Below are 144,179 nucleotides of genomic sequence, written 5' to 3'. Positions count from 1 at the left end.
GTCCAAATACAACTTAACCAACTTTTCTAATGAGAATTTTTTGTTAATTGGCAAGAAATGCGCTGACTTTGTCAGCCGATCAATAATCACCCAAATCGTATCATGATTAGACTTAGTCTTTGGTAATCCTACCACGAAATCCATCGTGATATGTTCCCATTTCCATTCAAGTATGTCCAGTGGTTGAAGCAATTCATTCGGTCATTGATGTTCCGCCTTTACTCTTTGACACGTGTAGCACTTGCTTATCCACTCTGCGATTTCCTTTTTCATATTCGGCCACCAATAATTCTCTTTCAAATCCTTGTACATTTTCGTACTTCCTGGATGAATCAAAAATCTTGAATTATGTGCTTCATGTAAGATTTCATTCTTTAATTCTGAAACATTAGGAATCCAGATACATGAACAAACTCTTTATATTCCTTTATCATCCTTTTGAGCTCTAACCTCTTCTCTTGTCAACTTATCATTCTCGTGTTCTATCACTTGTTCCTAACAATGTCGAATCTTTTCCAAAATCTCTGGTTGAAACGCAATCGTGTACATCACTTCACTTACCATTTCCAGAATTTGTACCTCTATTTCTAACTTCTCGAATTCCTTGATCAATTTTTTGGACACAGTTAACAGACTCAATCTTTCCTTGCGGCTTAGCGCATCCGCTACAATATTTGCCTTTCCGGGATGATAACTTATTGTACAGTCATAATCCTTGATTAATTCCAACCATCTTCTTTGTCTCATGTTCAGCTCTTTTCGCGTGAAGATGTACTTTAAACTTTTGTGATATGTATAAATTTCACATTTCTATCCGTACAAATAGTGTCTCCAAATCTTAAGAGCAAACACAATTACTGCTAACTCCAAATGATGCGTAGGATATTTTTGCTCGTGCGGCTTCAACTGCCTTGATGCATACACTATCACCTTTCCATGTTGCATCAACACACAACCTAATCCTTTATATGAAGTATCACTATATAATACAAACTCTCCTTTCTCGTCAGGAAGAACCAATACCAGTGCAGAGACTAACCTTCTCTTTAATTCTTGAAAGCTTTCTTCACACTTATCTGTCCAAACGAACTTTTCATTCTTCCTCGTCAACTTTGTCAGTGGAACTGTAATCTTAGAAAAATCTTGAACGAATCGTCTATAATATCCAGCCAATCCCAAAAAGCTTCTCACTTCTGTTGGAGTCTTTGGTCTTTCCTAATTCATAACAGCCTCAATCTTTGCAGGATCCACTTTGATTACTTCACTATTGATAAAATGTCCAAGAAACTGAACTTCCTTTAACCAAAACTCACATTTAGAAAATGTCACGTACAATTTCTCTTTTCTCAGAATTTTCAAAGCAATCCTCAAATGCTCCATGTGCTCTGCTTCTGGCTTTGAGTAGATTAAAATATCGTCGATAAACACTATCACAAACTTATCCAGGTATTTCTTGAATACTCAATTCATAAGATCCATAAAAGCAGCTAGCGCATTTGTCAATCCAAACGCCATTACCAAGAATTCATAATGTCCATATCTCGTTCGAAATGCCGTCTTAGGTATATCTTCCACCTTAATCTTTAATTGATGATATCCCGATCTTTAATCGATCTTTGAGAAACAAGTAGCTCCCTTTAGCAGATCAAACAAGTCATCAATTCGCGGGAGAGGGTACTTATTCTTGATAGTCAACTTATTGAGTTCGCGATAATCGATACATAATCTCATGCTTCTATCTTTCTTCTTTACGAAAAGCACTAGTACACCCCACGGGGAAACACTCGGTCGAATAACTCCTTTGTCCAATAATTCTTGCAATTGCGTCGATAGTTCCTTCATTTCAATGGGCGTCATTCGATAAGGGGCTTTCGAAACTAGTTCCGTTCCAGGAGCCAAATCAATCGTGAATTCAATCTCTCGATCCGGAGGTAGTCCAGGTAATTCATCGGGAAATATATCGGGAAACTCTTTTACCATAGGAATGTCCTCAATCTTTAATTTTTCCTTCTCCACATGCTTTACGTGAGCCAAATAAGCTTCGCATCCTTGTCGTAACAATCTTCTTGTCTGAATTATTGTTAGAAACTTCCTACCTTTCTTCTTTCCCTTGAATATCACTTCAGTTCCATTCTTGGTTCTCAATTTCACTTTCTTATGTCTACACTCGATTTGCGGATCATGGTTTGTGAATCAATCCATTCCAAGAATAATGCTGAATTCTCCTAACTTAAAAGGAATTAAGTCAGGTGCCGACCTTCTATAACAATATCGCAATTGGGACAAATCCTATCGGTAATAACTCTTTCCTGATTTGCTACTTCTATAATCAGATTAGATTCTAAAGGGTACGCAACACACTTTAGTGTATTAAAAACACTTTCAGAAATAAATAATTTAGTAGCTCCAGAATCCATTAACACTTTGACTTCTACTGAATTTATAGCAAGCGTACCTGCTACCACATCCGTATCCTGTACTGCATCTTTCATCATCATATTAAACGTCCGCGCCCTTGGCTGGACTGTTTGTGCTGGTGGAGGCGGTGGCCCAGCAATCCTAAGAACATTTTCCTTCTGAACAGGCTCCTTGAAATTTCTTGCCATATGGCCAACTTTCCCACACTTAAAACAAGTCAAATCCGGCTTTCTCGAACCATTTGTGCATTCAGATGAGTAGTGTCCTTTCCAGTTATACTTGAATTATGTCACGTTGAGCTTATTACATCCCCCAGGGTGTCTCTTTCCGCACATCTTGCATTCCTGAATCTGGGGTCTATTGTCCTTTGCTGGCTGACCAGCTTTCTAAAAATGATTCTTTTGATTCTCATTTCCAGGCTTAAATTTCTGGAATTTTTGGTTCTGACTTCCAGCATTCCTTCCAAACTTTCCTCTAAACTTGAAACTTCCCTGATATTATTTTGAGTCCTCAAACTTTCTTTTCTTTCCTTCACTTTCCCTTTTAGTTGCTTCTCTTTCTCCTTCTACGGTCATGGTTTTCTGTACTAAAGCAGTGTAAGTCCTTATCTCAAGAAGAGCCACTTGACTACGAATCCATGGAATAAGTCCTTGTTGAAACCTTTTAGATTTCTTCGCTTCTGCATTTACATACTCAGGCATAAACCTTTCTAACTCTGAAAACTTCACTTCGTACTCTGCTACCGTCATATTCTCTTGCTTTAAGACAGAAAAGATGATAGACAAATACAGGAAGGACTACTCTCTTGAAGATATCTCATCTATCATGAAGGATGGTAAGGTCAGACATATCCTGCACAACAGTCTTGATAGTGTTATATCCAATAGAGTTGTTGGATATAAGAAAGCAAAAGAGATATAGGATGTGTAATATCCGGGATATATCGTGTAATTATTTTTGCTATTATATAATTATTATGTGTGTTCAGTATCTATTCTGTAAGCTAATTGTTAAGTGTTATCTGTACTTGAATATTCAAAAATAATATTAATTGAGTATTTTAATTTTTATATGTCCAAAATAAAATATAGATAATTGTCATATCTTCCTAATTATTTTTATGTTGGTTTATGGATTTATAAGAATCATATGAAATTTCTAAAATCTTTTTTCGGGTAATTAAAATCTATTTTATAAAAACAGGAACCAACCGACGTCACCCGTTATTATGTTTTTGAAACCCGAAACTCTTTCGAGAACTCCTTCCTAACCTAATTGTAATATTCCGAGCATATTCCATGTTTCGACTTTTTCGATCCGGCGTACGGTTTGTCCTGCGCGGGTCCCGGCGCAACATTTTCGATACAATATTCGTTTCGGTAAATCAATAAAACCCGTATTTTCGATAAACGGGAGCTTTTTATTAAACTATCCCAATTATCACTTCGTAATACGTGTAACCAGGCGCTGAGACCAAGACCGCAGTACAAATTGTACTGATTTGGATAATTATCCCGAAAACCGATATCGTTTGGATCAGTTTTTACAAATAAGCGTACCGTTTTATATCGGAAATGATCCAACGGGATACTAATTTTCCGTAATTATAAATAGCCTTTTACCGTATTTTATTTCGTATCAAAATCATTTGCAGATAGTTAATTATATAATTTTCAGAGAAAAACCCTAATTTCCTAAAACTGTTCTAAGAATCAAACAGCAAAACGAAGGCCTTACCGATCTCTGTTTTCAAAGCTTGAGTAACCAAAATGAAGGATTTGAAGTGTTCTATCAGATTCTGAGCTTTGTTTCACTGCAGAAATCAAGGTTATTTTTCTAAAAATTTATTTATTTTCGAATTTATTTTATTAAAAATATGAATTTTTGTTCGGATGATTGTTTGTATGATTTGATGATTGCATGTTGTAGAGCTTGTTTTCCTGATGATTTTCATATGTCATACGTCTGATTTGGAGTTCAATAACATGTTCAAATTTGAGTTTGATTTTCGAATTTCAAAATTAGGGTTTATAACCCGTATGAATGTTCTTAATTGAAATTTGGGGGTTTCTTATTCTGTGATAGATTGATGTTGTGTTATAGTGGGTTGTATTCTCTCTGAAATTTGCAATCTAGTCGTATAAGTTTCATGAACCAACGAGGTCTGTAGAGAAGGGAGTTGTGTTTTGAAGTTTTCCGATGTTCGTCGGAAACTGCAAAACTTCACGGCCAAATTCTGGCCAACTCAGGGATTGTTGGGTTGTTTTGATTGCATGGTTGTATTCCTGGTGTTGTGTAGATGTGATCTGGAGGTGTTGGTGGAGTGAGGACGCCGGGAACGTGTTCTCCGGCCACCTCTGTGTTTTCCGGCGACGGGGTGTATAAATTACAATTTAGTACCCCAACTTTTGAAAACGATGCAGTTTGGTCCCTGTAGTTTCCAGAGTTTGCAAAAGTTGGATTCCTGTTTTAAAAATGTTTAAAAATCATATTTCCTATTTATTTTTATTATAAAAATTCGTTTTTAAATTCTAAAAATTCTAAAAATTATTATTTTAATTTCGAAAATTATTTTTAATTCACAAATAAATCTAAATTAATTAGTTAATTAATTTTAGTTAATTTCTAATTGATTAATTAGTCAATTAATTCGAAAATTAATTGATTAATTGATTTAATTAATTATTAATTGATTTTAATTAATTATTTAATTAGATTTAATTATTTAAAAATGATTTAAAAATTCTGAAAAATAGTTTCGAGCTTTAAAATATTATTCTAAATTATTTCCAAGGCTCGATAATTATTCTAAAATTATTTCGGAGGCAGAATGGGCCAACCGAACCCTGTTTATTAACCCGAAATTGATCCAACGACCCGTTTTAATTCCGAAAAATGTTTTAAAAATCATTTTAAATACCAGAAAGCCTATTTATGACCCGAGACTTCTTTATAAATAATATATCATTGATTACGTGATGTATTATGTGCTATATGTTGTTGGATTTTTAAACGCAGCGGGGCGTGGCAAAACACTTTTACACATAGAAAATCCAAATAAAAGCATATAAATCGTGAATAAAAGTTTGAGGGATCGAATCTAACCTTTTAAAATAATTCGGAGACAACGATCAGAGATCCTTAGCAGTTGCTCCTCAAGTGTGAAGCACTCCACCGGTATCCACCAAGAAAACGACTTTTAGGAGGAGGAGGAGGTGGAGAGAATTTGGTTTTCTGAAACTTTTGGGTTTCTGGGGTTAGAATAAAATAGGGTCTATAATAGTGTATTTATAGACAAAATTTTCAGCTGAAATTTTCCCATAAATATTATTATTATTATCCCATTTATTATTCTCATTAATAATTAAAACACCTTTTAATCATTAATCCTTTTTCTAAACACTTTAGAAATAATTCTTTCTCTTGATTTAATTTCTAAAAATTAAATCCTTAATTAATAATATTAAGAACTTTTCTTAATTAATTTATAATCAATTAAATCTCATTTAATCAATTATTAAATTTGCCAATTAATTATTTATTTCACAAATAAATAATTATTAGCCATTATTAATTAATTCCTCCACCAATAAATCATTCTCTTTTTATGGTGTGACCCTGTAGGTTCAATATTAAGCCGGTAGTAGAAATAAATAATAATAAAACTATTTTATCATTATTTATATAAATTCTCTAATTTATTAAATATGATTAAATAATTAATCACATTTATTCTACATCGTGAGTGATGCTTCTCAACATATCGCGACTATCCGGATAATATGAATTCACTGCTTAGAATACCAAGAACCTGTCAGTGAATAGTTACCGTACAATAAACTCCTTCTACCCTACAATGTTCCGATTAAATACAAGGCATGGATCTCGTGTCAAGCCTATCTAATTCAATCACTTGCTTACCATTTACTATGCTTAGTTCTATGCAAATTAGAAACTCCTTTCTAATTTCATTTACTCTGGCCAGAGATTCCAGAACTAGCATAAGTGGATCAGCCTTGAACATTTGCTTCCTTCACTGGAAGGGGTAGATCCTTTATTGATCATACACTATCTTCGTGTACAAATTCCTATACCCAGAAGAGCCCTAATAATTGTCCCTGGAGACTAAGAACTAAACCAAAGCATAGTTCAGTGTACACAAGATGACTATGATGACCTCAAGTCTAAGGATACTTGTACAACTATCACTAAGCGAACAACTGCTGACACGTGAGTGAACTCCATCAGTTGTTCAGCTGGGCGAGTCATGTTCAGTGAACTTATTCCATAATAAGCACCTACATACTAGCTATAGTGTCACCACACAAATGTCTATGAGAACAGACATCCTTCATAATAAAGCAAGCATAGTATGTACCGATCTTTGCGGATTATTAATTACCAGTTAGTAATCCTATGACCAGGAACTATTTAAGTTTAGAGTTATCATCTTTTTAGGTCTCACTATTATGATCTCATCATAATCCATAAAAAGCTTTACTCTAAACTATGGTATATCTTATTTAAACACTTAAATAGATAAAGCCCGTAATAAAAACAAAACAAGTCTTTATTAATATCAATGAAATCAAAACAGATTACATAAAAGTTATTCCTAAATCCTAATACATGATTGGACTTAGGACATATTCCTTTCAATCTCCCACTTGTACTAAAGCCAATCACTCTGGTATCTAATACCCATCTTAACTTTATGACGATTAAAGTGACTTTCATAAAGTAGCTTTGTGAGTGGGTCTGCTATGTTTTTATGTGTGTCAACTCTATTTCAATACAATACAAGAAATGTTACCGCGCTCCCACTAACCCTTTTGCAGACGCATGGTTCATCTTCATTTTTGATAAAATCAAACTCTTTGATTGTCTCATCAAAACGAATGTTCCATCTTTCGAGAAGCCTGCTTAAAACCACATATGGTTCGCAGCAGCTTACACACTAGGTTTTCATTTCTCTTGGAAAGAAAACCATCTGGCTAATTGCCAGATCTAATAGTCGTAGTAAGCAGCATTCGCAAGCAAAATCCGAACTGATTTTAACAGGGCTACAGGTAAAAGGTTTCATCAAAGTCAATCCATTGCCTTTGTTTGAATTCTTTTGCCACAAGCCTGGCCTTGAAGGTCTCCACCTGACCATCTGCTCTAATCATTCTTTTGTATCCCGTATACATAGATTTCTTTCCGGATTTCATGGCACTATGCCATTTCTCTGAGTCAACACTACTCATAGCCTCATTATAGGTCATAGGGTCGTCATCATCAATGATCGACAGCTCATTGTCATTCTCAATGACAAGGCCATATTACCTCTCAGGTTGGCGAGACACTCTCCCTGACCTATGAATGGGTTGTTCCATAAAAGGTTGTTCAGTCAGAACAGGTGTTTCCACTTGATCCGTAGTAGTTTGTGCTTCTTGAACTTCATCAAGTCCAATTTTGCTCCCACTGTTTCCTTCAAGGATAAACTCCTTTTCCAAGAAGGTAGCATGTCTGGATACAAACACCCGATGATCGGTGTAAAAGTAATACCCTAAAGTCTCTTTAGGATATCCCACAAAACTACATTTTACGGATCGATATTCCAGCTTATTTGGGTCAACTTACTTGACATAAGCTGGACATCCCCAAATCTTAACGTGTTTAAGACTCGATTTCCTTTCTTTCCATATCTCATACGGAGTTTGAGGAACAGATTTGGAAGGCACCTTATTCAATAAATATGCTGAGGTTTCCAATGCATAACCCCATAGGAATACTGGAAAATTTACATAGCTCATCATGGACCGAACTATGTCTAACAAAGTTCGATTTCTCCTTTCAGATTCTAATCTGGAGGAGTCCACTGGGAGACTATACCATTTACTTTGAGATAATCTAGAAACACTCCATTAAAGTATTCACCACCTCGATCTGATCGAAGAGTTATAATACTATGTTTGGTTGTTTCTCCACTTCATACTTATATTCTTTGAACCTTTCAAAGGCCTCAGACTTGTGTTTCATCAAACACATATCCGAATCTAGATCTATCATCTATGAAAGTAATGAAGTATGAAAATCCACCCATGTCTTGCTTAGACATTGGTCCACATACATTTGTGTGTACCATTCCTAGCAAATTTGCAGTCATCTCTCCATGTCTACTAAATGGAGACTGCAGTGCCACTATGAAGTGAGATTTTCATCATCCTTTTTCTTTTATTAGTTTGTTCAATCTGAAGTAAATTATGTCACATATATACAGACCATTATTTAAAGTACCACATCCATAAAGAATATTATCTCTAAGAATAGAACATTCATTATTCTCAATAATAAATGAAAATCCATCCAAGTCTAACTTGGGAATAATATTCCTCACAATCGAGGGAACAAAATAACAATTATTTAAAATAATAGTCTTGCCCGTAGGCATATGTAAATGAAATGATTCTACATCTTCAGCAGCAACTCTTGCTCCATTTCCATCAGTAGAATCACCTCCTCTTCCTCAAGAGTCCTACTTCTCCTTGGTCCCTGCAACAAATTGCAGATATGAGAACCACAGGCGGTATCTAATACCCAAGTATAAATGACATATTCACTTCTATCATGAACATACCTGAATCAGAAGCGGTAGTCTCACTACCCTTCTTCTTCAATTCTGCAAGGTAAACCTTGCAGTTCCTCTTCCAGTGCCCCACCTTATTACAGTGAAAGCAAACAACTTTGCTCTTGGGGTCTTCAGCTTTTGGTGGAACCGGCGTTTTCTCACCTACTTTCTTCTTCTTGGAAGAGTTCCTCTTCCTTTTCTTAGGATTGGAACCTTCACCAATTAGAAGAACAGAACTCTTCTTAGGGGGAAAATTCGATTCCGCAGTCTTCAACATGTTGTGGAGTTCAGGCAGGCTGACATCCAACTTATTCATGTGAAAGTTCACAACAAACTGCGAGAACGAACTTGGAAGCGATTGCAAGACCAAGTCTTGGCTCAGCTCCCCATCCATGGCAAAACCAAGTTGTCCAAGACGTTCAATCAAATTGATCATCTTAAGTACATGGTCATTCACAGATGATCCCTCAGACATCCTACAACCGAACAGCTCCTTCGATATCTCATATCGAGCTAACCTCCCCGCCACATCATACAACTCTTGTAGATGCATGAGGATAGTGTGAGCATCCATATGCTCATGTTGCTTCTGTAGCTCAATGTTCATGGAAGCTAGCATGATGCATTGAGCAACATTTGCATCATCTATCCACTTACGATACACAACATGTTCATCATTATGTGCATCACTAGCAGGTTCAGTAGGCTTAGGTGAGTCAATCACGTATTCCAGCTTCTCAATCCTGAGAACAATTCTCAAGTTTCGAAGCCAGTCAGCATAATTAGGACCAGTCAATTTGTGAGCATCCAGTATGCTCCTGAGTGATAGTGCAAAAGACATAACGTACAAAGTAAATCTGAAAATGATAAACACATAACAACACTTAGCAAATATTCGATTTCATTTCAAAACACTACATGAATCGGGTCTTTATTCATAAGTGGCTCCCACTAGTTTTCCTAATTTATTCAACCCCCTACGTGAAAAATTAAGCATTCATAATGCTAGTGGGAATAGGGATCCTACATTCCATTACACGACCCCGGCTGTAGCACGAAACGCCATGCAATGTTTAATAGGAAGACAACTCTTGTCAATTACATCTCATGTTATTCCCTAATCAAACTTTAGCCTCTTGAATAACCGAGTCTCGGCTGTAGCACGACAAACTCAATATTCTAAGTCAAGTCTAACCCAACATTCCGTATAGTTGAATCAGTCCCTAAAGGCCCACGGCTGTAGCACGTACCGACCTTTAGATTCTTATTCAATGTACACATCTCTATGTAATAGACAAGTGTTTATTTCGAAATCAAAGCCCTCGGCTGTAGCACGAACCGACAATGATTCAAAAATAAGAACTACTTTTCTATCATGTTGGAAGGCTATGACCGACACAAGCCCGTTGTGTCATTGGCCAATTACTACTTGATATTATTTAATTTTAGAGGGATTATATTACGTTACAATCATAATCATATTATAAAGAGATTCTTCCTTTTAAATTAAATATTTCAAATCAATAATCAATAATCAGACGATTCCCAGATCGGGTGGAGCATTGTCAAGAGGCGTCACTTAATAACCCTTTCTTACAGATAGAAATCTGTTGTTGACAGAATCATCCTTTCTCTCATATCAAAAATTCATATTCAATTACGTGTTTCACAAACACAAGAATCTCATGATTGTATTCATAATATTATTCTTAAGGTTATGAAACAATTTCACCATACTAGGTTGTCTAACAAACGCCTTATGTTCATTTAAGTTCACCTAAATCTATCATCGCATGATAAACTAAGCATATATCACATATATCAACATGAATAAACATAAAGGTAGGCATGTTATATCATCTAGCACATTAGTCTAAGCATTATACATCTCTATGTATCACATGAAGCATTTAAAAGCAATTAAAAACAGTCAAAAACAGCTTTAAAACACTTCATGGAAATATAAACAATTAAAAACTTTTATATAAACTAAAATTGATCACTCCATTAGATCCGTCTCGGAAAAATGAATCCAACGGTATATTGCACGCCCAAAACGAAGTTACGAAACTCCCAGAAAATCAATTTTAAAATCAACAGACGGGCTGTAACGCATTACAGGAATGCGTTACAGGACCTGTAACGCATTCCCGTGATGCGTTACACTCCTTTTCATCCAATAAAGTGTGTAACGCATTCTACAAATGCGCAATAGCCATCCCCGCGCGCGTGCGCCACACGCGCCTGTTCCTGGCGCCGCCTTGCCTGTCTCCCTCGGTTTGCGTGCTGCCTGACAGAACCAGTTTCTTTGTCTGTCTTCTTTCTCTCCGTAACAATCACAGACAGCAGACATAATACAAACATATATATATATACTATATATACATATATTTATACTTATTTAATAACGAATTTAATTGTAAGAACTTCAAAAATTCATAATAAAAAATCTATACAACATAAAATTATGAAAAAAATACCCAGACGATCTACAACACTTGTAGAACCCAGATCAACATTCAAAATTATTCTGAGAAACGATTTCTCATCAGACAAAATTAAACCATGATATAACTTGTAAAAATCATAATTAATTCATACAAGCACATAAAATTCTGAAATTTTTACCACAGATCTATATGCATACAACCTATGCTCTGATACCATTGTTGGATTTTTAAACGCAGCGGGGCGTGGCAAAACACTTTTACACATATAAAATCCAAATAAAAGCATATAAATCGTGAATAAAAATTTGAGGGATCGAATCTAACCTTTTAAAATAATTCGGAGACAACGATCAGAGATCCTTAGCAGTTGCTCCTCAAGTGTGAAGCACTCCACCGGTATCCACCAAGAAAACGACTTTTAGGAGGAGGAGGAGGTGGAGAGAATTTGGTTTTCTGAAACTTTTGGGTTTCTGGGGTTAGAATAAAATAGGGTCTATAATAGTGTATTTATAAGCAAAATTTTCAGCTGAAATTTTCCCATAAATATTATTATTATTATCCCATTTATTATTCTCATTAATAATTAAAACACCTTTTAATCATTAATCCTTTTTCTAAATACTTTAGAAATAATTCTCTCTCTTGATTTAATTTCTAAAAATTAAATCCTTAATTAATAATATTAAGAACTTTTCTTAATTAATTTATAATCAATTAAATCTCATTTAATCAATTATTAAATTTTCCAATTAATTATTTATTTCACAAATAAATAATTTTTAGCCATTATTAATTAATTCCTCCACCAATAAATCATTCTCTTTTTATGGTGTGACCCTGTAGGTTCGATATTAAGCCGGTAGTAGAAATAAATAATAAAAAAACTATTTTATCATTATTTATATAAATTCTCTAATTTATTAAATATGATTAATTAATTAATCACATTTATTCTACATCGTGAGTGATGCTTCTCAACATATCGCGACTATCCGGATAATATGAATTCACTGCTTAGAATACCAAGAACCTGTCAGTGAATAGTTACCGTACAATAAACTCCTTCTACCCTACAATGTTCCGATTAAATACAAGGCATGGATCTCATGTCAAGCCTATCTAATTCAATCACTTGCTTACCATTTACTATGCTTAGTTCTATGCAAATTAGAAACTCCTTTCTAATTTCATTTACTCTGGCCAAAGATTCCTGAACTAGCATAAGTGGATCAGCCTTGAACATTCGCTTCCTTCACTGGAAGGGGTAGATCCTTTATTGATCATACACTATCTTCGTGTACAAATTCCTATACCCAGAAGAGCCCTAATAATTGTCCCTGGAGACTAAGAACTAAACCAAAGCATAGTTCAGTGTACACAAGATGACTATGATGACCTCAAGTCTAAGGATACTTGTACAACTATCACTAAGCGAACAACTGCTGACACGTGAGTGAACTCCATCAGTTGTTCAGCTGGGCGAGTCATGTTCAGTGAACTTATTCCATAATAAGCACCTACATACTAGCTATAGTGTCACCACACAAATGTCTATGAGAACAGACATCCTTCATAATGAAGCAAGCATAGTATGTACCGATCTTTGCGGATTATTAATTACCAGTTAGTAATCCTATGACCAGGAACTATTTAAGTTTAGAGTTATCATCTTTTTAGGTCTCACTATTATGATCTCATCATAATCCATAAAAAGCTTTACTCTAAACTATGGTATATCTTATTTAAACACTTAAATAGATAAAGCCCGTAATAAAAACAAAACAAGTCTTTATTAATATCAATGAAATCAAAACAGATTACATAAAAGTTATTCCTAAATCCTAATACATGATTGGACTTAGGACATATTCCTTTCATATGTGACTTGTTAATTGACTATCGGTCTATATATTCGGTGTTTACTTGATTATTGCATAACTTTCAATCCGTTAATCGAATTTGGGTAAAACGAAGGGTAGATAGAAGTATGTGTTGAATAGAATTCCATGAGTAAATTATTGATAGATGCTTATGATATGTGAGCATAAGAGGCAAGACGTAGGAAAGGGAAACAGGTAGTTGAGGAGTAAAACGGTTGTGATTGGAAGCGAGTGCAGTGTAGTAACCTAATACCAGGCAAGTGTTCTAAACTTTCTCGAGATATTGTAGTACTTGATAATCCTGTGATATTGCAAGTGCTTTGAAGCACAGAAACCTAAATCCTGATTTCAGTTATTGTTCTTGAGCCATGAATCATATTCTTTCTAATCCATTGATTATTGTATACCTAAACAAGAACCACAAATCTACGATACTACTCCACAAATACATACAAACTAAATACCAGACACTGAAATGACCTATTATATACTCAACCCATGGTATCTTATACTTTGAAAGACCAAATCCTTGAAACCTTGAAACGTTGATTCCTTTGTTATCCAATTCTTTCATTACCCAGCATCCAAGCTTTTAAATTGCCTTCTTGATCCTTACAAGGATTGAAACCCTTTCATTGTTAAACATTTATTGTTGTTAATGATTTGGGTTATTGCTTATTATTGCATATTCTGTTATTATGTTAAAATTGGATTGTTTTTATAAAATTGTGGACCAGATTCATGGTCAGACCATATAATGGTCAAGTTAGGCCAATGTGTGCCTTGGATCCAGTAGTTAGAGCAATGATGTGTGCCTTGCTCGAGGTTAGTGCATGACTGATCAGCAGCATAACCTTGGTTTTTAAATTAAAAGTATAATATCCAATTCTAAATCATAATCCATTATTCACTTGATATCATAATCATATTCACCTGATGATCATTATTCTCAGTTTTGTCATTGTGACTTGCTGAGCTAGTTAGCTCATTTGTTCCATGTTGTTTATATTCTTTCCAGTTAAAAAGGAACCAGTTGGTAAAGAGGATCCCCAGTCCAGCGCGAGAGCTAGGGGTTCAGGTTAAGAAAGCTGAGCTAGTAGGTTTCTTTTGGGATAAGTTAAATTTGTAAAAGTTTGTAATAATGTTTAATACTCAGTTTGAGTTTGAAATAGTTGGGATTTGAACGGTTTGTAATATATTAGTGTGTGTGGCTTGTGTGCATACTTTAACCTGTTGTGGTCCGTGGTGGTTGGTAAGTAGGGTCACTGCATATATTATTATTGTTATAAGCAGGTTATAATTAAGGTGTGTGTGTGGACCCCAAACTTCTGACCCGGGTTTGGAGGGCGCCACAGGTTTGGTATCAGAGCTACAGGTTATAAGTCACTGACACAAGCCTAGGTTGACGGGAATGGGTAGAGGGATAGGATTAGAAGTAAGGTATAGGATGATAGGACGTCGAGAGGTTGAGTGTTATGGTATAACCGGTATTAGTATAGTTTGCGTGGTGGTACGAGATTCTTATATTACGATATAATTTCTGATAGCAGAGATGGCCGACTCTTTTATTCCCGTATTAGCTGATCACTCAGAGCCTTCAGTTGGAGCACCAGCATCGGATCCACGTCCTGTGATTCCACCAGCATTGGTTATTCTACCTCCATCGGTGTTGCAGCCCGTACCATTGCAGGCTATTCCACCTCCAGGCATGAGGCCACCTGTTAGAGGACCCCCACCAGCTGATTCAGATTCCACTGGGCATTCAGTAGCGAGTGCCCCATTCCAGTCTACATTGCCCCCAGTTCCTTATTACCGGTATGAGGCTCTTCTATTGGAGCGTGATTCCTTGTTGGCTCAGATTAGAGAGTTACAGCATATCATTAGGACTACAGATGTTGATCGTGGTGTAAGGGAGCTTCGAGAGGAGATTTATGTGACACGGAGGGTTCTTGAGGCTAGGCTACATGGAGCTACACTACCTGGCAGAGGCTGTAACACCCCCAAATCCGGGGTCGGGGATCCGGGTTGTCACGAGTTCCATTTCCCTTAATAACACCCAATCTTAATAAACAATCAACTACTCTGTACTATGACCCCACAATAAACACACACACCACAAGTTATAGTCTCAGAGATGAATATCCAAAAGTAACACGAGTCATTTTATTCCAAAATTATATGCCATTACACCTTAAAAGGGATTCTGAATAGATCTACATTTCTTTGCCATTATTACAATTCATAAATATACATAAATCTGGTATATCAAAAGTTGAAGCCTAGTCTATTGGTAGTTCCCACCTCAGCTACAGCGACTTCAATGCCTATAGGAAGCTGCGGAACGTTTCCTATCCGCTCGCGAATTGGGAGCTTGGTCCTGTTCATCTTGTCTATCTGATGTTGTGTGATGAAAGAAGAAAGCAAGGGTGAGCAGCAAGCCCACCAAAATAATATGTATAATGATTAACAATATATGAGCCTACTCATAATACTCATGAAAGTCTTGGTCAAAAGAAATGAACCAAGTTGATATCTTAATGCGATGAAGTCGCAAAATATTCAGTATATATATATACATATATACTTTTCAAAATATTGGAAGTCCTCTTCCATGCATAATATACACAAAGTCCCAGTGTATAACTGTATAAAAAAATATCGTTGCAAGGTGATCTCATATATCTAACCTTGTCTCAACGTTTTTCTGAAAATCTTTGTCATACATAAGATAATCATTTACTAGATATAAGTTTAAAAGATGAAGTTACAAGATACTCCAATATACTTACATCTTTTTCCAAATACTACTTGAACTACCACCGTTCAAGTTATAATTAATTTCAAAAGTTCATCACACTGATGAGACTACAAGACAAGATTTGAATAGATTAAATCTTTAAAATATTATTAAAGGAAATGAAGTTATGATATACTTCATTAAGTTCTGATATATATATATATATCCACATATACATCTTCCTTTATACATTTCCTGAAAACCTCTGTCATGTAAAGTATGAACAGAATTGCAATATCCAATAAATTTGGAAAGGAAAGAATTTTGGCATAAACCTGATATCTTGCTGATCAGGCAAAGATACCAATAAGTAACCTTTTCTACTAGTAGATGGACGAATTCCCCACTGATCATCACCCTGGTCTCAATAGGACCTTATGATGGACTGCCACTCAGCCACTTATGCATTTGATGGACTCCCACTGAGCCACTTACACTATCATGGACGCCCACTGAGCCCATGTTGCTTATGCCGACTCAATAGATGGACTTACTTCCCGAACGTTGGGCAAGTAATCAATTCATTTACCAAAACTGCAACCTTGTTGCGAATATAAAATACACCACAGAGCCGGATCCCTCAGGTTTTGAGCGAGTATTTAAATCCCCTTAAAAAGGAAGATCTTAAATATAAAAATGAGTTTTGGGATCCGCTCTAAATTTTTAAAAATCATTTTGAAGACTCGAAAACACTTTAAAGAGTGTTTGGAGTAAAGCTGATTTAATGAAGTAAATCAGTCCCCAGTATATTTAGAAAATGTCTGAATATTATTATTTAAATAATATTCCCATAAAGAATAATCTTTATAAAAATAATTGAAGTAGAAGTATTAAAACTTATACTTGAAACGAGTATTAAATAACCAAAGATATACTTATACGAAAGTACTATCTTTATTTGAATAATCGAAAATAAGTTTGATTATTGACACCTTATTCTTTAATAAAATAAAGAATATATTGCAGTAATAAGCGGAGTCATAATACCTCGAATTAATATTATAAATAATACTCATAAAATAAAGGAGTCATACATCCTCAAATGAATATCCAAGTAATATCCAATAATAATATAAAAGAGTTATAAGCCCTCGAATAATATTCGAAATAATATTCAATAAATAATATAAAGAGTCATAAGCCCTCAAATGAATATTCAAATAATATTCATTAAATAAAATAAAGAAGTCATAAGCCCTCGGATGAATATTCAAATAATATTCATTAAATAAAATAAAGAAGTCATAAGCCCTCGGATGAATATTCATAATAATATTCATTAAATAAAATAAAGTTATCGAATAAACCTTATTCGATTAATAGTTTTGAAAACTATAACCATATATATATATAAATATATATATATATACATATATACAAAATCTACTCGGGATCCTCGACTCCCGGTTTTAGAAAATGTTTTCACCTTTTGGGTCCTTATAATAAGGGTATATGCAAAATACTGTTATCCTCTAGCATAGGTATTATCAACTGTACCAACAGATATATATATATATATATATATATATGGCAAGAATACGAAACAGGCATGCATATGTACCATATAACATGCTACAATATATCGCAAGAATCTGCTATAACAAATATGCATTTAACGCAAGATCATGCATATACACAAATACATCACAACAACAGTATAACGGATAGAAAACTTGCCTGAGCGACTGGGGGTTACGAATGGCTCGGGACGAGTCTGGTAACCTATAAGCAACAAGTAAGTTGGAATTAAACCAAAGTCACTTGTAAATCTATACTTTAACCAACTCAGACTCTAACGCTCGTTTTGCGCTTACTAATTCTCTTAAGTCACTCGAGTACCCTCGGCTCCACCATTTTTAATAATTTAACCTTTACGAGTTTTAAGGCGATTCCTTCGCGAGTGTCTTACCAACTGCTTAACACACTTACCATAAATGTTTCATACATTAATTAACCCTTTTTGGTCTTTAACCTATGTTTCAAAGTAAGGCGAGGGGAAATGTTTCGCTCGCGAAATGCCGTTACTTAAAACGGTCGTTTCTCCTAAACCGTGCATCGGAATTGAACGAACTATATATCAAAACGAAGCTCGTAACACGAGCTATCTAGACATGGCAATGGTCATAATCTAGCAGGGGGTTCTCGGGTCCTAATGTTATGCACAAAAGCAGTCCAAAGAAAATCGGACGTTACGACGGCTATGTTTACGCGATTTCCCAATTTAAAACCATTCAAAACCAACCCCATTCAACCTCAAATCAAACATACAACCAACATCCATCCTTATCACATCATATCAGCCCCAACCAATTCAATTTTAACATTCATACTTATGCCTAAGCTTGAATTTAACCATACTACAATCTTTTAACCAAAACAACAACATTTACCATTCCATTTCAATACCATTTCAATCCCAAACTCTAAATCACAAACATTAAGCTACAATATCACCCTACTAATCAAAATCATCTTATAATACATAGGAATCTAGGGTTTGGAGATGATATACCTTCCTCGAAGTGGTGGGAGGAGCTAGGAAGCCTTAAGAAGCCTTGAGAAGTCTTAGGAATGCTTGGATCTTCAAGGAAATCAAGAAAAATTTCAAGTTAAAAACTTGAAAACACTATTCATTGTCTTCTTCATTGATTAAATGAAGAAGATTGAGAAGGAATTGATGGCTTAAACTCATGATATAGCCCTAACTATGCATAAGGATGATTAGGGAATTAACTCACCAATTTAGGAAGCTTGGATCTTGAGTTTTGAATTTCTTGCCCTTTTGCAATAGTAAAAGCCGAGAGCTAATGAAGACAATGCCTTGGTTTCTTTTTGATTTTTTTGATGAAAATGATTTGCTTGGCTTGGTTGGTTTGATTTTGTGTTTGTTTTAGTTAATTACCTATTTGCCCTTGATTTTGTGTGGTTAAAAAGCCACCACATCTCCTTCATTCCCATGTCATGCCTATGTCATGTTGTGATGTCATCCTTCCCTCTTTGTCCTCCTCTCATTGGTTGGGTGACATCACTCTCTCTAATCCCTTTTGATTAACTTCCTAATGACCGCTGATCTGGTATACGGTTTGCTTAACTTTCGTTCTCGTTTAGCGTTTGAAGGATCATACCCGGGATCTTATTACTTAGGTTCCCTTAACCTTTCTCAATACATTATATTCCTTTTTATGATCCTCTATTATAATCCTTTAATTTAAATCCTTTTTATCCTGTTACCTTATACTCAATTCTCTCCGTATCTAGTGGATTTCCGGTAAAAATCAAAGTGTTCGGATTTGGATTCTGACGATCTTTACATACACTTATATCCCATATAAAGTACTAATAAAATCTCAGAATATCCATATCAGAACCCCTACATAGTGTGGCATGAAAAGTTTTCTCATTCAGCAAAAACACTATTCATAAGGGTTTCAAAAATTTCCCAAAAATTGGGGTTATTACAGAGGCCCTGATGCACTGCTGGGCTGGGCTACTGAGGTGATGGAGGACTTTGAGAGGCTGGCAGGACCAGAGTTTCCTTGGAGCTGAGTTAGAAATTTTGAGATGGAGATGCTGAGCAGTGTTGTTATGGTTATGTAGTATGGACAGTAGTGTGTAGTGTGTATCAGAAGACTTTTGAGTTGTATTTATAGACTAGCGATGCTGACTAGTGAGTAGGTTGTTGTACCCTTTTTGCTTTTACTTTCGAAGCGTCTTTACGCTTGTATTACCTAAAACTTTTGATCTATATATCAGTACCTTTTCCTTCCCAACACTATCATTTACTTTATCGCACCTATTTTACTTTACCTGATTTATTGCACCAGTATATCCTATGATACCATGTACCCTGTTTTCCATAACTGTTTATATTCTGTAAAGAAGCATGCAATTTACTTAGTTACAACTGTTTTCAAAAAGAGATATTTCTATTTCACAAAACTTTTCTTTTATACAAAGATTTGATTCAAAAGCTAAATAAATTGATTGATTCTTTACAGAAAATGCCTCCCAGAAGAAATACCCGCACCAACACCCAGAATGAAGAAACCAACAACAACCACAATAACAACCAAAATGATATAAACCAGAATGTGAACCCAGGACCCATGGACCCAGCAATAGCCCAGATTCTTCAAATCTTGGCCCAACAAACAGTTCACCTGGCACAACAACAGCAGAGACAGACCAATCCCCAAGTAACTTTCAAAACTTTTCAGGCAGTAAACCCACCAGAATTCAAGGGTTCCTTAGAGCCAATTGAAGCAAATGTGTGGTTAAAGGAAATAGAGAAGGCTTTTTCCTTGGTAAAAGTGAAAGAGGAGCAGAAGGTTGAATTTGCAAGTTACTATCTGAAGAATGAGGCCACCTATTGGTGGGAAATGGTGAAAACATTGGAAAGCACAGATGTTATTACTTGGGAAAGGTTTAAGGAATTGTTTTTAGAAAAATATTTTCCTCAGTTTGTTCAGGATCAAATGGAGCTGAAGTTTTTAGAATTAAAGCAAGGGAACATGTCGGTAACAGATTATGAGGGGAAGTTTGAGGAATTGTCAAGGTATGTGTCGTCGTATATTGATACTGATAGAAAGAAAGCTAAGAGATTCCAGCAAGGCTTGAAGCCATGGATCAGAGGGAAGGTAGCTATTTTTGAATTGGATACCTATACCGGGGTTGTACAGAAAGCTATGATCGCAGAGACAGAGAGTGAGATGTTCCAGAAAGAAAAGGAAAGCAAGAAAAGGAAAGTTGAGGGAAGTGAGGGTCAGTCACAAACCGGGAAGTTTCCAAATTTTAAGAAGGGCAAGTTTCAGCCAGGGAGAAATTTTAATTTCAGGAGACAAAATGTAGGAGACGGAGGCCAGGGCAATCGTTCAGCTAATGTGAATCAGCCGAATCAGTTGAGATTAACTTTTCCAGATTGTCAAGTATGTGGAAAGAAGCATGGAGGAGTTTGTAACAAGTTGAATGTGGTATGTTTTATATGCAACCAGAAAGGGCACTACTCGAGGGAGTGTCGAAATCGGCCCGCAAGAGAGCCAGCAAATAAGGATCAGCCTATCCGGAATCCAGCAGTGAAGGTTCCAGCCATTGGATTTACATGCTTTAAATGTGGGAAGCCAGGACATATGGCCAGGGATTGCAAGACACCAGCCCCAGTCAGTAATGCATTAAGGATTATGGGATCTACCCCAACAGTGAATGAGACTCCGAGGGCTAGAGTTTTTGACATGTCGGTGAAGGATGCGATCCAGGATACGGATGTCGTGGCAGGTACGCTTAATGTGAATTCTTTATGTGCCAAAGTGTTAATAGATTCGGGAGCAACTCGATCATTTGTTTCACAAGATTTTGTTAGTAAGTTAAATTGTCCAGTTGGGTATTTAAATGAAATAATGACTGTGGAATTAGCAAATCAAGAACGTGTAACTATTAATCAAGTTTGTGGGAATTGTGAGATTGAGATTTCTGGTAGTAAGTTTTGTGTAGATTTGATACCGTTTAAGTTAGGAGAATTTGACGTTATATTAGGAATGGATTGGTTATCTAAGCATGATGCTCAGGTAGATTGTCGAAATAAGAAAGTAATGGTGAAAACGCCAGATGAAAGAATAGTAACGTTCAAGGGACAGAAGCAGGTAAAGAAGTTCTTAACGATGATTCAAGCCAAGAAGTTACTACGACAAGGATGTGAGCATTTCGTGGCATATGTGATCGACAGAAGTCAGGAGCCAGCAAAACTTGGAGATATTCCAGTTGTGATGGAATTTCCAGACATATTTCCCGACGAGTTACCAGGACTTCCTCCAGATAGAGAAATTGAATTTGCAATCGACTTAGCACCTGGAACCGAACCAGTATCCAAGGCCCCGTATAGAATGGCGCCCATTGAGATGAAAGAATTAGCAAAACAATTGCAAGAGCTGTTAGAGAAAGGAGTAATTAGACCCAGCGTATCCCCGTGGGGTGCACCAGTATTATTTGTCAAGAAGAAGGATGGAAGCATGAGACTGTGCATCGACTATAGGGAGCTCAACAAGTTGACGATCAAGAATAAGTATCCGTTACCCAGAATTGATGATTTGTTTGACCAATTGAAGGGAGCCAAGTATTTCTCCAAAATCGATTTAAGATCGGGATATCATCAACTGAAGATCAAGCCAGAAGATATACCAAAGACAGCTTTCAGAACAAGGTATGGACATTACGAGTTTTTAGTGATGTCTTTTGGATTGACCAACGCCCCAGCAGCGTTTATGGACCTGATGAACAGAATTTTTAAGGAATATTTGGATAAGTTTGTTATTGTGTTTATAGACGATATTTTGATCTATTCAAAGACGGAGGAGGATCATACGGAACATTTAAGGACAGCTTTGGAGATTATAAGGAAGAAGAAGTTATATGCTAAATTGTCGAAGTGTGAGTTTTGGCTACAAGAAGTTCAGTTCTTAGGACATATAGTTAGTAATGAAGGGATCAAAGTGGACCCGGCAAAGATCGAGGCAATTACGAATTGGGAAAGACCGAGAACACCCACTGAGGTAAGAAGTTTCTTGGGATTGGCAGGATATTATCGACGATTCGTTCAGAATTTCTCAAGAATTGCAACACCATTGACAAAGCTTACACGAAAGAATGAAAAGTTTACATGAAAGAATGAAAGAATGACAAGTGCGAAGAAAGTTTTCAGGAATTGAAGCGGAGATTAATCACAACACCTGTTTTGTCACTTCCAGACGATCAAGGGAATTTCGTAATTTATAGCGATGCTTCTTACAAAGGATTAGGATGTGTTCTTATGCAGCACGACAAGGTGATTGCGTATGCGTCAAGGCAATTGAAACCATACGAACAGAAGTACCCTACTCATGATATGGAGTTAGCAGCTATAGTTTTCGCTTTGAAGATTTGGAGATATTATTTGTATGAAGAAAAGTGTGAGATTTTCACGGATCACAAAAGTTTGAAATATATATTTACCCAGAAGGAACTTAATATGAGACAAAGGAGATGGTTAAAATTGATCAAAGATTATGATTGCTCGATTAATTATCATCCCGGTAAGGCGAACGTTGTATTATCCGTACCTGAAGAGATATATAAAGAATTTCAAAAATTGGAATTGGAGATCAGAATTTGCAAGCCTGAGGAAGCAAAAGTGTACAGTATGATTTTCCAACCGGAGTTATTGGAGAAAATAAAGAAATGCCAGAAAGAGGTAATGGATCAAGATATAAATAGTTTAGTAGGTGAGGAATTATGCACGCAGCAAGATGATCAAGGTATTCTTAGGTTTTCTTCAAGAATTTGGATTCCACCAGTAACGGAGCTGAAAAATGAAATTTTACAAGAGGCACATAGTTCAAGATATTCCATCCATCCAGGGAGTACCAAAATGTACAGAGATTTAAAGAAGAATTATTGGTGGCCAAATATGAAGAGGGAAATTGCGGAATGGGTTAGCAAATGCTATACCTGTCAGAAAGTTAAAGCGGAGCATCAGAGACCAAGTGGATTGCTACAGCCATTGGAGATTCCAGAGTGGAAGTATGAACATATTGCCATGGATTTCATAGTTGGATTACCAAGGACAAGGGCTAATCATGATGCCATTTGGGTTATAGTTGATAGACTTACCAAGTCAGCTCATTTTCTGCCTATAAATGAAAGATTTTCGCTCGATAAGTTAGTTCATATGTACTTGAAAGAGATCGTAGTTCGTCATGGAGTTCCAGTGTCTATTGTATCTGATCGAGATCCAAGATTTAATTCAAGATTTTGGAAGAGTTTTCAAGAATGTTTAGGAACAAGATTGAATATGAGTACGACCTATCACCCCCAAACGGATGGCCAAAGTGAAAGAACGATCCAGACAATCGAGGACATGCTACGTGTTTGTGCTATTGATTTCAAAGGAAGTTGGGACGAGCATTTACCCCTAGTAGAGTTTGCTTATAACAACAGTTATCACGCCAGTATTGGGATGCCACCTTATGAAGCGCTTTATGGACGCAAATGTAGATCTCCAGTATATTGGGACGAAGTAGGAGAACGCAAAATACTCGGACCCGAATTGGTGCAGCAGACAAAGGAAGTTGTTAAAATTATCCAGAAAAGATTAATAGCCGCACAAGATCGTCAGAGGAAATATGCAGACCAGTCAAGAAAAGACATGGAATTTGAAGAAGGAAGTTTGGTATTATTGAAAGTATCACCGTGGAAAGGACTAACGAGGTTTGGGAAGAAAGGGAAGCTAAACCCAAGATATGTCGGACCTTTTGAAATCCTAAAGCGTATTGGCAAGGTAGCTTACGAGTTGGCGTTACCTCCGCACATGGAGCACATTCACAATGTTTTTCACATATCAATGCTTAAGAAATATAATCCAGACTCCAGGCATGTAATAGAATATGAGCCAATAGAACTTCAAGCATATTTATCATATGTAGAGAGCCCGGTAGAAGTTCTAGAAGAGAGAGAAAAAGTATTGAGAAATAAAGTGGTAAAGTTAGTAAGAGTATTATGGAGAAACCCAAAGGTTGAAGAGTCAACCTTGGAGTTAGAAAGTGATATGAGAGAAAAGTACCCTCATTTGTTTTCTTAGAGATTCCGAGGACAGAATCCTTTTAAGGGGGAAGGATGTAATATCCGGGATATATCATGTAATTATTTTTGCTATTATATAATTATTATGTGTGTTCAGTATCTATTCTGTAAGCTAATTGTTAAGTGTTATCTGTACTTGAATATTTAAAATTAATATTAATTGAGTATTTTAATTTTTATATGTCCAAAATAAAATATAGATAATTGTCATATCTTCCTAATTATTTTTATGTTGGTTTATGGATTTATAAGAATCATATGAAATTTCTAAAATCTTTTTCCGGGTAATTAAAATCTATTTTATAAAAACGGGAACCAACCGACGTCACCCGTTATTACATTTTTTGAAACCCGAAACTCTTTCGAGAACTCCTTCCTAACCTAATTGTAATATTCCGAGCATATTCCATGTTTCGACTTTTTCGATCCGGCGTACGGTTTGTCCTGCGCGGGTCCCGGCGCAACATTTTCGATACAATATTCGTTTCGGTAAATCAATAAAACCCTTATTTTCGATAAACGGGAGCTTTTTATTAAACTATCCCAATTATCACTTCGTAATACGTGTAACCAGGCGCTGAGACCAAGACCGCAGTACAAATTGTACTGATTTGGATAATTATCCCGAAAACCGATACCGTTTGGATCAGTTTTTACAAATAAACGTACCGTTTTATATCGGAAATGATCCAACGGGATACTAATTTTCCGTAATTATAAATAGCCTTTTACCGTATTTTATTTCGTATCAAAATCATTTAGAGATAGTTAATTATATAATTTTCAGAGAAAAGCCCTAATTTCCTAAAACTGTTCTAAGAAACAAACAGTAAAACGAAGGCCTTACCGATCTCTGTTTTCAAAGCTTGAGTAACCAAAATGAAGGATTTGAAGTGTTCTATCAGATTCTGAGCTTTGTTTTACTGCAGAAATCAAGGTTATTTTTCTAAAAATTTATTTATTTTCGAATTTATTTTATTAAAAATATGAATTTTTGTTCGGATGATTGTTTGTATGATTTGATGATTGCATGTTGTAGAGCTTATTTTTCTGATGATTTTCATATGTCATACGTCTGATTTGGAGTTCAATAACATGTTCAAATTTGAGTTTGATTTTCGAATTTCAAAATTAGGGTTTATAACCCGTATGAATGTTCTTAATTGAAATTTGGGGGTTTCTTATTCTGTGATAGATTGATGTTGTGTTATAGTGGGTTGTATTCTCTGTGAAATTTGCAATCTAATCGTATAAGTTTCATGAACCAACGAGGTCTGTAGAGAAGGGAGTTGTGTTTTGAAGTTTTCCGATGTTCGTCGGAAACTGCAAAACTTCACGGCCAAATTCCGGCCAACTCAGGGATTGTTGGGTTGTTTTGATTGCATGGTTGTATTCCTGGTGTTGTGTAGATGTGATCTGGAGGTGTTGGTGGAGTGAGGACGCCAGGAACGTGTTCTCCGGCCACCTCTGTGTTTTCCGGCGACGGGGTGTAAAAATTACAATTTAGTACCCCAACTTTTGAAAACGATGCAGTTTGGTCCCTGTAGTTTCCAGAGTTTGCAAAAGTTGGATTCCTGTTTTAAAAATGTTTAAAAATCATATTTCCTATTTATTTTTATTATAAAAATTCGTTTTTAAATTCTGAAAATTCTAAAAATTATTATTTTAATTCCGAAAATTATTTTTAATTCACAAATAAATCTAAATTAATTAGTTAATTAATTTTAGTTAATTTCTAATTGATTAATTAGTCAATTAATTCGAAAATTAATTGATTAATTGATTTAATTAATTGATTAATTGATTTAATTAATTATTAATTGATTTTAATTAATTATTTAATTAGATTTAATTATTTAAAAATGATTTAAAAATTCTGAAAAATAGTTTCGAGCTTTAAAATATTATTCTAAATTATTTCCAAGGCTCGATAATTATTCTAAAATTATTTCGGAGCCAGAATGGGCCAACCGAACCCTGTTTATTAACCCGAAATTGATCCAACGACCCGTTTTAATTCCGAAAAATGTTTTAAAAATCATTTTAAATACCAGAAAGCCTATTTATGACCCGAGACTTTTTTATAAATAATATATCATTGATTACGTGATGTATTATGTGCTATATGTGACTTGTTAATTGACTATCGGTCTATATATTCGGTGTTTACTTGATTATTGCATAACTTTCAATCCGTTAATCGAATTTGGGTAAAATGAAGGGTAGATAGAAGTATGTGTTGAATAGAATTCTATGAGTAAATTATTGATAGATGCTTATGATATGTGAGCAGTAGAGGCAAGACGTAGGAAAGGGAAACAGTTAGTTGAGGAGTAAAACGGTTGTGATTGGAAGCGAGTGCAGTGTAGTAACCTAATACCAGGCAAGTGTTCTAAACTTTCTCGAGATATTGTAGTACTTGATAATCCTGTGATATTGCAAGTGCTTTGAAGCACAGAAACCTAAATCCTGATTTCAGTTATTGTTCTTGAGCCATGAATCATATTCTTTCTAATCCATTGATTATTGTATACCCAAACAAGAACCACAAATCTACGATACTACTCCACAAATACATACAAACTAAATACCAGACACTGAAATGAACTATTATATACTCAACCCATGGTATCTTATACTTTGAAAGACCAAATCCTTGAAACCTTGAAACGTTGATTCCTTTGTTATCCAATTCTTTCATTACCCAGCATCCAAGCTTTTAAATTGCCTTCTTGATCCTTACAAGGATTGAAACCCTTTCATTGTTAAACATTTATTGTTGTTAATGATTTCGGTTATTGCTTATTATTGCATATGTTATTATGTTAGAATTGGATTGTTTTTATAAAATTGTGAACCAGATTCGTGGTCAGACCATATAATGGTCAAGTTAGGCCAATGTGTGCCTTGGATCCAGTAGTTAGAGCAATAGTGTGTGCCTTGCTCGAGGTTAGTGCATGACTGATCAGCAGCCTAACCTTGGTTTTTAAATTAAAAGTATAATATCCAATTCTAAATCATAATCCATTATTCACTTGATATCATAATCATATTCACCTGATGATCATTATTCTCAGTTTTGTCATTGTGACTTGCTGAGCTAGTTAGCTCATTTGTTCGATGTTGTTTATATTCTTTCCAGTTAAAAAGGAACCAGTTGGTAAAGAGGATCCCCAGTCCAGCGCGAGAGCTAGGGGTTCAGGTTGAGAAAGCTGAGCTAGTAGGCTTCTTTTGGGATAAGTTAAATTTGTAAAAGTTTGTAATAATGTTTAATACTCAGTTTGAGTTTGAAATAGTTGGGATTTGAACGATTTGTAATATATTAGTGTGTATGGCTTGTGTGCATACTTTAACCTGTTGCGGTCTGTGGTGGTTGGTAAGTAGGGTCACTGCATATATTATTATTATCTTTATTATTATTATAAGCAGGTTATAATTAAGGTGTGTGTGTGGACCCCAAACTTCTGACCCGGGTTTGGAGGGCGCCACAGGATGCTTTAGAAGTAAAGTGTCAAGGTACAACTGCTATCAAGAAGAACAGGAGGACAGTACTTACCCAAGAATATGAGCACTTTGACTCAAGGGACAATGAGTCTCTAACTGAGATCTATGACAAACTTCAGAAGTTGCTGAATGACTTATCCCTTGTCGATAAAGAATATGATTTGGAGGACTCAAACTTGAAGTTAAGCAGCAAGCAACAACATGAGTAGGCATGAAGTAATCAAGGTGCATATCCTAAAGATACATGAATATCCAATCTGGAAAGTTAGGATGGCTATGTGCTTGGAAGCCACAGATCCTAAATATCTGAACAAGATCTATGATGGTCCTCACTGACCAATGAAGGTAGTTGTTTCACTTGCAGGAGAACCAGAAAAGATGATAGACAAAGACAGGAAGGACTATTCTCTTGAAGATATCTCATCTATCATGAAGGATGCTAAGGTCAGACACATCCTGCACAACAGTCTTGATAGTGTTATGTCCAATAGAGTCATTGGATGTAAGAAAGCAAAAGAGATATGGGATACTTTAGAAGTAAAGTGTAAAGGTACAACTGCTATCAAGAAGAACAGGAGGACAGTACTTACTCAAGAATATGAGCACTTTGACTCAAGGGACAATGAGTCTCTAACTGAGATCTATGACAGATTTCAGAAGTTGCCGAATGACTTATCCCTTGTCGACAAAGAATATGATTTGGAGGACTCAAACTTGAAGTTCTTACTTGCTCTCCCTAAAAAGTAGGACTATAAAGTCACATCAATAAGGGATAATTATCAACTTGACATCACACCTCTAGATGAGATCTATGGAGTTCTGAAAACTCATGAACTAGAGATGGAGCAAAGAAGCAAGAGGAAAGGATCAAAATCTAGACCAGTTACAATTAAGGTTGAAGAGAAGCTAAAGGAGAAAGCTAGGAGAAAAAGCTACTCCAAAGGGAAAATCATGATTACAAAGTCAGAAACTGAATCAACAAATACTGATGATGACTCAAATACTGATACTGAATCAGATACTGACAGTGATCATAACAACAATGAAGATATGGAACCAAATGGTTGCCCTACTGGTTAAAAGCTTTAAGAAGATGGTCTACAAGAACTTCAAGAAAGGGAGAAGATTTTCTAGAAAAGGTTCCAGATCCTCAAACTCTGATAAGAGGAACAACATGAGAAATAATGATGGGAATGAATCAAGATCAGGAAAACTTAACAAGTCAAAAAAGAGATGTTACAACAGTGATGAAATTGGACACTTTGCAGCTGACTGCAGAAAACCCAGAGCTGAGAAGAAACAAGCCTTGCTCTCAAGGAAGAGAAACATAGATGATTCATCAGATTCAGATGATGGAGTCAATTATGCTCTCATGGACAAAGCTGATGCTGAGGCTGATAATGCTGAATTAAAGGTACCTCAGTCTACTTTTGCTTTTGATACTAATGATATTTATGCATTAAGATTATTTCTTAAGTCTCTGCATGTTAGTTTTAGGGATCAAACCTTAGAGAATAATATAATTAAAAGTGAAAACTCTGTGTTAACGAAAAGGAATGATCACCTAGAAACCGAGTTGCTTTCCATGCTAGAAATTCAAAAAGAAAGAGATAATGTTGTTTATGTTAAGGAAAAACTGCTAGAAAAACATGCTTATCTAGAAAAGGAGCTAGCAAAAGAAAGAAAAGTCATTAAACTTTGGAATAACTCAGGAAAATCAACTTAAGAAATTCTAGAGAATGGTTGTTGGGGATCAGGATTAGGATACTGAGCTAGATCTAATTTTGATAAGAAAAGTGGAAAAGAAACTGAGATAACGGAACCAATAAAAACCGATAGCAAGGTCAAACTGAACAAGGTCCAAATAAAGACCGTTAAGTTTAATCGTGGTGCTAACTTTTAAGTCAATTCATGAGGAAGGTACTACCTCAGCACCTAGATCAAACTTAATTACTGAAAAGAGTGAACAAGTTCACATAAATTCAGTAAATATTGGTTCAATGACTCAAAAACAGCTTAAGCAAAAGCTGAAGGATCTACGTATGAAAGACAAGAAGAAAAGGTCTAGGAAAATTAGGAATGGCAAGTTAGATGTTAATAAGAATGGAAACTATGTAACCCAACATAATGCACCTAGAAAGACCTGTTCAAACTATGGTAGCATTAATCATCTTGTTAATACTTGCAAGAAGAATAAAAAGATTAATGTTGTTTCTTCCAAATCAGAGTTTAGGAATAAAACAGGTAGATATAAACCACATAGTCCTTGTTTTCATTGTGGAAGTGTTTGGAATTCTATTTATAAATGTAAAGAGTATCACAGTTTGTATTATGATTATTATAAAATGAAACCCTCTTTAATTAAAGCAAAATCTGTTTATGCATGTATAAATACTGATAGTAAGGATGTTAACATAAATTTTGATAAAAAGTCTTATGTTGCATATGTTAACAAACTTAAAAAGGCCAAAGGATCCAAGCAAGTCTGGGTCCTTAAAAATACTAACTGATTCAAATTACTAATTGCAGGGTGATGGAGGAATGCTCTAGTCTTGGACAGTGGATGCTCAAGACATATGACTGGTTATAAATCCCTGCTATCAGAATTTGAGGAGAAGGCTGGCTCAAGCATTTCTTATGGAGATGTCCATTTAGGGAAAAACTTGGGATATGGAAAAATCAAAGTTGGAAATGTCATCATTGAAAATGTAGCTCTAGTTGCATGACTCAAGCATAATCTGATTAGTGTGAGTCAAATCCGTGACAGAGGTTACCATGTCAACTTTTATAAGGAGCATTGTGAAATTGTCAGTAAGTCTGATGGCAAAATCACATTGACTGGTGAGAGACATGGTAGTTTATATGAAGCCAGGGTCTCCACAAGTTTTGATAATTCAAAAGTTTTTCTACTGAGTAGAGCATCTATGAAAGACAGCTGGAACTGGCATAAAAGACTCTCACCTCAACTTTAACAATATCAATGAACTTGTGAGAAAAGATCTTGTAAGAGGATATTCCAATGCAGTTTTTACTCCTGATGGCTTATGTGACTCATGCCAGAAATCCAAGCAAAGGAAAACTTCTTTCAAGGGTAAAACTGAATCCTCAATTCTTGAAACATATCATCTACTTCATGTTGATCTCTTTGGTCTAGTGAATGTTATGTCAATTGGCAAGAAGAGGTATGCACTCGTAAATTTGATGAATATACAAGATACACATGGGTGTATTTTCTACACACCAAAGATGAATCTCCATCCATTCTTCTTGATCATGTGAGGGAGCTGGAAAAAGGATATCATACAAAGTAAAGATCATCAGAAGTGATAATGGAACTGAATTCAAGAATAGCTTTATGGAAAAGTTCTGCAAACTCAAGGGAATAAAACAAGAGTTTTCTGCTCCTGGAATTCCGCAACAAAATGGAGTTGTTAAAAGAAAGAACAGAACTCTGAAAGTAGCGGCAAGAACCATGTTAGAGGAAGCAAGATTTCCTACCTACTTATGGGTTGAGGTTGTACAAACTGCTTGTTTTACACAAAATGCAACATTGATCAACAAGCATGGAAAAACACCATTTGAGATGGTGAAGGGAAAGAAGCCAAATTTGAAGTTCTTTCATATTTTTGGTTGTAAGTGTTTTGTTCTCAAAACTCATTCGGAGCAGCTGACCAAGTTTGATTTGAAAGCTGATGAAAAAATATTTATGGGTTATCCGTTGACTACAATCTGAGAACAAGAACAGTCATGGAATCTATACATATATCTTTTGATGACAAGAAAATAACAGGTCTAGAAGATGCAGATGTCCATTAGAAAATGAGAATTGAAAATGAAGTACCTTATGCTGAACTTTTAAATCCTGACTCTGATACAGTAAGTCCTGATATCACTCAAAGCTCTGAGATTCCACAGGACAAAGGAAATTCTTCTGACACTAAAGCATATGTTGAGGGGGAGCAACATAACTCAAATCCAGAGACTACAACAAGTGATTCATCTCAAGAGACATCAGTAAAAAGATTATCAGACTCAACTTCCTTAAATTCTGATGAGTCAAATACTGATAACAATGGGAACAACACTGATTCAGAGGGAGCATCAGGAAACAACAGTGGTATTAATCAAAGAAATAATAGATTATTCATGGATCAAGGGGGAAATTCGTCTTCAAGGAGTCAACTTCCATCTGCAAGAAAATGGTCTAAATCACACACACCTGACTTAATCATTGGAAACCCCGACAGTGGTATAAGAACAAGAAAAACCACTCAGAATGAATGTCTCTACCATCCTTTTCTATCTCAAATGAACCTAAAAAGGTTGAAGAAGCTCTGCAAGATGCTGACTGGGTCATGGCAATGCAAGAAGAGCTCAATAAATTTGAATGGAACAAATTCTGGACTCTTGTGCCAAGACCAAAGAATAGATCTGTAGTTGGCACAAAGTGGGTGTTTAGAAACAAAACTGACAGTGACGGCATTGTTACAAGGAACAAAGCAAGACTAGTTGTAAAGGGTTACTCACAACAAGGAGGCATTGATTATGATGAAACATTTGCTCCAGTTGCAAGGCTAAAGGCAATAAGAATCTTTCTTGCCTATGCTGCTCACAAGAAGTTTAAGGTGTTCCAAATGGATGTGAAGAGTGCATTCTTAAATGGAGAACTCGAAGAGGAAGTTTATTTTGAACAGCCTCCAGGGTTCATTAATCCAAGGTATCCAGATCATGTCTACTTACTAGATAAATCACTCTATGGACTGAAGCAAGCTCCAAGGGCCTGGTATGAAATACTTGCTCTATTTCTGCTAGAGAGTGGTTTCACAAGAGGTACAATTGATAAAACTCTCTTTTATAAACACCATGGTAAGGACTTGTTATTAGTACAGATATATGTTGATGATATCATTTTTGGATCAACTAATGATAAACTCTGTGAGAGATTTGCAAAGCTAATGCAGTCCAGGTATCAAATGAGTATGATGGAAGAATAGAGTAATTTCTGGGGTTACAAGTTAAACAGTCTGATGAAAGAATCTTCATAAATCAATCCAACTATACCAGGAATCTACTCAAAAGATTTGGAATACAAGACTGCTCAACTACATCAACTCCTATGGCCACTGCAACCAAGTTAGATTTAAATACTGGTTCTTAAGTAGATATAACTAGCTACAGAGGTATGATTGGCTCATTCCTATATCTGACTGCTAGTAGACCTGATATCATGTATGCTACCTATCTCTGTGCAAGATTCCAAGCTAATTCTAGAGAACCTCATTTTTAGCTGTGAAATGAATTTTGAAGTATCTCAAAGGCACCATGAATCTGAGATTATGGTATCCTAGAGATTCATATTTTAAGCTAATTGGATATTCAGATGCTGATTTTGCAGGATGCAAAATAGACAGGAAAAGCACTTCTAGAAGTTGTCAATTCCTTGGTGGCAGATTGGTTTCTTGGTACAGCAAGAAAGAAAAGTCAATTTCCACATTAACTGCAGAAGCGGAATACATTGATGCAGGAAGTTGTTGTGCTCAGATTTTATGGATGAAGAATCGGTTACTGGATTATGGGTTAAACTATTCTTCTATTCCTATATATTGTGATAATCAAAGTGATATTGCAATGATAGGATATCCAGTGCATCATTCAATGACTAAGCACATCAGTATTAAATACTATTTCATAAGGGAACATGTGGAAGCTGGTACAGTAGAATTGATCTTTGTTCCAACAGATCAGCAAGTAGCATATATATTCACCAAGCCTCTCTGTGAAGCTACATTCACAAGATTGGTGAATGAATTGGGAATGATTTCAGGACAATTCTCAAACTCTGATAATTAAGTCTGCTAATGTTTTTGAAGCATGGTATCTTATTATTTGTCAGTACTTGTTAGATACTGATTCTTATGCTAAATGTTGATTCCATGATAACATGCGAATTTTGCTAAATGATTTTATGTGAAAATTGCATGTTGAAATACTGATTTTGCTTACATATTCTGTTATTAGTTAAACTTGCTTTGACTATTAGTTTATGTCAGTAGTTGATAAGTCCTGATAATTATGATTACATGCTGATAATGGTCAAACATTAATTGACTATTTTTATGAAGATATTGTTTTAGTTAGTATTGTAATTACAAGGTTGAAGTTCGCCTCAGATGGAAATTTTTTTTGGTTATAGAAGTTTTTGCAATAAGAAGGTTTTGAAACACGTTCGTTTAATGCATAACTTTATTCTCGGGATCACACGTTTACATGATTACTTTAAAGTCAATCGTATATTGCCATGTGTCCTATTAAACTGAATGAGACTAAGTTAGTGGAGAAAAGTGTTGTATAAAATCAATTTTGATTTTAGATAATACTTTATTCATCTTCAGTATCTTCTCTCTGCTACTTTACCCTTCTCAAAATCGTGAACTCTGAAACCCTAAATACTATTCGTAAATCTTTCTTGAAAAATTTACCATGACTTCACTCGCTGTTTCAAAACCATTTGATTACGGTGGTGCAAAGTTTGTGACAAATAACTATTCAACTATCCTGACTAATGACAGCGTGAAAGTTGAATTTCATATTTTTCAGGATTTTCTTATATCCAGTGAGATTGGGTTTGCTCTCACAGCTCCACCCACAATCTCTAGTGACCAGGTGCTTGCTATCTGGAGGACTAGAGTATTTGATGATGGAGAAGCCAATGGATCTCTAAGCCTTGTATTTAAATTCGATAATATAATAAGGGTTGTAACTCCTCAAACTGTAATGGATGCATTACACTTGCCTTATTGTACCTCCTACTCAGGACTGGTAGGTGATATTGAGTTGAGGAGATTCTTTACTGAGATTGGCTATGACAAGGATTTGAAGAACCTTGGTCAATTAAAAAGGAATGGGCTAAGGAGGGAATAAAATTTCTTCATTAATTGCATCACAAAGGATTTCAACAACAAATCTTCAAATTTTGATGCGCTGCCCATTATGACACAACAGATAGGGTACTCACTTATTCATGGTTCACATTATGATTATGGTCGAGTAGTTCTGTCTTTTATTGGTGATAGGATAAATGCTGATAGAAATATAGTATATTATGCTAGATTTTGTCAGTTGATTTTCAATGCTTGTTTTTCTAATATTCATATCCCCTCTAATCAAATAGTGTCAGTGTTTAAGTTGACAAAAAGGGCTTTTTTCAACTTAATTTCACAAGATGAAAAGCAGTTGAATTTAGTTCCTTTTAGGTTACCATTAGTTGCAAGAAACTTGCTTGTAGCAAGACTTTCTGAGACTTATGGTTTGCTTAACAGTCAGAGTGCTAAGCTGCAGGAAATCACCATTGGAAACCCCCCATGTAGCTCACCCCAGCACAATAACTCAAACACAAATCCAAACACAAACTCAACCACCAGAACAATCTCAAACAGAAACCACCTCAGGTGTCTCCCAAAAAATACTTATTGTAAAAAGAAAGAAAGAATTGGCTAAGAAAGCTATAAATCCTGCTGTAGCTAAGTTAAAAGATGAAGCATCTCAAGTTCCTCATTCTTCTAAACCGTCAGAAATTGTTAAGAGGAAACTTGTACTTGCTGGATTAGAATCAGATTCAGATGAGGACATTGCTACCTTATCTTCCGGATTTCTAAACCTTTTGTCTGATTCTTCTCCAAAACCAGTTGTTAAATCAACTACAAAATGAAAGAGATGTGTCCAAAGTCCAATCATGTATGATGATTTAGGAATAACTTTTATGTAATCTGTTTGGATTTCATTGATATTAATAAAAGACTTATTTTGGTTTTATTGCGGGATTTATCTATTTAAGTGTTTAAATAAGATATACCATAGTTTAGAGTAAAGCTTTTTATGGATTATGATGAGATCATAATAATGAGACCTAAAAGATGATAACTCTAAACTTAAATATTTCCTGGTCATAGGATTACTAACTGGTAATTAGTAATCCGCAAAGATCGGTACATACTATGCTTGCTTCATTATGAAGGATGTCTGTTCTCGTAGACATTTGTGTGGTGACACTATAGCTAGTATGTAGGTGCTTATTATAGAATAAGTTCACTGAACATGACTCACACAGCTGAACAACTGATGGAGTTCACTCACGTATCAGCAGTTGTTCATATAGTGATAGTTGTACAAGTATCCTTAGACTTGAGGTCATCATAGTCATCTTGTGTACACTGAACTATGCTTTGGTTTAGTTCTTAGTCTCCGGGGACAATTATAAGGGCTCTACTGCGTATAGGAATTTGTACACGAAGATAGTGTATGATCAATAAAGGATCTACCCCTTCCAGTGAAGGAAGAGAATGTTCAATGCTGATCCACTTATGCTAGTTCAGGAATCTCTGGCCAGAGTGAATGAAATTAGAAAGGAGTTTCTAATTTAAATTAAATAGAACTAAGCATAGTGAATGAGAAAGCAAATGATTAAATAAGATAGGCTTGACACAAGTTCCATGCCTTGTATTTAATCGTGACATTGCAGGGTAGAAGGAATTGATTGTACGGTAACTACTCACTGAATAGGTTCTTGGTATTCTAAGTAGTGAATTCGTATTATCCGGATAGTAGCGATATGCTGAGAAGTATCCCTCACGATGTAGAATAAATATGATTAATTTATTAATTAATCATATTTAATGAATTAGAGAATTTATATAAATAATGATAAATTAGTTTTATTATTATTTATTTCTACTACCGGCTTAATATTGAACCTACACGATCACACCATAAAAGAGAATGATTTAATGGTGGAGGAATTAATTAATAATGACTGATAATTATTTATTTGTGAAATAAATAATTAATTAGCAGATTTAATAATTGATTAAATGAGATTTAATTAATTCTTAATATTATTAATTAAGAATTTAATTTTGGAAATTAAATCAATTGAGAGAATTATTTTTCTAAAGTGTTTAGAAAAGAGATTAATGATTAAAAGGTGTTTTAATTATTAGTTAATTGGTTAATAAGAATAATCAATTAAAGGTTAATAATAATAATATTTTATGGAAAATTTTCAGCTAAAAATTTTGCCTATAAATATACTATTATAAACCCTATTTGCCTCAACCCAAATAATTAACCCTAATTCTAAAGTAGAACAAGAGGGAGGCAACTAATTCTCTCAACCTCTTCCTCCTCCATCATATTGTACTCTTGGTGGATACCAGTGGAGTGCTTCACACTTGAGGAGCAGCTGCTAGGGATTTCCGTTCATCGTTCTTGGATCGCTATTAAAGACCTCCATCTTTCCATTAACGTAAAGCTTCTTAAGGTAAACATACTGAACTACGAATTAAATATTATTTTTCGCATGGATCCTGCGGAGGGTTTCGGTTTTTTTTAAGATTTAAATTTACATTTTCGTTGCGTTCATGTGCTAAAAACCCTTCACAAAAGACACAGTTGTTGATGTTGGTTCAAATTCCAGACCAAAGAAAAGGAGATTGGTCAAGGCTTATTACAATTAGAACTTGCTCCATATTAAACAGAAAATTGTCGAGGAGACACATAATGCATCAAATCCAAGTTCTGACATCCATTCTACTGTTGAGGCGCTTGTAAAACTGTCTAAAACTCCAGTCATGCAAGATTACAAAAGAGCAAGGGAAGTCTCTCATGAGCAAGTAGAAGCTAGTGTCAAGAGGCTGCAAGGGAAAGGACTTTTTCCTGGATCAAGCACACAAGAACCTGTATCTCAAAGGGGTACAACAGCTACATCTTCTGGTACAATCACACAAGAACCTGCACCTCACAGTGGTGCAACAGATATTGAAGCACAAGAGCCTCTGTTAGAAGCTGCTTAGGAGTCTATTATTGCAATTGTGGAGAAGAGTACACAAGAACCTGGTTGTTAAAGTCATCCAGCAACTCCTAATTCTCCATCTACACAAGAACCATTGCATCAAAGTTGTAATGCAAGCCTTACTCCTGCTGCAGTGACTCTTATTATTCAAACTGAAGGTAGAGTTCATCCGTTCTAACCCCTGAATAATATTTTGTTAGTACCACAACTCAATGTTCGCACAAAATCTGCATCTTCAGATTCACAAGGTATAAATATTGTTATTACTTTATCAACATTTATTCTAAATATTGATCTAGTTCTTTTAGCATTTATTATATTTTTTATATAAATCCCGTTGGTATGATTACATCTAAACCTTATTTAAGGACCACCTCTTGTTGTATGACCACATATCACCCTTCTTTAGCCACCTCTTATTTTTGTAGGACAATCTTTCTGGGCCTTTTTCTGTGAGATGTGTGAAAAGATTAAGAGAAAATTAGAATTTAAGAGAGGCGGATCCTTCCTGGCAAAATGAGAGGTTGAGAGATAGGATTTAGCAATCCTTGTGAGGAAGCTCTGACTATTTAAAGTCATGAGATGTGTGGTGTGAGGAGTAGTGAGACTACTTTAAAAGAATAGAGAAATTAAGGTTTATTTGCTATATGTTTGCAGGTGCTCAGAGTCCTAAAGAAACAAATGTTGAACAGCAGTCTGTTGAAGCTAAACAAGATCAAATGTCTGCTCAACTTACAGAAGTACAGAATTCAATGGAGCCGATTCTTTCTCTACTTATTGGTGCTGATGCCAAAAAGGGGGAGAATATTATTAAATCTAAATGCAAACAGCTTTCATTGACAAGTACTGAAATTGAAACTTCTGATGGAGGTAATAAGGGACAGAAGGATAGCAAAAGGAGAAAATAAGAAGAGTTGAAGATTTAAGTGTTGCTGATGAAGACCAAGGTATTCTGGAGATAGAAGTTGGTGCTGAAGCAAGTCAATTTCTTCAATCTATGAAAAACAACTTTGTTCTACAAGGATCTAAAGATTCAATTATTTGACTCTAGGGAGAGTAGAAGAATATTTTCACAAGAAAATTATGGAGTTGATCTTGAACAACCAAGGCAAATGGAGGAAGACTTCAAGAATTCCATGAAGACATCAAATGATGATATTGCTATTATTTCTCAAGTACTTTAGGAAGATAATACTTTTAACAGACCAACTAGAGGTGTAGTTATAAGGGAAATCAGTCAAGCAGAAGATCTCAGATCACAAATTACAGTAAATGCTGACTTGAAGCTTAAAGGAAAAGAGAAGATAGGAGAGAAGTAAAAAAAATTCAAAATCTAAAAGCCAAAGCTGTTGAAAAGAAGAAGAATAAAGATTTTTAAAGTATTTTGAGCAGAGGAAGTAGAATTAACCTCTGACATTACTCAAGTTAAAGAAGCAGTTCAGGATGAAGAGTAAAGTCTGATATTCACTGAAGCAAGATTGAATATGCATACTTGATTCCTGCATTTAGATAGTTTTGACCTCATCAATTGGAACTTGTCCATAATTTCATAATAAACAAGTTGGGGGAGATTGTTAGGAGTAATTGATGATATCAAACAAAAACTATTAGAAGCATCGACGGATGATGATTACAAGCATCGACAGATGATTAGAAGCATCGACAGATGATGATTAGAAGCATCAACGGATGATGATGACATCGACGAATGTTGATATTCAGCGGATAATGATATCAACGGATGATGATGTTAACGGATGATGAAATCAGTATTTGTCACATCAGTTGATCTTTGAGGAGGAATAGGAAACAGGAACTCAAGTCAGTGAAGGACTTTATCTCAGAAGCAATTGTATAGGTTTTCTTGTTGTTAATAGAATAGGATTCCCTATACATTGGTAGTTGTGCTCTATATAAAGCACATATTAGGTTCATGCTATAAGCATTGCGACATTATTATATCTTTCGCATAACCTAGCAGCTCTCAAGGATATTTGTTCATCCTTTTTGAGAGAGTACGATTATAATCAGTTTTTTTAAGTTAATATAAAAACTGTTGATTCTGTTGAAGCTTTGTCGAATTGATTGTATTAACTATATTCACCCCCCCTCTATAGTTGATTTAGGGCCTAACATTAACCTATTTATTCCACTTAAACTATACCTAATAGTCTAACTCAACTCTATATGAGTCGAACACTTTCGCAATATTAATTACCCAAATACGTTTTATCCTAACTTGTCTCAGGGACTAGATCTTATAGCTCTGATACCAACTTGTGACGCCCTCAATCTCGGGGTTAGGATAGAGGACTCACAACCGCAATAAACTAACAATTTAACAACGGAAATATAATAAACCCCGATTAACTATTATGTGGCGACCTCCAAACTCGGTTCAGAAGTTTGGGGTTCACAACACACAAACACACAATATATACCTGCTTATAATAATAATAATAATAATAATAATAATAATAATAATAATAATAATAATAATAATAATAATAATAATAATAATAATATGCAGTAACCCTATTTACCTTCATCCACGGATCGCAACAGGTTAAAGTATGAACACAAGTCACAACTTACTTATATTACGTACCAAATCCTAACTATTTAGACTTAACTCTGAATATTAAACATTCTTACAAACTTTCAACTTAAGCTATTACAAAAGTCTTCAGCTAGCTTATTTTGTCTCAACCTGGAATTCTAGCTCGCACACTTGATTGGGGATCTTCGCTACCAACTGGTTCCTTCTTAACTGGAAAAGAACATGAACAAAATCACACAAATGAGCTAACTAACTCAGCAAGTCACAGTGACAATACTGAGATTAAACAATGATCAAATAAAATGATTTAGGTTATCAAGTTACTTTCTAAGCAATGATTAGAATAGGATATTCAATTTTTTTATTTTAAAAACCTAGGTTAGGCTGTTGATCAGTCACGCACTAATCCCGAGTAAGGCACACAGCTATGCTCTAATTACTGGAAACAACATTGGTCTTCAAGCATAAGGTGATTTGCAATCATTACAAGGGTACAACAAGGTAAGTATAAAGATTAGCTACCAGCCGGTAAAGGAATCAGATAACAGAGAAATTAAGGTCTCGTATTTATAAGGATTAGTTTTCTAGATGTATAAGGTATGAAGGTTTTGTATGTTAAACAATTCTGGTTCAGTGATTGGTATTTTGTTTGTATGTATTTGTGGAGTAGTATCATATATCTGTGGTTCATATTTGGTTATTCAACAATCACAGGTTCACAAAGAATAAGGCTTACGGTTCAAAGATAAATATCTGGAATTGGGGTTTATGGTTTAACACTTCAAAGTACTTGCAATATATAATAGAACATATCTTGAGAAGGTTCAGAATACTTGCAATATATCACAAGAAGGTTCGAGAATACTTGCCTTATCTCGATTTGCTAACGCTTCTCTTGCTTTCGTTCACCGTCTCCTAATCACTGACTATTTGCTTCCCCTTTCTATGCCTCGCTTCCTCTTCCAAACATCACAAGTATCTATCAATACTCTTTCTCACTTTATTCTATTTGTTACAAGCTTCTATCTACCATTTGTTTCACCCAAATCCGACTTACGGATTGAAAGTTACGATTAAAATAGTCAAATATTGCCCATATATGCATATAGTATACCAATCGGATCACATATAACACATAGCAAGTAATATATCTGATAAGAATACTTTTTCAAAGAAGATTCGGGGTTAAAATGATTTTTCAGATATTTAATACGAATTTTTTAAAAAAATTCAGAGTAAAAACGGGTCGTTGAATTATTATTAAACAATTAACAGGGTTCGAATGCCCGAATCTGATTTTAAAATCATTTTATAATAATTATCGAGTCTTAAAAACAATTTAAAATAATATTCTAAAACTTGAAACTATTTTTCGGAATTTTTAGATCAAAATAAATAATTAAACCTAATTAAACAATTAATTAAAATTAATTAATAATTAATTAAATCGATTAATCAATTAATATTTGAATTAATTGACCAATTAACTGATTAATGATTAAAAAAATTAATTAAATAAATAATTATAATTAATTTTTGAATTAAAAAAAATTGGAATTAAAATAATAGTTTTTGGAATTTTAATAATTAAAATCGAATTTTTGAAATTAAAATAAATAGAAAATATGGTTTTTATAAATTTTTAAAACAGGAATCCAAATTTGCAAGTTTTTGAAATTACAGGGACCTAACTGTTTCGTTCTCAAAACTTCAATGACTAAAGTGCAATTTTTGTACCCCGTCGCCGAAAAACGTCCTGTCTCGTCGGAGAAGACGTTCTCGGAATCCTCACACCACCATCTCCTCCAGATTTACTGTACTCAACACCGGGAATCTAACCATGCAATTACTTTTAACAAATAACCCCTGAGTTGGCCGAAATAACTCGAAGAAAACTCGTCGGACGACGAGTTCTTCTTTTTTCCGATCAGCTCGATTCCGGTATCATCTATAGATGAGAAAACCACCAATTGATTTCTCTTTTCAAGTTTTACACATCCATACCAACCAATCAATATAATAACCCCTAGATCAAAAAGCCCTAATTCCAATTGAAAATATTCATACGAATTAAGAACCCTAATTTTGAAATTCGAAGATTAAACTCAATTTTGAACATGTTATTGAACTCCAAATTATTATTATGACATACCAAAATGATCATAATCAAATTATCTACAACATGCAATCATCAATTCATGCAATCAACATCAAACCCAAAAATTCATAATTAAATCCAAAATAATTTGAAAATAAATAAAAATTTAGAAAATTACCGGATGATTCTGCAGTATTATGGATTACAAGACTTGATTGTACTCTTCAATACCTTCGATTTGGTTACTTGAACTCCAAAATCGGATATCGCTAACGCCATGAAATTTAGGTTTGATTACAAAGAACTAGTATGAATATATGGATTTTCTTTAAAAATCATATATTTAACTGTTTGCCAAAGATTATCTGTATAAAATAAAATATAGTAAGGGCTATTTATATTTATGGAATATTGGTACCCCGTTGGATCATATCGGATATAAAATATAGTGTTTATTTGATAAAACAGATCCAAATCAATACCGGTTTTAGGATAATTATCTAAAACTACACATTTTGTAAATACAGACTTGGTCTCAGCGCTTTGGTTACACGAATTACGAGAAGATAATATAATAGTTTAATCAAAATATCTCGTTTCTCGAAAGTACGGGTTTTATCGATTTACCGAAACGAATATTTTATCAAAAATTTTGCGCTGGGACCCGTATAGGGAAAACCGTACTATAGATCTAAAAAGTCAAAACATGAAAAATACTCGGAATATTGCAATTAGGTTAGGAAGGAGTTTTTCCGAGACTTCCGGGTTGTAAAAACGTAAAAACAATTGAAGTCGGTTGGTTCCCGATTATACAAAATAGTTTATAATTACTCAGAAAAATAATTTATTAAATCCATAAATCATTTATAAAATCATATAACATCATAAAAATTAATAGAAAAAATATCAAAATTATCTATACTTGATTTTGGATATATAAAAATTAAAATACTCAAGTTTTATTGCTTTTAATCATCCAAATACAGATACCACTTTTCACCAATAATTCATAGAATAATCAAAAAATAGTTATTTATTGATAAAAATAATTACACAATATATCACGGATATTACATCATTCCCCCCTTAAAAGGATTCTGTCCTCAGAATCTCCTAAGAAAATAATTGAGGGTACTTTTCTCGCATATCACTTTCTAGCTCCCAGGTTGATTCTTCAACCTTTGGGTTTCTCCATAATACTCTTACTAACTTCACAACTTTGTTCCTTAACACTTTCTCTCTTTCTTTCGGAATCTCTATTGGACTCTCTACATAAGACAAATATGCCTGAAGTTCTATCGGCTCGTACTCAATTAAATGCCTGGAATCTGAATTATACTTCTTAAGCATCGATACGTGAAAGATATTATAAATATGCTCCATATGCGGGGGTAACGCCAATTCGTATGCTACCTTACCGACACGTTTCAATATTTCAAAAGGTCTAACGTATTTAGGACTCAACTTTCCTTTCTTTTCAAATCTAGTCAATCCTTTTCACGGTGACACTTTCAACCATACTAAATCTCCATCTTCAAATTCCATATCATTTCTTGATTGATCAACATATTTTTTCTGGCGGTCTTGGGCCGTAATTAACCTTTTCTTAATAACTTCACCAACTTCTTTTGTTTGTTGCACCAATTCGGGTCCAAGTATCTTGCGTTCTCCTACTTCATCCTAGTATACTGGTGATCGAAATTTACGTCCATAAAGGGCTTCGTAGGGTGGCATCCCAATACTGGCATGGTAACTGTTGTTGTACACAAATTCCACTAATGGCAAATGTTCGTCCCAACTTCCTTTTAAATCAATATCACAAACACGTAACATGTCCTCAATTGTCTGAATCATTCTCTCACTTTGGCCATCGGTCTATGGATGATAAGCAGTACTCATATTTAATCTGGTTCCCAAACTTTCTTAAAAACTTTTCCAAAATCTCGAATTAAATCTTGGATCTCGATCGGATATGATAGACACAGGAACTCCATGTCAAACTACTATCTCTTTCAGATACATGTGAATCAACTTGTCCAAGGAAAATATTTCATTAATAGGCTGAAAATGAGCTGATTTAGTAAGTCTGTCCACTATAACCCAAATGACATCATGGTTCGCTTTTGTCCTTGATAATCCAACTATAAAATCCATAGCAATATGCTCCCACTTCCATTCTAGAATCTCTAATGGTTGTAATAGTCCACTTGGTCTTTGGTGCTCCGCCTTAACCCTATAACATGTATAACATTTGATGACCCATTCCGCAATTTCTCTCTTCATATCTGGCCACCGATAATTTTCCTTTGAATCTCTGTACATCTTGGTACTCCCTGGATGGATTGAATACCTTGAATTGCGAGCTTCCTGTATAATTTCATTCTTTTGAGTGCACAAATCTTCACCTACCAAACGATTGATATCCTGATCCATTACTTCCTCTTGACACTTCCTTATCTTCTCTAACAACTCCGGCTAAAAAGTCATACTAGATATTTTTGCTTCACTAGGCTTGCAAACTCTGACCTCCAATTCTAATTTCTGAAATTCCTTGTATAATTCTTCTGGTACTATTAACACGTTCAATTTCTCCTTTCGGCTTAACGCGTCTGCCAAAATATTTGCTTTACCTGGGTGATAGTTAATCGTACAGTCGTAGTCCTTGATCAACTCCAACCATCTTCTCTGTCTCATATTGAGTTCCTTTTGCGTGAATATGTACTTCAAACTTTTATGATCTGTATAAATCTCATATCTTTCTCCATATAAATAATGTCTCCAAATCTTCAAAGTGAATATTATGGCCGCTAGCTCCAAGTCATGAGTAGGATACTTCTGCTCATGAGGTTTCAGTTGCCTAGACGCATAAGCAATGACTTTATCATGATGCATCAAAACACAACCTAATCCCTTAAAAGAAGCATCACTATAGATTATAAAATTTCCTTGATCATCTGAAAGTGACAAAACAGGTGTTGTGATCAATCTCTTCTTCAATTCTTGAAAACTTTCTTCACACTTCTCGCTCCACATGAACTTCTCATTTTTCCTGGTAAGCTTTGTCAAAGGCGTCGCAATCTTCGAGAAATCCTGAACAAATCATTGATAATATCCCGCTAATCCCAAGAAACTTCTCACTTCTGTTGGTACTTTTGGTCTTTCCCAATTTGTAATAGCTTCAATCTTTGCAGGGTCCACTTTGATCCCTTTATTACTAACTATGTGCCCTAAGAACTGAACTTCATGTAGCCAAAATTCACACTTTGAGAATTTTGCATACAACTTTTCCTTCCTCAAAATTTCCAACGATATCCTCAAATGCTTCGCATGTTCTTCTGTTGACTTCGACTAAATCAAAATATCATATATAAATACTATGACAAACTTGTCCAAATATTCCTTGAAAATTCTATTCATCAAGTCCATAAATGCTGCTGGAGCATTAATTAATCTAAAAGACATCACTAAGAATTCATAATGACCATACCTTGTTCTAAAACCCGTCTTCGGTATATCTTCAGGTTTAATATTCAATTGGTGATATCCGGATCTCAAATCAATCTTAGAAAAATACTTGGCTCCCTTCAACTGGTCAAACAGATCATCGATTCGAGGTAATGGATACTTATTCTTGATTGTAAGCTTATTAAACTCTCGATAGTCAATGCATAATCTCATGCTTCCGTCCTTCTTTTTAACGAATAATACTGGTGCACCCCACGGGGACACTGGTTCTAATCACTCCCTTCTTTAACAATTCTTGCAACTACTTCGCTAACTCCTTCATTTCAACGGGTGCCATTCTGTATGGGGCCTTGGATACTGGTTCCGTTCCAGGTGCTAAATCGATTACAAACTCAATTTCTCTATCTGGAGGAAGTCCTGATAACTCATCTGGAAACTCATTGACTACTGGAATATCTTCGAGTTTTGCTGCCTCCTGATTTTTATCTATCATATAAGTAATAAAATGCTTGCATCCTTGTTGCAGTAATTTCTTAGCTTGAATCATCGTTAAGAACTTCTTTGCTTGCCTCTAACCTTTAAACGTCCTACTTTCTCGTCTAGCGCCTTTAAAATTACCTTCTTATTACGACAGTCTATCTGAGAATCGTGCTTAGATAGCCATTCCATTCCTACAATAATGTCAAACTCTCCTAACTTAAATGGTATCAAATCCACATAAAACTTATTTCCAGAAATCTCAATCTCACAGTTCACATAAACTTGATTAACAGATACACGCTCTTGATTTTCTAATTCCACAGTCATAAATTCATTTAACCATTCAACTGGACAATTTAACTTATTAACAAAATCTTGAGAAATAAACAATCGAGTTGCTCCCGAAGCTACTAACACTTTGGCATATAAAGAATTCACAGTAAGCGTGCCTGCCACAACATCAGTGTCCTGGATAGGGTCCTTCACAGACATGTCAAATACTCTCGCTCTAGGAGGCTCATTTACTACTGGAGTGGATCCCATAATTCTCAATGCATTACTAACTGAGGTTGGTGTCTTGCAATCCCTTGCTATATGTCCTGGCTTTTTGTACTTAAAACATGTAAATCCAATTGTTGGAACCTTGACTGCTGGATTTCAGATAGGCTGGTCCTTATTTACTGGCTCTCTGGCTGGCTGATTACGGCACCCCCTTGAATAGTGCCCTTTCTGATTACATTTATAACAAACCACATTCAACTTGTTACAAACTTCTCCATGTTTTTTTCCGCATACCTGGCAATCTGGTAAACCTAGTGTTTGCTGATTTAGATGGTTCCTAGTGACTGGACAGTTGCTTTGTCCTCCGTCTCCTTCATTTTTCTTCTTAAAATTAAAATTTCTCCCTGGCTCAAACTTGCCTTTCTTCTGATTGAAATTTGGAAACTTCCCTGCTTGTGACTTCCCTCGTTTCCTTCAAACTTCCTCTTCTTACTCTCCTTCTCCTTCTGTGACATTTCACTCTCCGTCTCTGCAATCATGGCCTTTTGTACAACTCCTGCATACGCGTCCAATTCAAATATGACTACCTTCCCTCTGATCCATGGCTTAATACCTTGCTGGAATCTCTTAGCTTTCTTCCTATCAGTATCCACATATGATGGTACAAACCTTGACAATTCTTCAAACTTACTTTAATAGTCCGCTACTGATATATTTCCCTGCTTTAACTCCAGAAACTTCAATTCCATTTGTTCCCAAACAAACTGAGGAAAATACTTCTCTAGAAACAACTCCTTGAATCTCTCCCAAGTAATAACATCTGTCCCTTCCAATGTCTTAACAGTCTCCCACCAATAGGTGGCTTCATTCTTCAGATAGTAACTTGCAAACTCAACCTTCTGTTCCTCTCTCACCTTAACCAAAGCAAAAGACTTTTCTATTTCCTTTAACCAAACTCTCGCTTCAATTGGATCTAAAGAACCTTTAAATTTCGGTGGATTCACAGCCTGAAAAGTCTTAGAAGTTACCCAAGGATTGAACTGTCTTTGCTGTAGTTGAGTCAGGTTAATTGTTTGCTGAGCCAATATATGAAGAATCTGGGCTACTGTTGGGTCTATGGGGCCTGGATTTGCATTTTGGTTATTGTTGTCTTGGTTGTTGTTGTTGGTTTCTTCATTCTGGTTGGTAGAACGGGTATTTCTTCTGGCAAGCATTTTCTGTAAAGAATCAAACAACTTATTTAGCCTTTAAATCAAATCCTTTTTATGAAATGTTTTTGTAAAACAGAAATACCTCTTTTCGAAAATATTTGTAATTGTTGAACTAAGTAAATTGCATGCTTCTTTACAGAATATAAACAGTTAAGGGGAAAGGATACATGGTATCACAAGAGCTTATAACGAGTGCAATAAATAAAGTAAGATAAAAAGGTGCAGTAATGTAAATGACAATGCTAGAAAAGAAAAAGTACTAATATATATATATCAAAGTTTTGGTAGTACAAGCGTGAAAACACTTCAGCAAAAGCACAAAGGTACAACAAGCCTACACACTACTCAACAAGTCTAGTCTATAAATATAAACCAAAAGTCTGCTGATACATACTACGCACTAATGTACATATAAAAGCTACCACAACAACTCTGTCTCAACATCTCTGTCTCTGCATCTCTGTCTCTAGCTCCAGGGAAACTCTGGTCCACCAAGCCTCACAAGATCCTCTAACACTTCTCTGGCCCATCCCATAAGAGCACCTGGTCCTGCATACTCACAAGTAGCTCCATGCAATCTAGCCTCAAGAATCCTTCGGGTCACATGAATCTCCTCTCGAAGCTCCCCTACACTCCTGTCAACATCTATAGTCCTCACAATGTGTTGTATCTCATGAATCTGTGCTAACAGGGCTTCTTGTTCCAAAAGAACAGCCTCATACCGATAGTATGGAACGGGGCATGGAGTAAATTGGAAAGATGAACCTGCAACTGAATGCCCGGTAGAATCAGAATCAGCAGGTGGGGGTCCTCGGATAGGTGGCCTCATACCCGGATGTGGAATAGCTCACAGTGGTGCAGCCGTCATAATATGAGGTAGTATAGATAACACCGGTGGAAGAGCAGGACATGGATCAGATGACGGTCCTCCAACTGAAGGCTCAGAATGATCAGTTGGTACTGGAATAAAGGAATTTGCCATCGCTGCTATCTGAAAATCACATCGCCAGATAAGAATCTCGAACCACAACATGAACCATACTAACACTTATTATACAGTCGCACTCAACCTCTCAACATTTTATCTTTCTATTCTTACTTCTAATCCTAATCCTCTACCCATTCCCGACAATCCAGGCTTGTGTCAGTGACTTATAACCTGTAGCTCTGATACCAAACCTGTGGCGCCCTTCAAACCCGGGTTAGAAGTTTGGGGTTCACAATACACACACACAATATATATATACCTGCTTATGACAATATTGATGATAATAATAATATTTAGTGAACCTACTTACCTTCATCCACAGATCGCAACAGGTTAAAGTATGCACACAACCCACAACTTACTTATATTACAAACGTACCAAATCCCAACTATTTAGACTTACATTTGAATATTAAAAATTCTTACAAACTTTCAACTTAAGCTATTACAAAAGTCTTCAGCTAGCTTATTCTGTCTCAACTTGGAGTCCTAGCTCGCACACTTGATTGGGGATCCTCGCTACCAAATGGTTCCTTCTTAACTGGAAAAGAACATGAACATAATCGTACAAATGAGCTAACTAGCTCAGCAAGTCACAGTGACAATACTGAGATTAAACAATGATCAAGTGAAATGATTTAAGTTATCAAGTTTCTTTATAAGTAATGATTAGAACTGGATATTCAATTTTTATTTTAAAAACCAAGGTTAGGTTGCTGATCAGTCACGCACTAACCCCGAGCAAGGCACACAACTCTTCTCTAATTGCTGGATCCAAGGCACACATTGGCCTAACATGACCACCAATCTGGTCCAACCACGAATCTGGTCCACAATTATAAAACAATCTAATTCTATAACAATAACATAATAAATAATGTAAAATAGTAAACAGAATCATAAACAACATTGGTCGTCAAGCATACGGTGATTTGCAATCATTACAAGGGTACAAAAAGGTAAGTACAGAGATTGGCTATTAGCCGATAAAAGAATCAGATAACAGAGAAATCAAGGTCTCGTATTTATAAAGATTAGTTTTCTGATGTATAAGGTATGAAGGTTTTGTATGTTAAACAATTCGGTTCAGTGATTCATATTTGGTTTGTATGTATTTGTGGAGTAGTATCGTATATTTATGGTTCGTATCTGGGTATTCAACAATCATTGGTTCACAAAGAATAAGGCTTACGATTTAAAGATCAATATCTGGAATCAAGGTTTAGGGTTTAACACTTCAAAGCACTTGCAATATATATAATAGAACATATCTTGAGAAGGTTCAAAACACTTGTCATATATCACAAGAAGGTTCGAGAATACTTGCCTTATCTCGATTTACTAACGCTTCTCTTGCTTTCGTTCACCGTCTCCTAATTACTACCTATCTACTTCCCCTTTCTATGCCTCGCTTCCTCTGCTAAACATCACAAGTATCTATCAATACTCTTTTTCACTTTATTCTATTCGTTACAAGCTTCTATCTACCCTTCGTTTCACCCAAATCCGACTTACGGATTGAAAGTTACGATTAAAACAGTCAAATAATATACATATATGCATATAGTACACCAATCAGATCACATATAACACATAGCACGTAAGATATTCGATATAAATACTTTTTAAAAGAAGATTCGGGGTTAAAATAATTTTTAAGATATTTAATACGAATTTTTAAACATTTTTCAGAGTGAAAACGGGTCGCTGAATCATTTATAAACAATTAACAGGGTTCGAATACCCGAATCTGATTTTAAAATTATTTTTTAATAATTATCGAGCTTTGAAAACAATTTAAAATAACATTCTAAAACTCAAAACTATTTTTCAGAATTTTTAAATCAAAATAAATAATTAAATATATTTAAATAATTAATTAAAATTAATTAAAATTAATTAAATTAGTTAATCAATTAATATTCAAATTAATTGACCAATTAACTAATTAATTATAAACTAAAATTAATTAATTAAATAATTCAAATATTTTTTTGAATTAAAAATAATTTTTGGAATTAAAATAAAAAAAATTGGAATTTTTAATAATTAAAATCGAATTTTTGAAATTAAAATAAATAGAAAATATGATTTTTATAAATTTTTAAAACAAGAATCCAAAATTTGCAAGTTTTTGAAACTACAGGGACCTAACTGTTTCCTTCTCAAAACTTCAGGGACTAAAGTGCATTTTTTGCACCCCGTCGCCGAAAAACGTCTTTTCTCGCCGGAGAAGACGTTCCTGGAATCCTCACATCACCATCTCCTCCAGATTTACTCTACTCAACACCAGAAATCTAACCGTGCAATTACTTTTAACAAATAACCTCTGAGTTGGCCGGAATAACTCGAAGAAAACTCGCCGGACTGCGAGCTTCTTCTTTTCTCCGACCACTCGATTCCGGTATCGTCTGTAGACGAGACCACCACCAATCGGTTCATCTTTCCAAGCTCAACACATCCATACCTACCAATCAATCTAATAACCCATAGATCAAAAGCCCTAATTTTAATTGAAAATATTCATACGAATTAAGAACCTTAATTTTGAAATTCGAAGATTAAACTCAATTTTGAACATGTTATTGAACTCCAAATGATTATTATGACATACCAAAATGATCAGAATCAAGTTATCTACAACATGCAATCATCAAATCATACAACCAACATCAAACTCAAAAATTCATAATTAAATCCAAAATAATTCGAAAATAAATAGAAATATAGAAAATTACAGGATGATTCTGCAGTATTATGGATTACAGGACTTGATTGTACACTTCAATACCTTCGATTTGGTTACTTGAACTCCAAAATCAGATATCGCTAACGCCTTGAAATTTAGGTTTGATTACGAAGAACTATTATGAATATATGGATTTTCTCTGAAAATTATATATTTAACTGTTTGCAAATGATTATTTATACAAAATAAAATACAGTAAGGGTTATTTATATTTACGGAATATTGGTACCCCGTTGGATCATATTGGATATAAACTATAATGTTTATTTGATAAAATAGATCCAAATCATTACTGGTTTTAGGATAATTATCCAAAAGTACACATTTCGTAAAATACAGACTTGGTCTCAGCGCTTTGGTTACACGAATTACGAGAAGATAATATAATAGTTTAATCAAAGTATCCCTTTTCTCGAAAGTACGGGTTTTATCGATTTACCGAAACAAATATTGTATCGAAAATTTTGCGCCGGGACCCGCACAGGGAAAACCGTACTCCGGATTGAAATAGTCAAAACATGGAAAATGCTCGGAATATTGCAATTAGGGTAGGAAGTAGTTTTCCCGAGACTTCCAGGTTGTAAAAACGATTGAAGTCGGTAGGTTCCCAATTATACAAAATAGTTTATAATTACTCAGAAAATATAATTTATTAAATCCATAAATCATTTATAAAATTATATGACAACATAAAAATTAATTGGAAAAATATCACAATTATCCATACTTTATTTTAGATATATAAAAATTAAAATACTCAAATTCTATCACATTTAAACATTCAAATACAGATACCACTCAACGGATAACTCACCAATAATTCATATAATAATCACAGAATAATTATTTATTTATAAAAATAATTACACGATAAATCCCGGATATTACAAAAACCCTAGTTGAGGCTTAAAAAGATATTATATAGGCAAGAGTCTTCTAACCCTAAACTAATTTAGAGTTTTAATAAATCCGAAAATCCTAGTTATTATTAATTAAGTCTTACTTAAACACCCAATAACTCAATTTTGGTTTTAATAGTAAATTTGAATTTCTTATTTATTTAATTAATTAAGTCTTACTTATTTAATAACAAAATATTTGAATTACTTACATTTATTTAAATATGAATTTAAATTAGATAATCCTCCAATCATTCTTTATGTGACCCGTTAGGTTAGTATTACGTTGACAACAATTTTAAATCTAATTTAAAATCGTAAACAATCAGCGGCATCTAGTAATACATCATTGTTACCCAAATAATAATAATTAAATCGGTGATCTATTAAACATTTCGTGAATAATGTACAATGTAATATAATCCTTTTAAAAAAATTATAGATTAAACTCGAGGCATGTTATGTGTCATCCTCTTCATGGTTTAATCCAGGTTTCCTTGATCAACATTTGAGTACGGCACAACGCATTTCATAGTCTACCTCACACAAGAGGCCAATAATATCTCTCCAAAATTAGGAGGGTTAAATCATTTCTAGATCATTCATATTTCTCACACGATTCCTAATATACCCGAAGTCTACTTTTATCATTACCCGGTCAAAGAATTTTTTTGATATAATCAAAGTATATTAATTATCGTGTAGAAATATAATGATTTCAAGTCGAAGGACCATTACATCATTATCACTGTGAGAATTACTTATGACACAACAAATATGTAGAATCTCATATTGGGTCTATCCAGTACCATGTATATTTACATCTTCTTGTGTTTTCAACTTTAGTATCTGTATACCTATGATCAATGAAATTTGATCATTATTCAACAAACACACTTGTCTTAATGCATTATTATTGTCCCTTAAAAAAATACTCGACTAGGGATATTTGGGAATATCGATACTATTCACATAATCTCATTTCTAAGTCACATACTTAGAGATATAGAATTCATATCATATTTCAAGGATATTTATTAATCTAATATTTATATCATAGTAAAATAGGACTTAATAAATTATTAAAAGAATAATTGATAGAACATGAACATTAATAATCCAAATGTCATAAATAAAATATATTAGCTTTGTCTCTAAGGCACAAACACTAACATTTAGTAGTCATAACACACAATATGGATGTTTGTAGTATAGTCTCTTACTTGTTTTGATTTTTGATGACCTGCCTATATATCAAAGGATGAAATCATACTACATGTTATCAAATAAACAAGTGTCTATGAATAATTCTAGTCTGATATGCAATATCAGTTTTAGGGTTGTGTGAGTCTTATTTTATCTGCTAAAACTATCAATTAATAATTCTAGCCATTAATAGTCAAAATGAACACTTGAAGTCTATGTTATCTAGCAATTGATAAACATATTATATCAACTGCTAGTTCTTAGCCATTGATATATTTGTTTATCAATGGCTATGAGTCGACAACTCAACATAACTTCATAGATGCAGAGTCCTCACCAAACTTTGTATTTTAAAATTAAGTTGTAATATTTTTATTTATATCATTAATCATGTATCAAAATTTATTAGTGATGATAAAAATGATTATTGATATATCAGTGTTCATTCTGGAACCGATAAATACTGATATTGAGTCTTATAAGTGTGTTCCATGGTGTGATAAACTTTATTATTAGTTAATTTATATAGAAGATTAATTTCATAGATATATGCTTATGAGTTGTTACTCAAAATCTTCACACATAACTTAACCTCATTTATCTATAAAGTTTGTCTGTAGCAGTAAAGATTTCACTCATGAATTTGCTCATATTCTAGAAGTGAAAATCTTATTGAACTTATATATGACTATTTCTTCACTAAGACTCAATGTCATATCTTCAGAGCAAGTTTTAAGAATTTCTTTATTGAATTGTCTCACTACTCAGTCAATGACAGAATGAAACTACAACTTAGGAATCAATGCAGCAAGACACATAAAGCATTTGTTAATCACTGGAAAATCATAATAAAAATATTTTCTTTTAAATTATGAGATTAACAATGAATATTTTAAAACTAACTAGTGTGAATTAGTTATCTTCTTACAATGTGTCTTGATATTCCTAATTACGATCTAATCATGTCTCTTGTATGGTCAAGTTCCTAAAATGTCTGTGTTTAGAATCCACAATATAAGCCTTCAAAAAAGTATTCTTAAAGACTGTCCAAGAAATTGGTGCAAAGTTGATTAAGACAGCAGGTTAAGAGAAGTACAGTGGAAAAGACTTGTAGTGAAAGATTCTTCCTCCAAGATTGGTTAGTCAAAATTATAAATCTTATGCTTAGATAATTTTCATTCACACATTTCTTGTCATTTTCATGATGATTTTTGGAGTATATGACTAGATAGACAGACATACTTGCATGTTTTATGGTTAACTAATTTTCTCGAGTTGCGTGCTCCAGTATAGTCGGTATGATTTCGTGTCTCGAAAATACAGTAAATGATTATTCTTCTATACGTTTATTAGTTTTGTCCATTCATTTTCACTATGTCGCTTTGTATTATCTCATCTCCATATCTTTTTATACAAGCTGTTCTCCTCATTCTGTGTTCACTCACTCTGAACACTCAAATGGAATTCAGCACGTGTTACACAACCTACAAAGTTCTTATTGAAGGAACATTCTATCCTGTCTTAGAAATTCCTTCAAATATTTTTCGCTCTCTCTTCGTGGATCATCAACTTGAAATTCTCTATCTGGAGTCAAGGCTGCTAGAATCAGAAAGAGAGAGAGAGAGAGAGAGAGAGAGAGAGAGAGAGAGAGAGAGAGAGAGAGAGAGAGAGAGAGAGGGAAAGAGATAGGTTGATGGATCAGGAAAAAATCATTCGACTTGTTATTCTTATGGAAGAAAGTCGGAAGGAATCTAATAAGAAATAGAAGCCATCCTAGTTTAAGAACTGTTATCCTCATATGTATACCATATTGTAATTATCAATAAATTTGTTCCTGTTTTAAATGATCTCTATGTGCTATTCTGATATCACTAATAATGTTTACTAGTTCAGTTAAATTTTTGGCAAATGATTAACTGCATTTCATGCTAATTAATTTTGCTCATAACAATTAGCATCTTCTCAGTGATCACCTTACTCTTTCTTAATCTGAGTTACTCATACATAATTCAAGTTGAATGTTCAGTCTATTGGCACATATAATCTTTATGACTTGCAATTATTTTTAACTCTTAATCTGATTATATTTTGAGTATTGTGATAAATAGGCAAGGCAAATTTACATAACTTTATTTTGACAAGTCTTATTTCATAAGAGATGTTTAAACTAACAAACAATATCACTTATGTTATCCAGAAGTAAATAACTTGACCTTAAATGAGTAACTTTAAGGCATCCCACAAGTTATTAACCACCTTCAAATCTCAATTCCAAAACACAAGTTATCGAATTACAAAGAAAATAGTCAGAAAAAACTAAACATGTGAGTCGAGTGATATAGTAAGCCTCTCTGAGGCAAAACCAACTGGTATCCATTCTTGAGTGCACCCAATAGTTGTCTCCCTCAAAGATACTAGTGATTCAATTAAATATTTGTAGTTGTCTCATGGAATTCTTCACAAACCAATGGAGTTATATGTGAAGCACTGACTCGAACAAATGAGAGCATATCACTTGAAACATTTTCTATCACTAAGAAAATGTTGCCAAAACTCAATTTTGACTAAACCTTTCTTTAAAGATAAAAAATTTCTTTGTAATCAAGAAGCTTAACTTGTTTGAGTTTCTTGCACCAAATTAGAAATAAATTTCATTGCTAAACCAAGAATTCATAAAATACAATGCTTGCATTGTGATTTCCAACTCAGAAGCCCCGTCCAGATTTGGTTAGAGGCTACATGCTGAGATAGATCTTTATGAAGCGATTTTAAAACCAAGGGTTTCATCACTCTTTAGTGAAGACCTTGGATATCTAGCACATTTTAGGTGCAAGTAGACCTGCAATAGCTACATGGTTTGAGAATGATACTTCTGAGAGGAAATCATTCAAATCCACTCATATTCGAATGGAGGTTCAGCTTGAGTGAACAATAACACTAAATTTTTTTATCTAAGATATACCTTACTGAAGTATTAAGACAATAAGTTCAACTAACGTGATTTATCAATTTACGAAATCCACATTTGTGGTGGTCCTTTACAAAGGGAAGCAGGGTTTGAGAATGTTATCTAAGTGAAAGATACATTGAAATCCCCTCTAGTGTACTGGAGCTTCATGAAAATGAAGAACACATCCACATAACCACATGAATGACTTGATTCTGAATTACTCCTCCTATGAGTACAACTGTTCAATTTAGAACACGAGGCATCTCAATTCTTGGGAAAAATGTATTTTTTAAATTCAAATTGATGTGACCTCTATTAATGAAAAGTCACAACCCAAACTCATCAATTATGAAATTAACTTATCATAAACACCCGCACAGCTCATCGAGTCTTCACCTGAATGTTGGTTAAACACAAATTCTTTCAAATAATATTAATTATTGAGTTCATGGTGAAGACATATTCCAAAAATACTAATATTCATTATCCCCTATATGATATGTTGGAATATTAGTATCTCATTTCAGTCATAAACAATTAAACCGTGCTTTTAAAATCTCAATCAATTTTTCACAGATTTCAACTAACATGCCACTCTCAACTGCTATCATATTATCTTCATCAATGGCTATTGTACAACCATTGACAAGACAACAAATGTTGATAAGTGTTTGTTCACCAATGGCTAGTCTACTAGCACAGCCATTGACAAGAAAAATTGTTGCATCAATAGCTAAAGTAATTGATAATGGTACATTCCGCAACCTTTATGCAGATTACTAACAAAAATCATTATTTAGGTATGAAGGAAGGGAGTGAATACAGTGAGAATGAGAGACCGCTTTTGTGGCAAACAAAAGATGAGAGGTGAATAAAAGGCAGAGAAATTCTTTCAATTCCGCAAGTGAGGATGAGTGTTCTAACTTAGAAGGTGATGGTAATGTGTGAGATGTGTGAGCCAAGGGGAGCCTCTGATGCAAGAAAACAGAAAATATGAGAGAAATACAGGTACATCTGGATGCAATATGAATATCCTTAGTGCTACACCAGAAGACTGCTGCAAAGCACATGCCAGACTATCACACTCTAGCTGCTTAATCTCAGTACTCTATTAAAGAAAGTTTATCTTTTCAAATCCTCAAAGTGAATCAATGCTCTTGATAAGAATTCTGTTTCAAACCCTTGACTCTAACAAAAAGGGGGAGAATTTTACAAGAGTCACATCTCTAACTGAGGGAGAGCAACTTTAGCTAAGAGTGAGGAAACTCTAATTAAGGGGGAACAACTCTAGCTATGAGGGAGCAAGATGTCCTTAACAGAAGTTTACAAGAGTCACAACTCTAGCGGAGGGGGAGAAGTCTATAGATATCACAACTCTAGCCAAGAAGGAGCAATAAGCAAAAGAAAAGTTTATGTGGATTTGTTCAACCAAGGGGGAGCAAGATGTTTAGCTGAGGGGGAGCTAAGGATAACTCTGTAAATATTTTCTGAAAATCTTTTCAGCTAAGAGAGAAAGGGACATCAAAAATCCACTAGAAGGATAATTGTGCATCAACAAAGGGGAGTAATGGCATAAGAGAAAATATTTCCATCACTTGGAGGCTATGAACTGGCTTAGGCTGAAGATTTATAAACACATTGAATAATCAATGATTCATTGTCTAGTTAAAGCTAGCCACAGAGTTAGTTTAACAACTATAAGTTGATAAGCATTCAACAAATCCTAGGGAAATAGAACAAGTACAGCTGCAAGGAAGAAACATAATTTAGTTGTTGGGTTTCATCAACTATCTCTCAATCCTAAGAAAAGTTTGCCAAAATCTGCTTTTCACAAAAAGACTTGAAGGCCATCAACAAAAAAAAAAATCCAACCAAATCAGTCTTCAAATATCAAATCTTGTGTTTCAAAAAAAGAAGATTGAGGAAAATGACTTAATCATATATTTAGCCAACATAGATAAGAATTCTTCTAAACAAACTTCATCCAAACAAGGTCCATGAAGTTAAAAAGTTGCACTCACTTTAAGACTGTCTGAAAAGTCACAAGTTGATCAAAAGAAATGAGTCAACAACTTGTAACTTCAAACACGGATTCTTGAAGGAAGGACATTCACCCTTGACATGAAGACACACTAAGACTCTACAACAGCTGGAAATTTCACTTTCAATGTCAAAAGCCATATACTTCAGAGAATTAATGAAGATCTAACAATTCTCATGAAGAGGCTATACTGTCTAGGTGAAGGATGAATGTATCTTTCTTAAAGGGACGACTTGGAATTTTAAACAACAAAGCAAAAAATCTATTTTCTCATATGCTCAGGAAGAAGGAGCTACTTTTAGAGTAACATCTTATTCTAAAAATATTTCCTTGTATATTTTATTTATAGGAAGCTTAATATATCACAATTATGCATGCATAATGATTATTTATTAGGATGTGTTTTGTTATCATCAAGGGTGTAATTTATGGCTGTTATTCTATCAGTCATAAATTGGGAGAGATTATTAGGAATCAAGTCTAAATCCTAATGATAAACAAAATTAATTTTGCATAATTATGTTAAGACATAATGTAATATCCAATTGCTAGTCATCCTAAGGGATAGCCATTGGAGGAGTAGCACATAAAATGATGTGTCATTATAACATCTTCTGTGAGAAAGACAATAAACATACATCAATGCAATTATTCATTCAGAAGTCATATTGACTCAATGGATAATCTAGAATAATATGTCTAAGTGTAAATATTCAGTGCCAGGTAATTTAGATTAGGTGAAGTGAGTCATCAACTGCTAGGGAAGACAAAACATTAACAACTATCTACATCAGTCCATCAACTGTTCAGCAAGTGGATGTCGGTGGCTAACGAAGGCTGTAGCAAAAGACCTTCAATGGATATGAAGGTCTTGGTCGTATGGTTATCAACAACTATGAAGACTTATAGCTATTGATAGTGACATGACAGTGGTCAAAACCTAGGACTGAACAACAGATGGGCCGATGGGAATCTCAATAAAAGAATATGAGTAGCCCAGATAAACTTGCATATGATCTTAGTTTCTGAAGAAGAAGAAACATTTTATTTCCATGCATGTCAAAATTGGAGAGATATTCAAGTCTGTATATCAAGATAAAATCTATCATCATTTGTCAAGCATCATGGGAAAGAGAATGAAGAAGCAACCTTGCTGGACCTCTAAGACTGCAATATGTTTTGTCTAGCAAGCTTTATAACTTGGTAATATGTAAACCAAGTAGTAACAGTGTTTCACTTAAGAAATAGGTTTTTCATTTCACGGAGCTTTAGAGAATTTTCCTCCTATGAGTGAAAAACTGGAAACCGCAGTTGTAAGATTACATTTGTAATTGTAACAGATTATTTTTCAAAAATAAACTTCAGGTGGAAAGTCGAAAACAACCCACCTGAAATTATAAACATCTGTGTTCATATTTCCTTTCCCATGCACAAATTAACTTGAAAATTTTAATTTATATTCAACACCCCTTCTACAAATTAACCTAAGTTGATTGTTAGTGAATAACAATAATAATAATAATAAATTCTGAAAATTTGAGATATTACGTTACATACACGAAGTAAAAGTATACAAAACGAACGAAGTCTAATTATTCATGATTTAAAACGTATTTTCAAAATTTTTTTAAAGTTCTTTTGTGAGCATCGATCTAATAAAAACTTGAACTTTTTTGTTGAATACTCATTTTATTAGAGGATCTTTCATTCATTGTTTAATAAAAATTACACATTTCACACAAAATATATTCAATAGATCAAAGTAGTCATTTATTCCATGTGTAGAAGAACATAATATGCAATTCCTTGAAAAAGAAAAAGATTTGTACAAAGACCACTATTCTAAAAATTATCAATTTAATCAATTAATCCTTCACAAGACGCTCGAACGAATTAATTTTTGAAATCCGATTAATCCGTATAAATAACTAGTATAATCATAAAAATATTTTAAATAATATTTTATTATTAAAATACATCCGATTTGTACTCCAATTAATCATCTCGATTAATACCTGATTTTTGATTAATTCCATTTTTTTAATTTAACCGATAAAGTCCATTTTCAATTTTTATCGACAAAACGTATACTATTAGTATTTTCATGTAAATTTTTTAAGAATAGAGTATACAATTTTTCTGGGCGGGATTTTGAAAAAGAAACTCATATTGATGGTGAGTAAAACCAAACACGCTCTTATTCGTGATTTTCCATTCGTGTTCCTCAAATTGGAGGACATTTGATCTAGCAAAAGCATTGTTAACTACAGAAATTGATTTGGGGGAAAAAATAACTTTTAAAAGATGAATATAACCCTGATTTCTCTTATATCGGTTAATAAAATTGGCAAAAATACACATACTGAAACGAAAAATAAAGTTTAATATAGTAAGTGATTGTTGATAGTTTACTGATTTATGAATTAGAGTATCCAAAAATATTCTAAAACGCTAATTCCAGACACACAAAATACACTTTACTCAAAATTTAATGTTTGAGTATTTTTATTTTTATTTTTGTTATTTTATTTCTATTTTTATATAAAACTTATGAAGCACGACACAAAACATACACGAACAAAAAACAAACAAATACTTAACGTATCGTATTTGGCATTACGTACACGAAATAAAATATATGAAACGAGCAAAGTCTAATTATTCATAATTAAAACGTATTTCCAAAAATGATACCACACTCTTCTTTTTATAAACTTTGTTGTGAACTTATATTTTATAAACATTTAACTTTTTGTTGGATACTTGTTTATCAGATGATCTTTAATTCTATATTTTAAAAAATTACCCCTTTCTTAAGAAAAATATTCAATAGATCAAAGTAGCAATTTATTCCATGTATTTAATATTTTAGAACATAATTTGCAATCTCCCCACCCCAACAAAATAATAAAATCGTACAAATACCAGTGTTCTAAAAATTTCTGATTTAACTAATTAATACTCGATTAACCCTTTACAAGATGCCCGCCCGATTCAATTTTAGAAATTCGATTAATTTTTATAAGTTTTTATTTATCAAAGTATATTTAATAATTTATTTAAATAAAAATATTATATTATATTTAAATATGAAAAATATAGAATTTATGATATAATAAATATATATTGGGTAATAAGTAACTAGTATAATCATTAAAAATATTTTAAATAATATTTTAGTATTAATTTATATTCGATTTTCACTTTGATTAACCCTTTCGATTAATACCCGATTTTTTGAGTAATTCTTTGATTAGTTTTGATTCTCAATTTTTACAACACCGACACTAGGACTGCACAAAATTTCGGTATGTACCTGTGATCCGGACCGGACCGGGTCTATTGGTCCAAGACCCGGACCAGACCAAATATACTCGGTCTGGTCCCCGATCCCTATAATTGAAAAATACACACTTCAGTCCGGACCGATCCAAATCTGAAAATTCGGTCCAGACCTGAATAGACCTGAATTCATATATTTAATTATTTTACCTTTAATTTATGTTTTATAAGATCATATATAAATATTAAATATTCGCCCATATCATATTTTATTGATCCAAATGATATATAATATAATAATATAATAAAATAGATCGATAATTGTTACGCCCTCTAAATCCGGGGTCTAGATTTGGGGATCACCAACTGCTAAACAATAAAATAATATACACAGCGGAATAAAATACTACATATGACCCCTGCATGCACAAGGATCGAGCACAAGTTATGATATGAAATAGATACTAAAACAAACCATAATTTATTACAACTACAAACCTGATTAGAATAACCTCTACATGAAGTTATTCTAACCCTCAAAAGTCTAGATATATTTTATAACCCAATTTAGTTTTATTATTACATTGCACACTAATGTATACACTACACTATCCTACGGCTCCTACCTGTTTACCTGTTGAGGCATTTGAAACCTGAAAATCTGAGGATGCTCAAGAGGCATGCTCTTCCTAGCGGTATGAAGCATGCGAGGCATCACTAGCCCTCTCTTAAAGATCAACACAATGAAATAAGTATGAGTTATGAAATGCTCAGCAAGCAGTATAATATGTGTGCTTGAAATGATAATAACAGTATTATGCTGATAAACGAAGAACAAGATATAAATAATAATATCTGTACAAAAACTGAGCTAACAATAAGCTCATAGACAGTAAGCAATAAGTTTTTAGATTGGAATCACTATATCCGACGGACGTACTATCACATGCTGATCAGCCATTTGCGAAGCATCTGAAGCATAGTTGCACACTCACACGATCTTTGCCGAGAGACTAAGAGCATTCGGTGGAACCGGTGAACTACACTTGCTTCTGGATAGATGTGTGGGACAGAGGGCCCGTGGTACCTCCTGCCCAACCTTCCACCTCTGCTTTGAGAACCGTGTGAATGAAGAGTGAGTAAAAGGGAATGATGTCCTCATACGAAGTCACACACTTACTTGAGCAGTGCGGGAGACTGGAGAGTGAGTCAAGTGAAGTCCCCTGGAGCCGGAAAAAGAATAGACGAAACTTTACTTGACTATAGTAGTCCGTTCGACTGCACTTGCTGAAATCTGGATCATGATTCGTAGAATTCATGTCCCACAATACGAGTACTCAAATAAAAGCTACATATCGGCCACTGCCGGTATGTACTTAAACAAAAAGGAAACTCGAAGGATTAGGACAAAATTGTATTAAACATATTTCAGGTAATACAAAGCCCATTGCTGGACCGTTCTCCCCGGTCAATTACGCACCATCCAATCAAAATATTTTTCATAAAGGAATCGAATCAATCGATATCCTTTCATAATCAACTCCCCATTTCTCATGTACCGGAGTAATCTCAACAACTGATGGCGAGATAACTAGTAGGATTAGTTGGTCGCTCAATATCAATATCAAGTTCCACTGTATAGAGTGAAATGGGATAATATAGTTATTCACTATTTATCAGGAATAAGAACAATGTTCTAGTAGAACAATTACTAAAATTATCCGACTCAATAAGTTCAAGAGTATTCGGAAGTTATGTATCAAAAGGTTTACCTAACAGCAATATCAATTCCAGGTATATAACATTTGTCTATTCTGATATTGGAATATGACATGCGTACTTGCCTGGTATACAAAACTGAATTTAACTATTTCAACAACTTGGTTGCTTCCTTGGCTTTGATTCTTATTCGAATATTTGTATATGAATTCAATCGTATCGATGTAAGCTTCGCAACAGTATCAAGAACACAATCAACGGATAATTGGATTGATCAGAAAACTTGAATCTTTGAATTGAAAATTTCGAAATTAAAAATAAACTGAAAATACAAAGAAAACTTATATATATCTGATCGTTTGGATAAAGACTGATCATTTGGATAAAGACTGACTACAATCAGATAAATACGACACCTATTTATATTTACACAAACGGTCCCGATAAATCACAAAGCGATACCTCTTTCTCGTATAATTTAAATCACAAGCCCAAAAATAATAATTTACGGGGAAAAGCTGTAAAAATATAATTTCTAGATAAATACAATATTTATGCCAAATTTCCCCTGAAATTATGTACATCTAAAAAATACGAAAACACGGACTATTTGGAGAGTCTTTGATTTTATAAAAATATAAATACAAAATTTGTGTGCTTTTAAGTCCCGGTCAGGTCTCGACCCGTTAATTTTTACAAAATCCACATACTTTCTAAATTCAAAATAAACCCCAAAAATAATTATACAAAAGCACGCAAAACAAGTTCTAACGTGTAACACGAAAGAAGCGACACGCGTCCAGATTGCGTATAAGGTCATACAATTTCTTTTTAAACACGTAAATATCCAAAAAAAAGATATCGATTCTTGCAAAACTGACATTAATATTTAACACATATTTAATAATGGCAATAGAAAGATAATATTTATTTTATATATCACATAATATGTACAGAATTTTTTCGGATATTACAATACTACACTTTAAATTATTAAACTTTGTACTTCATGTGATAATTGATATTCATACATTTAAAAAATTAATATTTATTTTTAAAAAAATAAGATGTGTACTTATTTTTAAATATTTATTGACGTACCAAGTAATAAACTTTTTAATGTATATAAATTTGAAAGAAAAATTAAAATAAAATAAAATTAAATATTTTTTTTATATAAATATTGATTAAATCGGTCCAAATCGATCCGGTCCCGGTCCAATACGGGTTTTTTCTATCCGGTACGGTCCCAAGACCAGATAGAGCCGATCTGGTACTCGGTCCTTAATTTTAAAAAAAATTTATATTAGATACTCGGTTCTTAATTTGAAAAAATTTGATATTCGGCATCGGTCCGATTTTTGACATTTGGGTTGCCCTAACCGACACAAACACATACTATTTTATTTTCAATTTTTTTAATAATAAAGGATAAAGGATTTAATTCTTCTAGGCGTGATTTTGAAAAAGAAACTCATATTGGTGGTGAGAATAGCAAACACGCCCTTACTCTTATTCCTCTCCCTCCAAATATCCTACACTGCACTATTCACAAATATACAAAATCCCCAGTATCTAACAATATCTGCAAAAACAAAAAAAAGAAAATCTGTATTTGCATCTTTTGTATATACACAACAACATTTTAATCTACACACACACACACAATTCATACACATTTTTTTTTACCTTTTCGCAGCTGTTTCAGTTTTCACCTCATCTCTCCATTTTTTCACATTATCTATAGCCTCTTGTTCATTTGCTGAAATCTCATCTGTTTTATCTCAATTTTCGATGTTTTTACTGATTGATTTCATCGGTTAGGGTTTATTTGTTGAAATCAGAAGAGTGATCAGGAGTTTTGATTGTTGTTTTTTGTGGTAAAATTTGTGGTTTAATTGAAGCTAGGGTTTGTGTTTAATTTACCGGAGAGACGATGAGTGGACGAATAGATGATGTCGAAATGAAGGAACGTGAGTGTTCCGAGAAAGAGAATGATGATAATTCGTTGGATTTGATGAATGAGAATAGCCGTGGTTTAGCTGATTCCAGGGTGGATGAGGATAAAGGTGGTTTTAATTTACGGAGATCATCGCGTGGACGAGTTAGGGCGCTTCCTGCTAGGTATCGTGATTCGGAGATGAATTTGGGGAAAAAGAAAAAAACTGGTGAATCGCGTGATTGTGATATGAAGAAAGAGAGGAAAGGAATGGGAAGTGACGGTTTGGACAATGGTGAGGGGTTAAATGAGAAGAGTGCCGAAAGTGAGAGTAATTTGGAAAATAATGATGATATTCAATGTGATTCGAGTTTGTCATTGGTGAAGGGTGATGCTGAGCAGATAATGGCATTGGCAATTGATGATGAGAATAAGTTTATAGTGGAAAAGAAAAGGAAATATAAAAAGGCGGAGAAGAAACCTATCTATAGGCCGGGGAATTTTGGAGTAGGGGATGTAGTTTGGGTGAAATCCTCCAGGACTGCTATAGCATGGCCAGCTCTTGTAATTGATCCGTTACATGATGCTCCTGAAAATGTTTTGAACCAGTGTGCTCCAAACACGACATATGTAATGTTTTTTGGCTACTCAAAGAAGGGAGAAAGGGTGATCAGTCTTTTCCTATATCTCGTGATTTTCTTATTATCACCCTCCAACTTGGAATGGGGATAATTTATAATTACATGAGTTGATACCCTTCTCCTTGTTTTTTGTTATTTTTATATTTTGTATGATAGGTTTATGCATGGATCCGACAAGGACTGATATATCCCTATGATGCGTATTTAGATAGGTGTGTATATTCGCAAGTTTGAACTCTTAGTTTTCTGTGTCTTATAACCATAATGTTTTGCGACTGCATCTCTTCATTGTCTAGGTTTCAGCGCAAAATCCCACCTTCCCCTAGCCAGAGCCCTGTTCTTTTAAAGGCAGTAGAAGAAGCAATGTTGTATGGCTTTGGGTATAATAGTGCTAGCGATGTTGATACTGGTCGCAAGCACAATCATTATTCAACTGCCTCAAGGCATTTTGATAAGGCAAGGCTTGACACAACCAAACTTTTCCTATTCTGCCACTAATTTATGCTCAAAATTATACCAATGACAATGCTATACTTTTCAGCAGATCTGTTTTTACCTCAAACTCAAAGCGTCGAATTTTTTATTTGTCAAAGTACAACCAAGCTTGTTCTGTTTAAAATAGAAGTTGCAAATTTGCATTTCAATATTTTACATCATAACATTTTCTTTTCTGCAGAATGATTATATTAGCCATGCAGATGCATTAGTATCATTTCTGTGTTTGCTTAAAGATACTTTAAAATTCTTGTAAAATTTATTATATTTTTAAGTTTAATAAATTCATGCCTGATATTCTTATTGGTATTTTAGTTTGAACTTCAAAAATCTTTCAAGATGAGCCCTGCTGATTTTTATGAATTTATTATTATCAGGCTGCAATGACCATTTAAAATAGGAGAGTGGATTGATATAATGTTATCAGAAGGAAATCTCTCGACCAGCATAATGAGTCAGTGACAGAAAATATTTGAGATGTAGAAGAGGGCAATTGTAACTGTTAGATTCTATTGCATATAACTTTTAGCAAATAGCTTTCTTAAATAGGTGCTCCACGATAATCAAATAATCTTATTGATTTATAAACAATCATAATTTCGAACTTCAGCATTGTTACACTTTTTACGTTTACACAAGAGCATGTAATGCTTTCTTCTCAGATCCTACAGTTTACTGGATGTTTATTATAAGGATTCACAAATATGTGACAGTTGTGCTTTTGCTCGCCCACGTCCATGTTAAAGAAAACTAACTGCACAAGTAACGATTTGTAATATTAATGTCATCATTGTGCAAAGGCAGATATAAAAATTCAAGTCTTGTTGTTTTTCTTGAGTGCTAGTCATTTGTTTGTTCTACTTAATCTGGGATGATCCTTTGAAGCAAACTCTGTATACTAAATCTTCTTATTGTTTTTGCAGTTATGCAAGTCACAGCAATATTGTTGGATTTGTAAGAAGATCTGGCATCAATCAAACAGTGGATGGGTAAGTCTACCTGTGTGTCTTCTTGAGTATTATTTTTGCTTTAAGTTATTAAAAAGTGATTAGTTAGTAACTTTAATCTGCTGATTTTTTGCTTGGAGCAGATACGATGTGATGGCTGTGGCATTTGGGTACATGCTGAGTGTGCCAAATTATCTGACAAGCCACTCAAGGTTTGTTAGTATCATATACTTACTCTGCTCATAAATGTTTTTGTCTTACTTTATCGCTTGTTTTAAAGGTAAAGGTTGTCCAGGAAGATGATTATTGTTGCCCAAAATGTGAGGCAAGCTCAAATTGTGAGACATCAGCTTCACAGAGGTGATTAGTGCATGCCATGAATATGCTTCCTACCCTCCAAGTCTATGCATGTCTATGTATTTGCTTGAACACTGAAGATATCTGTTATTTGTCTTCAGTTCAAACATCAATTTGGTTTCAATTTATACAGGCCGGAGACAGAAGTGGGAAAAGCTGTGATACCTGGACAGATATCCGTGATTTGTTCAGGAATGGAACGGAAATATTATTTAGCTCAAAACCCGTAAGTTTTGGTGAAAGTATATATTGGTCTGTACTTTGTGAGAAAATTAAAAGTGACTTCCGAGTTGAATTGTGAAAAGTAGTAAACTAGATACTTACTTGAAATTCACGATAAGTTGGCAAAGTCAATATTACCCTTTATGTAACTTTTCAATATATATATATATTTTTGTTTCTGACAAGTTATATGTTATTTGTAAAATCATCTGAGCAGATTATAATGTTAAGTAAGAAAATTGATTTTTCTGATAAGTCATAAAGTAACTTTAAGTAACAAGTAATTGTTTTTAAGGAAAGCCCACTTGGCCGAGCTGTTTCTTTTTGTTAAAAGTCAACAGATGAGTTTTTAGTCAAAAATTGACTTAAATGTTGCTGAAAGGGATTCAAGTTGGTTGTTTTGTTCTGCAACATTTGAACTTTCTTCTGTTCTCCGACACTGGTGGTTTCACATGCTGTGTGCCCCAACATGCAGCAGTTTCTTATTTGTAACTCAATTCTGACATAATTAATGTTATTATGTTCCTCATGTCCATCTTATTGCTCATTCAGGGTGCAATGCAAATGTTGTTCTCCTGGGACGCTTAAGTGGAAGCGTTGTGAATGGGAACGTCATACAGGTTCCAGAAGTACAAATTGGAAATTTAGTGTTAAAGTAAAAGATTCAATGCTACCGCTAAAAAAATGGGTAACGTAGTCGCTCTTCTCAGTTTAAAATTTTAGTTCTCTGAGATACATTATATTACTTGTTGCTTGTGGTTTGTTCGTACTTTAGGTGTTCGTTATAAAATTCTTTATATTAGATTTAAACAGGAGCCAAACTGATACCGGAATAGAAAGCCACTCCTTAATTAGATGATTATTAGCTTATTTATTTTAACCTTTTTGGATCACCCAGACAAGTCTTTTCATAAAAGTGAGGCGATAACCTGTTCTTTTACTATTCGTGTGAGCGTGTAAGGGTACTTTCACTGTTGTCCGTCAAATCATGCATTGTTTAAATTTGGATAGTAAAAGTTTGACATAATTGTCAGAATTAAGATTTTGCTCTAATGTCAAAAATTAATGTAATTATTAAAGATTCTTTTATCTTTTTAATCATTTTGTGTAGTTATATTTTCTTACAATAAATCAGCAAGTTTTTCAGCTTGTATTGAAAATTTCTGAAATAGTAGTACTGAATAAATGACGTGCATCATTGATCATTCTGGCCTAATATATTTATTTCTCAAGTATAAATATTTTGAATTTATTATAATAATTAACTGCGCCAATAGAATTTTGCTTATATTTAAGATATTTACTGTTAAAATTTTTACGAAGTTATGTAAATAATTATGTTATGAAGATATAAATGTAATTCTGTAATTATTTGTTGAAAATATAAATTCTTATCTAATTTAGAACATAATCATAATTATAATAATAATGAGTACTAACATAGTGCCAAAAAAGTTGTAATATAAGCAAGTATACTAATTTTCTTGGAGTGAATATGACATATTTACGTAGTAATTAGATAATTTAACTGAACAAAACAGTATATGGTTTTCTTTTGTATGTTTGTCATTAATGTATGTATAGGAACTGAATACTAAGTTCTATAAACAATTAATATGTTAAATAATTGAATTGTAAAGATTTAAAGCAAATGATAGACTTGTTTCGACATATATATAGTTGACCATTCATAATAGAATTTGCTACTCTGCTAGAATTTTACTGAAAAAAATTGTTATTCTATCATATATGTTTGTTATTATTTTTATCTACTTTCGGGTCTCTTGCCGTTGTAACCTTTAAGTATTTAATAAATCAGTAATACGTTGGACAAACTTTAGTTATGCTTGAGCTTGGTTAGTTATATTATTCCACATTGTATGTCCTTTAGCTTGGGGTTTGTCCGAGTTATTTGAGGTGTAACCTCTAACTTGTGAATTTTTTATTTTATTTTTAATGCAATTAAATTTCCAGCAAAAAAAAAACTTTAGTTATGCTTGTTTTACTTACAGATTATTGCTCTGTCATCTAAGCATTTTTCCACCTAGTACTGCATGCCAGGAATACCATTTTATTTGTTAACAGGACGAAGTTCCAACAATTTTTTTCCTTTGCATAAACTTGACTGTCTGCGGACTTACTTTTAATTCTATACACTAATATATATATATATATATATATATATCATGCTCCAGACTTCAGGGCATAATCTACAAGGTGCAAATCCTTCAGGGCTAAGAAAGAAGCAGCTGCTCACATTTTTGCAAGGTACTTGCATTCTTCCTATATTTGCTACTTGGTTGGTTTTCTGGGATAACATGGCTACTAATCTGTAGATAGTTTTACCATGACAGAGAAGTATAAACCTATTTCTTCAAAGTGGTCTTTAGGACGCTGTGCTGTTTGTAGACGGTTTGAAGACTACGATGATAACAAAATCATTCTTTGCAATAGGTATCCAGTCATCTAAAGTCCTTTTCTTTAATAAGTCACGACAAATTATTCCGACATTCAGTTGAAATTTAAGCATGTAAGAGCATCTAATTTTTCTGACCTAGGTGTCAAATTGCTGTCCATCAAGAATGCTACGGGGTGTCAAGGAATGAGGATCCTGTTTTATGGGTTTGTAGAGCATGTGAAGTGCCGGATGCCCCGAATAAGTGTTGCCTCTGCCCAATAAAAGGCATCTAACCCCCCTTTAATTCAATGGGCTATATGTTACGAGACAATTACTTCTCATCCAACTACTTTTGTCTCCTATATTTACTCAAATAAAATACTTGTAGGTGGTGCTTTGAAGCCAACCGATGTTGGTACCTTGTGGGTCCATGTAACATGTGCATGGTTTTGTCCTGAAGTTCATTTTCAAGATCTTCAGAAAATGGAACCGGCTGTAGGAATTTTAAATATTCCACTTGATTCTTTTGTGAAGGTACATATTTGTATACAAACTAAGAAGCGTATCCTTATTAGGTATGTTCAACGAGTTCCTGGTGATTTCAGTTAGTAAATATTAGGTTTTATATGTTATTTCTACAGAAAAGTTCAGTAGCAGCACTAATTAACTGATGAAATTCGGAAAAAGGACGGTGTTACTAAGGGCTGTAAACGAGCCTAGCTGAGTCGAACTCTATGCGGCTCGAGTTCGAGCTCGACTAAATAGTTCGGCCTTAATTTCAAGTTCGAGCAAGACTCGAAAGCTCGAATTTATTTTTCCAAATATTGAGAAAGATCAAATACGACAATTTTGGCTTGACTTCGACTCGATTAAATATTTTAATTATTTATAAATATTGAATACTTACATAATAATATATAAAATAACATATTAAAAATATATAAATCATAATGAAATTCAAGCTCCATTAGGCTCGCGAGCCTCATGAACCGAGTAATATGAAGTTCGAGCTCCGCTCGGTAGACTATTCAAATAGCTCGAGCTCGGCTTGATCATTGTCAAGTCAAACTGGAATATTTTACGAGCCAAGCTTAAGTAGCTCACAAGCAGTTTCGATTATTATCGAGGTATCTTTGCTTATTTGCATTGCTATACTGCTCCAAATAGTTTTGATTATGTGATGCTTGTGCCAAATGTAAGAAAACGAATGGCAGAATCACAATTTGCAACTTTTGTCATTCTACCTGAACATGCCTTTTTTTCTTATCATAGGCATGCTCACTTTGCAAGCAAATTCACGGTTCTTGCATACAGTGTTGCAAGTGTAAGGTTTCATTTCATGCAATGTGTGCTTTGCAAGCAGGTTTCCACATGGAAGTAAGTTTTTTGCATTTTCTGTCTGACCAATACATTTACTTGTGAAATTGTAACAGTGTATGAGAATTTTAGATACGTCTTCTGTTAGGGCTGTTAATCATGTCTTCTGTTAGGGCTGTTAATCATATTTATTTGTAAGTACACATCCGGAAAAATTATTAGTATTGGTAAAAGTTTGGCTATTTTAAGCACGGTGTATAAAAGTCTGGTGTTCTGACTTGTCATTAAAGTTTTCTTTTAAAGGGAACTTTACATTTTGCTACTACTTTTTTTTCTAGGTTTTCATCCTTATTCTTCTACCTCCCCCTTGATTTTTATCTGTGTTACGTTCTGTATGATTCTTTTACATTCTATAATTCTATTTACTTGTTTCTTACAGTGTGTGTGTGTGTGAGATAGATAGAGAGAGAGAGAGCAGAAACCAGAAAGTATAATGAGGGCAATGAGAGGTCTACCCTATCTTGCTACTTAATCTGCTTAGTAATTTGAATTATCTGTTTGCCACTTGCTATTGTGTAGTACCTTACAGAGAGTATATCAGTTTCTCCATCTTTTCCTCACTTCACAAACAACACACCCACTTACTCTTTTATGTACACAATTTTATTGTTTGTATATATTTCAGATTCGGCGTGGGAAGAAGATTGACAAATTTGTGTCATATTGCGCTTTTCACCAGTAAGAACTCTGCATAATTAAATAGGCTACTTTTACCTTGACTTTGACGTTGTCATATCTTATCTCTTTATTCAGTTCTTGCAGTACAGCATAAACCTCGGTATCTATCTTTAAAGCTCTAATATATCTAAACAAATGTTAATGTAAGTCAAATTTATCTCACACAACAAGTGCCTGCCTTTTAGAAATATATATTCATGAGAGAAGAAAATGTATGTTAAAAAAATTGTGGGTAAAAGTCTGTCACATCCAATATTAGAATTAATAGGTCTAAGTCTGCACCATATCTATGGATTTTGGATCCTTTATACGAGCAAGTCCAATGCATAGCTACATTTAGTTGTATAGCTATAATATACAACTAAAGTCACAAAAACCTACTCCAATGCATAGCCATCCTTGGTTGGATATATGCATAAATGGATACTTGGTTGTATATATAGAAGTAACAATGGCTATAATAAAATTGGACCACTTCAAGTGAAAGTAAAGTAGTTGGATAAAATGTTAGTTAAATTTAAAATTAGTTGGTTGCAATTTGCAACTAGCATTGGTGCAAGTTCTATTTTAGCACCAAAAAGTGCTTTTTGGTGCCCCATTTTACATTTCGCATCAGACTTGCTCTAAGATGATATCCGCACTGGTTATGATAACTATTTGATGAATGTTTGTCACTCCGACTTAGACCAGCTAGCTTATGTGAAATGCACATCTTCTTTGTTTTTCAGTTCACACTTCTTTTGGTTTATAGTAACATTGTAAATAGATTTTATCAAAATGAGTTAAAAAAATTTACTCAATGGAAGACCGGGGTCGTGAATGCACAATAAAATGGGACTATTAGGTGACATTGTTAATGGGGAACATATATAAATTAAAAACTCATATTATTTTAGGGTTTAGGGCCTTTACCCTAGAGCCTAAACCCTAATTTGAGTGTTGACCCTAAAATTAAACAATTTTTATCTACATTACTCAAACTTGGCTAGAAGTGTCCAAACATGGATAATTGTCCAAGTATCGGACTTGACAACATTTTGAAAAATATACATGTTTTTGACCTAAAATAAGTGTCCAATTCCGAGTGTCAAGTGTCCGACACAGGTACTCGAAGGTTAAATGAAGAGTCCAATTAATATAGTTTTTTAACATTTTAGGGTTTAACAATTTCAAATTTGGGTTTAGAAATATTAAAAAATTGAATAGAGGACATAACAGTTTTGGGTTTAGAACCCTAAACCCTAGAGCCTAAACCCTAATTTAAACTTGGACCCGCAATTTTTATTATTTGTGGATTCAACAATTCCCCATTTGAGTTTTAGAAATATTTTAGAATAATCTATGAAAAACACCACGTAAAGTAGCATTTTTCCCCGAAACACTACTTTATCTAGCGTTTTGCCCTTAGAAAAACTATATCCCGTTTTTTTATTTTACTAAAAATTTGAAAAAATATTTGGTCAAGACGCTACACGATGTAGCGTTTTGCCAAAACATCACACGATGCACTGTTTCCGAGTGCTATTTTGGTCCATTTTCACAGGTTAAGCCATTTTGAGCATTTTTTTTTTGTAAAGTGTGCCATGAAGGGCTAACAACTCTCCGACATGCAGACAAATTTAATTGTCACATAGATATTATTAAAAGTAACAATTGTCATTACATATATCTCTCTTTTGTTCCTTCTTTTCTCTGATTTTAGAAGTTAATACTTATGAGATGTCTACATGTATGAATTGTCACCTGGTACTTTCAGTAAAATTGTATTAAAAATTCTGCATTTCTTCTTTGAAAAGGGGCCCTACTATGGAAAACGGCATAATAGACGAAGAAACTCTTGGTGTAACAAATTTGATTCAAAGCAAGAATGATGTACAACGTTCCAGAGTTTTGACACCTGGTCCATGCGGGAGAAATGATTACCCTAACTCGTCAACATCGGGAACAACTGAGACTGAGTCTGCTGCACGGTGTTCTTTATTAGAATTATCAAAAAATAAGGTACACGTCTAAACTTTACATGTGAGGTCCTCTATATCCCTCATTGTGGGATTTAAGTTCTACTCTCATATAAAATTCTTTATTTCGCTCTATTTTTTGCTACTCTTTTCAAGGTTTTTAATGTTACTAGTGTCTGCTGTACTGACTCTTAATTTTTTTTGCTTCTTTGTGCAATTCTAGAAGACAGGAATAGAACCAAGATTTCACAGACTGATGGGACCCACACATCATTCTTTGGATGCAATTGATCGCTTAACTGTCTGCCATGTCAGGGTTTTTATGCGTTTGTTTAATTTGTCGTCGGCTTTGTTATATTTTCCCTTGGTAGTTTCTAGGATGACTTATTTATAAGCTGTGTGTAATTTCCACTCTACAGGAAGATGCGTTCTCTACATTAACCAAACGTCTCAACCATCTGAAGGTAACTTGCAATTTCTTTTTAGACATTCATTCTTTATATTATATTCTCATTTGCTAATTTTTGCCTCAGGAAACAGAAAATAAACGGGTTTGCTTTGGTAAATCTGGAATACATGGATGGGGTCTATTTGCCAAACGGCACATTCGAGAAGGAGATATGGTATTATATGAATAACAGGTTTCAAAATATAAAAATGACTTCGTGGATACGTGTTCTAGCTGTCTTTGTTTATCATTTTATATGTATATTGATTTGTAACAAAAACTCTTTCATGCAATTAGTGTTACATTGTTGTCCCATGTATACCAACTCATATTAATGTCAATATTGCAAACTTCAAGGGGTTAAATGCCTATTGCATCGTTGGCTATTAGTATATATTAATGGTTGTTAAGGGTAGGAAATTTAGTGTACATGATTTGTGTATATACAAGTAAATGAGTTTTGTGGTGTTTGAATTTGGAGATAGAAGGATTGATTTAGTTTTAGGGTTGAAAATTTGGAACAATGACTTTCGTTTGGGTATTTAGTTGGGTTGGGCCAAGTACAAGTAATTGTAAAATATTTAGGGTCCAACTATATATAATAACTTGCCACATCACAGATTCCGTTAAATTCTCTAATGTTTTAAACGGCGGTAACCTATTCGCAAGTTTATTATAGTTTAATGAGTTGACTGTAAGCTTTTTCAATTTGACTGTAACCTAGTGACAAATAGCCATTTAACCCAAACTTCAATTTTGGTTGTCTGGGAGTGACCAATTGTGCTTTTGTTACTAGGTTTTAGAATATCGAGGAGAGCAGGTACAAGAATGGATGGCTAATCTCAGGGAAGCCCTCTATTGCTCAGAAGGCAAAGATTGCTACGTAAGTCATATTCTTACAATTCGTCAGTTTTAGTTTAGTTGTGTGAATTAGCAGGTTTGCGTTCTTATGGTCATATGAATGTCAAGTGGATTTGTAGTTTGATTAAAAACGTGTAGAAGTTAAATGATCAAATATAAAAATGGGATGCTTTGATACACGGGAGTCTGAGTTGACTATGAATGTGATTTTGTTGTCTTGCTAATTGGTATACTGCTTTCTGGGATCATTTAAATACTGTTTCAATTTTTTTGATTACTTTTTGCAAGTAAAAAATGAAGCTCTGATTCTGGTTCTTAACTTCGTCAATTATTGATTAAAGCTATTCTGCGGTGCCTTATGCAGTTTATGAATACCCGGGAAGAAATTATTGATGCAACAGTTAAGGGGAATATAGCACGCTTAAGCAATCATTCAGTAAGTCTTTACTGCCGAAAAATATGTTAGCAAAGTACATGTCTTTATTATTTGTACCATCGTATGAGATCTAATAAATTTTACTTATAGGATCATTGGTTTAAAATATGCTACCTATGATAGATTTAATTCTGTTATGTTAAGTATATATCCTTGCAGCAGTCCTTCTCTGACTTGTAGTGTCCGGGCTTATCATAGTACTAAGTATGACTCCTGAGACTTTTATTGTTTGTGATTAATATGAGATCCATTCAATCAGATTAGTACCTTAGTATTATATTTTATTATGTAATTGTTAATTTGACTATTAAGTATTAGTGTCGAAATTTTATACTCCTTACATTTTTATCGTCATGTTAAGTGATTTATCTCCTAACAAGTTAACTAGTATATATATAATGCGTAATGTACATGTTGGGGGTACCAAACCAGTGTTTTCTATAATATATATCTTTTTCTGAAAGTATTAAAGCTTCTGAAACTTTCATGTATCACCGTGATTAAAGATTAGAGGTTGTTTTCAAGGATAACATGAAATTCAAGGATATAATAATTCAAACTTGTATATATTTTTATATATATATAAACACCATTCAAACTTGTATTAAGTAGTTTGTGAAACAAATCCTAACTCACACACTTGCATCACTTAGTTCATCATTCGTCTTTTCTGTACGTATCTACATCCCTTTAGCTCTGTTGAATTCAGCCTGTCCCCATGTCATTCTCCCATTCCCCAATATATTCCACTCAAACGTCTCTCAGAATTCTCATTATTGAAATCTCCAAAATAGTAAAACATATTCTCCATTTGTAGAGAAGTTTTAAGCTCCTTAAATAGATAGCGGTTGAGTCATAATATAACCACAATGCAAAAAAAAAACTAAGTGTGAGGCTGAAGTGCAAAAATAATAATATTATTATAAAAAAATTAGCATGGAGGCATTGTTTGTTGAGCACCTTTACCAATTTCTCTCTTCAACCATTAATAATGCAACAGGTCACTGGAATTCGTTTGGAGTACTAAACGTTGTTTGCTTTTATCATTATTAACTGATTAAAATTCAAATCTAATTTAACTCAGGATAGATGGTTCACTTTTTGCACAAAGACTCTAATTTATTTATTTTTTTATGTCAGAAATTGATACACTTTTTCCTTAACATAGTTTCTTATTGTTATGTGTATGTTCCATCTATTGTAGTGCATGCCAAACTGTTTTGCTCGCATATTAAGTGTCAACGGAGTCGATAAAAAGATAGTTCTTTTTGCCAAAACTGATGTGTTCGCCGGAGATGAGTTGACGTATGACCTCTAAAGCCTTTAAGTTATTCATTAACATGTATATATTCTTAACTCAACTAATTTTAAGTGAACTGGTGTTTTCTATATGTCTTGTTTTGTATTGGCAGGTTAAGTTACTGGTTTAGCGAAGGCGAAACAGATGAAAGCAAGATTCCCTGCTTTTGTGGAACTCCTTTCTGTAAAAAATTTATTAGTTAAATAAATCGAAGATCAATATTTGATACAACAGATCATGAAAACGTCATCTGAGAAGATTTGTTTCCCAAATTACTTAATACAAGTGTGTGAGTGCGCATTCTTGTGACTTTTTGTCTTTGTGATAAAAGCAAGTAATCATAATATTTAGTGATAATTATAATATGATATTTTTAGATAGTAGTGTTCTATATAGTCATAAATTGGGAAATATGTTGGTATTTATATATTGATGATGATAATAATCGCTATTAGGTATTTATTCAAGTTTGGATGTTGCTTATATATATATATATATGATTTTTTGACATGATTGAATTGTATATTGTTGACTTTCGTGTTATCCTTGAAAAAAACCTCTAATATTTAATCATAGTGTTACATGAATGTTTTCAAAGCTTTGATTCTTTCGGGAAAAGATGGTATATTTTAGAAAACATTAGTTTGGCACCCCAACATTTACCTAACCAACTGAGTTGATGGCAGGCTCATTAAACAAGTTGATTAGGATTCCCGACTAATTTTTTGTTAGTTTGAGTAATCGAATTGAAGATATTGCTTTAAATAATTATCTACTATTTATAGGCTAATTACACCAGTAGTCGAACCAAAATCTAACAAATATCCATGAAGTTTAATTCATCATACGTTCATAGCATTTTTATGGGATCATGCTAACAAATAATAATTATTATATGGTGTCAAACATAACTTTTTGGTAGGGTTATATATTTAATGAACGTATGAAAATATCTAAAACCTTTATATGTAAACATAACCTAGCCTAAGGACAAGTCCATTTAATCTTAATGAAACAATAAAAGTGATATACTGATATGTACAATTGGGGTTCACCTTTTTTTTCGTTTGAAAAATGCTTTGGGATCAAAAATGATTCTTCTGATAATCTATACTAGCTTAGAATCTGTGCGATACATGGATGGTTTTTAATTTAATTTTTTACCTTTTTCGGAAAATTTTAATATTTTTTTTGAAACATGATCCCTTACATGTATATTGACAATAAATATAATATGATATGCTGTTGATGTGATTCAAACTTCAATCTCTAAAGTAGTCAGAAAAATAGATAATACAAATTATTTGACTATAATATACTGAAACCTTGATCTTATAGGAGTAGATAATATTCTTTTAGTGTTGCATCTAGCGGTTCTCATTTATTTGCCTTGAAATCTAACGATGGTTATTTACTGTACTTAAGCGACAACTAACCAACCAATCAAATATCCCATATAACAGTGTAGTATAAATTGATTCGGGATATTTCAATTTACAGCTCAACGAGTTGCCCGCGGTGATAAATGAATTTCTCGTTTCTAACGCATTAGCTAGTTGAACACTTAGGTCGGTTTACAATGCCTTATTTAAGTTCTTGGTTTGCTGACCCTCTCCAATTGCTCCCAACCTCCTGTATTTGCCTGATGAAACAGTTTGATACTTTATAAGTGTTTAATTGTTATGTGATATAACATAGTTTTGGTTTCTCTTTCCCCCTTAATTTTCACTCTTGATTTTTTTTGCGTTTCTTTCGATTTCTAAATTTTAGATTATACATTTCAATTTCAAGTTTCATAATAAAATTTAATGGCGAGAATGCATCTGATGCGAAGAAAAGATCAAAGGGTGTGATCGTGTCCTGTTTTTATTAATTTCTTGTGATGTATTTCACATACTTTATTACAAAATTATAGTTTCTAATATTTGTGAAAGATGTTAACAAAATTGCACGCATGTTGTATGACATAAATCAATTGGTTACTTTATATAGAGAACCATTTCGGTTGTTGTATGACATATATCAATTGGTTACTGATGTATTTTCTATGTCGGACCTGTCATTTAATGCAATTAATTAGCTTTGAAGTCTAAATTTAATATTTTGTATATAGTTTGTATTATCTGTCCTTGTAGGAAGTTAGGAATTGATTTTATGATTTTTGAAGGTGTTCATTTCAGATTTTTTTCCACAAAGAAATGCTCTACTCCTCACGTCCTTTATTTGCTTGTATGCACCTAGTAATAAGAAGTAGAAAGGACTAGTTATTTATGTATATATTTTGTGCCAAATCATTGTGTTCTAATTTAACATCCTTGAGATTTTTTTTTTCAAATATGTTTTTTATGGTTTCAGGCACGGAAAGGTTGAAGCCTGGGATTTAAGAACGTGTGTAATAATGTAGCTGTACTCTGTAAACCTGTGTTCTTAGGCTTTGACTGCTCGTGGTCTCTTCGGAAACTTCAGAAAAGAACTATTTGTGGACAATGACTGTTGTTAGCCAGACCACTGTTAGACATTGTTGAGTCCGCTCCTGAACATGATATTGGTTAGTTGATTAACATGATATTAGAGCTTTATACACCCACTGGGCTACGAGGCCTTTTATCATGAATGCTTAAATTAAATGGTTGAACCCATTTATTATATTCTGGTTTTGTTCGATTTTTTAATATTTCTCATAAGTTAAGGAAAAGCTGTTTCTTTAATATATGGCGGTGATATCTCCCCTGGCCCCTTAATATGTAGGAAATTACACATTCTGTTAAAGAAATTAGAATGGTATATACTGATTTTTTAACAATTATTTGCTCCTTTCTACTATTCTAGTCGCTTTGACCTTTTGAATTATTTTTAAGGTGAAAATAAAATAAAATAGTTGCACTAGTTTTTTGTTCTTATTAGTATATTTTTTGCAATCTTGTTAATTCTTTGTTTTTAAGCAAAATAATAAAAAATCAAAGTATATTTTGTGTAGTTTTTCGTGTGCACCTTAAACTACGTGCATAAATTTAAAGTGACTACCATTGTGGAACAGAGGGAATAAAAGAATACAAAGTGACATTTGATATATGTAGCTTCACTATTTCAGTGTTGTAGCTGGTACTTACATGTAAGTAAAAGAGAGATAAAGAAAGAAAAAGATACTACATTCTCACATTTCAGAAATTCAAAGTTGTAAAGTTCAAAGAATTTGTATGAGCAGATGAATGAACCCATACAAAAAAGACAGGTTAGCTTATGCTGAAGCCACTTATCTACGTAATTATTTAAGAAGTAGTTATGGCACTTAGTTTGCAGCTCTGTTGATTTTGCGTAGTAGTTGGTTAAGTATATCTAATCTACTGAGAATATACATGTGCTGCAGGTGATGGTGAATTCCTACAAACCGGACAGCTTCCTTTCAGCCGAAGCCACTCGTCAATGCAGTCAGCATGGAAACAATGTTGGCACTCCGGAATGCACCTGAATGTCTTTTGGCATTGTAGTCCGATAATCATATTGGACAAGTTATATTACTAAGTCCTGGAAGTCTTCGGCTTTACCTAAAATTACTTTGGTATGTGATTCAATTGTTCCTTCATCTAAGCCTGGTGTGCTAATCACCACAACGGGTGCTATTGCTGCTTCATTAGAATTGTGCTGTATGTTATTTGGATGAACACCGAGTAGTCTTCTGTCCATAAAGCACATGAAGATAGCTATACTCATTGAAGCAGCAATGGTTGGCAAGGCAATGCACACACAATGATCTTGAATATAGAGATACCCTTTGTACCTGGAAAATGAGGTTAGTTCTCTGTTATATATTTGAAACAGATACCAGCAGATATGTGGGTTTATTGAAATCATAAAAGTGTGTCTGTGCTTAGACATCAATGGTCTTGTATTCTAATTGCTTGTTTTTCTCATAAAAGTCTATCAGTGATTAAAAAGCATAATTTCATCAACAGTTTCTTCATCTTTGAGTGAACTTCTATATTTATGATGTGTTGTTTCTGTATTACGGAAATGTGTATTCTGTTTGTGTACGTAATTTAGTTTCTCCTCTTACATGTATGAACTGCTAAACTCACGTATACCATGACTATCAGATATGTAGCAGTAGTGAGCTGTCTACATGTATGAATTGTCACCTGGTACTTTCAGTAAAATTGAATGAAAATTCTGCATTTCTTCTTTAGAGAGGGGCCCTACTGTGAAAAATGGCATAATAGACGAATAACTCTTTGTTTAAGAAATTTGAATCAAAGCAAGAATGATGTATAACGTTTCAGAGTTTCGAAACTTGCTCCACGTGGGAGAAATGATTACCCCAACTCGTCAACATCAGGAACAAGTGAGACTGAGTCTGCTGCACGGTGTTCTTTAGTAGAATCATCAAAAAATACGGTACACGTAAACTTTACATGTGAGGTCCTCTATATCCCTCTGTGTGGAATTTCTACCCTCACTATAAAATTCTTTATTTCGCTCTATTTTTTGCACCTCTTTTCAAGGCTTTTAATGTTATAGTGTCTGCTGTATGAATTTTCATATCTTTTATTCGTCCTAAGTCTTAAATATTTTTCTTTTGTGCAATTCTAGAAGAAAGGAATAGAACCAAGATTCTATGAACTGATGGGACCCACCCACCATTCTTTGAATGCAATTGATTGCTTAACTGACTGCCAACTGCCAAGTAAGGGTTTTTAATGCATTTGTTTAATTTGTCGTCAGCTTTGTGTTTTTTTCCTTTGGGTAGTTTGTTGGATGAGTTATTTATAAGTTGTATGTAATTCTCACTCTACAGGAAGATGTGTTCTCTACATTAACCAAACTTCTATACCATCTGAAGGTAACTTGCAATTTCTTTTTAGACATTTATTTTTATAACAAATTCTCTTTTGCTGGTTTTTTATTGCCTCAGGTAACAGAAAATAAACGGGTTTGCTTTCGTAAATCTGGAATACATGGATGAGGTTTATTTTCCAGACGGCACATTCAAGAAGGATATATGGTATAATATGAATTGCAGGTTTCAAATTATAAAATGACTTCCTGGATACGTTTTCTAGTTGTCTTTTTTTTTTATCATGTTTATTTAGATTGATTTGTAAAAGAAACATTTTATTGCAATTAGTGTTAGACTTTTGTCCCAACTCCCATGTATTACAACTCATACTAATGACAAAATTGCAAACTTCAAGTTTCGTTTGTCTGGGAGGGACTAATTGTGCTTTTGTCACTAGGTTTTAGAATATCGAGGGTAGCAGTTACGAGGAAGGATGGCTGATCCCAGGGAAGCCCTCTTTCGCTGAGAAGGCAAAGATTGTTACGTGAGTAGTTTCTTACAATTCGTCTGTTTAGTTTAGTTGTGTGAATTCACAGGTTTGTGTTCTTGTGGTCATATGAATGTCAAGTGAATTTGTAGTTTGATTGAAAACGTGTAGAACTTAAATGATCAAATCAAAAATGGGATGATATGATACACGGGAGACTGAGTTGACTATGAAGGTGAAGTTGTTGCCTTGGTTTGCTGCTTTCTGGGATCTATTAAAATACTGGTTCAATTTTTTTTATTACTTTTTGCAAGTAAAAAAATGAAGCGCTGATTCTGGTGCTTAACTTCGTCAATTATTGATTAAAGCTATTCCACAGTGCCTTATGCAGTTTATGGATACTGCGCAAGAAATTATTGATGGAACAGTCAAGGGGAATATAGCACGCTTAATCAATCATTCAGTAAGTTTTTACTGCTGAAAAATATGTTGCCAAAGTACATTTCTTTATTATTTGTACCCATCGTATGAAATCTAATAAATTTTACTTGGAGGATCGTTGGTTTAAAATCTGCCACCTATGTTAGATTTTATTCTTTTATGTTTAAGTATCTATCCTTGCACGTCCAGGTCTTATGGGTCTTATTATATTACCAAGTATGTCACCTGACTGATCCTGTTTATGACTAATATGAGATCCATAGTCATGTTTCTTGTAGAACCCTTAGCATAAGAACTCTTAGAACTGCTACATCTTAGGTAAGTTATAGAAATTTCTCCAGCAGAATTCGCCTTGTTTCGTATTTTTGTATTCTTTAGCTGAACTTTTTAATTTTATCGGTATTATGAGATATTTTAACGATTGAATTCAGAGAGTCTATTCAAATTTAGGGTTATGCAGCAGAATTCTATTTCAAATTTAGGGTTATGCAGTATCATTTGTCTTATTTGTAGTATTAAATCTGCAGTAGAATTCGCTTTATTGTGTAGTATATTTTATTCTATAATTGGTAATACGACTTTTAAAGTATTAGTGTAGTAATTTTGTACTTTGTACATTTTTATTGTCATACTAAGTAATCAATGTCTTTAAAGTTAACTTGTATATAAATAATGCATGAGGTACATGTTGGGGGTACCAAATCAATGTTTTTCTATAAGATACCAAACCAATGTTTTCTATAAGATATCATCTTCTTCAGTAATAATTAAACCTTATGAAACCTTCATGTAATATCGTGATTAAAGACCATGGGTTGTTTTTAAGGATAACACGAAATTCAAGGATATACCAATTCAATCATATTACAATATCGATATCAAATTTTATATATATAAGAACATTTAAACTTTGATAAATACCTAATGGTGATTATTATCATCATCAATCTATAAATCCGAAAATTTTCCTAATTTAATGACCACACACAATGCTACTATCTATAAAAGACATAATATAATTATCACTTGATATCTCTAGTACTTGCTTTTATCACAAAAAAAGTCATAAAAATACTCCCTCGCATGTGCACACACACATTTTTATTAACTAGTGTTTATGTACGTATCTACATCCATTTACTTGTGTTCAATTCATCCTGGTCCTTTTGTTATTCTCTCGGTCCCAATTTATTCCAATCAAGCCTCTCTCAGAAATCTCATTGTTTCAACATGCGAAATTGTAAAACATATCCAGCATATCTGTACAGAAGTTCTAAGCTTGTTAAATTGATGTGAGAGTTGAGTCAGAATAGAATTGTAATGCATATAAAGGTAAGTGTGAGGCTGAAGTGTACAAATGATAATATTACTATTAAAAAATAGTAGGGTGGCATTGTTTGCTGACCAGATTCACTAATTTGCGCTTTTCAACCATTAATTATGCAAACATAAGGTCACTTAAATTTGTTTGAAGTTTGTTTGAAGTGATAAGCGTTGTTTGTTTTGTAAGTATTAACTGATTAAAATTAAAATGGAATTAAACTTAGGATATAAAGTTCATTTTTTGCATGACTTAAATATTTGGTTTATATATGTCAACAATTGACCCACTTTTCCCTAGACATAGTTTCTTTTTGTTATAAGTGTGCTCTATTTATTGTAGTGCATGCCAAACTATTTTGCTCGGATAGTAAATGTCGGCATAGTAGATAACACGATAATTCATTTTGATAAAACTGATGTCTTTGTCGGAGATGAGTTGACGAATGACCTTTAAAGCCTTAAAGTTATTCATAAACACGTATATATTTTTTAATCAACTAACTTTAAGTGAACCAATGTCATCTATATGTCTTGATTTCTCTAGGCAAGTTAAGTTGTTGGTTTAACGAAGATGAATTAGATGAAAGCAATATGTCCTGTGTACGTGGATATCCCTTTTATAGGAAATTTATTAGTTATTTAAATTGTGGATATCAATATTTCATACTACAGATCATGAAAACATTGTCTGAAAAGACCTCATGTTTATGTATGTTTACTTGTTAGATACAAATAGTAGAAGGTTACCTTTATACGCCAAATCTCCGATCTCAGATAATTATGATTAAGGTTTAGATATTAAAGTGATCATGGAGAGTTTGGAGAGTGACATATAAAGGTAACCCTCTGTTAATGAAACAAGTAAACATACATAAGCACGAGGCATTCTCGGAGAGATCTGTTGTATGGAATATTGATCTCAATGATTTATTTAACTAATAAATTTCCTACAAATGAGAGTTCAACAAAAGCAGGAACCTTGTTTTCATCTGTTTCATCTTCGTTAAACCAGTAACTTAACCCAGACAATAGAAATCAAGACATGTAGATGACACATGTTCCCATAAAATTAGTTGAGTTACGAAAATATACATGTTTATGAATAACTTTAAGGTTTTAATGGTCGTACATTAACTCGTCTCCGACAAAGACATCAATTTTAGCAAAAATAATTATCTTGTTATACCCTTACTGGCATTTATTACCCGTGCAAAAGAGTTTGACATGCACCACAATAAATGGAGCATACACATATTAATAAGAAACTATGTATAAGAAAACGTGCATCAATTTCTGACGTATATAAACAAATAAATTTAAGTGTTTGTGCAAAAAGTGAACCATATATCCTAAGTTAAAATTAGATTTGATTTTTTCTTAGTTAATACTTATAAAAACAAATAATGTTTAGCACTCCAAACGAATTTAGGTGACATTGTGTTTGCATTATTAGTGGTAGAGCAAGCAAATTGGTGAAGGTCCTCAACAAACAATGCATCCCTGCTATGTTTTACATACTAATATTATTTTTTGTTTACTTCGGCCTTATAGTTACCTTTTCAGCATCACGTTGATGTTCTAATCCACGTACACAGGACATATTGCTTTCATCTAATTCATCTTCGTTAAACCAACAACTTAGCTTGCCTAGAGAAATCAAGACATATAGATGACATTGGTTCACTTAAAGTTAGTTGATTAAAAAATATATACGTGTTTATGAATAACTTTAAGGCTTTAAAGGTCGTACGTCAACTCGTCTCGACAAAGACATCAATTTTAGAAAAATGAATTATCTTATTCTCCACTCCGCCGACACTTACTACCCGTGCAAAATGGATTGACATGCACAAAAATAAATGGAGCATACACATAACAATAAGAGACCACGTTTATGAAAAAGTTCACCGATTTCTGATGTATATAAACCAATAAATTGAAGTCTTTGTGCAAAAACTGAACCATCTATCCAAACTTAAATTAGATTTAAATTTTTCTTAGTTAATACTTATAAAAGCAAATAATATTTAGCACTCCAAACAAATTTAGGTGACATTCAGTTTGCATTATTAGTGGTAGAGCAAGCAAATTGGTGAAGGTCCTCAACAAACAATGCCTCCCTGCTATATTTTACATAGTAATATTATTTTTTGTTTACTTCAGCCTCATACTTACCTTTTCAGCATCACGACGATGTTCAAACTCAACTGCTATTAATATAAGGAGTTTAGAACTTCTCAATTGATGGTGGATATGTTTTACTAATTCAGAGATTTTAATAATGAAAATAAAGGATATACTAATTCAGTCATATCAAAAAATTGATATCATATTTTTACATACATAAAAATAACATCCAACCTTGGATAAATACCTAATGGTGATTATCATCATAATCATCATGACCGATGTATAGATCCCAAAATATCCTCGTTTAATGACCACACAGAATGCTACTACCTAAATATGACATAATATAATTATCACTTAATATCATTAGTACTAACTTTTACCACGAAAACTAAAGGTCAAAAAAATGCGCCATCACGCGCGTGCTCACTGACACTGGTATTTACTAGCTTGGGAAACAAATAAAACTCAGCATTCATCTTTTTTCTCTGCGTAACTATATATATTTATCCATGTTCAATTCAGCCATGTCTCTATGTAATTCTCCCAGTTCCCAATTTATCTCAATTAAACCTTTATCAGAAATCTCATTGTTTTAAACTCTGAAATAGTAAAATATATCCAATATCTATACATAATTTCTAAGCTCGTTAAATTGATGGTTGTTGAGTCAGAACTTAATTGTGATGCGTAAAAAGGCGAGTGTGAGGCTGAAATGTAAAAATTATAATAATATTATTAGAAGAGATAGTAGGGAGGCATTGTTTGCTGACCAATTTCACTAATTTGCTCTCTCCAACCATTAATAACGCAAATAAAAGGTCACTTAAATTTGTTTAAAGTGATAAACAATATTTGCTTTTATAAGTATTACCTGATTAAAATTCGAATGGAATTAAACTTAGGATAGAAGGTTCAGTTTCTGCACAAATATTTCAAATAATTGGTTTAGATATGTCAGAAATCGATTCAGTTTTCCTTTAACATAGTTTCTTTTTGTTATGTGTATGCTCCATTGATTGTTGTGCATGCGAAACTGTTTTTCGGATAATAAGTGTCGGCCGAGTAGATAACAAGATAATTCATTTTGGTAAAACTTATGGTTTTGCCGGAGATGAGTTGACGTATGACCCTTAAAGTCTTAAGGTTATTCAAAAACACGTATATATTTTCAAATCAACTAATTTTAAGTGAACTGGGGACATCTACATGTCTTGATTTCTTTTGGCAAGATAAGTTACTGGTATAAAGAAGATGAACTAGATGAAAACAATGTTTCATGCTATGTGGATATCCGTTTTTTATGAAATTTATTAGTTATTTAAGTCAGAGTTATCAATATTTCATACTACAGATCATGAAAACGTTGTTCGAGAAGACATCATGCTTAAATATGTTTACTTATTTAATCCGGATAACAGAGGTTACCTTTATACGGCAAACTCTCCGGTGTCGGATAATTATGAATACGGTTGGAAATATTATTTTAATCATTGAGAGTTTAGTAGATAAATTTAACCTTCTGTTATCCAGATCAAATAAGTAAACATACATAACCATGAGACATTCTCAGACGACATTTTCATGGTCTGTTGTATGAAATATTAATCTCAACGATTTATGCAATGAATAAATTTTCTATAAAAGAGAGTTGCACGAAAGCAAGGAACCTTGATTTCATCTGTTTCATCTCCGTTAAACCAGTAACTTAACCTCGCAATAGAAATCAAGACATGTAGATGACACGGGTTCACATAAAATTAGTCGAGTCACGATGATATACATGTTTATAAATAACTTTAAGGCTTTAAAGGTCGTACGTCAACTCGTCTTGACAAAGACTTCAATTTTAGCAAAATGAATTATCTTGTTATCCACTCTGCCGACTTTTACTACCCGTTCAAAATGGTTTGACAATTGACATGCACAACAATAAATGGAGCATACATATAACAATAAGAAACCACATTTATGAAAAAGTTCATCGATTTTTGACGTATATAAGCTAGTAAATTGAAGTCTTTGTGCAAAAAGTGAACCATCTATCCTAAGTTAAATTAGCTCTAAATTTTTCTTAGTTAATACTTATAAAAGCAAATAATGTTTAGCACTACAAACGAATTTAGGTGACATTCTATTTGCATTATTAGTGGTAGAGCAAGAAAATTGGTGAAGGTCCTCAACAAACAATGCCTCCATGCTATTTTTTACATAGTAATATTATTTTTTGTTTACTTCAGCCTCATAGTTACCATTTCAGCATCACGATGATGTTCAAACTCAACTGCTATCAATATAAGGAGTCTAGAACTTCTTGATGATGAATATGTTTTACTATTTCAGAGATTTTAATAATGAAAATCAAGGATTTGCTAATTCAATCATATCAAAAAATTGATATCATATTTTTACATATATAAAAATAACATCCAACCTTGGATAAATACCTAATGGTGATTATCATCATGACCGATCTATAGATCCCAAAATATCCTCGTTTAATGACCACACATAATACTACTACCTAAATATGACATAATATAATTATCACTTAATATCATTAGTTCTTACTTTTACCACGAAAACTAAAGGTCAAAAAAATGCGCCATCGCGCACGTGCGCACTAACACTTGTATTTACTAGCTTGGGAAACAAATACAACTCATCATTCATCTTTTTTCTCTGCGTAACTATATCCATTTAGCTGTGTTCAATTCAGCCATGTCTCTATGTAATTCTCCCAATTCCCAATTTATCCCAATTAAACCTTTATTAGAAATCTCATTGTTTTAAACTCCTAAATAGTAAAACATATCCAACATCTGTACATAAATGCTAAGCTCGTTAAATTGATGGCTGTTGAGTCAGAACTTAAATGTGATGCGTAAAAAGGCGAATGTGAGGCTGAAATATAGAACTTATATTAATATTATTAGAAGAGATAGTAGGGAGGCATTGTTTGCTGACCAATTTCACTAATTTGCTCTCTCCAATTATTAATAACGCAAATAAAAGGTCACTTAAATATGTTTAAAGTGATTAACATTGTTTGCTTTTATAAGTATTACCTGATTAAAATTCGAATGAAATTATACTTAAGATACAATGTTCAGTTTCTGCATAAATATTTCAAATAATTGGTTTATATATGTCAGAAATCGATTCAGTTTTCCCTTAACATTGTTTCTTTTTGTTATGTGTATGCTCCATTCTGTTTTTCAGATAATAGGTGTCGGCCGAGTAGATATCAAGATAATTCATTTTGGTAAAACTTATGGCTTTTACGGAGATGAGTTGATGTATGACCCTTAAAGTCTTTAAGTTATTCAAAAACACGTATATATTTTCAAATTAGCTAATTTTAAGTGAACTGGTGCCATCTACATGTCTTGATTTCTTTTGGCAAGATAAGTAACTGGTATAACGAAGATGAGCTAGATGAACACAATGTTTCATGCTTATGTAGATATCCATTTTGTAGGAAATTTATTACTTATTTAAGTCGAAGATATCAATATTTCATACTACAGGTCATGAAAACGTTGTCCGAGAAGACCTCATGCTTAAATATGTTTACTTATTTGATCCGGATCATAGAGGTTACCTTTATACGACAAACTCTACAGTGTCAGATAATTATGAATACGGTTGGAAATTTTAATTTAATCATTGGGAGTTTAGCATATAAATTTAACCTTATGTATCCAGATCAAACAAGTAAACATATATAAGCATGAGGCATTCTCAGACAACGTTTTCATGATATGTTGTATGAAATATTAATCTCAGCGATTTATGTAATGAATAAAATTTCTAGAAAAGGGAGTTCCACAAAAGCAAGGAACCTTGATTTCATCTGTTTCATCTTCGTTAAACCAGTAACTCACTACTAGAAAAAAACACCTTAGACATTGGGTAAAAACCAATGTCTATGTAAAAAATGTATGATGTCTTCGCTATATCGGTTAAAGATATTTTCTCATAGACATTGGTTTAAAACCGATGTCTACGTAATATTACACATCATTTCTGGAAAATTTTTGATGTCTAATCCATATTCTTGTTATCTAATTGTGTAATGTCAAGTTCTGAAATACAATATTAGGACGATTAGGCCTATTTAAAACTATAACATATTTATAAATTAACATCGATTGAAAATAAAAAACTTATGTCTCATACATATTAGACATTGGTGAATTCTAAAGAACCGATGTTAATTTGAACAATAAACATCGATTTTTTTCTAAGTAACCGATGTCAATGTGAACAATAGACATCGATTGGTTTTTTATAACCGATGTTAATATGATAAATGGATATCGGGTGTTTAATTTTGAATCGATGTTATTGCCCTGTTTTCATGTGCTAATATTCCTTTATTAACATCGAATATTTTGTTTTTACTGATGTCTTTGTGATTTTAAGACATTGCTTTTATATGTATAAACTGATGTATACAGACCTTAGAAGTAAAAGATATTTCCTCGTCCTCAATAATTTCCTTCATGTACCTCATGACCACATAACCACATTCAACCCCACCAGGCTGTTTCGGGGATCCCTGTCAAGATAAAAATAAAATCAGCTCGATTTACAAACCGATCAAATCATAATTACTGTCTACAAGATTCTTACTATAAAAATTATAATATAAATTACTTACTACGAGATTCTTGATTTTAGGAGCTTTGTTTCCCCTTCCTGTTTGAGAATTAACTTATTTCATTGTCCTGCATATTATAATGCACGGTGTCAAGAGTCATATTCGAATACAAAAAATAAATTAAAACAGCCGAAAAATTAAAAGGAATAATATTACTCTGATAAAGCTTTTTCCAAATCGTCAAAATGAGTTGGATGAGGCAAAGGATTGAGAATGTAAATGTCGCCATCCCATATTAGGACCAGAATCCAGTGAAAACTATATTATTATAAATTTACACAAGTCATATTTTTTTAAAAAATAGCCTAAAAACCTAAAAGAAAATTAAATTAATAGATTACAATATGCATTTAAGAATACTTACTGATGATTATGTGGCAGGAAGAATATGTGATTTTGATTACCCTCTTTCAACTGACTACCAACATTTCGTTGAAATTCAGCATTCAAATTAAAGTTGGCGCCAGGATAAAAAAATCCATACATCATTCTTACGAACCCTCTTAATTGTACTATGCAAGTGCCTATACATATGTGGGAGAAATTAAAATTACTAGAAGACCTGTTGTGCGATAATTCAAACAGTACCTATAACCAGGAAAATAAATTACTTACGCCATATACGCAGATATCGCAGCTTGTCCAATAATGTCAAACTCTAACAATGCTTTTAAATTCTCATGCAATATATATATTGTCTTCTCAACTCCAAATACATCATAATCACATGGAATAGGGATCGATTCCCCGCTGGCTTTCATAAATGTCGTAGCATGTTTGTACAATACCTTATATTGGCGTGACACTTTCTTGCTGACCTTTATGTGATTGAACTCTGCTGAATTTTTTGCACCTCACCCTTGTTCTTTGACTGTGACACGTCTCTTTTCTTTTTCTACAAAAATGAAAAGAATATAAGTAGACATTTATTCACCTAATTAACCCCTATTTTTCAACTTTTATACTACTTTAGCAACCAACAAGCACATGTAAAATACCACCAATGTCCGGAGGACGATTAAATTTCGAGGCCATGCCAAGTGAGAACCAACGGCTTCAAGAACTTGTTCTATTTCACCAGGTATAGGCACGGGAACTAAAGCTTCTGGTTGGATATGTCCATCAACCGACACACGAGCATGTCCAGGCTTCAGGGGCACTCCATGTACCGAAACATTCATTTCATCATCTTCGAAAACAGTACCAAAAGCAACCTTATTTTCTATGCTATCCACCAAAATCTCACAAATTTGTGGACCCTATAATTATAAGGAGTAAATTATATAATTACTCTACAATTTGAAGAACCGTATAATTAGAATAATATTTGTGAAATATACCTTCTTTTCTGATGGAGGGGGTTGATCATAAGCAAGACAATCATCATTCATCAATATTTCTTTTGCTTTTGGTGATTTACACTTTACTTCTCCTTCAACTGGTTGGCAACTTGCTATATCCGAAAAATTCAGAGAATGCTGATTAGATCCAGTAAACAATGACTTGAGCTCAGCCATTTCCTGCCTTGTTCTTTTCAACTCCCCTTGTAGCACTTTATCACGGGCCAACAACTCCGCCTTGGTAATTGCAGGCTTTCTCTCTTTCGGCAGATTAAAGAACATTTTTGGGATGACAAAACCTCCAACTCTTCGAACCCTGCCTGAATGCTCAGGCGTTCCGAGTTCCGTAGTCAACACATCATCAGTTCCAGATGGTATGAATTCACCCTTCTCCTTCTTTTCGAGTAATTCGTCCTATCAATTAATCAAGAATAAACATTATAGCCAGATTAATGGAACATTTGGCTAACTAATGTAGATATGAATAATCTATTGGACAAATACTAATTCTTGATCTTAGGGATATATTATGAATAATCAAAGAATAAACAGATTTCTCATTATAATTTGTTTTTCTCGATTAAAAGCAGTTTTTTTCATAATTATTACTTACAATTCTGGCAAATACTGCTTCTTGATCTTCATCAATCTCCTCATCATCTAGCTTTGACTTTCGAGCCTTTTTCCAAAATATTGCCGGATCTGGTTTCTCCTCGGGCTTCAGTTTGCCTTTCTTTATCCGTTTAAGATAAGAAAAAAATTAAAAGGTGCTATTAAAAAGTAATATTATGATTGACATTATAGCTAGGTTCTTACTTCATCCTCTTGTAAACCAATGTAATCCTTCCTTGACAAACGATGATGATATTTTTGATTACACACTCTTTTGCTCTGCAGGGTGCGTAGTTTTTGCATCATACAACGAATAATTATATCCAAGTAAATATACTAAATCCAAACAAGGAAAGGTGGCAAAGAAAATGCATCCATACCAGCCACTTATCACCTGTCCTCTGCGCGATAAATCTCGTCCAAGTTTCTTGACCCACAAACCGATAATTTTTTGGAGGCCTCTTCAGTTTGTTCTTTTTTTCAACATATGGCATCACGTGTTTAGTTGCTAAATCAGTTTTAAATTGTGTCCACTTCTCTCCTGCAAACTTAAGCACCATAGCCTCACTTTCCGGAGCAACTTTAAATGTACCCTATGGACAATAAAATACATAAATTTACAAGGGTTAGATAGTAGTACTAAAAACAAGTTGTGTGTGTCAACTATAATTTAATACCTTAATATCAAGCCATAATTTATCTTTCAATTCCCGATCCACATTTGGCCAGCTTACAATGTCGATAGGAATCATAGTGTACCTCTGACAGGAACTCTAAACTCAATGTATCTAATTTTAAATCTCTTGCCCTGAGCCTTCCTTACCAATACTTTTTTAAGAGAGGAAACACCTTGTGCAGCTCTCAATCTTTTTTTCGCAGAATTAGAATTAGTTGTCGTTTCTTGTTCAGACTGTTGCTTTTCAGTTCAAGGTTCACTTAGTGCTCGTCCATCCTGATCACAATGCTCTTTGACCTCCTGATCACTTGGTGCTTGTTCGGACTCTCTGACCTCCGGAACCATCCGTTTGGCATCTTTGGAACTGTCATTAACTTTTTTAGATTTGCTTTTGTTGGTTCTATGTTTCTTTGCCATTTTGGTCCCTTACTCTGAATAATAAAACAAGAAAGCATTAGTCACTGGTTAAATGAACTATACATGAATTAAAATGCATTCAAAATTACATATACATGAAGAAAAATGCATTCAAAATTATAATTGGAAAATTACAAAAAAAAAACAAAAAAAAACAAAAAAATATAAAAAAATACAACAAGCTGAAAAAAATTATAACTAAAAATTACAAAAGAAAAATTAAAAAAGAAAAATGCATTAGTCACTATTGTTCATTTACTCAAAAAAAATACAAAAGAAAATGAAATATGCTGATTAAATTACAACAAGCTAAAAGTACACAGAGCTAAATTATATGGATCATTTTTTAACCCAAATTCCCTCAACATTAGGCCTAATACTATGCGCAACATCTTCATTGATCACATTACAAGCAGGGATGTTAGAGCATAAGGGAGGATGTTTCATGATTGTGTCACCCAAATCATCGTCGTTATACAACTCTTGATAGTCTCGAGTTGTGGAAGTTAACACAATCGACCAAGTAGGATCAACCAGATCTTAAATGTAAAAAACCTGGCTGACTTGGTCAACAGAGACATATTTATCCTTCTTATGGACTTGTCGATTGAAATCCACAAGTGTGAAGCCAAGATCGTCGATCTTTATGCCTTTATCATTCTCTGCCCATTTACACAAGAAGAGCAGGGCTTTGAAACATGGTAATCCAACTCCCATACTTCCAAGATTATGCCATAAAAGGTCATATCACTCTCAATGGGCTTTAAATCCTTCGCACTGGACACATGTACTACCTTAGCAATCACAGAAACTCCACTATTTTGAACAACCCGCGCATCATCTCGGTCCTTCGTAAAGTATCGGACTCCATTGACTGAAAACCTTGATAAGTTAAAACAGAAAATGATGGTTTTCCAGTGAGCCATTGTATCGTCTCTGAAACAACATCGAGATTTTCCTTCATTTCACTACTTACCTATGCATAATATTATATAATTAAAAAAGTCGTCAATTACAAACTACAACTAACAACGATTTAAGTAGACACTACACAAAACCTACTTTTTTCAAACCAATCGGCAAATAGCCGATTGTGCTCTCCCATGAGCCAATGAAAATTTTTCTTCCCTCGGTAAATTTCATCAAAATACTCCTTGTACATTCTGAAAATATGCATAAATATGAGAAATAACCTATAAAAATTACATCTTTAAATAAATAGGACAAGTTAATAAAATAAACGTACACGATATAGGGATATGAGAGAAATACAGGTACATCTGAATGCAATATGAATATCCTTAGTGTTACACCAGAAGACTGCTGCAAAGCACATGCCAAACTATCACACTCTAGCTGCTTAATCTCAGTACTCTATTAAAGAAAGTTTATCTTTTCAAATCCTCAAAGTGAATCAATGCTCTTGATAAGATTTCTATTTCAAACCCTTGACTCTAACAAAAAGGGGGAGAATTTTACAGGAGTCAGTGAGTCACATCTCTAAGAGTGAGGAAACTCTAATTAAGGGGGAACAACTCTAGCTATGAGGGAGCAAGATGTCCTTAACAGAAGTTTACAAGAGTCACAACTCTAGCGGAGGGGGAGAAGTCTATAGATATCACAACTCTAGCCAAGGAGCAATAAGCAAAAGAAAAGTTTATGTAGATTTGTTCAACCAAGGGGGAGCAAGATGTTTAGCTGAGGGGGAGCTAAGGATAACTCTGTAAATATTTTCTGAAAATCTTTTCAGCTAAGAGAGAGAAAGGGACATCAAAAATCCACTAGAAGGATAATTGTGCATCAACAAAGGGGAGTAATGGCATAAGAGAAAATATTTCCATCGCTTGGAGGCTATGAACTGGCTTAGGCTGAAGATTTATAAACACATTGAATAATCAATGATTCAGTGTCTAGTTAAAGCTAGCCACAGAGTTAGTTTGACAACTGTAAGTTGATAAGCATTCAACAAATCCTAGGGAAATAGAACAAGTACAGCTGCAAGGAAGAAACATAATTTAGTTGTTGGGTTTCATCAACTATCTCTCAATCCTAAGAAAAGTTTGCCAAACTCTGCTTTTCACAAAAAGACTTGAAGGTCATCAACAAAAAAAAAATCCAACCAAATTAGTCTTCAAATATCAAATCTTGTGTTTCAAAAAAAGATTGAGGAAAATGACTTAATCATATATATAGCCAACATAGATAAGCATTCTTCTAAACAAACTTCATCCAAACAAGGTCCATGAAGTTAAAAAGTTGCACTCACTTTAAGACTGTCTGAAAAGTCACAAGTTGATCAAAAGAAATGAGTCAACAACTTGTAACTTCAAACACGGATTCTTGAAGGAAGGACATTCACCCTTGACATGAAGACACACTAAGACTCTACAACAGCTGGAAATTTCACTTTCAATGTCAAAAACCATATACTTAAGAGAATTAATGAAGATCTAACAATTCTCATGAAGAGGCTATACTGTCTAGGTGAAGGATGAATGTATCTTTCTTAAAGGGACGACTTGGAACTTTAAACAACAAAGAAATCTGAAAGAATCTATTTTCTCATATGCTCAGGAAGAAGGAGCTACTTTTAGAGTAACTTCTTATCCTAAAAATATTTCCTTGTATATTTTATTTATAGGAATCTTAACATATCACAATTATGCACGCAGAATGATTATTTATTAGGATGTGTTTTGTTATCATCAAGGGTGTAATTTATGGCTGTTATTCTATCAGTCATAAATTGAGAGAGATTATTAGGAATCAAGTCTAAATCCTAATGATAAACAAAATTAATTTTGCATAATTATGTTAAGACATAATGTAATCTCCAATTGCTAGTCGTCCTAAGGGATAGCCATTGGAGGAGTAGCACATCAAATGATGTGTCATTATAACATCTTCTGTGAGAAAGACAATAAACATATATCAATGCAATTATTCATTCAGAAGTCATATTGACTCAATGGATAATCTAGAATAATATGTCTAAGTGTAAATATTCAGGTAATTTAGATTAGGTGAAGTGAGTCATCAACTGCTAGGGAAGACAAAACATTAACAACTATCTACATCAGTCCATCAACTGTTCAGCAAGTGGATGTCGGTGGCTAACGAAGGCTGTAGCAAAAGACCTTCAATGGCTATGAAGGTCTTGGTCGTATGGTTATCAACAACTATGAAGACTTATAGCTATTGATAGTGACATGACAGTGGTCAAAACCTAGGACTGAACAACAGATGGGCCGATGGGAATCTCAATAAAAGAATATGAGTAGCCCAGATAAACTTGCATATGATCTTAGTTTCTGAAGAAGAAGAAACATTTTATTTCCATGCATGTCAAAATTGGAGAGATATTCAAGTCTGTATATCAAGATAAAATCTATCCTCATTTGTCAAGCATCATGGGAAAGAGAATGAAGAAGCAATCTTGCTGGACCTCTAAGACTGCAATATGTTTTGTCTATCAAGCTTTATAACTTGGTAATATGTAAACCAAGTAGTAACAGTGTTTAACTTAAGAAATAGGTTTTTCATTTCACGGAGCTTTAGAGAATTTTCCTCCTATGAGTGAAAAACTGAAAACCGCAGTTGTAAGATTTCATTTGTAATTGTAACATATTATTTTTCAAAAATAAACTTCAGGTGGTAAGTCGAAAACAACCCACCTGAAATTATAAACATCTGTGTTCATATTTCCTTTCCCATGCACAAATTAACTTGAAATTTTAATTTATATTCAACACCCCTTCTACAAATTAACCTAAGTTGATTGTTAGTGAATAACAATAATAATAATAATAAATTCTGAAAATTTGAGATATTACGTTACATACACGAACTAAAAGTATAAAAAACGAACGAAGTCTAATTATTCATAATTTAAAACGTATTTTTAAATTTTTTTTAAAGTTCTTTTGTGAGCATCGATCTAATAAAAACTTGAACTTTTTTGTTGAATACTCGTTTTATTAGAGGATCTTTCATTCATTGTTTAATAAAAATTACACATTTCACACGAAAAATATTCAATAGATCAAAGTAGTCATTTATTCCATGTGTAGAAGAACATAATATGCAATTCCTTGAAAAAGAAAAAGATTTGTACAAAGACCACTATTCTAAAAATTATGAATTTAATCGATTAATCCTTCACAAGACGCTCGAACGAATTAATTTTTGAAATCCGATTAATCCGTATAAATCACTAGTATAATCATAAAAATATTTTAAATAATATTTTATTATTAAAATACATCCGATTTGTACTCCAATTAATCATCTCGATTAATACCTGATTTTTGATTAATTCCATTTTTTTAATTTAACCGATAAAGTCCATTTTCAATTTTTATCGACAAAACGTATACTATTAGTATTTTCATGTCATTAAGAATAAAGTATATAATTTTTCTAGGCGGGATTTTGAAAAAGAAACTCATATTGATGGTGAGTAAAGCCAAACACGCTCTTATTCGTGATTTTCCATTCGTGTTCCTCAAATTGGAGGACATTTGATCTAGCAAAAGCATTGTTAACTACATAAATTGATTTGGGGGAAAAAGATAACTTTTAAAAGACGAATATAACCCTGATTTCTCTTATATCGGTTAATAAAATTGGCAAAAATACACATATTGAAACGAAAAATAAAGTTTAATATAGTAAGTGATTGTTGATAGTTTACTGATTTATGAATTAGAGTATCCAAAAATATTCTAAAACGCTAATTCCAAGCACACAAAATACACTTTACTCAAAATTTAATGTTTGAGTATTTTTATTTTTATTTTTGTTATTTTATATGTATTTTTATATAAAACTTATGAAGCACGACACAAAACATACACGAACAAAAAACAAACAAATACTTAACGTATCATATTTGGCATTACGTACACGAAATAAAATATATGAAACGAGCAAAGTCTCATTATTCATAATTAAAACGTATTTCCAAAAATGATACCACACTCTTCTTTTTATAAATTTTGTTGTGAACTTATAATTTTTAAACATTTAACTTTTTGTTGGATACTTGTTTATTAGAGGATCTTTGATTCTATATTTTAAAAAATTACCCCTTTCTTAAGAAAAATATTCAATAGATCAAAGTAGCAATTTATTCCATGTATTTAATATTTTAGAACAAAATTTGCAATCTCCCCACCCCAACAAAATAATAAAATCATACAAATACCAGTGTTCTAAAAATTTCTGATTTAACCAATTAATACTCGATTAACCCTTTACAAGATGCCTGCCCGATTCAATTTTGAAAATTAGATTAATTTTTATAAGTTTTTATTTATCAAAGTATATTTAATAATTTATTTAAATTAAAATATTATATTATATTTAAATATAAATAATTATAGAATTTATGATATAATAAATATATATTGGGTAATAAGTAACTAGTATAATCATTAAAAATATTTTAAATAATATTTTAGTATTAAATTATATTCGATTAACCCTTTCGATTAATACCCGATTTTTGAGTAATTCTATTATTAGTTTTGATTCTCAAGTTTTACAACACTGACACTAGGGCGGCACAAAATTTCGGTATGTACCTGTAATCCGGACCGGACCGGGTCTATTGGTCCAAGACCCGGACCAGACCGAACATACTCGGTCCGGTCCCCGATCCCTGTAATTGAAAAATACACACTTCAGTCCGGACCGGTCCAAATCTGAAAATTCGGTCCAGACCTGAATAGACCTGAATTCATATATTTAATTATTTTATCTTTAATTTATGTTTTATAAGATCATATATAAATATTAAATATTCACCCATATCATATTTTATTGATCCAAATGACCCCTGCATGCACAAGGATCGAGCACAAGTTATGATATGAAATAGATACTAAAACAAACCATAATTTATTACAACTACAAACCTGATTAGAATAACCTCTACATGAAGTTATTCTAACCCTCAAAAGTCTAGATATATTTTATAACCCAATTTAGTTTTATTATTACATTGCACACTAATGTATAGACTACACTATCCTACGACTCCTACCTGTTTACCTGTTGAGGCATTTGAAACCTGAAAATCTGAGGATGCTCAAGAGGCATGCTCTTCCTAGCGGTATGAAGCATGCGAGGCATCACTAGCCCTCTCTTAAAGATCAGCACAATGAAATAAGTATGAGCTATGAAATGCTCAGCAAGCAGTATAATATGTGTGCTTGAAATGATAATAACAGTATTATGCTGATAAACGAAAAACAAGATATAAATAATAATATCTAAACAAAAACTGAGCTAACAATAAGCTCATAGACAGTAAGCAATAAGTTTTTAGATTGGAATCACTATATCCGACGGACGTACTATCACATGCTGATCAGCCATTTGCGAAGCATCCGAAGCATAGTTGCACACTCACACGATCTTTGCCGAGAGACTAAGAGCATTCGGTGGAACCGGTGAACTACACTTGCTTCTGGATAGATGTGTGGGACAGAGGGCCCGTGGTACCTCCTGCCCAACCTTCCACCTCTCCTTTAAGAACCGTGTGAATGGAGAGTGGGTAAAAGGGAATGATGTCCTCATACGAAGTCGCACACTTACTTGAGCAGTGCGGGAGACTGGAGAGTGAGTCAAGTGAAGTCCCCTGGAGCCGGAAAAAGAATAGACGAAACTTTACTTAACTATAGTAGTCCGTCCGACTGCTCTTGCTGAAATCTGGATCATGATTCGTAGAATTCATGTCCCACAATACGAGTACTCAAATAAAAGCTACATATCGGCCACTGCCGGTATGTACTTAAACAAAAAGGAAACTCGAAGGATTAGGACAAAATTGTATTAAACATATTTCAGGTAATACAAAGCCCATTGCTGGACCGTTCTCCCCGGTCAATTACGCACCATCCAATCAAAATATTTTTCATAAAGGAATCGAATCAATTGATATCCTTTCATAATCAACTCCCCATTTCTCATGTACCGGAGTAATCTCAACAACTGATGGCGAGATAACTAGTAGGATTAGTTGTTCGCTCAATATCAATATCAAGTTCCACTGTATAGAGTGAAATGGGATAACATAGTTATTCACTATTTATCAGGAATAAGAACAATGTTCTAGTAGAACAATTACTAAAATTATCTGACTCAGTAAGTCAAGAGTATTCGGAAGTTATGTATCAAAAGGTTTACCTAACAGCAATATCAATTCCAAGTATATAACATTTGTCTATTCTGATATTGGAATATGACATGCGTACTTGCCAGGTATGCAAAACTGAATTTAACTATTTCAACAACTTGGTTGCTTCCTTGGCTTTGATTCTTATTCGAATATTTGTATATGAATTCAATCGTATCGATGCAAGCTTCGCAACGGTATCAAGAACACAATCAACGGATAATTGGATTGATCAGAAAACTTGAATCTTTGAATTCAAAATTTCGAAATTAAAAATAAACTGAAAATACAAAGAAAACTTATATATATCTGATCGTTTGGATAAAGACTGACCACAATCAGATAAATACGACACCTATTTATATTTACACAAACGGTCCCGATAAATCACAAAGCGATACCTCTTTCTCGTATAATTTAAATCACAAGCCCAAAAATAATAATTTACGGGGAAAAGCTGTAAAAATATAATTTCTAGATAAATACAATATTTATGCCAAATTTCCCCGGAAATTATGTATATCTAAAAAATACGAAAATATAGACTATTTGGAGAGTCTTTGATTTTATAAAAATATAAATACAAAATTTGTGTGCTTTTATGTCCCGGTCAGGTCTCGGCCCGTTAATTTTTACAAAACCCACATACTTTCTAAATTCAAAATAAACCCCAAAAATAATTATACAAAAGCACGCAAAACAAGTTCTAACGTGTAACACGAAAGTAGCGACACGCGTCCAGATTGCGTATAAGGTCATACAATTTCTTTTTAAACACGTAAATATCCAAAAAAAAGATATCGATTCTTGCAAAACTGACATAAATATTTAACACATATTTAATAATGGCAATAGAAAGATAATATTTATTTTATATATCACATAATATGTACAGAATTTTTTCGGATATTACAATACTACACTTTAAATTATTAAACTTTGTACTTCATGTGATAATTGATATTCATACATTTAAAAAATTAATATTTATTTTAAAAAAAATAAGATGTGTACTTATTTTTAAATATTTATTGACGTACCAAGTAATAAACTTTTTAATGTATATAAATTTGAAAGAAAAATTAAAATAAAATAAAATTAAATATTTTTTTTATATAAATATTGATTAAATCGGTCCAAATCGATCCGGTCCCGGTCCAATACGGGTTTTTTCTATCCGGTACGGTCCCAAGACCAGATAGAGCCGATCTGGTACTCGGTCCTTAATTTTAAAAAAAAATTATATTAGATACTCGGTCCTTAATTTGAAAAAATTTGATATTCGGCATCGGTCCGATTTTTGACATTTGGGTTGCCCTAACCGACACAAACACATACTATTTTATTTTCAATTTTTTTAATAATAAAGGATAAAGGATTTAATTCTTCTAGGCGGGATTTTGAAAAAGAAACTCATATTGGTGGTGAGAATAGCAAACACGCCCTTACTCTTATTCCTCTCCCTCCAAATATCCTACACTGCACTATTCACAAATATACAAAATCCCCAGTATCTAACAATATCTGCAAAAACAAAAAAAAGAAAATCTGTATTTGCATCTTTTGTATATACACAACAACATTTTAATCTACACACACACACACAATTCATACACATTTTTTTTTACCTTTTCGCAGCTGTTTCAGTTTTCACCTCATCTCTCCATTTTTTCACATTATCTATAGCCTCTTGTTCATTTGCTGAAATCTCATCTGTTTTATCTCAATTTTCGATGTTTTTACTGATTGATTTCATCGGTTAGGGTTTATTTGTTGAAATCAGAAGAGTGATCAGGAGTTTTGATTGTTGTTTTTTGTGGTAAAATTTGTGGTTTAATTGAAGCTAGGGTTTGTGTTTAATTTACCGGAGAGACGATGAGTGGACGAATAGATGATGTCGAAATGAAGGAACGTGAGTGTTCCGAGAAAGAGAATGATGATAATTCGTTGGATTTGATGAATGAGAATAGCCGTGGTTTAGCTGATTCCAGGGTGGATGAGGATAAAGGTGGTTTTAATTTACGGAGATCATCGCGTGGACGAGTTAGGGCGCTTCCTGCTAGGTATCGTGATTCGGAGATGAATTTGGGGAAAAAGAAAAAAACTGGTGAATCGCGTGATTGTGATATGAAGAAAGAGAGGAAAGGAATGGGAAGTGACGGTTTGGACAATGGTGAGGGGTTAAATGAGAAGAGTGCCGAAAGTGAGAGTAATTTGGAAAATAATGATGATATTCAATGTGATTCGAGTTTGTCATTGGTGAAGGGTGATGCTGAGCAGATAATGGCATTGGCAATTGATGATGAGAATAAGTTTATAGTGGAAAAGAAAAGGAAATATAAAAAGGCGGAGAAGAAACCTATCTATAGGCCGGGGAATTTTGGAGTAGGGGATGTAGTTTGGGTGAAATCCTCCAGGACTGCTATAGCATGGCCAGCTCTTGTAATTGATCCGTTACATGATGCTCCTGAAAATGTTTTGAACCAGTGTGCTCCAAACACGACATATGTAATGTTTTTTGGCTACTCAAAGAAGGGAGAAAGGGTGATCAGTCTTTTCCTATATCTCGTGATTTTCTTATTATCACCCTCCAACTTGGAATGGGGATAATTTATAATTACATGAGTTGATACCCTTCTCCTTGTTTTTTGTTATTTTTATATTTTGTATGATAGGTTTATGCATGGATCCGACAAGGATTGATATATCCCTATGATGCGTATTTAGATAGGTGTGTATATTCGCAAGTTTGAACTCTTAGTTTTCTGTGTCTTATAACCATAATGTTTTGCGACTGCATCTCTTCATTGTCTAGGTTTCAGCGCAAAATCCCACCTTCCCCTAGCCAGAGCCCTGTTCTTTTAAAGGCAGTAGAAGAAGCAATGTTGTATGGCTTTGGGTATAATAGTGCTAGCGATGTTGATACTGGTCGCAAGCACAATCATTATTCAACTGCCTCAAGGCATTTTGATAAGGCAAGGCTTGACACAACCAAACTTTTCCTATTCTGCCACTAATTTATGCTCAAAATTATACCAATGACAATGCTATACTTTTCAGCAGATCTGTTTTTACCTCAAACTCAAAGCGTCGAATTTTTTATTTGTCAAAGTACAACCAAGCTTGTTCTGTTTAAAATAGAAGTTGCAAATTTGCATTTCAATATTTTACATCATAACATTTTCTTTTCTGCAGAATGATTATATTAGCCATGCAGATGCATTAGTATCATTTCTGTGTTTGCTTAAAGATACTTTAAAATTCTTGTAAAATTTATTATATTTTTAAGTTTAATAAATTCATGCCTGATATTCTTATTGGTATTTTAGTTTGAACTTCAAAAATCTTTCAAGATGAGCCCTGCTGATTTTTATGAATTTATTATTATCAGGCTGCAATGACCATTTAAAATAGGAGAGTGGATTGATATAATGTTATCAGAAGGAAATCTCTCGACCAGCATAATGAGTCAGTGACAGAAAATATTTGAGATGTAGAAGAGGGCAATTGTAACTGTTAGATTCTATTGCATATAACTTTTAGCAAATAGCTTTCTTAAATAGGTGCTCCACGATAATCAAATAATCTTATTGATTTATAAACAATCATAATTTCGAACTTCAGCATTGTTACACTTTTTACGTTTACACAAGAGCATGTAATGCTTTCTTCTCAGATCCTACAGTTTACTGGATGTTTATTATAAGGATTCACAAATATGTGACAGTTGTGCTTTTGCTCGCCCACGTCCATGTTAAAGAAAACTAACTGCACAAGTAACGATTTGTAATATTAATGTCATCATTGTGCAAAGGCAGATATAAAAATTCAAGTCTTGTTGTTTTTCTTGAGTGCTAGTCATTTGTTTGTTCTACTTAATCTGGGATGATCCTTTGAAGCAAACTCTGTATACTAAATCTTCTTATTGTTTTTGCAGTTATGCAAGTCACAGCAATATTGTTGGATTTGTAAGAAGATCTGGCATCAATCAAACAGTGGATGGGTAAGTCTACCTGTGTGTCTTCTTGAGTATTATTTTTGCTTTAAGTTATTAAAAAGTGATTAGTTAGTAACTTTAATCTGCTGATTTTTTGCTTGGAGCAGATACGATGTGATGGCTGTGGCATTTGGGTACATGCTGAGTGTGCCAAATTATCTGACAAGCCACTCAAGGTTTGTTAGTATCATATACTTACTCTGCTCATAAATGTTTTTGTCTTACTTTATCGCTTGTTTTAAAGGTAAAGGTTGTCCAGGAAGATGATTATTGTTGCCCAAAATGTGAGGCAAGCTCAAATTGTGAGACATCAGCTTCACAGAGGTGATTAGTGCATGCCATGAATATGCTTCCTACCCTCCAAGTCTATGCATGTCTATGTATTTGCTTGAACACTGAAGATATCTGTTATTTGTCTTCAGTTCAAACATCAATTTGGTTTCAATTTATACAGGCCGGAGACAGAAGTGGGAAAAGCTGTGATACCTGGACAGATATCCGTGATTTGTTCAGGAATGGAACGGAAATATTATTTAGCTCAAAACTCGTAAGTTTTGGTGAAAGTATATATTGGTCTGTACTTTGTGAGAAAATTAAAAGTGACTTACGAGTTGAATTGTGAAAAGTAGTAAATTAGATACTTACTTGAAATTCACGATAAGTTGGCAAAGTCAATATTACCCTTTATGTAACTTTTCAATGTATATATATATTTTTGTTTCTGACAAGTTATATGTTATTTGTAAAATCATCTGAGCAGATTATAATGTTAAGTAAGAAAATTGATTTTTCTGATAAGTCATAAAGTAACTTTAAGTAACAAGTAATAGTTTTTAAGGAAAGCCCACTTGGCCGAGCTGTTTCTTTTTGTTAAAAGTCAACAGATGAGTTTTTAGTCAAAAATTGACTTAAATGTTGCTGAAAGGGATTCAAGTTGGTTGTTTTGTTCTGCAACATTTGAACTTTCTTCTGTTCTCCGACACTGGTGGTTTCACATGCTGTGTGCCCCAATATGCAGCAGTTTCTTATTTGTAACTCAATTCTGACATAATTAATGTTATTATGTTCCTCATGTCCATCTTATTGCTCATTCAGGGTGCAATGCAAATGTTGTTCTCCTGGGACGCTTAAGTGGAAGCGTTGTGAATGGGAACGTCATACAGGTTCCAGAAGTACAAATTGGAAATTTAGTGTTAAAGTAAAAGATTCAATGCTACCGCTAAAAAAATGGGTAACGTAGTCGCTCTTCTCAGTTTAAAATTTTAGTTCTCTGAGATACATTATATTACTTGTTGCTTGTGGTTTGTTCGTACTTTAGGTGTTCGTTATAAAATTCTTTATATTAGATTTAAACAGGAGCCAAACTGATACCGGAATAGAAAGCCACTCCTTAATTAGATGATTATTAGCTTATTTATTTTAACCTTTTTGGATCACCCAGACAAGTCTTTTCATAAAAGTGAGGCGATAACCAGTTCTTTTACTATTCGTGTGAGCGTGTAAGGGTACTTTCACTGTTGTCCGTCAAATCATGCATTGTTTAAATTTGGATAGTAAAAGTTTGACATAATTGTCAGAATTAAGATTTTGCTCTAATGTCAAAAATTAATGTAATTATTAAAGATTCTTTTATCTTTTTAATCATTTTGTGTAGTTATATTTTCTTACAATAAATCAGCAAGTTTTTCAGCTTGTATTGAAAATTTCTGAAATAGTAGTACTGAATAAATGACGTGCATCCTTGATCATTCTGGCCTAATATATTTATTTCTCAAGTATAAATATTTTGAATTTATTATAATAATTAACTGCGCCAATAGAATTTTGCTTATATTTAAGATATTTACTGTTAAATTTTTTACGAAGTTATGTAAATAATTATGTTATGAAGATATAAATGTAATTCTGTAATTATTTGTTGAAAATATAAATTCTTATCTAATTTAGAACATAATCATAATTATAATAATTTTGAGTACTAACATAGTGCCAAAAAAGTTGTAATATAAGCAAGTATACTAATTTTCTTGGAGTGAATATGACATATTTACGTAGTAATTAGATAATTTAACTGAACAAAACAGTATATGGTTTTCTTTTGTATGTTTGTCATTAATGTATGTATAGGAACTGAATACTAAGTTCTATAAACAATTAATATGTTAAATAATTGAATTGTAAAGATTTAAAGCAAATGATAGACTTGTTTCGACATATATAGAGTTGACCATTCATAATAGAATTTGCTACTCTGCTAGAATTTTACTGAAAAAAATTGTTATTCTATCATATATGTTTGTTATTATTTTTATCTACTTTCGGGTCTCTTGCCGTTGTAACCTTTAAGTATTTAATAAATCAGTAATACGTTGGACAAACTTTAGTTATGCTTGAGCTTGGTTAGTTATATTATTCCACATTGTATGTCCTTGAGCTTGGGGTTTGTCCGAGTTATTTGAGGTGTAACCTCTAACTTGTGAATTTTTTATTTTATTTTTAATGCAATTAAATTTCCAGCAAAAAAAAAACTTTAGTTATGCTTGTTTTACTTACAGATTATTGCTCTGTCATCTAAGCATTTTTCCACCAAGTACTGCATGCCAGGAATACCATTTTATTTGTTAACAGGACGAAGTTCCAACAATTTTTTTCCTTTGCATAAACTTGACTGTCTGCGGACTTACTTTTAATTCTATACACTAATATATATATATATATATATATATATATCATGCTCCAGACTTCAGGGCATAATCTACAAGGTGCAAATCCTTCAGGGCTAAGAAAGAAGCAGCTGCTCACATTTTTGCAAGGTACTTGCATTCTTCCTATATTTGCTACTTGGTTGGTTTTCTGGGATAACATGGCTACTAATCTGTAGATAGTTTTACCATGACAGAGAAGTATAAACCTATTTCTTCAAAGTGGTCTTTAGGACGCTGTGCTGTTTGTAGACGGTTTGAAGACTACGATGATAACAAAATCATTTTTTGCAATAGGTATCCAGTCATCTAAAGTCCTTTTCTTTAATAAGTCACGACAAATTATTCCGACATTCAGTTGAAATTTAAGCATGTAAGAGCATCTAATTTTTCTGACCTAGGTGTCAAATTGCTGTCCATCAAGAATGCTACGGGGTGTCAAGGAATGAGGATCCTGTTTTATGGGTTTGTAGAGCATGTGAAGTGCCGGATGCCCCGAATAAGTGTTGCCTCTGCCCAATAAAAGGCATCTAACCCCCCTTTATATCAATGGGCTATATGTTACGAGACAATTACTTCTCATCCAACTACTTTTGTCTCCTATATTTACTCAAATAAAATACTTGCAGGTGGTGCTTTGAAGCCAACCGATGTTGGTACCTTGTGGGTCCATGTAACATGTGCATGGTTTTGTCCTGAAGTTCATTTTCAAGATCTTCAGAAAATGGAACCGGCTGTTGGAATTTTAAATATTCCACTTGATTCTTTTGTGAAGGTACATATTTGTATACAAACTAAGAAGCGTATCCTTATTAGGTATGTTCAACGAGTTCCTGGTGATTTCAGTTAGTAAATATTAGGTTTTATATGTTATTTCTACAGAAAAGTTCAGTAGCAGCACTAATTAACTGATGAAATTCGGAAAAAGGACGGTGTTACTAAGGGCTGTAAACGAGCCTAGCTGAGTCGAACTCTATGCGGCTCGAGTTCGAGCTCGACTAAATAGTTCGGCCTTAATTTCAAGTTCGAGCAAGGCTCGAAAGCTCGAATTTATTTTTCCAAATATTGAGAAAGCTCAAATACGACAATTTTGGCTTGACTTCGACTCGATTAAATATTTTAATTATTTATAAATATTGAATACTTACATAATAATATATAAAATAACATATTAAAAATATATAAATCATAATGAAATTCAAGTTCCATTAGGCTCGCGAGCCTCATGAACCGAGTAATATGAAGTTCGAGCTCCGCTCGGTAGACTATTCAAATAGCTCGAGCTCGGCTTGATCATTGTCAAGTCAAACTGGAATATTTTACGAGCCAAGCTTAAGTAGCTCACAAGCAGTTTCGATTATTATCGATGTATCTTTGCTTATTTGCATTGCTATACTGCTCCAAATAGTTTTGATTATGTGATGCTTGTGCCAAATGTAAGAAAACGAATGGCAGAATCACAATTTGCAACTTTTGTCATTCTACCTGAACATGCCTTTTTTTCTTATCACAGGCATGCTCACTTTGCAAGCAAATTTACGGTTCTTGCATACAGTGTTGCAAGTGTAAGGTTTCATTTCATGCAATGTGTGCTTTGCAAGCAGGTTTCCACATGGAAGTAAGTTTTTTGCATTTTGTGTCTGACCAATACATTTACTTGTGAAATTGTAACAGTGTGTGAGAATTTTAGATACGTCTTCTGTTAGGGCTGTTAATCATGTCTTCTGTTAGGGCTGTTAATCATATTTATTTGTAAGTACACATCCGGAAAAATTATTAGTATTGGTAAAAGTTTGGCTATTTTAAGCACGGTGTATAAAAGTCTGGCGTTCTGACTTGTCATTAAAGTTTTCTTTTAAAGGGAACTTTACATTTTGCTACTACTTTTTTTTTCTAGGTTTTCATCCTTATTCTTCTACCTCCCCCTTGATTTTTATCTGTGTTACGTTATTTATGATTCTTTTACATTCTATAATTCTATTTACTTGTTTCTTACAGTGTGTGTGTGTGTGAGATAGATAGATAGATAGAGAGAGAGAGAGAGAGAGAGAGAGAGAGGGAGAGAGAGAGCAGAAACCAGAAAGTATAATGAGGGCAATGAGAGGTCTACCCTATCTTGCTACTTAATCTGCTTAGTAATTTGAATTATCTGTTTGCCACTTGCTATTGTGTAGTACCTTACAGAGAGTATATCAGTTTCTCCATCTTTTCCTCACTTCACAAACAACACACCCACTTACTCTTTTATGTACACAATTTTATTGTTTGTATATATTTCAGATTCGGCGTGGGAAGAAGATTGACAAATTTGTGTCATATTGCGCTTTTCACCAGTAAGAACTCTGCATAATTAAATAGGCTACTTTTACCTTGACTTTGACGTTGTCAATCTTATCTCTTTATTCAGTTCTTGCAGTACAGCATAAACCTCGGTATCTATCTTTAAAGCTCTAATATATCTAAACAAATGTTAATGTAAGTCAAATTTATCTCACACAACAAGTGCCTGCCTTTTAGAAATATATATTCATGAGAGAAGAAAATGTATGTTAAAAAAATTGTGGGTAAAAGTCTGTCACATCCAATATTAGAATTAATAGGTCTAAGTCTGCACCATATCTATGGATTTTGGATCCTTTATACGAGCAAGTCCAATGCATAGCTACATTTAGTTGTATAGCTATAATATACAACTAAAGTCACAAAAACCTACTCCAATGCATAGCCATCCTTGGTTGGATATATGCATAAATGGATACTTGGTTGTATATATAGAAGTAACAATGGCTATAATAAAATTGGACCACTTCAAGTGAAAGTAAAGTAGTTGGATAAAATGTTAGTTAAATTTAGAATTAGTTGGTTGCAATTTGCAACTAGCATTGGTGCAAGTTCTATTTTAGCACCAAAAAGTGCTTTTTGGTGCCCCATTTTGCATTTCGCATCAGACTTGCTCTAAGATGATATCCGCACTGGTTATGATAACTATTTGATGAATGTTTGTCACTCCGACTTAGACCAGCTAGCTTATGTGAAATGCACATCTTCTTTGTTTTTCAGTTCACACTTCTTTTGGTTTATAGTAACATTGTAAATAGATTTTATCAAAATGAGTTAAAAAAATTTACTCAATGGAAGACCGGGGTCGTGAATGCATAATAAAATGGGACTATTAGGTGACATTGTTAATGGGGAACATATATAAATTAAAAACTCATATTATTTTAGGGTTTAGGGCCTTTACCCTAGAGCCTAAACCCTAATTTGAGTGTTGACCCTAAAATTAAACAATTTTTATCTACATTACTCAAACTTGGCTAGAAGTGTCCAAACATGGATAATTGTCCAAGTATCGGACTTGACAACATTTTGAAAAATATACATGTTTTTGACCTAAAATAAGTGTCCAAGTCCGAGTGTCAAGTGTCTGACACAGGTACTCGAAGGTTAAATGAAGAGTCCAATTAATATAGTTTTTTAACATTTTAGGGTTTAACAATTTCACATTTGGGTTTAGAAATATTAAAAAATTGAATAGAGGACATAACCGTTTTGGGTTTAGAACCCTAAACCCTAGAGCCTAAACCCTAATTTAAACTTGGACCCGCAATTTTTATTATTTGTGGATTCAACAATTCCCCATTTGGGTTTTAGAAATATTTTAGAATAATCTATGATAAACACCACGTAAAGTAGCATTTTTCCCCGAAACACTACTTTATCTAGCGTTTTTCCCTTAGAAAAACTATATCCCGTTTTTTTATTTTACTAAAAATTTGAAAAAATATTTGGTCAAGACGCTACACGATGTAGCGTTTTGCCAAAACATCACACGATGCACTGTTTCCGAGTGCTATTTTGGTCCATTTTCACAGGTTAAGCCATTTTGAGCATTTTTTTTTTGTAAAGTGTGCCATGAAGGGCTAACAACTCTCCGACATGCAGACAAATTTAATTGTCACATAGATATTATTAAAAGTAACAATTGTCATTACATATATCTCTCTTTTGTTCCTTCTTTTCTCTGATTTTAGAAGTTAATACTTATGAGATGTCTACATGTATGAATTGTCACCTGGTACTTTCAGTAAAATTGTATTAAAAATTCTGCATTTCTTCTTTGAAAAGGGGCCCTACTATGGAAAACGGCATAATAGACGAAGAAACTCTTGGTGTAACAAATTTGATTCAAAGCAAGAATGATGTACAACGTTCCAGAGTTTTGACACCTGGTCCATGCAGGAGAAATGATTACCCTAACTCGTCAACATCGGGAACAACTGAGACTGAGTCTGCTGCACGGTGTTCTTTATTAGAATTATCTAAAAATAAGGTACACGTCTAAACTTTACATGTGAGGTCCTCTATATCCCTCATTGTGGGATTTAAGTTCTACTCTCATATAAAATTCTTTATTTCGCTCTATTTTTTGCTACTCTTTTCAAGGTTTTTAATGTTACTAGTGTCTGCTGTACTGACTCTTAATTTTTTTTGCTTCTTTGTGCAATTCTAGAAGACAGGAATAGAACCAAGATTTCACAGACTGATGGGACCCACACATCATTCTTTGGATGCAATTGATCGCTTAACTGTCTGCCATGTCAGGGTTTTTATGCGTTTGTTTAATTTGTCGTCGGCTTTGTTATATTTTCCCTTGGTAGTTTCTAGGATGACTTGTTTATAAGCTGTGTGTAATTTCCACTCTACAGGAAGATGCGTTCTCTACATTAACCAAACGTCTCAACCATCTGAAGGTAACTTGCAATTTCTTTTTAGACATTCATTCTTTATATTATATTCTCATTTGCTAATTTTTGCCTCAGGAAACAGAAAATAAACGGGTTTGCTTTGGTAAATCTGGAATACATGGATGGGGTCTATTTGCCAAACGGCACATTCGAGAAGGAGATATGGTATTATATGAATAACAGGTTTCAAAATATAAAAATGACTTCGTGGATACGTGTTCTAGCTGTCTTTGTTTATCATTTTATATGTATATTGATTTGTAACAAAAACTCTTTCATGCAATTAGTGTTACATTGTTGTCCCATGTATACCAACTCATATTAATGTCAATATTGCAAACTTCAAGGGGTTAAATGCCTATTGCATCGTTGGCTATTAGTATATATTAATGATTGTTAAGGGTAGGAAATTTAGTGTACATGATTTGTGTATATACAAGTAAATGAGTTTTGTGGTGTTTGAATTTGGAGATAGAAGGGTTGATTTAGTTTTAGGGTTGAAAATTTGGAACAATGACTTTCGTTTGGGTATTTAGTTGGGTTGGGCCAAGTACAAGTAATTGTAAAATATTTAGGGTCCAACTATATATAATAACTTGCCACATCACAGATTCCGTTAAATTCTCTAATGTTTTAAACGGCGGTAACCTATTCGCAAGTTTATTATAGTTTAATGAGTTGACTGTAAGCTTTTTCAATTTGACTGTAACCTAGTGACAAATAGCCATTTAACCCAAACTTCAATTTTGGTTGTCTGGGAGTGACCAATTGTGCTTTTGTTACTAGGTTTTAGAATATCGAGGAGAGCAGGTACAAGAATGGATGGCTAATCTCAGGGAAGCCCTCTATTGCTCAGAAGGCAAAGATTGCTACGTAAGTCATATTCTTACAATTCGTCAGTTTTAGTTTAGTTGTGTGAATTAGCAGGTTTGCGTTCTTATGGTCATATGAATGTCAAGTGGATTTGTAGTTTGATTAAAAACGTGTAGAAGTTAAATGATCAAATATAAAAATGGGATGCTTTGATACACGGGAGTCTGAGTTGACTATGAATGTGATTTTGTTGTCTTGCTAATTGGTATACTGCTTTCTGGGATCATTTAAATACTGTTTCAATTTTTTTGATTACTTTTTGCAAGTAAAAAATGAAGCTCTGATTCTGGTTCTTAACTTCGTCAATTATTGATTAAAGCTATTCTGCGGTGCCTTATGCAGTTTATGAATACCCGGGAAGAAATTATTGATGCAACAGTTAAGGGGAATATAGCACGCTTAAGCAATCATTCAGTAAGTCTTTACTGCCGAAAAATATGTTAGCAAAGTACATGTCTTTATTATTTGTACCATCATATGAGATCTAATAAATTTTACTTATAGGATCATTGGTTTAAAATATGCTACCTATGATAGATTTAATTCTGTTATGTTAAGTATATATCCTTGCAGCAGTCCTTCTCTGACTTGTAGTGTCCGGGCTTATCATAGTACTAAGTATGACTCCTGAGACTTTTATTGTTTGTGATTAATATGAGATCCATTCAATCAGATTAGTACCTTAGTATTATATTTTATTATGTAATTGTTAATCTGACTATTAAGTATTAGTGTCGAAATTTTATACTCCGTACATTTTTATCGTCATGTTAAGTGATTTATCTCCTAACAAGTTAACTAGTATATATATAATGCGTAATGTACATGTTCGGGGTACCAAACCAGTGATTTCTATAATATATATCTTTTTCTGAAAGTATTAAAGCTTCTGAAACTTTCATGTATCACCGTGATTAAAGATTAGAGGTTGTTTTCAAGGATAACATGAAATTCAAGGATATAATAATTCAAACTTGTATATATTTTTATATATATATAAACACCATTCAAACTTGTATTAAGTAGTTTGTGAAACAAATCCTAACTCACACACTTGCATCACTTAGTTCATCATTCGTCTTTTCTGTACGTATCTACATCCCTTTAGCTCTGTTGAATTCAGCCTGTCCCCATGTCATTCTCCCAGTCCCCAATATATTCCACTCAAACGTCTCTCAGAATTCTCATTATTGAAATCTCCAAAATAGTAAAACATATTCTCCATTTGTAGAGAAGTTTTAAGCTCCTTAAATAGATAGCGGTTGAGTCATAATATAACCGCAATGCAAAAAAAAAACTAAGTGTGAGGCTGAAGTGCAAAAATAATAATATTATTATAAAAAAATTAGCATGGAGGCATTGTTTGTTGAGCACCTTTACCAATTTCTCTCTTCAACCATTAATAATGCAACAGGTCACTGGAATTCGTTTGGAGTACTAAACGTTGTTTGCTTTTATCATTATTAACTGATTAAAATTCAAATCTAATTTAACTCAGGATAGATGGTTCACTTTTTGCACAAAGACTCTAATTTATTTATTTTTTTATGTCAGAAATTGATACACTTTTTCCTTAACATAGTTTCTTATTGTTATGTGTATGTTCCATCTATTGTAGTGCATGCCAAACTGTTTTGCTCGCATATTAAGTGTCAACGGAGTCGATAAAAAGATAGTTCTTTTTGCCAAAACTGATGTGTTCGCCGGAGATGAGTTGACGTATGACCTCTAAAGCCTTTAAGTTATTCATTAACATGTATATATTCTTAACTCAACTAATTTTAAGTGAACTGGTGTTTTCTATATGTCTTGTTTTGTATTGGCAGGTTAAGTTACTGGTTTAGCGAAGGCGAAACAGATGAAAGCAAGATTCCCTGCTTTTGTGGAACTCCTTTCTGTAAAAAATTTATTAGTTAAATAAATCGAAGATCAATATTTGATACAACAGATCATGAAAACGTCATCTGAGAAGATTTGTTTCCCAAATTACTTAATACAAGTGTGTGAGTGCGCATTCTTGTGACTTTTTGTCTTTGTGATAAAAGCAAGTAATCATAATATTTAGTGATAATTATAATATGATATTTTTAGATAGTAGTGTTCTATATAGTCATAAATTGGGAAATATGTTGGTATTTATATATTGATGATGATAATAATCGCTATTAGGTATTTATTCAAGTTTGGATGTTGCTTATATATATATATATGATTTTTTGACATGATTGAATTGTATATTGTTGACTTTCGTGTTATCCTTGAAAAAAACCTCTAATATTTAATCATAGTGTTACATGAATGTTTTCAAAGCTTTGATTCTTTCGGGAAAAGATGGTATATTTTAGAAAACATTAGTTTGGCACCCCAACATTTACCTAACCAACTGAGTTGATGGCAGGCTCATTAAACAAGTTGATTAGGATTCCCGACTAATTTTTTGTTAGTTTGAGTAATCGAATTGAAGATATTGCTTTAAATAATTATCTAGTATTTATAGGCTAATTACACCAGTAGTCGAACCAAAATCTAACAAATATCCATGAAGTTTAATTCATCATACGTTCATAGCATTTTTATGGGATCATGCTAACAAATAATAATTATTATATGGTGTCAATCATAACTTTTTGGTAGGGTTATATATTTAATGAACGTATGAAAATATCTAAAACCTTTATATGTAAACATAACCTAGCCTAAGGACAAGTCCATTTAATCTTAATGAAACAATAAAAGTGATATATTGATATGTACAATTGGGGTTCACCTTTTTTTTCGTTTGAAAAATGCTTTGGGATCAAAAATGATTCTTCTGATAATCTATACTAGCTTAGAAACTGTGCGATACATGGATGGTTTTTAATTTAATTTTTTACCTTTTTCGGAAAATTTTAATATTTTTTTTGAAACATGATCCCTTACATGTATATTGACAATAAATATAATATGATATGCTGTTGATGTGATTCAAACTTCAATCTCTAAAGTAGTCAGAAAAATAGATAATACAAATTATTTGACTATAATATACTGAAACCTTGATCTTATAGGAGTAGATAATATTCTTTTAGTGTTGCATCTAGCGGTTCTCATTTATTTGCCTTGAAATCTAACGATGGTTATTTACTATACTTAAGCGACAACTAACCAACCAATCAAATATCCCATATAACAGTGTAGTATAAATTGATTCGGGATATTTCAATTTACAGCTCAACGAGTTGCCCGCGGTGATAAATGAATTTCTCTTTTCTAACGCATTAGCTAGTTGAACACTTAGGTCGGTTTACAATGCCTTATTTAAGTTCTTGGTTTGCTGACCCTCTCCAATTGCTCCCAACCTCCTGTATTTGCCTGATGAAACAGTTTGATACTTTATAAGTGTTTAATTGTTATGTGATATAACATAGTTTTGGTTTCTCTTTCCCCCTTAATTTTCACTCTTGATTTTTTTTGCATTTCTTTCGATTTCTAAATTTTAGATTATACATTTCAATTTCAAGTTTCATAATAAAATTTAATGGCGAGAATGCATCTGATGCGAAGAAAAGATCAAAGGGTGTGATCGTGTCCTGTTTTTATTAATTTCTTGTGATGTATTTCACATACTTTATTACAAAATTATAGTTTCTAATATTTGTGAAAGATGTTAACAAAATTGCACGCATGTTGTATGACATAAATCAATTGGTTACTTTATATAGAGAACCATTTCGGTTGTTGTATGACATATATCAATTGGTTACTGATGTATTTTCTATGTCGGACCTGTCATTTAATGCAATTAATTAGCTTTGAAGTCTAAATTTAATATTTTGTATATAGTTTGTATTATCTGTCCTTGTAGGAAGTTAGGAATTGATTTTATGATTTTTGAAGGTGTTCATTTCAGATTTTTTTCCACAAAGAAATGCTCTACTCCTCACGTCCTTTATTTGCTTGTATGCACCTAGTAATAAGAAGTAGAAAGGACTAGTTATTTATGTATATATTTTGTGCCAAATCATTGTGTTCTAATTTAACATCCTTGAGATTTTTTTTTTCAAATATGTTTTTTATGGTTTCAGGCACGGAAAGGTTGAAGCCTGGGATTTAAGAACGTGTGTAATAATGTAGCTGTACTCTGTAAACCTGTGTTCTTAGGCTTTGACTGCTCGTGGTCTCTTCGGAAACTTCAGAAAAGAACTATTTGTGGACAATGACTGTTGTTAGCCAGACCACTGTTAGACATTGTTGAGTCCGCTCCTGAACATGATATTGGTTAGTTGATTAACATGATATTAGAGCTTTATACACCCACTGGGCTACGAGGCCTTTTATCATGAATGCTTAAATTAAATGGTTGAACCCATTTATTATATTCTGGTTTTGTTCGATTTTTTAATATTTCTCATAAGTTAAGGAAAAGCTGTTTCTTTAATATATGGCGGTGATATCTCCCCTGGCCCCTTAATATGTAGGAAATTACACATTCTGTTAAAGAAATTAGAATGGTATATACTGATTTTTTAACAATTATTTGCTCCTTTCTACTATTCTAGTCGCTTTGACCTTTTGAATTATTTTTAAGGTGAAATAAAATAAAATAGTTGCACTAGTTTTTTGTTCTTATTAGTATATTTTTTGCAATCTTGTTAATTCTTTGTTTTTAAGCAAAATAATAAAAAATCAAAGTATATTTTGTGTAGTTTTTCGTGTGCACCTTAAACTACGTGCATAAATTTAAAGTGACTACCATTGTGGAACAGAGGGAATAAAAGAATACAAAGTGACATTTGATATATGTAGCTTCACTATTTCAGTGTTGTAGCTGGTACTTACATGTAAGTAAAAGAGAGATAAAGAAAGAAAAAGATACTACATTCTCACATTTCAGAAATTCAAAGTTGTAAAGTTCAAAGAATTTGTATGAGCAGATGAATGAACCCATACAAAAAAGACAGGTTAGCTTATGCTGAAGCCACTTATCTACGTAATTATTTAAGAAGTAGTTATGGCACTTAGTTTGCAGCTCTGTTGATTTTGCGTAGTAGTTGGTTAAGTATATCTAATCTACTGAGAATATACATGTGCTGCAGGTGATGGTGAATTCCTACAAACCGGACAGCTTCCTTTCAGCCGAAGCCACTCGTCAATGCAGTCAGCATGGAAACAATGTTGGCACTCCGGAATGCACCTGAATGTCTTTTGGCATTGTAGTCCGATAATCATATTGGACAAGTTATATTACTAAGTCCTGGAAGTCTTCGGCTTTACCTAAAATTACTTTGGTATGTGATTCAATTGTTCCTTCATCTAAGCCTGGTGTGCTAATCACCACAACGGGTGCTATTGCTGCTTCATTAGAATTGTGCTGTATGTTATTTGGATGAACACCGAGTAGTCTTCTGTCCATAAAGCACATGAAGATAGCTATACTCATTGAAGCAGCAATGGTTGGCAAGGCAATGCACACACAATGATCTTGAATATAGAGATACCCTTTGTACCTGGAAAATGAGGTTAGTTCTCTGTTATATATTTGAAACAGATACCAGCAGATATGTGGGTTTATTGAAATCATAAAAGTGTGTCTGTGCTTAGACATCAATGGTCTTGTATTCTAATTGCTTGTTTTTCTCATAAAAGTCTATCAGTGATTAAAAAGCATAATTTCATCAACAGTTTCTTCATCTTTGAGTGAACTTCTATATTTATGATGTGTTGTTTCTGTATTACGGAAATGTGTATTCTGTTTGTGTACGTAATTTAGTTTCTCCTCTTACATGTATGAACTGCTAAACTCACGTATACCATGACTATCAGATATGTAGCAGTAGTGAGCTGTCTACATGTATGAATTGTCACCTGGTACTTTCAGTAAAATTGAATGAAAATTCTGCATTTCTTCTTTAGAGAGGGGCCCTACTGTGAAAAATGGCATAATAGACGAATAACTCTTTGTTTAAGAAATTTGAATCAAAGCAAGAATGATGTATAACGTTTCAGAGTTTCGAAACTTGCTCCACGTGGGAGAAATGATTACCCCAACTCGTCAACATCAGGAACAAGTGAGACTGAGTCTGCTGCACGGTGTTCTTTAGTAGAATCATCAAAAAATACGGTACACGTAAACTTTACATGTGAGGTCCTCTATATCCCTCTGTGTGGAATTTCTACCCTCACTATAAAATTCTTTATTTCGCTCTATTTTTTGCACCTCTTTTCAAGGCTTTTAATGTTATTAGTGTCTGCTGTATGAATTTTCATATCTTTTATTCGTCCTAAGTCTTAAATATTTTTCTTTTGTGCAATTCTAGAAGAAAGGAATAGAACCAAGATTCTATGAACTGATGGGACCCACCCACCATTCTTTGAATGCAATTGATTGCTTAACTGACTGCCAACTGCCAAGTAAGGGTTTTTAATGCATTTGTTTAATTTGTCGTCAGCTTTGTGTTTTTTTCCTTTGGGTAGTTTGTTGGATGAGTTATTTATAAGTTGTATGTAATTCTCACTCTACAGGAAGATGTGTTCTCTACATTAACCAAACTTCTATACCATCTGAAGGTAACTTGCAATTTCTTTTTAGACATTTATTTTTATAACAAATTCTCTTTTGCTGGTTTTTTATTGCCTCAGGTAACAGAAAATAAACGGGTTTGCTTTCGTAAATCTGGAATACATGGATGAGGTTTATTTTCCAGACGGCACATTCAAGAAGGATATATGGTATAATATGAATTGCAGGTTTCAAATTATAAAATGACTTCCTGGATACGTTTTCTAGTTGTCTTTTTTTTATCATGTTTATTTAGATTGATTTGTAAAAGAAACATTTTATTGCAATTAGTGTTAGACTTTTGTCCCAACTCCCATGTATTACAACTCATACTAATGACAAAATTGCAAACTTCAAGTTTCCTTTGTCTGGGAGGGACGAATTTAGGTGACATTCTGTTTGCATTATTAGTGGTAGAGCAAGCAAATTGGTGAAGGTCATCAACAAACAATGCATCCCTGTTATTTTTTACATACTAATATTATTTTTTGTTTACTTCGGCCTTATAGTTACCTTTTCAGCATCACGTTGATGTTCAAACTCAAATGCTATCAATATAAGGAGTTTAGAACTTCTCTATTGATGGTGGATATGTTTTATTATTTTAATAATGAAAATCAAGGATATACTAATTCAAATTGATATCATATTTTTACATACATACAAACATCCAATCTTGGATAAATACCTAATGGTGATTATCATCATGACCGATCTATAGATCCCAAAATATCCTCGTTTAATGATCACACAGAATGCTACTCTCTCTGTCCCTCCCATTTGTTTACACTTTCCTTTTTGGGATGTACCTTCCAATTGTTTACATTTCAAAATTTTCCAAAAATAGTAAAGTTTTTATAATTTTTAAATTAACTACATCCACTACTTTCCTCCACTATACCCACTTTATACATATAATATTAATCGGTCCCACTATTTTACTCATTTTTCAACTTTTCTTCACTACTTTATCATTTTTCTTAAACTCCCCCACCTAAATGTAAACTTTTGGGAGGGACGTAGGGAGTACTACCTAAATATGACATAATATAATTATCACTTAATATCATTAGTACTTACTTTTACAATGAAAACTAAAGGTCAAAAAAATGCGCCATAACCGCGTGCACACTAACTCTTGTATTTACTAGCTTGGGAAACAAATACAACTCATCGTTCGTCTTTTTGCTCTGCGTAACTATATCCATTTAGATGTGTTCAATTCAGCCATGTCTCTATGTAATTCTCCCAGTTCCCAATTTATCCCAATTAAACCTTTATCAGAAATCTCATTGTTTTAAACTCTGAAATAGTAAAATATATCCAACATCTGTACAGAATTTCTAAGTCCGTTAAATTGATGGTTGTTGAGTCGATGCGTAAAAAGGCTAGTGTGAGGCTGAAATGTAAAAATTATAATAAAATTATTAGAAGAGATAGTAGGGAGGCATTGTTTGCTGACCAATTTCAATAATTTGCTCTCTCCAACCATTAATAACGCAAATAAAAGGTCACTTAAATTTGTTTGAAGTGATAAACACTGTTTGCTTTTATAAGTATTACCAGATTAAAATTCAAATGGAATTAAACCTGCACAAATATTTCAAATAATTGGTTTATATATGTCAAAAATCGATTCAGTTTTCCCTTAACATAGTTTCTTTTTGTTATGTGTATGCACCATTGATTGTTGTGCATGCGAAACTGTTTTTCGGATAATAAGTGTCGGCCGAGTAGATAACAAGATAATTCATTTTGGTAAAACTTATGGCTTTGCCAGAGATGAGTTGACGTATGACCCTTAAAGTCTTAAGGTTATTTAAAAACACGTATATATTTTAAAATCAACTAATTTTAAGTGAACTGGTGCCATATACATGTCTTGATTTCTTTTGGCAGGATGAGTTACTGGTATAACGAAGATAAACTAGATGAATGCAATGTTTCATGCTTATGTGGATATCCGTTTTGTAGGAAATTTATTAGTTATTTAAGTAGAAGATATCAATATTTGATACTACATATCATGAAAATATTGTCCGAGAAGACCTCATGCTTAAATATGTTTACTTATTTGATCCGGATAACAGAGGTTACCTTTATACGGAAAATTCTCCCGTGTCAGATAATTATGAATACGGTTGGAAATATTAATTTAATCATTGAGAGTTTAGCAGATAAATTTAACCTTTTGTTATCCAGATCAAACAAGTAAACATACACAAGCATGGGGCATTCTCAGACGACCTTTTCATGATATGTTGTATGCAATATTAATCTCAGCGATTTATGTAATAAATACATTTTCTACAAAAGGGATTTCCACAAAAGCAAGGAACCTTGATTTCATTTGTTTCATCTTCGTTAGACCAGTAACTTAACCTCGCAATAGAAATCAAGAAATGTAGATGACACGGGTTCACATAAAATTAGTCGAGTCACGATGATATACATGTTTATGAATAACTTTAAGGCTTTAAAGGTCGTACGTCAACTCGTCTCGACAAAGACATCAATTTTAGCAAAATGAGTTATCTTGTTATCCACTCCACCGACACTTACTACCCGTACAAAATGGTTTGACATGCACAACAATAAATGCATCCATTTCTTACGTATATAAACCAATAAATTAAAGTCTTTGTGCAAAAAGTGAACCATCTATCCTAAGTTAAATTAGATTTAAATTTTTCTTAGTCAATACTTATAAAGGAAAATAATGTTTAGCACTCCAAACGAATTTAGGTTACATTATGTTTGCATTATTAATGGTAGAGCAAGCAAATTGGTGAAGGTCCTTAACAAACAATGCCTCCCTGTTATTTTTTACATAGTAATATTATTTTTTGTTTACTTCAGCCAAATAGTTACCTTTTTAGCATCACGGTGATGTTCAAACTCAACTGCTATAAATATAAAGAGTTTAGAACTTCTCTATTGATGGTGGATATGTTTTACTATTTCAGAGATTTTAATAATGAAAATCAAGGATATACAAATTCAATCAAATCAAAAAATTGATATCAGATTTTTACCAGAGATGAGTTGATGTATGACCCTTAAAGTCTTAAGGTTATTTAAAAACACGTATATATTTTGAAATCAACTAATTTTAAGTGAACTGGTGCCATATACATGTCTTGATTTCTTTTGGCAGGATGAGTTACTGGTATAACGAAGATAAACTAGATGAATGCAATATTTCATGCTTATGTGGATATCCGTTTAATAGGAAATTTATTAGTTATTTAAGTAGAAGATATCAATATTTGATACTACATATCATGAAAATATTGTCCGAGAAGACCTCATGCTTAAATATGTTTACTTATTTGATCTGGATAACAGAGGTTACCTTTATACGGCAAATTCTCCCGTATCAGATAATTATGAATACGGTTGGAAATATTAATTTAATCATTGAGAGTTTAGCAGATAAATTTAACCTTTTGTTATCCAGATCAAACAAGTAAACATACACAAGCATGGGGCATTCTCAGACGACGTTTTCATGATATGTTGTATGAAATATTAATCTCAGCGATTTATGTAATGAATAAATTTTCTACAAAAGGGAGTTCCACAAAAGCAAGGAACCTTGATTTCATCTGTTTCATCTTCGTTAGACCAGTAACTTAACCTCGCAATAGAAATCAAGACATGTAGATGACACGGGTTCACATAAAATTAGTCGAGTCACGATGATATACATGTTTATAAATAACTTTAAGGCTTTAAAGGTCGTACGTTAACTCGTCTCGACAAAGACATCAATTTTAGCAAAATGAATTATCTTGTTATCCACTCCGCCGACACTTACTACCCGTGCAAAATGGTTTGACATGCACAACAATAAATGCATCCATTTCTTACGTATATAAACCAATAAATTAAAGTCTTTGTGCAAAAAGTGAACCATCTATCCTAAGTTAAATTAGATTTAAATTTTTCTTAGTTAATACTTATAAAAGAAAATAATGTTTAGCACTCCAAACGAATTTAGGTTACATTATGTTTGCATTATTAATGGTAGAGCAAGCAAATTGGTGAAGGTCCTTAACAAACAATGCCTCCCTGTTATTTTTTACATAGTAATATTATTTTTTGTTTACTTCGGCCTAATAGTTACCTTTTTGGCATCACGGTGATGTTCAAACTCAACTGCTATAAATATAAAGAGTTTAGAACTTCTCTATTGATGGTGGATATGTTTTACTATTTCAGAGATTTTAATAATGAAAATCAAGGATATACAAATTCAATCATATCAAAAAATTGATATTATATTTTTACATACATAAAAATAACATCCAATCTTGGATAAATACTTAATGGTGATTATCATCATGACCGATCTATAGATCCCACAATAGCCTCGTTTAATGACCACACCGATATCTACTACCTAAATATGACATAATATAATTATCACTTAATATCATTAGTACTTTTACCACGAAAACTAAAGGTCAAAAAAATGCGTCATCGCGCGCGTGTGCACTGAAACTTGTATTTATTAGCTTGGGAAACAAATACAACTCATCATTCGTCTTGTTTCTCTGCGTAACTAGATCCATTTAGATGTGTTCAATTCAACCATGTCTCTATGTATTTCTCCCAATTATCAATTTATCCCAATTAAACCTTTATCAGGAATCTCATTGTTTTAAACTCCGAAATATTGAAACATATCCAACATCTGTACAAAATTTCTAAGCTCGTTAATTTGATGGGTGTTGAGTTAGAACTTAAATGTGATGCATAAAAAGGCGAGTGTGAGGATGAAATATAAAACTTATAATAATATTATTAAAAGAGATAGTAGGGAGGTATTGTTTGCTGACTAATTTCACAAATTTGCTCTCTCCAACCATTAATAACGCAAATAAAAGGTCACTTAAATTTGTTTGAAGTGATAAACGTTGTTTGCTTTTATAAGTATTACTTGATTAATATTCAAATGAAATTAAACTTAGGATAGAAGGTTCAGTTTTTGCACAATTTTTTTAAATAATTTTATATATGTCAGAAATCGATTCAGTTTTCTCTTAACATAGTTTCTCTTAACATAGTTTCTTTTTGTTATGTGTTTGCCCCATTGATTGTTGTGCATGCGAAACTGTTTTTCGGATAATAAGTGTCGGCAGAGTAGATAACAAGATAATTCATTTTGGTAAAACTTATGGCTTTGCCGGAGATGAGTTGATGTGTGACCCTTATAGTCTTAAGGTTATTCAAAAACACGTATATATTTTCAAATCAACTAATTTTAAGTGAACTAGTGCCATCTACATGGCTTGATTTCTTTTGGCAGGATAAGTTACTGGTATAAAGAAGATGAACTAGATGAACACAATTTTTTATGCTCATGTGGATATCCGTTTTGTAGGAAATTTTTTACTTATTTAAGTCGACGATATCAATATTTCATACTACAGATCATGAAAACGTTGTCCGAGAAGACTTCATGCTTAAATATGTTTACTTATTTGATCCGGATCACAGTGGTTACCTACCTATGGCAAACTCTCCCGTGTCAGATAATTATGAATACGGTTGGAAATATTAATTTAATCATTGAGAGTTTAGCATATAAATTTAACCTTCTGTTATCCAGATCAAACAAGTACATATACATACGCATGAGGCATTCTCAGACGACGTTTTCATGATCTGTTATATGAAATATTAATCTCAGCGATTTATGTAATGAATAAATTTTCTACAAAAGGGAGTTCCACAATAGCAAGGAACCTTGATTTCACCGGTTTCATCCTCATTAATCCAGATACTGAACCTCGCAATATAAATCAAGACATAGAGGACACATGTTCATATAAAATTAGTCGAGTCACAATGATATACATGTTTATGAATAACTTTAAGGCTTTAAAGGTCGCACGTCAACTCGTCTCGACAAAGACATCAATTTTAGAAAAATGAATTATCTTATTCTCCACTCCGCTGACACTTACTACCCGTGCAAAATGGATTGACATGCATAAAAATAAATGGAGCATACACATAACAATAAGAGACCACGTTTATGAAAAAGTTCACCGATTTCTGATGAATATAAACCAATAAATTGAAGTCTTTGTGCAAAAACTGAACCATCTATCCAAACTTAAATTAGATTTAAATTTTTCTTAGTTAATACTTATAAAAGCAAATAATGTTTAGCACTCCAAACAAATTTAGGTGACATTCAGTTTGCATTATTAGTGGTAGAGCAAGCAAATTGGTGAAGGTCCTCAACAAACAATGCCTCCCTGCTATATTTTACATAGTAATATTATTTTTTGTTTACTTCAGCCTCACACTTACCTTTTCAGCATCACGATGATGTTCAAACTCAACTGCTATCAATATAAGGAGTTTAGAACTTCTCAATTGATGGTGGATATGTTTTACTAATTCAGAGATTTTAATAATGAAAATCAAGGATATACTAATTCAATCATATCAAAAAATTGATATCATATTTTTACATACATAAAAATAACATCCAACCTTGGATAAATACCTAATGGTGATTATCATCATGACCGATCTATAGATCCCAAAATATCCTCGTTTAATGACCACACATAATGCTACTACCTAAATATGACATAATATAATTATCACTTAATATCATTAGTACTAACTTTTACCACGAAAAGTAAAGGTCAAAAAAATGCGCCATCGCGCGCGTGCTCACTGACACTGGTATTTACTAGCTTGGGAAACAAATAAAACTCAGCATTCATCTTTTTTCTCTGCGTAACTATATATATTTATCCATGTTCAATTCAGCCATGTCTCTATGTAATTCTCCCAGTTCCCAATTTATCTCAATTAAACCTTTATCAAAAATCTCGTTGTTTTAAACTCTGAAATAGTAAAATATATCCAATATCTATACATAATTTCTACGCTCATTAAATTGATGGTTGTTGATTTAGAACTTAATTGTGATGCGTAAAAAGGCGAGTGTGAGGCTGAAATGTAAAAATTATAATAATATTATTAAAAGAGATAGTAGGGAGGCATTGTTTACTGACCAATTTCACTAATTTGCTCTCTCCAACCATTAATAACGCAAATAAAAGGTCACTTAAATTTTTTTAAAGTGATAAACGATATTTGCTTTTATAAGTATTACCTGATTAAAATTCGAATGGAATTAAATTTAGGATAGAAGGTTCAGTTTCTGCACAAATATTTCAAATAATTGGTTTTGATATGTCAAAAATCGATTCAGTTTTCCTTTAACATAGTTTCTTTTTGTTATGTGTATGCTCCATTAATTGTTGTGCATGGAAAACTATTTTTCGGATAATCAGTGTCGGCCGAGTAGATAACAAGATAATTCATTTTGGTAAAACTTATGGTTTTGCCGGAGATGAGTTGACGTATGACCCTTAAAGTCTTAAGGTTATTCAAAAACACGTATATATTTTCAAATCAACTAATTTTAAATGAACTGGGGACATCTACATGTCTTGATTTCTTTTGGCAAGATAAGTTACTGGTATAAAGAAGATGAACTAGATGAACACAATGTTTCATGCTATATGGATATCCGTTTTGTATGAAATTTATTAGTTATTTAAGTTAGAGTTATCAATATTTCATACTACAGATCATGAAAACGTTGTTCGAGAAGACATTATGCTTAAATATGTTTACTTATTTAATCCGGATAACAGAGGTTACCTTTATACGGCAAACTCTTCGGTGTCAGATAATTATGAATATGGTTGAAAATATTATTATAATCATTGAGAGTTTAGTAGATAAATTTAACCTTCTGTTATCCAGATCAAATAAGTAAACATACATATGCATGAGACATTCTTAGACGACATTTTCATGGTCTGTTGTATGAAATATTAATCTCAACGATTTATGCAATGAATAAATTTTCTATAAAAGAGAGTTGCACGAAAGCAAGGAACCTTGATTTCATCTGTTTCATCTCCGTTAAACCAGTAACTTAACCTCGCAATAGAAATCAAGACATGTAGATGACACAGGTTCACATAAAATTAGTCGAGTCACGATGATATACATGTTTATAAATAACTTTAAGGCTTTAAAGGTCGTATGTCAACTCGTCTCGACAAAGACTTCAATTTTAGCAAAATGAATTATCTTGTTATCCACTCCGCCGACTTTTACTGCCCGTTAAAAATGGTTTGACATGCACAACAATAAATGGAGCATACACATAACAATAAGAAACCACGTTTATGAAAAAGTTCATCAATTTTTGACGTATATAAGCCAGTAAATTGAAGTCTTTGTGCAAAAAGTGAACCATCTATCCTAAGTTAAATTAGCTCTAAATTTTTCTTAGTTAATACTTATAAAAGCAAATAATGTTTAGCACTCCAAACGAATTTAGGTGACATTCTATTTGCATTATTAATGGTAGAGCAAGAAAATTGGTGAAGGTCCTCAACAAACAATGCCTCCATGCTATTTTTTACATAGTAATATTATTTTTTGTTTACTTCAGCCTCATAGTTACCATTTCAGCATCACGGTGATGTTCAAACTCAACTGCTATCAATATAAGGAGTGTAGAACTTCTTGATGGTGAATATGTTTTACTATTTCAGAGATTTTAATATTGAAAATCAAGGATTTACTAATTCAATCATATCAAAAAATTGATATCATATTTTTACATACATAAAAATAACATCCAACCTTGGATAAATACCTAATGGTGATTATCATCATGACCGATCTATAGATCCCAAAATATCCTCGTTTAATGACCACACATAATACTACTACCTAAATATGACATAATATAATTATCACTTAATATCATTAGTTCTTACTTTTACCACGAAAACTAAAGGTCAAAAAAATGCGCCATCGCGCACGTGCGCACTAACACTTGTATTTACTAGCTTGGGAAACAAATACAACTCATCATTCATCTTTTTTCTCTGCGTAACTATATCCATTTAGCTGTGTTCAATTCAGCCATGTCTCTATGTAATTCTCCCAATTCCCAATTTATCCCAATTAAACCTTTATCAGAAATCTTATTGTTTTAAACTCCGAAATAGTAAAATATATCCAACATCTGTACATAAATGCTAAGCTCGTTAAATTAATGGCTGTTGAGTCAGAACTTAAATGTGATGCGTAAAAAGGCGAGTGTGAGGCTGAAATGTAAAACTTATATTAATATTATTAGAAGAGATAGTAGGGAGGCGTTGTTTGCTGACCAATTTCACTAATTTGCTCTCTCCAACCATTAATAACATAAATAAAAGGCCACTTAAATTTGTTTGAAGTGATTAACATTGTTTGCTTTTATAAGTATTACTTGATTAAAATTCAAATGAAATTAAACTTAAGATACAATGTTCAGTTTCTGCATAAATATTTCAAATAATTGGTTTATATATGTCAGAAATCGATTCAGTTTTCCCTTAACATTGTTTCTTTTTGTTATGTGTATGCTCCATTGATTGTTGTGCATGCGAAACTGTTTTTCGGATAATAGGTGTCGACCGAATAGATAACAAGATAATTCATTTTGGTAAAACTTATGGCTTTTACGGTGATGAGTTGATGTATGACCCTTAAAGTCTTAAGTTATTCAAAAACACGTATATATTTTCAAATCAGCTAATTTTAAGTGAACTGGTGCCATCTACATGTCTTGATTTCTTTTGGCAAGATAAGTAACTGGTATAACGAAGATGAGCTAGATGAACACAATGTTTCATGCTTATGTAGATATCCATTTTGTTGGAAATTTATTACATATTTAAGTCGAAGATATCAATATTTCATACTACAGGTCATGAAAACGTTGTCCGAGAAGACCTCATGCTTAAATATGTTTACTTATTTGATCCAGATCATAGAGGTTACCGTTATACGACAAACTCTACAGTGTCAGATAATTATGAATACGGTTGGAAATTTTAATTTAATCATTGGGAGTTTAGCATATAAATTTAACCTTATGTATCCAGATCAAACAAGTAAACATATATAAGCATGAGGCATTCTCAGACAACGTTTTCATGATATGTTGTATGAAATATTAATCTCAGCGATTTATGTAATGAATAAAATTTCTACAAAAGGGAGTTCCACAAAAGCAAGGAACCTTGATTTCATCTGTTTCATCTTCGTTAAACCAGTAACTCACTACTAGAAAAAAACACCTTAGACATTGGGTAAAAACCAATGTCTATGTAAAAAATGTATGATGTCTTCGCTATATCGGTTAAAGATATTTTTTCATAGACATTGGTTAAAAACCAATGTCTACGTAATATTACACATCATTTCTGGAAAAATTTTGATGTCTAATCCATATTCTTGTTATCTAATTGTGTAATGTCAAGTTCATAAATACAATATTAGGACGATTAGGCCTATTTAAAACTATAACATATTTATAAATTAACTTCGATTGAAAATAAAAAACCTTATGTCTCATACCTATTAGACATTGGTGAATTCTAAAGAACCGATGTTAATTTGAACAATAAACATCGATTTTTTACTAAGTAACCGATGTCAATGTGAACAATAGACATCAATTGGTTTCTATATAACCGATGTTAATATGATAAATGGACATCGCGTGTTTAATTTTGAATCTATGTTATTGCCCTGTTTTCATGTGCTAATATCCCTTTATTAACATCGAATATTTTGTTTTTACTGATGTCTTTGTCATTTTAAGACACTGCTTTTATATGTATAAACTGATGTATATTTATGGTTTTTAACATCGGTTCTAATAACAATGTGATGTCTGTTTCTATTGTAATTAAATTAAGCATCTCGGTTTTTGCATGAACCAAAAAACTACCATAACTAAAACATCTACTAACAATTTTCATCCAATCCAATTTTCCATCCAATCAACCAACAATTTTCATCCAATCAATAACCAAGATTCAACCAACAACAATTTTCGTCCAATCAATAACCAAGATTTAACCAACAAACTAAAAAATCTACTAGAAAATTTAAAAGATCTACATCAACCAACCAACAACAAACATAAGCGAAAATAGTTCTAACACATTGTCAAACCTGCATCTTACAAGTTCGATCATCTAGTACATTATGAAACCAGAATTTACAGTAGCGAGGCAAGGAAATTTACAATCTCAATTTTGTCCTGAATGAAGTCGATAACATCACAGCGAACCTCGTCCAGCTCCTCTAGAGTGTAAGACTTGCGAGTCTTGGTCGCCCACTAAAAATTGAGTAAACCAAAAAGGGAAATTAGAAAACAATTCATCTAAAATGCCACATTCGGTCATAAAAATGAATGTACAGACCTTAGAAGTAAAAGATATTTCCTCATCCTCAATAATTTCCTTCATGTACCTCATGACCACATAACCACATTCAACCCCACCAGGCTGTTTCGGGGATCCCTGTTAAGATAAAAATAAAATCAGCTCGATTTACAAACCGATCAAATCATAATTACTGTCTACAAGATTCTTACTATAAAAATTATAATATAAATTACTTACTACGAGATTCTTGATTTTAGGAGCTTTGTTTCCCCTTCCTGTTTGAGAATTAACTTATTTCATTGTCCTGCATATTATAATGCACGGTGTCAAGAGTCATATTCGAATACAAAAAATAAATTAAAACAGCCGAAAAATTAAAAGGAATAATGTTACTCTGATAAAGCTTTTTCCAAATCGTCAAAATGAGTTGGATGAGGCAAAGGATTGAGAATGTAAATGTCGTCATCCCATATTAGGACCAGAATCCAGTGAATACCGTATTATTATAAATTTACACAAGTCATATTTTTTTTAAAAAATAGCCTTAAAACCTAAAAGAAAATTAAATTAATAGATTACAATATGCATTTAAGAATACTTACTGATGATTATGTGGCAGGAAGAATATGTGATTTTGATTACCCTCTTTCAACTGACTACCAATATTTCGTTAAAATTCAGCATTCAAATTAAAGTTGGCGCCAGGATAAAAAATCCATACATCATTCTTACGAACCCTCTTAATTGTACTATGCAAGTGCCTATACATATGTGGGAGAAATTAAAATTACTAGAAGACCTGTTGTGCGATAATTCAAACAGTACCTATAACCAGTAAAATAAATTACTTACGCCACGCAGATATCGCAGCTTGTCCAATAATGTCAAACTCTAACAATGCTTTTAAATTCTCATACAATATATATTGTCTTCTCAACTCCAAACACGTCAGAATCACATGGAATAGGGATCGATTACCCGCTGGCTTTCATAAATATCATAGCATGTTTGTACAATACCTTATATTGGCGTGACACTTTCTTGCTGACCTTGATGTGATTGAACTCTTGCTAAATTTTTTGCACCTCACCCTTGTTATTTGACTGTGACACGTCTCTTTTCCTTTTCTACAAAAATGAAAAGAATATAAGTAGACATTTATTCACCTAATTAACCCCTATTTTTCAACTTTTATACTACTTTAGCAACCAACAAGCACATGTAAAATACCACCAATGTCCGGAGGCCGATTAAATTTTGAGGCCATACCAAGTGAGAACCAACGGATTCAAGAACTTGTTCTATTTCACCAGGTATAGGCACGGGAACTAAAGCTTCTGGTTGGATATGTCCATCAACCGACACACGAGCATGTCCAGGCTTCAGGGGCACTCCATGTACCGAAACATTCATTTCATCATCTTCGAAAACAGTACCAAAAGCAACCTTATTTTCTATGCTATCCACCAAAAGCTCACAAATTTGTGGACCCTATAATTATAAGGAGTAAATTATATAATTACTCTACAATTTGAAGAACCGTATAATTAGAATAATATTTGTGAAATATACCTTCTTTTCTGATGGAGGGGGTTGATCATAAGCAAGACAATCATCATTCATCAATATTTCTTTTGCTTTTGGTGGTTTACACTTTACTTCTCCTTCAATTGGTTGACAACTTGCTATATCCGAAAAATTCAGAGAATGCTGATTAGATCCAGTAAACAATGACTTGAGCTCATCCATTTCCTGCCTTGTTCTTTTCAACTCCTCTTGTAGCACTTTATCACGGGCCAACAACTCTGCCTTGGTAATTGCAGGCTTTCTCTCTTTCGGCAGATTAAAGAACATTTTTGGGGTGACAAAACCTCCAACTCTTCGAACCCTGCCTGAATGCTCAGGAGTTCCGAGTGCCGTAGTCAACACATCATCAGTTCCAGATGGTATGAATTCACCCTTCTCCTTCTTTTCGAGTAATTCGTCCTATCAATTAATCAAGAATAAACATTAGAGCCAGATTAATGGAACATTTGGCTAACTAATGTAGATATGAATAATCTATTGGACAAATACTAATTCTTGATCTTAGGGATATATTATGAATAATCAAAGAATAAACAGATTTCTCATTATAATTTATTTTTCTCAATTAAAAGCAGTTTTTTTCATAATTATTACTTACAATTCTGGAAAATACTGCTTCTTGATCTTCATCAATATCCTCATCATCTAGCTTTGACTTTCGAGCCTTTTTCCAAAATATTGCCAGATCTGGTTTCTCCTCGGGCTTCAGTTTGCCTTTCTTTATCTGTTTAAGATAAGAAAAAAATTAAAAGGTGCTATTAAAAAGTAATATTTTGGTTGACATTATAGATAGGTTCTTACTTCATCCTCTTGTAAACCAATGTAACCCTTCCTTGACAAACGATGATGATATTTTTGATTACACACTCTTTTGCTCTGCAGGGTGCGTAGTTTTTGCATCATACAACGAATAATTATATCCAAGTAAATATACTAAATCCAAACAAGGAAAGGTGGCAAAGAAAATGCATCCATACCAGCCACTTATCACCTGTCCTCTGCGCGATAAATCTCGTCCAAGTTTCTTGACCCACAAACCGATAATTTTTTGGAGGCCTCTTCGGTTTGTTCTTTTTTTCAACATATGGCATCACGTGTTTAGTTGCTAAATCAATTTTAAATTGTCTCCACTTCTCTCCTGCAAACTTAAGCACCATAGCCTCACTTTCGGGAGCAACTTTAAATGTACCCTATGGACAATAAAATACATAAATTTACAAGGGTTAGATAGTAGTACTAAAAACAAGTTGTGTGTGTCAACTATAATTTAATACCTTAATATCAAGCCATAATTTATCTTTCAATTCCTAATCCACATTTGGCCAGCTTACAATGTCGATAGGAATCATAGTGTACCTCTGACAGGAACTCTAAACTCAAAATGAAACTATACATGAATTAAAATGCATTCAAAATTACATATACATGAAAAAAAATGCATTCAAAATTATAATTGGAAAATTACAAAAAAAACAAAAAAAGACAAAAAAATATAAAAAAAATTACAACAAGCTGAAAAAAATTATAACTAAAAATTACCAAAGAAAAATTAAAAAAGAAAAATGCATTAGTCACTATTGTTCATTTACTCAAAAAAATTACAAAAGAAAATTAAATATGCTGATTAAATTACAACAAGCTGAAAGTACACAGAGCTAAATTATATGGATCATTTTTTAACCCAAATTCCCTCAACATTAGGCCTAATACTATGCGCAACATCTTCATTGATCACATTACAAGCAGGGATGTTAGAGCATAAGGGAGGATGTTTCATGATTGTGTCACCCAAATCATCGTTGTTATACAACTCTTGATAGTCTCGAGTTGTGGAAGTTAACACAATCGACCAAGTAGGATCAACCGGATCTTAAATGTAAAAAACCTGGCTGACTTGGTCAACATAGACATATTTATCCTTCTTATGGACTTGTCGATTGAAATCCACAAGTGTGAAGCCAAGATCGTCGACCTTTATGCCTTTATCATTCTCTGCCCATTTACACAAGAAGAGCAGGGCTTTGAAACATGGTAATCCAACTCCCATACTTCCAAGATTATGCCATAAAAGGTCATATCACTCTCAATGGGCTTTAAATCCTTCACACTGGACACATGTACTACCTTAGCAATCACAGAAACTCCACTATTTTGAACAACCCGCGCATCATATCGGTCCTTCGTAAAGTATCGGACTCCATTGACTGAAAACCTTGATAAGTTAAAACAGAAAATGATGGTTTTCCAGTGAGCCATTGTATCGTCTCTGAAACAACATCGGGATTTTCCTTCATTTCACTACTTACCTATGCATAATATTATATAATTAAAAAAGTCGTCAATTACAAACTACAACTAACAACGATTTAAGTAGACACTACACAAAACCTACTTTTTTCAAACCAATCGACAAATAGCCGATTGTGCTCTCCCATGAGCCAATGAACATTTTTTCTTCCCTCGGTAAATTTCATCAAAATACTCCTTGTGCATTCTGAAAATATGCATAAATATGAGAAATAACCTATAAAAATTACATCTTTAAATAAATAGGACAAGTTAATAAAATAAACGTACACGATATAGGGATACACTTCATCATTGTTTTGAAGGACATGCAGATGAGCCTCATCTCGCTCTTTTTCTTCCACGACCTTTATTATCGCCGCAGATAATGGACCAGATTGCTTGCCTTGATCAAATGGAATGCCGACAGTTGTACAAGTCTGCCTCATAAATTTTGTGTAGAATTCTACCGATTCTTCTTTAAGGTAACTTTCTACCATACAACCTTCAGGATAATATCTCTTTCGTTCGTAGCTCTTTAGCACTTTATTGAATCGTTCGAAGGCATACATCCATCTATAAAATACTGGTCCACATAAACGCACTTCTAGGACCAAGTGGACAATAAGGTGTGATATTACATCAAAATATGATGAAGGGAATATCTTTTCTAGATCACACAAGGTTATTATGACATCTGAATGCAATTTATCAAGTTTCGAGACATCGATAACTTTGTTGCATAAATCATTAAAAAAGAAGCACAGTCGTATGATTGTGACCTAACATTTTTTGGAAGAACGGATCGAATGGCAACATGAAGGAGTTGTTGAAGAAGGATATGGCACTCATGGGACTTAAGCCCGTATATATTCAAATCAGACATGGATACACAATTTTTTATGTTTGATCCATGTCCGTAGGGAAGTTTCATAGAAAAAAATGAGTTCAACACTTTCTTTTTTCGGCCTTCGACAAAGTAAAAGGGAAAGGGGCATATAGGTCTTCTTTTCTCCTACTCGAGGAGCTAAATCATGTCTAACACCCATATCAATTATATCACGACGTGCCGCCTCATTATATTTTGACTTTCGTATATTTAGTAACGTCCCAGGCAGATTATCACACACATTTTTTCTCGATGTGCATAACATCGAGATAGTGACGAACATGATGATATTTCCAATATTCTAACTCAAAGAAAATAGATTTTTTTCTTCCACGGACATTCCACCTTCTTTGACTTCTTCACCTATTTTCCAAAACAAAAATCAATTCGTGCCTGACGCGCTAACACTTCTTCTCCGGAAAGGGGTTGACATGTGTTCCCCAACTCTTGTTGTCCATTAAAGGCCGCCTTCTGCCTCCTATAAGGGTGATGCCTAGGCAAATACCGGTGATGACCTTAGAAGCACATCTTCCTACTGTGAATTAAATATTTAGCCACAGTATCGTCACCACAAATTGGACAACTCTTACAACCCTTATTCACGCAGCCTGACAAGTTTCCATATGTTGGAAAATCATTTATAGTCCACAACAAAATTGCTTTTAGAGTGAAATATGATTTACTATAGGTGTCATAAACGTTTGGTTCACCTTCTTCCCAAAGTTTTTTCAAATCATCAGTCAACGGTGTAAATAAATGTCGATGTTATTTCCCGGATCATGTGGATCAAGAACTATGTGGTTCAGGAACTAAAACTGACAACATCATGAACTTCCTTTTCATGCATAACCACGGAGGAAGATTGTACATTACCAACACTACTGGCCATCAAGTATATCGATTGATTAACCCATTAGTATGTGGTTGTATACCATGTGCTAATAAAGCCAACCTAATATTCTTAGGTTCACTACTAAAGGCAGGCCGCCGGTAATCGATATTCCTCCAAGAAGGAGAGTCGGTCAGATGTCGCATCTTGTCATCATTTATTCGTTGATTTGCATGCCAAGTCATGAGTTCAGCAGTAGAGGGAGATTTAAATAACCGTTTAAATCTTGGAATTATAGGAAAATACCACATGACCTTGGCTGGAACATTGACCCTAAGTTGGCCATTCTTTCATACTTTCCAACATGACAGCTTGCAATGAGGATACTGAGAAGCATCAGAATGTATGCCCCTGGACAGTATACAATCATTGGGACACACATGAATTTTTATATACTCTAGGCCTAATTTGGATAAAGTTTTCTTCGCTTCATATGCATTAGGTGGCAACACATTATCTTTGGGAAGGATCGAGCCAACTGAAAAGAGCAGCTCAGTAAAGGAAGTGTCACTAATACCAAACCTAGTTTTCTAGTTGTGCAATTTTAACATTGACTCTAACTTTGTGCACTCACTGCCCTCAAATTACGGTTGTTCCGCATCAACAACAAACCTCTGAAAATCATATGAATCCTTATCGTAATCACCCGAATTAAAAGCCGCTTCACAAACTTCAACAGTTTCTGATGCAGCAAAGTGCTCTGTAGGTTGGTCCGAAGCAGGACATGTACTACCTATAGATGACCTAGTACTCCTAGTAGATTTATCTTCATTCCAAATCCAATCAACATACCCTAAACTAAAACCATGATCGTAGATATGTCCCCTTATGATTTTGGTTGAGAATTTTTTAAAATTAACACATCGACCACATGGACAAGGAATTCTTTTAGGATCTTTACAATTTTCTTCAGCGAAAATCAAGAATTCTCCGACGCCAATTTCAAATTCTAAAGAATCCTTATCTTTCGATATCCATGACTTATCCATAATTGTAAATGTATGACCAGCAACCTAGCAACCTAACCACCTAATGGTCATTTCAACATCAAAGATTAGATTAAATAGAAAACTTACTTATATATCATTTATATTAATTATATATTCATAATTCTACTATACTATATTTATTGGTAATTAGTTATAAATATTTATTAATTTTTAATAGATATACTATGTTTTATCCTCATATTATGCAGTTAAAATACATACTTCATACTAACAATTAGCGGTATATATTTATCACAAGTTATGCATCGCTTAATTAATTCATACTAAACAAAACCAAGAAAGTCAACGTATAACAACTAGCATAATCAAGACAGGTGCACATATTCAAGCGCAAATTAATAACAAACATGCCCTTAAAAAATTAAAAGATTTTACACAAATGACAACTAGTACATTAATGGCATCTCATCTCTTAAAAGAGAACGATGCACTAAATCTGATACATAAATAAAAATCCAAAGCAAATATGACAGATCGGTTACTAGTGAATCCCTTCCTAAACAATGTATACATAAAAAAGGAAAAAAGCAAACGAATAAGAATTTCTAACCTCCTTCTTGAAGTAAAATGTGCAGGCACTGTCAAATTCCGAGACTTGATGAGATAATCTGCAAAGGGAATAAATTGAATTTAAAAACATACTATTACTTAAAACTTTACACGGACAAAAATCGGAAGATATCAAACAGAAAAGAAAAACACATGCAAATATCACTAATGTGTACACAATAACACAAACCTAATTTATGTTAAAAAATGCAGATTTATGTAAATATATGTACATGCATATTTAAGACAACTCAAGAAAAAATAGAAAATTAGAGTACAAACCTTACTCAAAACCTGTTCAAAAAAGGAAAAAACCCATAAAAATTATGAACAAACCTAATTGAACAAATTTAACCTAATCGAACAAACAAACCTAAATGAACAAACATACCTGTTCAGAATTTAGGATTTCTCGTAGATGGAGTTTGATTACTTGAAGGTGTTCTTCAATTTGGGGTTTAATTGAAACCCTATGTACTTACAATTAACTGATATGGTGTGTGTGTGTGTGTGAGAGAGAGAGAGAGAGGAAGCATAAAGATGGAAGAGAGAGAGTAAGAGAACCAGAGAGAGAGCAGAGAGAGCTGAGAGAGAGAGAGCATAGCGAGAGTGAGAGTGAGAGAGAGACAAGAAAAGAATTTGGTCCCAATTAGAGGGGAAATAGTTTTTTTTGTTAAGCGGGGTATTTTTGGGAAATAAAGGAGGGAAAGTTTCCGCGTGTTTTTTTAATTTTTTTACGTTAACCATCGACAACGGTTGTAAACTCCAACCGATGTCTAAAAACAAAGACATCGATTATATAAAAAACCGATGTCTAACTAACGTTTCTCATTTTTGAAAAATAACTATAGACAACGGTTAATTTGCTAGCCGATGTCTATAAAATAAGTAACATCGCTTAAAATTTATCCGATGTATAAACTATCTTTAACATCGGTCGTTTGAGCAACCGATGTCTAAGGACCGATGTCTATTGACAGAATTCTTGTAGTGACTTTACCTCAAAATAGAAATCAAGACATGTAGATGACACAGTTTCACATAAAATTAGTCGAGTCACGATGTTATACATGTTTATGAATAACTTCAAGGCTTTAAAGGTCATACGTCAACTCGTCTTGACAAAGACATCAATTTTAGCAAAATGAAATTATCTTGTTATCCACTCCGCCGATACTTACTACCCGTGCAAAATGGTTTGACATGAACAACAATAAATGGAGATGTTAGAAAAATGTTGTGAACTTGATGATAAGTTGAACAAAACACCTTGATAGATTTAACTTAGTGTTTTTGTAGCTCTCGACGGATGTTCTACAATAGTCGCGACGGATGAACTTTATAGTCCCGACGGATGACCACTGAATATTCATCGAGAGTGTAGCTTATGTAATAATAAGTCTTATAGCACATGTTTGCAAACAATAATGTATTAGTTGAATAGATGCTGTAAGATTCTTTAAGTCATGTTGACTACTAGATTGATATGCAGAATAGGTTGGCTAATTATAAATATAAGGTGTCTTGTAATTCTGTATAAGTGAAATAGAGTCAAGTGATAGAAAGGCTCCCGACGGATGATCTACAAAGGCTCCCGACAGATAATCAACAATGATTCCAACGGATGACCAATATAGTCCTGACGGATAATCATATTCAAAAGAGCAGTTGATAGTGACAACATAGTCACATGCGTCAGGTGTTTGCAAATGGAATGTGGCAGCCTAATTACAGGATTTAGAGAACAAAGAAGCATTACCATTTCCATACAATTATGAAGATATTCAAAGATGCTGGATAGTGGAATGAAGCAGCATGAAATTAGACTAGAAATAATCTTTTGTTTTAATTGTTTGTCTTTTTATCATGTAACTTGGTAGTATATAAACCAAGTGTAGCAAGTAGAACAAACAACTAAGTTAGTAAGCATTATTTTCAAAGAGATAGAAAAGGCTGTATCTGTTAAGCATCTCTTTGTAATTTTGCAAGTTCACTTGTACGCAGCTGTGTGCTACTCAAGCATCACAGAGTTCTCATCTTAATATATATATCTCTGGTAGATAAGTTTAAATCTACTAGAAAGTTTTAAAGCCTTGTGTTTTATTTCTTTGTGTTTGATTTTCATATTTTTATCATTCCGCAATATAGAAAAATCTGCACAGTTATATTATTAAGTAAGAACAGTTTTAAAAATAGAAAAAGAAACCAGAATTACTTTCAATCCCCCTTCTATAATTCTTGTTGCATTGTTTGGGAATAACAATTGGTATCAGAGCAAGCTCTTGAAGAACAAAGAGTTTAAATATCACCACAATCAACAAGATGAACAGAAAAGATGTTGGAGTAAAGATTCCATTTCTGGACAAAGACAACTATCACCATTGGAAGGTGAAGATGCACCTGCATCTCCTATCTCAAGATAAAGCATATGTGGACTGCATTGAAAAAGGTCCACATGTCCCTATGAGAACTGCTACAGGAAATGAAGCATCAGTCCTCAAACCACAAGTAGAATGGTCAGATCCAGACAAAGAACAAGGTTCTGAAGGATAAAAAGGCCATGAACATTCTGTTTAATGGTGTTGACAGTGATATGTTTGACAACATCATAAACTGCAAGACTGCTAAGGATGTATGGGATACAATTCAAGTTATATGTGATGGAACTGAGCAAGTAAGGGAGAATAAGATGCAACTCTTGATTCAGCAATATGAGCATTTCCATAGTGAAAAAGGTTAGTCACTCATTGACATTTTCAGTAGATTCCAAAAAATACTGAATGCTGTAAAACTGCATGGAAAGGTCTATCAAACAAAAGACTCAAACCTCAAATTACTTAGACCTCTACCAAAGGAATGGAAGCCTATGACAGTCTCATTGAGAAATTCTCAAGATTACAAGGAGTTTACCTTGGATAGACTGTATAGTATCCTAAAAACCTATGAGCTTGACATAGAGCAAGATGAGAAGATGGAGAAAGGAAGAAAGAAGGGAGGGTCCATTGCACTAGTTGCTGAGCAAGAAAAGGAGAAGGAGATAAAGGTTGAAGCTATTTAATCTACACAAAACTTAAGAGTTTGTAAAGGCAAAGGAAAGGGACTAGTAGATGAACATGAAGACCAGCTTAGTCAAGATGACATGGATGACATAGACAAACATCTTGCTTTTCTATCTAGGAGATTTTTCAAGCTCAAATTCAAGAAGAATTTTGGAGCAGCCAAGTCAAACAGAAACATGGTTGATAAGTTTAAATTCAAATGTTTCAAGTGTGGCTTGACAGGTCATTTTGCTAGTGAGTGTATAAAGCCTGATTCTGGTAAAAAGAAGTTTGAGGCTGTTGATTATAAGCAGAAATACTTTGAGTTGCTCAAGCAAAAGGAAAGGGCTTTCATTACACAAGAAAATGACTGGGCCGCAGATGGATTGGAAAAAGATGAAGATACAAGCTATGTTAATCTAGCACTTATGGCCAAATCAGATGAAACAGAGACCAGTTCATCAAGCAATCAGGTAATCACAACAAACCTATCACATTTATCTAAAGTTGAGTGTAATGATGCCATTAATGACATGTCTACTGAACTATATCACCTGCGTGTTACACTTAAGTCTCTCACTAAAGAAAACAACAAAATTAAAGAGAACAATATATTTTTAAGTGAAAGAAACAATGTGCTATAGACTCAATTTGTTGAGTTTGAAAAATTGAAAATAGAATGCAAGATTGCTAAGGATGAACTAACTGAATCCTTAAAGAAAGGGGAGATTTTAAGAAAGCAACTTGAACGAGAACATGAAGTAATTAAGGCATGGAAATCATCTAGAGATGTCCATACTCAGATTACTAAAGTTCAAGGTATAGAATCTTTTTATGATGCAGCCTGGAAAAAGAACAAGGAGAAGCTTGATTCCAACCTGGTTGAAGGACTTTCAACAGATGTGGATTCGACGGATGATGAAAATTATTCATCGAATAATCAAATGGATTATCCGTTGAAAAACAATGAGCCACATCCGTTGAGTGTAAGCAAGCCAGTTAGCAAACCAAAGCTAGCTAAGTTGAAAGAAAAATATGGATCAGTTTCTCATAACTTTGTTCTAGGAGAAACAAGTCAAGTGAAATAGAACAAAAGAGTCAATGTAGGTCATCTGTTTATCAAGCAATTGAATGACAGATTGAAGAAAATTGAAGTGAAAGTAGAGTAAAAAAGGAAAAACAATAGAAATGGGAAAGTAGGAAAATAACAAACATAACAACTACACACCTGATAAATATGAACCAAGAAAAATCTGTGTTAAGTGTGGTAGTGTTAATCATTTGTCTGTTAATTGCAAACTTGCTATGCCTACTCCTATGTCTGCACCACCTTCATTTCCCAGCATGCCTACAATGCCTATCAATGTTATGTCTGCACACAATTTGAATGCACAGTCATTTGTACAAAATCAATATTATG

The 144,179-nt window shown here is 33.4% G+C and overlaps 3 protein-coding genes across 14 annotated transcripts; all 3 read left to right on the top strand.

The window, feature by feature from the left end:
- The first annotated feature begins 65,759 nt into the window (after window positions 1-65,759).
- Window positions 65,760-76,999, top strand: LOC141713365 (histone-lysine N-methyltransferase ATX3-like). The gene is made up of 20 exons (XM_074516747.1): window positions 65,760-66,867; window positions 66,999-67,054; window positions 67,139-67,298; window positions 68,261-68,326; window positions 68,428-68,496; window positions 68,565-68,644; window positions 68,775-68,867; window positions 69,416-69,551; window positions 71,059-71,131; window positions 71,218-71,317; window positions 71,422-71,546; window positions 71,650-71,795; window positions 72,534-72,638; window positions 73,264-73,316; window positions 75,113-75,317; window positions 75,498-75,584; window positions 75,694-75,738; window positions 75,808-75,915; window positions 76,519-76,605; window positions 76,948-76,999. The coding sequence occupies exons 1-18, from the start codon at window positions 66,199-66,201 to the stop codon at window positions 75,910-75,912; spliced, it is 2,373 nt and encodes a 790-aa protein (XP_074372848.1). The 5' UTR covers window positions 65,760-66,198; the 3' UTR covers window positions 75,913-75,915; window positions 76,519-76,605; window positions 76,948-76,999.
- Window positions 77,000-80,684: 3,685 nt separating this feature from the next.
- LOC141713366 (uncharacterized) lies at window positions 80,685-83,744 on the top strand. Of its 3 annotated transcripts, XM_074516748.1 has the most exons (7): window positions 80,685-80,867; window positions 81,687-82,109; window positions 82,597-82,711; window positions 82,907-83,000; window positions 83,112-83,156; window positions 83,236-83,318; window positions 83,551-83,744. In XM_074516748.1, exons 2-6 carry the CDS (start codon window positions 82,105-82,107, stop codon window positions 83,277-83,279), a joined length of 303 nt encoding a protein of 100 aa, XP_074372849.1. In that variant the 5' UTR covers window positions 80,685-80,867; window positions 81,687-82,104; the 3' UTR covers window positions 83,280-83,318; window positions 83,551-83,744. The 3 variants fall into 3 exon arrangements, with proteins under 3 accessions (XP_074372849.1, XP_074372850.1, XP_074372851.1); XM_074516749.1 differs by lacking the exon at window positions 83,551-83,744 and having other exon boundaries at window positions 83,236-83,375; XM_074516750.1 differs by lacking the exon at window positions 83,551-83,744 and having other exon boundaries at window positions 83,229-83,375.
- Window positions 83,745-83,992: 248 nt separating this feature from the next.
- On the top strand, window positions 83,993-121,453 carry LOC141713364 (histone-lysine N-methyltransferase ATX3-like). 10 transcript variants are annotated; one of them, XM_074516738.1, is made up of 27 exons: window positions 104,004-104,909; window positions 105,041-105,096; window positions 105,181-105,340; window positions 106,303-106,368; window positions 106,470-106,538; window positions 106,607-106,686; window positions 106,817-106,909; window positions 107,458-107,593; window positions 109,103-109,175; window positions 109,262-109,361; window positions 109,466-109,590; window positions 109,694-109,839; window positions 110,578-110,682; window positions 111,345-111,397; window positions 113,193-113,397; window positions 113,578-113,664; window positions 113,774-113,818; window positions 113,888-113,977; window positions 114,599-114,685; window positions 115,028-115,099; window positions 116,304-116,404; window positions 116,512-116,688; window positions 118,753-118,945; window positions 119,764-120,186; window positions 120,674-120,788; window positions 120,985-121,078; window positions 121,190-121,453. In XM_074516738.1, exons 1-22 carry the CDS (start codon window positions 104,241-104,243, stop codon window positions 116,600-116,602), a joined length of 2,709 nt encoding a protein of 902 aa, XP_074372839.1. In that variant the 5' UTR covers window positions 104,004-104,240; the 3' UTR covers window positions 116,603-116,688; window positions 118,753-118,945; window positions 119,764-120,186; window positions 120,674-120,788; window positions 120,985-121,078; window positions 121,190-121,453. The 10 variants fall into 10 exon arrangements, with proteins under 10 accessions (XP_074372846.1, XP_074372839.1, XP_074372843.1 ...); XM_074516742.1 differs by lacking the exon at window positions 120,674-120,788; XM_074516737.1 differs by having other exon boundaries at window positions 119,764-120,788.
- Window positions 121,454-144,179: the final 22,726 nt, after the last annotated feature.

This window comes from Apium graveolens, chromosome 3 (assembly GCF_009905375.1).
Source record: "Apium graveolens cultivar Ventura chromosome 3, ASM990537v1, whole genome shotgun sequence".
Classification (NCBI taxonomy): Eukaryota; Viridiplantae; Streptophyta; class Magnoliopsida; order Apiales; family Apiaceae; genus Apium; species Apium graveolens.
The sequence above is the reverse complement of the archived record's forward strand: the minus strand, read 5'-3'. Positions and strand labels throughout refer to the sequence as shown.

Coding starts and splice junctions, on each gene's coding strand:
- LOC141713365 (XM_074516747.1), top strand. CDS start 66,199: ATGAGTGGACGAATAGATGATGTCGAAATGAAGGAACGTGAGTGTTCC. Junction 67,055..67,138: donor TATGATGCGTATTTAGATAG/GTGTGTATATTC, acceptor TTCATTGTCTAG/GTTTCAGCGCAAAATCCCAC. Junction 68,868..69,415: donor TATTATTTAGCTCAAAACCC/GTAAGTTTTGGT, acceptor TTGCTCATTCAG/GGTGCAATGCAAATGTTGTT.
- LOC141713366 (XM_074516748.1), top strand. Junction 82,712..82,906: donor TAGAATCATCAAAAAATACG/GTACACGTAAAC, acceptor GTGCAATTCTAG/AAGAAAGGAATAGAACCAAG. Junction 83,157..83,235: donor AACTTCTATACCATCTGAAG/GTAACTTGCAAT, acceptor CTCAGGTAACAG/AAAATAAACGGGTTTGCTTT.
- LOC141713364 (XM_074516742.1), top strand. CDS start 104,241: ATGAGTGGACGAATAGATGATGTCGAAATGAAGGAACGTGAGTGTTCC. Junction 106,369..106,469: donor ATCAATCAAACAGTGGATGG/GTAAGTCTACCT, acceptor TGCTTGGAGCAG/ATACGATGTGATGGCTGTGG. Junction 106,687..106,816: donor GAGACATCAGCTTCACAGAG/GTGATTAGTGCA, acceptor CAATTTATACAG/GCCGGAGACAGAAGTGGGAA.